General features: G+C 41.5%; 2 protein-coding genes across 8 annotated transcripts in view; both read left to right on the top strand.

Moving 5' to 3' along the window:
- Positions 1 to 27,634, top strand: part of LOC118123902 (RNA binding protein fox-1 homolog 3) — a 255,107-nt gene extending 227,473 nt beyond the window's left edge. For 5 of the 7 annotated variants that reach the window (XM_047344004.1, XM_047344007.1, XM_047344010.1 and 2 more), the window contains 8 exons: positions 959 to 1,051; positions 1,825 to 1,885; positions 1,982 to 2,035; positions 7,164 to 7,296; positions 8,350 to 8,389; positions 10,718 to 10,776; positions 13,253 to 13,331; positions 15,636 to 20,059. In XM_047344004.1, coding sequence (XP_047199960.1) covers positions 959 to 1,051; positions 1,825 to 1,885; positions 1,982 to 2,035; positions 7,164 to 7,296; positions 8,350 to 8,389; positions 10,718 to 10,776; positions 13,253 to 13,331; positions 15,636 to 15,680 — 564 coding nt within the window. In that variant the 3' untranslated portion in view covers positions 15,681 to 20,059. Of the gene's footprint in view, positions 1 to 958; positions 1,052 to 1,824; positions 1,886 to 1,981; positions 2,036 to 7,163; positions 7,297 to 8,349; positions 8,390 to 10,717; positions 10,777 to 13,252; positions 13,332 to 15,635; positions 20,060 to 22,911 lie in introns of those variants that run through there. The other 2 variants (XM_047344006.1, XM_047344009.1) reach the window with 2 other exon arrangements.
- An 18,106-nt stretch (positions 27,635 to 45,740) lies between these two features.
- Positions 45,741 to 119,572, top strand: grin2ca (glutamate receptor, ionotropic, N-methyl D-aspartate 2Ca). Its single transcript, XM_035179660.2, has 13 exons — positions 45,741 to 46,991; positions 67,428 to 67,872; positions 78,934 to 79,535; positions 84,561 to 84,675; positions 92,300 to 92,511; positions 106,312 to 106,480; positions 108,628 to 108,781; positions 109,077 to 109,202; positions 111,249 to 111,478; positions 114,089 to 114,249; positions 114,384 to 114,571; positions 115,895 to 116,127; positions 117,293 to 119,572. The coding sequence occupies exons 2-13, from the start codon at positions 67,444 to 67,446 to the stop codon at positions 118,913 to 118,915; spliced, it is 4,242 nt and encodes a 1,413-aa protein (XP_035035551.1). The 5' UTR covers positions 45,741 to 46,991; positions 67,428 to 67,443; the 3' UTR covers positions 118,916 to 119,572.
- The last annotated feature ends 2,324 nt before the right edge of the window (positions 119,573 to 121,896 follow it).

Raw genomic sequence — 121,896 nt, forward strand, 5'->3', positions numbered from 1 at the left:
TTATGAGGCAGCGCCGGCCATGCTCCCTCTTCCCCTGCCCATACCTCTATAAGTATATATAGAAAGCAAAGGAATGGGACTTGTTTGGCCAGCATATCTTAATGCTCCTGCTATAGAGCTCAGGTCCAGTATCCCCGTCCACATAACTCAAGGAAGTGACAAACCCCCCAGGGGAGCAAGGGAGACAGAGAACTGGGGGGGAGGGGGGATGGAAATGAGAGGTTGGGTATATTTTGGTCGGGGTTTTAAAGTCAACATCCTCGCTCTCCTCTATCACAGACGATGGTATTTGCAGTGACACCAATCACTTTTTTGCATCAGTGAGCCAGTGTGATTTTGCCTCTGTAAAAAATGTCCCACTTATTAGTGCACTGAATTAGAAACAGTCAGAGATCAAGTTAACATCTCTCTTTGGAGAATTCATCCTCACTCCTTCCCCCGTTGCCCACGCCTTCAAAGAAAGACGAGGGCTGTGCTGCTGGAGTTGTGTAGATAATTATACGACTATTATGGCAGCTAACACAGTGTTTTGCATCCGCTACTTCCTGACATTCACCCATGGCACCAGTGCTGTGCTGTTTAATTGGGTAAAGCGGGCAGGTTTGTTGGTGTTGTTGTGTGAGGTCACGTCACCGCCATCCTCTCCTCCTCGGATCTCTCTCTTTGCTGTTTCCTGACGCCTCACTAACTGCCTCTAATTAATCTGGCTGCTTACAACTCGACTCTGCTGCTCACCTACTCCTGTCTTCTCACCTCTTTCCCTTTTCTCCTCCCTGCCCCTTTCTTTTTCCTCTTTGTGTGTATGTGAATCTGTGTGTGTGTGTGTGTGTGTGTGTGTGTGTGTGTGTGTGTGTGTGTGTGTGTGTCTGTGTGTGTGTGTGTGTGTGTGTGTGTGTGTGTGTGTCTCCAATCTTTCCCTCTCCTTTCTCTCTACCGGTTGCTAACGTGGCGATCTCAGGGCTTTGGGTTTGTAACTTTCGAAACAAGCACAGATGCTGATCGTGCACGGGAGAAACTAAACGGTACAATCGTAGAGGGACGCAAAATTGAGGTGCTTTCATTTTCCCTTTTTCCTCATCTTTTTCTACTTCCTGCCTGCTGCCTCCTAAACTTACCCACGAACCCATGCATTTGCATGTGGCTGAGATGTGTGTGAGTGGATATCTGCATTCCAGAATGTACATGTGCCTGGATGCATGCATGCATAATGGTGCATATAACTTGTTCTCACTAGAATGCACGTTTCATATATGTCAACCTGGACACGCTGGTTGTCCATCATTACCTGACAATGAAGAATGAATGCATGCTATCATCCTCTGGGTTCCTGACAAACCTGAGAAGACCTGCATTCCCCCGTCACCATCGTTTAGCGGCGCCTGCTCTGATTCTGCTCTTGTTTACGATGAGCCGAGCCCCCGCTCAGTCATTCTCATCAGGTCAATAGAAGAAAATCAAAGCAATGCCTGTGTTTTTCTTTTGGAATCCATTTGTTTATTCAACCAATTACTGATTTTGAAGGATGTTGTTTTTTGTATTCATACCTGTGGGTAATTGGTGCATGCTTCCCCCTCTCTTTCCAGTAATTTATTAATGTGTAAGAAAATTGAAATGATGAATAAATTCATGAAAGGGTGAACCAAACACAATCACACCAAAGTGCTACAAACATATTTACATAATCATTTATTTATTTATTTATTAACATATTACTTTAGGACTTTGTTACATCTTCGGTTGCTTCTTGCTTTTGGCCCACCCTTGTGTGTCTGGATAGTAAATGTGAGGGTCTGTAATCACCTTTTGTTTTATTGATTTTAACAGGTGAACAATGCAACAGCACGAGTGATGACAAACAAAAAAGTGGCCAACCCTTACACGAACGGTAAGTGCTAAACCTTATAACAATACCTAAAAACAAAAGTCACAAGAGTATTCCCATTTAGTTCTGGTCGTGAGTTGAGTTTATTTTGTTCATCAGGCTGGAAGCTGAATCCAGTGGTCGGAGCTGTCTATGGTCCTGAACTGTATGCTGGTAAGAGACCTGCAGCTCCTGCTGTTTGAATTTTGAATGCTTTCCTCTCAACCTTCCACCCCATGCACTGCAAGTGTACTTGAGGCCACTATCAGCCACAGCCAATCCCAATCTGACCCCTGAATTTTCACAATCGGGTTCATGCTGAACCTACTGAACATGAAATTCCCCTCAAATCAAAGTGAATCTGCCAGCGGCTTAGATAAGCAGTGGATGATCCAAGCTTCTCTGAGTGGCTGAAGGAGCCTGAGCCATTGTTTGCACGGTGTGCAACTGTAAAGCTGAAAAAAATGATTTCAAGAGCAAGCGCCCCTGCAACTGTTATCAGATTGTGGAGGCTGCTGCTGTGGATGGATTTGCCAAGTGCGCCAGATTGACTTTTACAGAGCTAACTGAATAAGGGAGATTGAGTGAGCGATATTGTTGGCACCTACCCTGTCGAAGGCCGCTATTCCTTCTGGTCTCAGTAATGGAGGAATGAGATGAGCTCAGTGGGGTTTTCCCTATCTCTCTGTGCCTCGACATGCCAGCTTTATTGCTGTATGTTATATGAACCCTTTGCATTTTAATGAGGGGGAAATGGTACTATTTCATTTGGAAGAAGTGCTGAGCACATCGCGCCACTTTAACGGCTTTCCTTTCTGCTCATTAGACTAAAATCTGTTCATTCCCCGGACAGCTTTACGGCGAACCTCTAAATAACTGTCCATGACAGAAAGCAGCCATCTATCATTTTTATTTCATCCCCAACCCCTCACCCCCTCCATGCCTCCTCCCCTGCCTCCCACCTACCCTCCTACTCCTCCCCCCAGCATTCCCTTGGTTTTGACATCTTCCCCTGATAATTACTCACACAAACAAACATACTCTCTCTCTGTCTCTCTCCCTCTCTCTCTCTTTCTCTCTTATGTTGCATGCATACACTCAAACATATAAATTATGGGTCAGGTAGAATTTCCCTTGAATAAAAAATCTACACATTAAGTAAGTCTAACTTATATTAACAATCATTTCACTGACCTATATACACACATAACACTGTCCCATGCCCTGCTTTTACACTCGGACCAAGTGCATTCCAGCATACAGAAATAGATAACCTATGTAGAACACAGACACTAATGCATGTCGCCTCTTTCGTGCACACTTTCTCCATAATACACTCTCTCAAAAACAGACACACACACACACACACACACACACACAGACTCACACACACTCACACACTTCCCAAATCATCTCATAAATCAGAGGGAGTGTGGTCCACCACTCCAGGCAGAGGAAGCAGGAGGGGCTGGGTGATTTATTGGCTGCTAATTTTTCAAGTCGTCTTGACATGGCGCTGGAGTTTGCCAAGCCTAAACGACAACATATGCTTGCCAGCTGGGAAGATGGGAAACATAAATAAGAGATACATTTTTGAAACAAAACCACACTAATGAGCAGAAAAAGGCGGCTTTAGCTGTAAAAAAGATAGAAAAAAACAACAACACTGATCATGCCTTTGACTATGATGTTCCCCCATCTCCAAGAAAAACAACGAAAAAAAAAAAGTAAAATCAGGTTCCAGGAAAATCATCATAGCTACAGTTAATATACTTTTGGTGGGAGTAAAATGGGATATAAAGGCGATTAATCACTGTTTATCAGTCCTCATTTCTGTGCGGGAGATCAGTAAAATTGGGAGCCATAAATCCTGACTCGGTGACAGCGCACTTCGTCTCCATTCGTCCTGGCGCTACAGGTTTATTGTCCTCAAAACCCATTCAGGAGAATGACGGATGAGAGCCTCACGCCAGCTCCCCGCTCTTAACCTCTTCCAGGGTAGATTGGCCCCTCCTACTGATAGAGGGGAGAGGGGGGGGGGGGTGTAGTTGGTCGGGTACAGGCAGGCAGCACCGATCCCAGGTCCATGTCCTCTGTTTCTACCCTAACACCCAAAGCTCCCCCAGGGGCCTGCTGTAGGGGGGAAGGGGGTTGTCTTGTACCAAGTAAGAGAAGCAAGGTGATTGGGTTCGCAGTCAAATAAAGGGATTGCCAATAAAACTTGGCAGTGGCACAAATCATGGTGTGTGGTAGCTGGTAGATATTCAGTTTTTGTGCTCAGATTTCTGCTGTTTTCTGCCACATACATGTAGATTTGTCCATACAGTATAATATAATGACCATCTAGCTGTCTTTGCTTTGGTCCAATTCATCGACTTAAATGTACATTTGGTTTTAATTTATGTATCATAATTTCGTTTGACATACTTGTATATGAAATTAAAGCATTCATATTTATATACAGATATATGGATTCAAGTAATCCTATACACAGATTTTAACATTTGCATTCACTTTCTTATGTATAAAAAACATTGCAAACATTGACCATTGCATCAAAGCACAAAGAAATAGTTTAGATATCTAGATGCCTCTGATCTTTATGCAATACATATGATTCTGTTTACCTCACCTTAAAATAATTGGCAAAGATTTCTAAATTACTCCTTGTGTTGGGTATTTTCAGCACCATGGACAGCTGCCACTGAGAAATCCCTTCATATGGCCAGTTGCCCCGAGGCAAACAGAGAGAGCCTCTCCTCTGCAGCCTAATTCCTGCAGAGACAGGAGATGAGTAGTTTTTCATTCACCACTTCATGTTTTCTGCGACTAAGGTGGACTTTTCTTGAGGACTCATGGAAAGCTTACCAGCTGTGTAAATGACAGAAAAGAAAGGCTAATTGCCATCTTAATATATGTAGACAGATCCTCTCATTGTTGGAGTGTACGTTAGGGGGATAATTAAGCTCCAGACTCTTGATTAGATTAAGCTGTTTTTGGTCCCCAGTGCGTGGATTAAGTGCTCATTGCCCGATGTATTTGAGCAGGAAGTATTAGAGAGATCAACCTTGTGGAAAATCAGATCTTTCTTTATGGGAGCCGGTTATGACCCCATCATTGGCACAGAGCTGGATTACCTCAGGTCCAACTGGCTCTGCAGGTATTGAGCTTCTCTCAGGTTGACACATATGACATATGAGGTGCAGCGTGACCCTGCCGCCCTCCAGCACATAACTCATATTTTCTCCAGCCCCCCTCCCGGAAAAGGTGTTTGACTTTGGTGGCTAGACCAGGTTTGTGCTCTCATACACCGTGGCTGTTGTTGCTTTTCACAGGCTTACTAAGGTGTGACAGTGCCTTTGATTTATGGGTTATTATTGAAGCAGTGTAGCCTATCGCCAACTCATTACGAGTTTACATTCACATACATCAGTGCATGCATATTGCATACAAATTTCCAAAAAAGAAAGAAAATGGCAATTGGACTTTGTGGTGGCCAATAAATAGCAGCGAGTTTTTTTATGTAGAGGGTAAAAAACACACACACACACACACACACCTCAGAAACTATCAAAGAGGATAGTTTTTGCCCTTTAGCGACTACGCTCAGATGTCCAGTGCTCCAAAAAAAAGAGACTAATTTAAATGTCAAGGTCAGCATTATAAATCACTTGGGGGAAAGGGGGCACCCTGCGAGTCCAGGCAGTCTATTGGTGCGTTGGCAGCAAACAAAGTGCCCTGTACCTTGGTGGGTGTGTGGAAGGGAGGAGGGGAGAATGTGGGTGTTACCTGGCCAAATGAGACGCAGAGTTTGAATATGTGTGCGGACCCACTAATGGAGCGTGATGTTAATGGCAGAAGACATTAAACCTGGCTCTCTGTGTTTTTAAAAGCACTACTAATCTGTCTCCCTGTCAGCTTTATTGAAGCAGCGGGGCCGGTGTGTGCATCGTTCATTAGGATGCTCACTGGTTTCGTCCACCTGCGGGGTTAACGCCGCACACGGCCCAGTGACGCCAGACCGTCACTCCCCAGGCAGAAACCCATACACCGCCAAATATATACGAGCCACCATGGATCTTCATTGCAGCCTCGTTTATCTGCGATCGCGAGGGGCTGCCTGCTGTCTCCTCTGTGGCGGCGGGTTGATCTGAAACACGGTGGATACATGTTATTAACCTGCGTTATTCACCCCAACCGAGCCAACCCCCACTCCAACAGGGCCAGACAGGAGCTTTGCAGCTCCAAGCGATCTCTGATTGGAGAAACTGAAGTGGTCTGTGATGAATTCACCCAAAACATCTCATGGAAATGAATAAAGAGGAATAAGGTGAGGGGAGGGTGATGAGGAGGCGTTGCAGGGGATGAAGAATAATGGAGATGACTGTAACGTGATTGACTAGGCGTTGGGGGAGGGAGAGAGGGTGAAGAAAAGAGGGTGTGAGGGAATTTCGATTGCAGGCAAAGCGGTGGCCAACTTAATCATGTCTCGAGATCGGTGTGTTTGTATGCACCTTCACTGCTTGTAATCAGACAGTCAGTGGACTGATTGAAGGTTAAGTAGAGAGCTGAGGATCACATCGCCTGTCCTCTAATCGGTGGCCATGAACATTTTGCCGCACCATCGCACCAACCCTTACCAGTCCCCCTGAAGCCTTTCACCCCAACCTCCCCTTTGTGATTCCCTGGTAGCCGTCAGCAGAGGACATATGGAGCTGTGTGATTGGCTAAAGATGTTCCCAGATGGGTTTGGAGACGGGGGTCATACTGAGGTTTGGGCCTTGGCTGTCCAGCCCATCTGCTCCATTTCCCCTTGGGGAAGTTCTGAACATCTAGTCAGGTTGTTCAACAACCTTCACCTTTCATTCGTCTCTACCCAACACCTAGAAATGCCCTCTGCTTCTCCCCCCGTCCACCCTCCCACTGTTCTCCTTGCTGCTAGCCCATTGTGTCTAAACTGTGCAAAAGCCGTGGTGCGAAACTAGTGGTATTGCATCTATTACCTGCCTATGCTTCAAGGCTGCCCCTCGCCAGGCTTCGGGAAAGGATGCGTACAGCAAATGTGGATCCTTGCTGAGTATGGCACAAAGCAGCGAGCTGAGAAAGGCGAGAGTGCTCGATGAGGCGCACCTAGAAAAGATTAAATCTATTGTTTCCTTGTCTTCCCCATAATGCATTCTGTCATAGGGAAAGCAGTGCCACACGTCTCTCTCTAATGTATTCTGTCATAAGGTAAGCAATGCCAAGTCGAGGATGTTCTCTGAAAGTCATTTTCTCTTCTCTTGTGTGTTTGCTTCCACAGTAACAGGGTTTCCCTACCCTGCCACAGGCGCTACGGTGGCCTATAGGGGTGCCCACTTGCGAGGTCGGGGGCGGGCTGTGTACAACACATTCCGCACAGCTCCGCCGCCACCACCCATCCCAGCTTACGGAGCGTGAGTATCTGATCTCTAACCTGTATGTAGTAGTGTGTGTAGTATGAGTGACTGTACACAAGACCTTCCTGCCACACTCATGTGTTTTTATGTCCATGTTTGGGTTGTACTATATTTACATGTATGGTTGTAGCCATCATATGAACATTTCAATGGAGATATATTTCTGTTATTTCTCAACACCAAGCAGTTTTTATTCACGAGGGACCTGGTGTGATTCAGTGTTTTGTCCTAGTTTTGCTGAAAACAATTAAAGTGTCAATTGTCAAAAACAGTTAAGTAATATTTCTGGTCATCTACTTTTTATTCGTCCTAAAGGGCTCTTTAGGACGAATAAAATCATTGTTGGTATCTAGGTATGTATAGACCATCCTCACATTTGTGCGCTGTGTATTGACAAAGGAGGAACTAACAAAGCCACAGGGAGAGCCGCAGTGAGCTGAGATAGCGTATTACTGGGCAGATCTCACTGGACTCTTACCAGGGCCTATGCTGATCTCCTGGCTTTGCGCAGCCCGGCCTCACACTCGTCTCTTATCAGCAGTGGTCTGTGTGGCCATGGGAGAGGTCTGACGGAGGCCGGCCGAGGGCCCAGTATAGCTGTCTATCTGTGATTAGATCAGGATCCATCTTGCTGCAGAGAGACTCACCGTCGAAGCCGGGACTTGAAATCCCACGTCCCCCTTTCCCCTCCCTCCCACTCCGGGGCCCTCCGCTACTGATGGCAGCTGGTTGATTTATATGGCGGAGTCATGTGACGGAGCTCCTTCGCTGCCTTCTTTTGTCCTCACCTCCTCTCCCCGCCACCCGCCTGACAACACTGCAGCAACTGGAAAGACAAACAATTTTACCGGAGCAGAAAATTGGACGGGGATGTGAAACGGTTGCACTTTTCGCTTTAATGTGTCATTCATTATTTGTGGCAGACTACACTAAAGCCGCTAAGAGCTGACCCCACAGGCACACAAATGGTTGAAATAGGAAGAGTGTCAGGGGCTGAGATTCAGGAGGGCAGCATAACTAACACTCCTTTCCTGTTCTTTCATTTCACAGGGTGGTGTACCAAGATGGCTTCTACGGTGCAGAGATCTATGTAAGTACAGTTGGCTCTTTTCTTCTTGCCTGCTTAGATGAAACAGAAGTAAAGCAGACAAAAAGCCCAGCCCCGGAGACAAAAACGTGATCTCCTCAGCCCTCAGCATTCTCCCAGCCTCGCTGCCAAGCCAGTGTCGATTAGGTCTCTGTCTGCTTTGCCAAGAAACCCGACAACAAAATTTAAAACCCCCTGTGCTCCTCCCTCGTCTCCCTCTCCTCTCTTCCTATGATCTCAGACTTTGGCAAAGAGGCAGACCCGCGCTCAGTGTCCCGTGTCAAGTTAGGTCATTTCTTGCTTTAGATTCGTCTGGGTTTTTGAGGTGGCCCATCTTCTGCAGCCCTCCCCAATTCTCGCTACTTCTTTCCCTCCTCGCTCCCGCTTGTGTACACTCAGAGGGGTTGGCTGGGATATCCCTGCCCCAGGGGTTCTGCACAGGCCTGAGTGGAGCCGATTCCTCCCAGCCATCACCATGTGGGAGATAAGGGGAGCGGCGGAAGATAAAGGGATTAGCCGTCCCTCTGGAGCTGTCCGTGCAGGCAGGGTCACATCAGGGGCTGGCCTTGCTCCACGTCGCCCTTGACAGAGAAAAGCATGGATGCTTGGGAGATAATGCTGAAATTACCACGCTGCCCCACTTTGACATCAGTCCAAACGTTTGCGGGGGGGGATGTAATTTGTCCCTTTGATTCGACTGCAAGCGAAATGACAGTGGGGGCACAGCAGCAATGACAGTTGCCTCTCACTCTCACCGACAACCAGCGTCTGGGAACAAAATGCTGAAACCCAGTGATATATGACTTACACACCAGCACACATGATAGCGCCGTATTTCACCAGCTTTTATTGTAGGGACAACCACCACCATGGACGAGACCCCGGCCGAGCCTTGAGTGATCTCTCACACTAGCTCTGCCACCTCTAGCTAAGTCCTGCACCCCTGTGTCCCTTGACCATTGCCTAGCCAGGTTGGTCCATCACTCAACCCGTCAGGCCAGCCCCTGGTGTTTTACTGCCATTAGTTTTGGCACTGGCCGCTGCACTGCTTCAGACTGACTGAGTGTGCGTGAAGGTCTCCGGTGACCAAAAGGAAGCTGTCCCTTAGCCCTCAGTGTCCTTCACCATCATTCACTGGACACTGGCTTTTTTTTTTATCAGCCAGCTGATGTGTCAAAGTTTCCCTTTGGAAATAAATGACCTGCTAATACATTAGCAGAGAGGGAATTTAAATGCCTACGTATATAAATATACACTACATACATTGCATGTGCTCATACATATGCATGAAACACACATAGATGAATGCACAAACACACACATTCGGCACGACAAAATAACAAATGTGCTGCACTGTTGTGTGCAGGATTTGACAAAGAGGGAGAGTGATTTATTGGGCGTGTTTGTTCAGGCTGTTGCTGTAATCAGCGCAGTCCCAAGGCATGGCCGTCCCACAGAAAGTCATCTGCCTCAACTACTGTGACTTCCTGTCCCAGCGGAGAATCTTTGGGGGGGGTTGGGGGATCGGGGTAGCGGGGTAGCGGGATTCAATCGCTGCCCCTGACCTGATTTCATGCGCCAGCCGTGGCTGCGATCATCACACCGGTGCCTCGCTGCGCCGCTCTCCATCGGACGTCTTCCCCCGTGAGTTTAAAAATGAATGAAAACATGCATTATTAAAAGCCACCTATCCAGCGTATGGACGCAGATGGGCACACACTCTACTGGCACTAATAGAAAAACAGTGGGAGAACAGCTTCATTTTTCAAAGAGAGTAATAGCAGCACTCCACAATGAGGTCTTTAATTCCTTCCCCACTCTGGCAAATGAATACAGCGGTCCTGACTCCCCAATGGTCCGGTCATCTTCTGCCTTCCTACTTCATTTGTGAGCTAGGGGGGTCGTGTAAAGGAAAAAGGGGCTCTTCAATAATGCAAGAGCAGAGTCTCGTCAATCTAAAAATGGGCTGAATTTGGGGAGCTGGCTCACGTGGCCTCTGTTACGCTGTTTCTGCTCCTGGGATGAGCCCCCAGTGTGACAATGACTCGCTTCCCCCAGATACGCTGCTTCTCCAGAGCATCATTCATTCCCCTGTTGCCACCACCTGCCCAACACAGCATATATCAAACAGCGCCCTCTGGTGTTTGATAGGGAATTTGCAGCTGGGGGAATGTGAACTGATGACCAAAACACTGCGCGGTGACATTTGACTATGAAGGCAAACCCGAGCCTCTGTGTCTGTATTGTGTTTTTTTATGTGTCTATGAGCGCTAACCTTTCAATGTGCAGGTTCTGTTTAATCATTTATTAACACTGGGGTTTTTTTTACAGGGTGGCTATGCAGCATACAGATTTGCCCAGCCCGCCACCACCGCTGCTTACAGTGACAGGTGAGAATCCCTCTGATCCCCCCTTCATTCCTTTTAATGTATCAATTTATTACCATGTTGTACAAAGATGACTGAATGTGTTAATGTATAATGAATTTCCGTGCGTCCCTTTTTTTGGCCCGTCGTCGACAATGTGATGTCATGTCGTCACTGCTCAAATTCAACCGAAACATTTGAAATCATCACAAGCAAGAAATCCGTTATTACAGATTATAATTTTTTTGAAAACAGACATACGAAACATAATGTAATGCTGATAAAACACATGTTGAGTTTAGAGTGAAATGGTTCGACATTACTGTCTCTGTTCTGTGTTGAACCTGGAGGGAATTACAGTGGAAAGTAGAAATAGATGAAAATGTGTTTGTCACAAAATACATCACAGATTAATGACTAAAATCTTAAGAAGCAAAGGTGGAGTTTTTTATTGATTACTGTTTTCCTAACAAGAAATAAGACGTGTACAGGCCAAACGCAGAGGGGGAATGTATGTGATGAATGAGGGCGCTCCCTCATACCAGTTTTTTATAATATTCAATATTGGTTATTTTTGGTTTCCTGGGGTTTTTCTTATCTATTAGGGAAACTGCCGCATTCTTTTTAGCTCGGAGCTAAAGAAGACCAAAAAAAAAAAAGACTAACCTTGTTGGACTCGATGAGAAAAGCAGTGATATACGTCGTGACTCTCCACTTGTGATGGGAGAGCGGGTATATCACTGCAGTATTTATGAATGGCCTCAGGTCTGTGGAAGGGAGGTAGGCAGACAGAGAGAAGGAGAGATGGACCGGCAGGAACTCTATCACTTCTGAGTGATGTCACTCTGGTTCAGGTGTGCTCCGTTTGAGGAGGCGTCGCTGATTCATTTCGGCCCCCGAAAGCCGTTGTCAGCCCGGGATGTGGGCTGGTTTGGGAATCTAATCTGGGAAGGATTGAGCATGTCACTTGTGATAACGTACACCCTGCCTGAGAGCCTGAAGATCATATCGATAATGTAAGATTTATCAGGCCTCGCCGCAGCTCGAATTATGAGCAGCCGTGCTCAGCAAGAGCAGAAATTGGACAGCAGCTTTTTTTTTTTCTTTTCTTTTTTTTTCCCCAGAGTGATTTAATTCGTGCTTCTCTTGCCTATACTTTTCCCTGAGATTTAATGTAATTCGCCGCCAAGTTGTTTGTTTTGCTTTGTCTGTTTGTTTCCTTTTGAATAAGCGGTCATGCCCATTGGATCAATAGAGGTTTGTCTGTATTGTCTCGGCAATACCTTATCAGATTTAACCGAGGAGCCGTCAGCCAATCATAAAAAGAGGTCACCGGGATTGTAGAAGGCGTGTGAAACCTCTGTAAAATATGAAACATTTATTATCTGAAAAGCCCACAGTGCTCACAGGCTGCATTACCAAAGCCCTTTAAGTAACTAAACTGAGTTCATACCATTGAGTGTGTTGTATCAAAGAGACCTTGTGAGGAGCCAGTCACATTGTGGGGACCCTGCCGGCTTCCAATCAGCTCTGTTGAGGCTGTGTGACATTGCACAGGGTGGTTTGACCTGCTGCTCGTCAGCAGTGCCACTCTGGTGAGAGTCATTTTGTAGATACATTAGCCTTACAGGGCCTGTGGGGTTCGGTGCTCACTGAAGATAAGAGGACCACGGAGACTTCCCCTGACCATCTCATGGCACCGGCCTCCTCCCCAAGGAGCCGAGGCAGCCTTTTCTGATTTCACGTCCTGCTCGCTGACCTTGGGTGCTGCCGGACTTAAATGTGCAGAGCCATATTTAGATCTTATATAACTCAATGTAGCTCATGCGAAAGGCATGAACGCTGTATGTCTTGTTGTCTCCTTTAGGAGAATTCCTTCCTCTCTCCACTTCTTTATTCCTGGTTGATTTGGTGCCCTCAGTCCTTGGCTGGGTGTGCCTTATCTGCTCCGTGCAGACCCTCATTTGCAAGCGAGCATTGAGGGGAGAGGGGGAAAAAAAGGGAAGTAAATAGAGGAATATGTGAAGTCGAATAAATAAATAAATAAGGCAGACACATCTTGTCCTGTCTCAGAAGGAAATTGGAAGGATTAGTTCCAAACCAGTAACAATGAAAAGACAGGGGTGTGAGCCCAGTGTGCAGCCTGGGTAAACAAGAACAGGGTGAGAGACCAAGCCCTCCAGCACCAACTCTTTCCCTCCGCTGCCTTCCTCTCTCTTTCCGTCTCCCCCTCTCTCTGTGCTCATTACCTATTCCATCCACCTAATCAAGATGACAATGAAAAGACAAGTCGAATTCACCAACCTTTGAACTCCCCTTTTTGAACCACCTTGTATAATGTAGGAAGCCCAGGAGGCTGAGGAGGGAAATAACTGATTGTGTTAGAGACTTGAAAGAGTTGACTTGAGGGGTTGAGCATTAAACAAGCATGCATAAATGTTCTGCTCTCCTCGTCAATGATAGATCAATGACCGCATTCTCTCTGCCTCCCGTTGTGCAGCTATGGCAGAGTCTATGCAACAGCAGACCCCTACCACCACACGATTGGCCCTGCTGCCACGTACAGTGTGGGGACTATGGTAAGTCTACGAGACCGCCGCCTCTTCCTGTCTGCACCCTGTCTCAAACATCACGACACGAGCTAGCACACACTGAACTCACACTCCAAAATAAAGAGCAGGGACCGCAGCGGTCGCTGGTCTTTATTTGTGTATTTACTCATTAATTGATTTTATTCTGTCATGCTCTCTGGCACACCCTGGTGGAGCTGAGCAATACTATAAAACCCCGGCATGTGGAAATTTCTCAGACATTTAGTGCAACAAACGAATGTTATGCCACAAAAGCTCACCTCTTGCAATATTGATTTGACACCAGTTTCTCCTGAAATGAGAATGAATGATCACTGCAGTGTTTTTCTTTGTGTTCCTTTTCAACACAAACTTTGCATCTTACATAACAACCACATTTCCAAGCTTTCTGTTCCTTCATCCATCACTCGACTCACCGCAGAGTGAGTTGGATCATCTTTATTCTTTTTTTTTTTCCTCGTTCATCCATGCCAAACCAGAAGGGGTGACGTTGAATTCTTAATGTCTGTTTTTAGCTAGCTTTTGCAGCTACTGTAACATCAAAGATGAAAAAGTGACGATAAATAAAAGAACGTCTTTCTTTGAAACAGAGAGAGTTTCTCTTTGGTTTTGCTTTATGATGAGGAGGGGATGGGATCGAGCTCGCGGACCAAACCTAGATATTAAGGGCCATCAAACGCATGCAGCAGTGTGCCGTGGGACATGAAAGAGAGAGCAAGACGGAGGGAGGGAGTTGTCTCGCCCCCCCCTCCTGCCCACAAGCTGGATCGGAGGCGTGCTCTCTTCTTGAGAAATGACTGAAATTTACCATTCCGGCATGCATGCGATTTTTTAACCATATTAAAAAAACAGCGTACAGTTCCCCGGTGCAGCTGCTAGCTAAAAGCTTTCATTAATTAAGACATTTCTTTTTCCTCTTCATTTACTTAATTAAAAAATGTGCTTGAATGTTTTTTTTTATTCTTTCTTCTTTTTCCTCCGAATTTCCTTCCATTTCTCTGACACTTAAATCGTCCTCTTGATGAAAGTAGAAGACCGGGCTTGGCCCCCCCTAAAAAAAATTTGCGCTAATGTTGTGTGTGTTGGGAGCTGAGGGAGCTAACGCAGACTCGAGAGGGTGTGTGCGTGTGTGTGTGTGTGTGTGTGTGTGTGTGTGTGTGTGTGTGTGTGTGAGAGAGAGAGAGAGTGTAAGAGTGAGTGTGTTGACCAAATGGCGAGGCTACTGGGAGCTGAGCTGTGCTGAGGCCAACATCAAATATACTTATGTGCTAAAGAGATACGACCAGTTTGGTTCCTTATTCTTTAATCATATTTGATTAATGGTTCTCCAGCAGAGAGGATTCATTTTTGCATTTAAAAGCTATACAATAATTAGTTCCTCTGAGGTTGAGGTTGGACATTTTCTTTACTCACTTCCAGTGTACAGAAGCATCTCATATGGATGAAAGTTTTGTTCAAGCAAGAGGGCTCCCCAAAATTAGGCAAAATTAGCCTTTGAAGACATTCAGTAGCCTTTGGAGTTTATCTGATTTCCTAATTGCAGCGGAGCCACCGAAAGATAAGAGGAGGGCCCATGTGGTGTGTGTGTGTGTGTGTGTATCTGTGTCTGTGTGTGTGCGTGCGTGTGCATGTGTAGGTGTGCATGCAGAGGGCCACGTGCATGCTTTATGTGTGTGTCTGCCCTAGATATCTTGAGCATGGTGCTAAATCTAAGGGCTAATATCCTGTGGTGGTTTGCCCCTGCAGAAAGGTGCAGGCACCTCTGCCAGACTTGAAAAGGAGCTGTGATTAAACCTCTCTGAACTTATTCTGCTTTGGTCCAAACTCTGATATTGTTACAGCCTGAAAACAAATGGATTTCCTCAAGTGAAAAAGCCCAAAGCGCAGTATTTTCCAATTTATTGCTTAATGTATTAAAATTGAAAAAGAAAAAGAAAAAACTAAGCTCCGACCTCAGATTTAAATTTTCAAGAAAGTGCTCTTTTTTGGTGCCATATTTAAAATATTTTACAAACAACAATTAATTGAACTGCACCAGTTAAACTCCGAATCCACCTTACCTCCTGATGACCCTGTTCCTAACACACACCCGCAGTCGATCCAATTAATTCAACAAAAACCATTTGGCTTAAACGTGTCAAACTATCAATCATAAATGAAAACCATTATTCCACTTTATTAAAATTAATAGTAACGTGCATGGAAAAAGGAAGGAAATTTGTGGAGAAAGAGAAACCGACTACAGCTGTCACTTGAATACTGATTGGTACTTTTTCATCTTTGATGTTGCAGGCTAGCCTATACAGAGGAGGGTACAGTCGCTTCACTCCCTACTAAAAGAAAGAAAAAAAGCGAGAAAAGACAGAGACATTACCCCAACAAACTAACAAAAAAAAGATCTATAAGAACAAAAAAAGACAAACACAAAACAAGCGGCCCTTGGTGGGGAGCTAAATCAAACTAAAAGCTTCCAGGTCCCCATCCCGAGCCCCCTCCCCTGACACCGATATTTCTACAACAACTTTTTTGATGTCATCATTGGTCTGCTCTTGTTTTGTATTCATTTTGTGCTTTTGGTTTTCTTTTGGAAAGTTTTATGCACATGTGCATTATCTCGATTGCTGTATATGGGTGCTGTGTCACCATAACCAATGTGAGCCTACTGTAGCACGCATGATGCATGCTCAGAGGTGTGTGTATGCAGCCGCTGTCATCTGACTAAGAATATACTGGGGCATTTTTATAATATATATGTAAAGACAACAAACAGGAAACACAGCAGGTCTTATCAGGTCAGGACACCCATCCCGTCCCCGTTAATTACCTTTCTAGCCTCTATTCTCCATTTGACATGCAGAAATAAAGAGCTCAAAAACGCTGACTAACATGCCTTGGTAATTCTTAGTTCAAAGACAGCACTGCTCTGATTGCGTTTGTTTTTTCTTTCAACGTTCGAGTGTCCCTACTGTTGTGCACTTGCAGTTGAGTCTAACAGGCTCAAGTATGACAGCATGCAAAGAGTAAAGGGTCACAAAGGTCAGATTTCTGTCACTGCTCATACTCCAGCCCAGTCTCTTGCAAATAATTGCACATGTGTGTATGCAACTGTTCTGCATCTGCGTCCAAATTCAGTCCTGTTATGTCACTTTTTAGAAATATTGTGGAAATCTGATTTTTAAGAAAAGTGGCACTGAACTGTCAGATTGTAGTTCTGTTGCATGTTCTAGAATCAGTGGTCAACTCGGTTCTATGGAACATTGTGCAGCCTTAGATTGTGAGGTCATATTGAAACACAATTTATTGGAAAGTGTTTTAAATATCGAGAAAATGTATTTTGTATAACTAAATACAGTTTAGTGTGATTTCAATTGTACTGGATCAGTGCAAATAGTTTTAATGATAAATGAATTACTAAAGACAATTATTAAAGGTTAATCCAGCTAGTCACTGAATATTTGTTTTGCTCTGGACAAAACATAGACCTATTCTTGTAAATTGCGATTCACACTTTTATGGATCATTTTATAGATTATATATTTAATAAAAATGAAAATTATAGTTGGAATAGAAATCATTCTATCATGTATTTATAATTTCTGCTCAGTCATCATATGTTTCTAAAAATGTAACAGGCAAATGCAGAATAGTTGCATATGAACTTCATTTGCAGAAGATACAGTTGCATATCCTCACTAATACACCACAGCAGATAAACTGTCCACGACATTTTACACACACACACACACACACACACACACACACACACACACACACACACACACACACACACACACACACACACACACACACACACACACACACACACACAGCACTGAGGAGGGTGAACCTGACAGAGGGCTGTTCTGCTACAAGTCACTGGTCTCTTTATTCAAAAGCATTGCACAAAGTGTTTTACCTCAGGATAAGCTAACTGAAACTCACAAACGACAACACAGTGCTGTTCACTTCTCAGCAGGCAGGATAGTTTCATCTCCAACACAACCAGCAGGTTTGTCCTCTTAGCAACGCAGCTTTTTAGATGAGCTGATTTCAGAGTTTTCATTTAAGCAGAGACCCCAAGAGAGAGCGATGAAATAAAGACTGTTGTTCTTTATTAAAGCTACTGTATTATATATATACATATATATATGTGTGTGTGTAGACATATACTGTATAACACATTTTACACTGTACACACACAGAAAGAGAGTCCGATGTTCTATAAAAGCACCCAGGAGTTTTAGGGGACACAGTGTAAGTGTGTAGAGTGCAGTGGCGCTCGCCTCTTAGTCGACGTACAGTCGTTGCTTCTGTTACAGCTTTGTGCTACGTGAGGTAGATTGAGAAGAATCTCTGTGTAGCTACAGTCAGCTGTCAAGATGTCAGCACAGCGAAGGCAACGCGACTCAAAGCTTTTCTTTTTAGCGTTAATTTAATTTATATGTGCTCACAAAAAGTGTTTGTGGTCTCAAAAGAAAAAATCTGTTTGTTGCACTTTTTTGTTATTGTTGTTTTTCAATCCTTTCTGAGATGTAACATATTTATAAAAAATATCATACACAGCTAGTTATGTTTAGTCAAAATGTTAAAATGCTATAAAGTAATGTTGTATATCAAAAAAAAAAAAAGAAGAGAATTAACCCATTATCTTACGAAGAAAAGAAAACTTTATGTGGGTAAAGAAACATTGTTCTTCCTTTTCTATGCTAGTACGTATGCACCATTTGGGGTTTTTATATGAGTCGAAAAACAAACTTTGAATATTATTTTTACCATTTTCAAATGGGAGAACTGGTTTGTGCATTTGTAGGAGTTTCTCATATAAACTCTGCAGCAGAGTACGTGTGTGGGCGTTCAGTTAGTGATCACCATTAGTCAGCTAGACTGGAATGAAATAGATTATTTTTGAATGTGTGTGCCTATGTGCTATATATATACAAATATATACATATATGCATTTAGAATGTATGTGGCTGGGTGTGGAAGGGAGGAGAGAAAGAAGAAGCAAATGCAGTTAACTAACACGCTGTCGTTTGCAGTGAGCAAGTTTAACGTGATGTCACTCTTCACTCACCCTGTAATAATGTCACAACAACCGCTGAACTCAGATCCATCGGTGGCAGGAAAATCTAAAGTTATTGTTCAGGGGCTTTTTGGGAGTTTGACCCGTCTGGTCTACTTAAATATGATCAGAGACGGGGTTGCTTTCGCAGGCAATATGTGACGTAAACATAGAGATAAGATTGATTAAGATTAAGTCTTTATGGTCTTAGATTGAAATAATTACTACAAAGACCAAAAGACACAGATAAAAAACACCTAATAAACCTTGTTTTTTGAACACTCATACTGTACACATGCACAGTATGTGCTGGAGCAGCAATGTTAAAATAACCTTAGAACATAATGAAGTCCATGATGATGGAACTCATTGCACGAATGATGAAAGTTATACTAAATAGAAAATTTGTCTTTCAAGCATTAATCATCTAAATCATTAAGTTTAAAACTAATGTTAATTATAACTAAATTATCACTTCATGTATAATTTCTGCCTGTAGATTAACAGCACATTATTTTTGGGAATAAATCTATTTTTAGGCGATGTGAAAGATCGCACTGAAAACTTAATTGGTCAAATTTGACGTATATCCACAAGATTCCGACCCTCATTTAAATCAGTCAGAAATAATCCAAAGCATAAAATACTAATGTGCAAAAACAGCAATAGAATAATTGTATCATCTTACAGGGATTTTTATTTCGTTTTTAGCAGGTGAGTGCACCCACCTGTGTGTTGTAAAACGACACTAAGTTAAAAAGAAATAGTCTTCTGCATGAGAAACTAAATTTGCTGAACTTATTAAACAATTAAGTGACTAATATCTCAACTGAAATTAATACAAACATTTATCCCAGTGATCGTCACTGTTCTACTTAACTTGAATGTATTTGTCCTCAGAATTGAGGTCATGTCAATTTGCTTTGAGTAAAATGAAAATGAAAGTATTGTCGTCCCGGGAAATATCTCCTAGTCTCACTCAGCATCCCCCTTTCGACCGTCATGTTATTACAGGGACGAGTTGGAGTGTTGTCATCAGTCTGCACGGGTTTGTCTACAGTTTACAGAAAAAGTTAAAATTAGCATTGAGCTGTTTCAGTGTCAGCTTATCAAGGCTTAAATGTCAAGGACATAACATGTAAATAACTGGCAGTATTGTGGAGGTCTTTTATTACGCTTACAGTCAACAGTCATTTAAAGGTGAATTTATAAAACAAAAACTTTGATATTTTTGGGTTCGTTTGCTTTCGTTGTATTCCATAACCAGCTTAATATGCAACCAGACCTCTATTTGATCCAAACATTTGTTCGTACTTATTAAAAGCAGTATTGAGATATGTTTACATATGAGCAGAAAATAATATTTATCCATCATTTATATTTACTACAAGTATTCACTAAGCCCTGATAAGCTGGCAGGTGCATTTATTAATCCACCTAAAAAGATTTGTACGAAAAAGAACCAAGCAAAAAAATTACAGTACTTGTAAATACATTTAAATGTACTGTATATACACACACACTATATCGCAATTCTCTGAGTAACTGTTTTATATGTATTCCTATATGAAGTGGGGTCATCTGTGTATTTCCAATTCAGCTGAACTTGTTCTTGAATTGTATGTTATTTCTATAATGAGAATATATTGTCTGAAAGGTGTAAAGTAATTTTCTTTTTGGATTAATTTCATAGGTAAAAGTATACTATGATGACTTTTTTTCTTTATTCATTAATTATTTCTGTTGTCAATATGTGACATAAGTAATCTCTGATTGTTTTGAGTGTCAGAATAAAGCAGTTATAAGAAGATTATGTCTGCCTGCACACATGGATGTTGTTGTCAACTTAAGGGTTTTCAGTCAAACTCTGCGTTTTATTGGATTTTCTTTTTCTTGGATTTTTTTTTGGTTTATTTAAAAACACATTCTCACCTCTGGCGCTGTGCGGGGATGCAGGTAGTTGTAAAAAGGGGAAGTTTCTGTGGTGGATGAGAGCTCAATGCAATGCTGTTTAATTAATGACGTTCAAATACAAACAAAGCACCCTAGTACAAAGAGAGAAAATACACACAATTACACAGAAGTCATGCAGACAAACAAGTTAACACTCCCACTATCCAGAAATGAATGCAAAGTATCCTGGAAACAAACGCCGCCAACGTATCCTTGAGATGTCATTCGGAGTCTGTGCAGTGGGCGATCCGGGGATGGAGGTCCTACTGAATCATTCACACAACCAAACACGAGTCAGTCTCAGCTGTCAAACATGACGTTTCGTTTATTTTTCATCAAATAACTAATTAAAACCATACTTACCTGAACAAATAACACATGAAGATACATCAGTGTTATAAGAACTACCTAAAATGACAGAAATCATCTTTTGTTCAACATTACTTTGTTGAACAAAACCGACAAGTTCGGTCCATGTCCCATCTGCTAACGTGGAGGAGGTGGAGTTTATGACATATACTGCAGCTAGCCACCAGGGTGCAACTGAGACTCTTTGGCTCCACTTATGGGAGCTGTCATGTATCTTTAATATAGAGTCTATGATTTATATATACATAAATGTTTCACTCAGACTCGGAATCATACCATGTTTGGATGTTCCAAGTTTAGCATTTACCAATTAAGTATGTGGGATAAAGTGATATATTTCAGGTTTTAGGAGAATTCTCTCAACATGTTTACAGCACATTTAGAATAAGCGTCTCAGTTGTGTGAGACTTTGGCTCTATAGCCTTATTTAGAAATGACCTGCGGATAAAGTCTGGAGAATAGGGTCCGTTTCTCTGTTTACAACAACACAAAATCCTGGTGGTGCAGCCGGGTGCAGCAGGCAGGAAGAAACGTATTAATTCCACTGCGGAGATCACGTGATCATGTTTACAGCATCCCGCCGTGATCTGACAGCGGATTCTCTCGTCTTTCTGTGGACTTTAGATTAGGGGCCCAGGCGAAGAAAGTCTGCGGATAAACTGGAGGCTCTCACTCGGACATTTGCGTTCACTCATGCACCTCTTCCGAAGAAAGTGCAGGGCATCTCAGGCGTTCGGTGTAGTTGAAAGCATTCAGTTGTCATCCATCACAGATTTCGGACATTATGTCAGTCCCATTCACCTCCACTGCACCAGGGTGGCAGCAGAGATCCCGAAACGTGGCTACAAATAAACCCCAAAACTCCGCGCATGGCTCGATGCATCTAGGTCTAAGGAGACAAGTTGTTACTTTGTTCTTTGAGTGAACTGACCCTTTTAATAGGCTCAAGTTTTAATTTCTAAATTCAGACTCGTTTTAACAAACTAAGACTGGAAGAGGGACAGCCTCTAATACCTGAACTCACCCCCTCCGGAATCCTTCATATGGGTGATTAATATATTTGTGTCGGCAGCTCTTCCAGTTCTAGGCTGCCTGTCAGTGAGGACTATATGTAGCTCCGGCGCTATTGTGCTCCCTCCCTGCTGAGCTATAAGCCTGCATGTGGATATTTTTGTATGGCGGGTCCCTGGCGAGTGCTCGGTAAATCTGAGCTATAGGGTAGATAGGGGGAGGTGGAGAAGCTCAGGCCACTTCCTCCATGAGAAGAAACAGATACGAGGAGACACTGATTGAGCATGCCACTTGGTTGACTGTTTGTCTCTCTGGATTGGAAGTTTGGGGGGGGGGGGGTTGGGTAATGCACTACAAAGCCATTTCAAAATTAAAGCCTCGTCTTCTTTCATTTATTTATTTATTTATTTGCGAGAGACTCCACGGAGCTGCTGGGGATCACTCCGAATTAGCGAGCATCTGTCGTGACGGGGGTCCTGGGACATCTGCCTTGCCTTGCCTTGCCTGCCCCCCGACCTGCACACAGCCCGCCCCACCTCTTCCCCTGCTTCCATCCAGTCCCATTACACTGAGACTTTTCACTTTGCACTGCCAAACTGCCGATCTCCACTTGTATGATGACGGCGCACTCTGATCTTTATTCTGGGGAGAGCGGCAGCACTCGTTTTGGCAGGCGGGAAGCCTCTGCTCCTGCTTCTTTTATGCCACATTACAAGAGGCGGATGAAAAGTGAATGAAGCTGTTGTCTCTCGGCTCCCAAACTTTTTCTTTTTTTTTTTTTGCAGTTTAGTTTCAAACGTTGTTTCCATTTGGCTGTTTTGACTCAGTTGATGTGTGTTAACCTGATATTGTGAACTCGCTCAGTGTACTATTGTATTTTGCATAAATTTATAAAACTTGGGAGGGTAGGAATTTATAGAAGGTGTGTGTTATTTATTCTAGACATTATTTCATATGTTTACTGGAAATCAATTTTTTCAAAGAACTACTCCCGGCCCTTTATTTTCTGTGGCAAGATCGTCACTTCTAAAAATTTGTCTAGAAAGAAATAAAGTTTCCCTGAAGCTGCTCCACACTGACTCTTCATAGCACCTCTCATAATGTATGCCTAACGTAAGAAACATAACATGCTGCATATTTACCAGTCTCCCTACTTTTCTCCCCTGTTTCCAGTAAATACAAAAGGAAGAGCTGTACTCAGTATTGATGGACATCACAGATGAAAACAACGAAGAGAGGAGATCTAGCTTTAAGAAAATAACACAAGAAGAAGAAGAATACAAGAAGGAGTCCCTCTACTGAGGCTGGCGAGGGAAGACGGGAGGCGTACAAAGTGACGCCGCGGCAGCGGTGTCAAACCAGCCACAAACTTGACAGACGGAGTGAGCCAGTTTCCACCAGGGACCACCTTTTTGCCGGGTAGAAAAAGACAGAGAGAGAAAGAAAAGTGTCCCGTTATTATAAAACATTTTATTTTTCTATACTTTTGTGATTTACAATGGTAAAAAGTGTGTATAAAGCAGTATATATGTACAAATCTGTTTTTATGTTTTTTGGTAAGGGAGATGAACAGTTGGCCCTTGATGCTGATTCTGTGGTATGCAGGAAGAAGGAGGGAGGAGCGCCCCCCTCCTCTCTCTATGGCACACTGCTCTGTCGCCGAGGTTGTGTAAACAAAAACATAAACATAAAGGTGGCAGGGAGCGCTCGGCATCCAGGCAGAAGCACTTTCTACGCTCTACTTCCTGTGGGTGGAGTCAGAGGTCAGCCTCCTGGTCTCACTGCTCCGCCTTCTTCCTTCCAACCTCCCCGACCACTTGCTTACTTCCTTCCTTCCTTCCTTCCCTTCTTCCTTTTCGGGCCGGTGATGTCGCTCCTTCCTCCTTGTTGCGGTGTCACTGGCCAGCAGCGCCTACTGTTAGCAGCGTCCCCTGTGGATACTGTCGTGATGTCACTTCCTCCTGGCAGCACCATTGGGCATCCCCGCCCTCCCCAATGGGCAGCGTCACTGGTTTACAGCGTTGGGGAGTGGGGGGTTGAGCCACGGCGGGACGGTGAGACGGTATAAAGCCGAGCCTCCCCGGTCTGCCCCTCTCCACGCCCCAGCAGAGGTCAATGACTATGGACTAGTTAGAGAAGATGGCGCAGAAGTCGCCGACTTTACTCACCTGCCAGACTCCGAGCCCAAGCCTTTGTGTCACTCTGCACCGACTGACTAACTATCAGACCCACGTGATAAAAAGGTGCGTACAACTACCAAGGATGCACGTTTCCACCTGCCGAGAATAACTCATCAACGTTCATGTAACAAATTGAATTATAATCGAATAATCCCATTGTACTACATCAGCAGGTGCATAACCAAAACACAAGCCTGAGGCATATAGACTATGTCGCTAGATAAAACATTATAGAAATATAGTAGTGCCCATCCAACGGTAACAAGGAACGAGGGCTGAAATATGTCAATTTCTTTTTGTCAATGTATTCTGAAAATATTTATTTGTGTGGATTCTTTTGTTTGTTTGTTTGTTTGTTTTTTTGCAGCACTGAAAACTTTTAAAGAGGAAAAAAAAGTTTTAATTTGGTGGAAGCGAAACCTTAATTCTTTATATCAGGAGAGTCACTGTAAACGTGTTTAAACAAGAATGTTGGTTCAGTTCTTTGAATGTACTTTAATGTCTAGGGTGTCCAATAAGTATGTATTCTTTTTCTGTATATAAATATATATACATATCTATTATATGGGCTGTGGTGATGTCAGGGAGTAGAGGGGGTGGGCAGGAAAGCCTCTGGCCCCCGAACATAGATATCAGACCCCCCCCCTCCCCCTCCAACTACATATGTCCCTGATATTTACTGTAACATGTGATCATGTGTTATATGATTGAAAGTGTGATGGTGATAGTGTGAATTGATCTCCCCGATACCCCTCCCCCTTTACTACGCAAAACAACACACACACATCCAAAGCAGCGAAGCATCAATTTACAACATATCTAGAATGAAACACACACACACACACACACACACACACACACACACACACACACACACACAAACTAGATATTTTACTATTCAGAGCAAAAACATAAAATATCTCATCCTAGGTTTACCCACCGGCCGCTTCAGGAAAACAATCACATCTGCAGTATTCTGTAATTCCGGCCCCTGTGTTGGAGCCGCGACCTGCTAATTAGTTCAAGGTGTCAGATAAAAAGCGGATGAATATTGATTTTTCCTTTTCTTACTTGAACCAAAGTATGATTTGAACACACAGTCTCAGTGCTCTTTGATCAGGAGACAGCGGGACTCTGTGATGGCGGCGGAAGCCCGGATGTGTATTGACGTGACCCAGATTTCGAACACTCATTACTGCTGAGGAGGAGCTCGCTCTTCTAGCTAATGTAACGAGCCCCACCGACGAAGCCCCGGGGCCGCTTCCTGCAGGAGCCTTGGTTTTGTGAACCGCTGTTCTCCTTGCTGACCCTGGTGGGCGGGCGGCTTTATTGCATATTGGAAATGACCTGCTGGCCCTGAGCAGAAACTTTATCATCAGAGGCCAGCAGGTTCGGGTGAAGCACAACTTTGTTTGAGAGTTCAGGGTACACTACTCGTGTAGTGGTTTTGTGTGAATGGTTCCAAGAAGGTAATACTAGGTTGAGCTCCTGACTTCCTGTACAAAACTACAGTGTGTACTGTTATTATCCTGTACAGTAAATCTCACCTCACACTTCTTGATTAACTTCATCTTATTTCAGGTTTAAAAAAAAGAAAAAACTTGTTCTGAATCAGGGCTCCTACCCACGCGACCTCTCTTCATCTGTAGACAGCTTCTCATATATTACAAAGAGTATCTATATCATGGCAACTAACTGTTGTAAAGTCTAAATGGGGTAAAGTCGATCATTCGTTCTCTCCCATGCAGCGATCATATGCAGACTTAGCATTTTCATACCTGTAGGTTTGTTTCTGAGAGTCAACTGATTCATCTGGCCTACTTACAGCGCTACAGACTTGTGGTGGGTCAGAGAAGACTCGGGAGCGGGTCGGAGATTTTGTTTAATGGGAACTTCCTGGAAGCCAGAGCCGCTCTGGAGGCAGAATCAGCCTAATCCTCCAATTCAATTGGCAGAGATGACGAACCAACCACAGTTTTTGTTTGGTCACATGATGTCCACTATTTTATCTATGCACTTTGCCAAAAAATACAAAAAAGATGTGATGTCACATGTGACAAAGGGGAAACCACTTATTTACTCATTCTACTTCGCTACTAGTTCAAAAATGTAAAAGACTGCGTTAATGCAGGTGTTATTATATATCGCACTATCGTCAACAAATCCCGTGAAAGGAGACCCACACAGCTCTCATGGGTCTTTTCACAGGATTCTTCCTCGGTCAAAGGAGAGTTTTTCTAAATTCAATGACAGGAAGCTGTTAAGTTTCAAGGTTTAATTTGAGTTTATATTAGAGACAAACCACCGTTTTAGTTTGAGCAAATTTAAATGGAAGATTAATATTATACAGTACTGAGTAACACACATCAGGACAAAGCTTCCTCTTTCAATTCTTTTTTTTAAATTTTTTTTACATATTTTATTTATTTGAAAAAAATATCACATTACCTGTAGCATGTGTCAGGAGGGAAACATTCGCTAGCTTCACAGAATCCAGAAGTCTTGGTGCAAAAAGAAGAGGAAAAGTTCTGAAACGAACGTGGTGCGATGATGGACAGTCATAGAAACGTGATTTATTTTTTTGTTCACATTTAACTACAGCTCCCATGAGACTTTGCTTCTGAAATGAAAAAAAAAAAAAACAGTTTTAAGCTTGAGATGTTTTATATTATGAGTATTAAACTCATTAATTGGTGGAACTTTTACGTTTTCCAATCTAACTTGTTAGCCCGGCTGGTCTTCCATGTCAGTAGCTGCACTAGCATCAGTGGTCAGGTATGAAATTGAAGAGAATATTTCATGTTTTTATTTTTAGGTGCTAATTTACCAGGTAGCTTTAACGCACACTCTCACAAAACTGTGGCTGTTTGTCGTTTCTCCTCGCTGATCCAGTTTTGACCTGAAGCAGCGAGTGTGTTTCTGCGTCCAGAGAAGTTCTGTCCTTCACAAAAAAAAAAATGAAATGTCTATGAAACTCCGGCTCGACAGTGGGATGGAGGGGGGAGGGGGGAGGCGAGGGGACAGGGTTGAGGCGGCCCTCCCTCCCTCAGTTCCCTCAGATGCCTCGAGTACAGAGAACAGGTCCTGATCTTCCTGAGCACAACTGCTTGAGCTGTGACACTAGCAGGATGTCCCCTCTGAGAGACCCCCGCCTCCCCCCTGACCCCTGACACGCCCACCCCGCCCCACCATTCCCTCCCCCCCAGCCTTCTAGTATGTGAGTCGACTGGCCCCTTTTGTATTCCTGGTGTTCTGTACATAATAACCCCTCACCCGTCCTCCCCCCGCGCCCCCCCTCCCCCAGCTGTCCTTTCAGGGGGAAAAAGAAAAAGAAAAAAAAAACATCCTATGACTCCCCGAAATCTTGTATTTTGTTCTAATAATGACAAAATTTATTTATAAGGATTTTTTAAAATCTATCTCTTTCTCCTTTTTGTAAATGTTCCAGTTAAATAAAGTTTAAAAATGTTAAAAAATTAAATGAATATATTGAAAGGTTAAAAAAATGTCTCTAGAAGTCCCTGCCCCCTCCTCTGGCTCTGTACTCTGAACTTTGTGTTTTTGTTTTTTCTCTTTCTGTATGCTTCTCTTTACGTGCTTCAGATAAAGAGTTCTATTTATTATGACATTAACGTTATTATAATTATGACTAATTATTAATATTATCATCATCCTCATCATCCTCATTATTATCATTAATAAACTTGTCTACTTCAGCCTCCGTGTCTCAGCGCTGTTTTGTGGTGAGTTTCTGTGAGCTCAGGGGCAGACAGGCGCTCATGGTGAGACTACAAATCCCATGACACAACATCGCCACCACCATGCGAGATGAGCCAGGTGGAAAAGGGCGGGGCCATGCCCCCAGACCCATTTATCTTATACCAAACCCCCTCAGGGTTTACAAGATGGAGAGCACCTGTCTGTCGCCGAGGCCGACATTTACCCAACCGGAGCAAAGACAAACTCTGAGCCTGAATTTGCGAGAGGAAAAATAGAGACGCACGCCTTCAGGGGGAAGGAGGAGAAGCAAAAAACACAAATGTAAATACTTCAAAAGATCACTGCCTCTCCATCACTGTTGACTTTGTTTAATCCTTTGAGCCTCGACAAACAATGGGAGATGGATTTTTTTTTTTGTCACAGCCAAAAAAGAAAAAATGAAAATCCAGAAAACACTGTTGTTATTTTCTGTCACTCCGGTGCTCGAAACGGCCTCTGCTCACTCTCTCTCAGTAGGTGAGCATGCTCTGCATTGCTCTTTGAATTTCTGAGGCTTTTTTAGCCCGAGGCCTCGACTAAAACCCAATTAAATCAGACTTTCATTGCTTCTTGTCATCATTTAGGTTGAACGATCAGAAGCAGGGCTGAAACAGGAAGGTGCGAATGTTCAGACCGAGTATCGAACATGGAAAGTGTGCGGACCAACACACTCGTCAGTAAATACTTAGTTTGGTCAAATTTCTGCCAACTATAACATCGAGTTTTAAAAGGATTCATGATGAATGTGCTTCTCCCATTTTCCTTAAAGTTCTGATGACAGTCCAGACTCTAACTCCAACATGTGATAATATAATCTTTATTTCCTTCTTCATCCTTTCACATATACAGTACCTAAAACCAGCACTTTAAGACCTGCCACATGTGTCCTACGCTACACTATCAGTTTTTAAAACTAAATAATCATCAATGATCAATACTTCAGTCATTACTCTTCAGCTGAAGTTAATGACATTACTTGTATCATTGATTTTCTTACTGAGCACAGCGCTTGTCTGTTCCAGAGAAAACAAGATGATTTGACAGTTTTAAAGAACTTGTTTTTGCAGCAACTGTGAAGCAACAATCCTGAACAGAACCAGATGAGCCCCGATGTCAGTGAGTCAGAAACCATTTTGAAGCCGCTCTTGCGCAAAGTAAAGATCAAGAAGTCGTGTCCCAGAAAAACAGCTCATGTATGTTCCCGTGACTCAAACAAGCAAACAAGCCAACGTGTCCAAGTAACTGAAATTAAACAAAAAACAATCACACACATTTATTGGGTCTATTGTGCATTGTAAGTGCGATTTGTGTTGAGGCTTTGCAGCGTTTCCTCTCGCCTGCTGCAATGTGACACAGTGAAATTAAGATTTTGTGTTGTGTGTATACTGACTGTTTTGAGTACGCTACTTGTTCCGAGTACTCTCTACACTCCATCTGTTTGGAATGTATCTATTGCATGCAAGTAGGACACAGCTGCTGTGAACTGTTGGTGGTCGCTGGTTATCAGTTAGCATCCCTCCAGAAGGTAGTTCTGTCTGAGCCTTTACTCTATAAGAAGACGAGACCTCAAATAACCTGGAACTAAAAAGAAAAACAACGTAGACAAATAGTATTTAACAAAACAAAAAAGTTGTATTATATTATAGTCAAATGTTTATATAGAATGACATGACAGGGAAACTTAAGTCTTCTGTGAAAAAAGCAAAGTATTAAGCAATGTTTCATGTTTTCAGTGTCAAAAAGAAAGAATGTTTACTTTTTTATACTATATGTATATCACTAGACCCCCACATTGTAATTGTAATGTCATCTAATTCCCACATGGTGGCACCATCTATCTGTGTAATTCCTTTCTGCAGTGGGCCTGAGAAAGTATTTCACTGTCGCCACTTTTCAGCTTCACCCCGACTTCTCTTTGTTCAGTGAAATGTTTGGCTTCGCTCGCTCCTCGGCCGCACCCGCACCTGTCGGACACCTGATCCACCTCAGGAGAGAAATATCACCTCCCTGTTTTATTCATACGTGTAACGGTTGATTACGGTCAAATGGGGAACTAAAATATGATAAAAGCATCTGTTGGGCTCGAATAGAATCTGTCACCCCAACCACAGCAATTGACCATAATCACGTAATTATGAAGCGATGAGACACTTGGCTTTATGGGGAGGGTGCTTTGCTAAAATGGCCAACGTAAAACCCATCTGTAAAAATGGGCCTTGGATTGGAGCCAAAGCAGGGGCGACAGGACCCGATATATCAAGTCACGGCACATCTAGCAGAGGGGAGCGGAAGAAACGGCGAGTCTGTAGGTGTCGAAGAAAAACACTGCTCAAATATTGTGCAGGCGCTTTCAATTTTGTAGGAACAGGACTCCCCTGTGAGACTCCGGCAGCAAATGATATTAACAAAGACGCTTCATGAGCCGAATTACAGCTGAATCTAAACCAGCTGATGACACGTTTCAGTCTAATCAAGTATTTATATCACACTCATTTCTCTCAGCGTTGGGCAGCAGAGTTTGACCTGCACTGTTTGTATATGCAAGACGTTCTCCTCTAATGAAAGTGAACATGCTTTTGTTGAAACTGTTGCCGATTGAACTGATACAGAATATAATGCATTCAAACTGTAATGTGTTATTTGTGAAATTTTTCTAATATTTTGTTCACACATTGCAACTCAACATCAGCTCAACACCTCCGTGAAGTATTTACCAAACATTATGAACTCTGACAGGTCCTTTATCATATTTATCATATTTAATGAAGTACATCATGTTGCATGTCCTTATATAGATTTTACTACAGAAAAAAGTGTACTTTCAAAAGTTTTATTAATAAGGATTTATTACAGAAGATGCTTTAGTTTTAGCTAAGTTTCCAAAAATGTCGTAGATGTTTATGTCCCTCGCGTGAAACATAAGCAGGTGCTGAAGTAGAGGAACTATTCTATTTTAATTATTCTAATTTAGTCATATTGAACTAATGTATATGTTATATAAATGTATAGTTTTCTTTGTATCTACACATGTGATTTGGTGTTGGTCTCTCTATGTGTATTTATTGTCCCATCATTGTAAGTCATGAACATGTATCATGTGAGTATTATGACCAGAGCCTAAGATGATGTCTGTGTTTGTTCTGGCTGAAGAACAAACACAGTCGTGTGTGTCGTGTGTGTCGTTTAAACACACAACTGGTGGATCATGTCTTATTAAAACTGCACTGATGAGAACCACAGTGTGCAGAACTGTATTATTGTATTATTGTGGTAATATAATGCATAATGTATATTATGCTGAGCAAAGTGCAAATAAGTGTAATATAAAAACATGTATGCATATGCGAAACAAAAACTTATTAAACTATGCAAAGACCTTTCAACATTCATGTGTCTGCAAATAACCGATGGTCATGTTGAGCATGTCTGCATCCAGTGCATGACGTTTCTTTTCTTTTGTTGTATTTTGCAGGTTGTTGTACGCAAGTGTGTATGCATGTATGCACATTATGTACATTGTGTATGAGAATGCACCAATATGTTTTTTCTCCCTGAATATTTCCCCCTAAGCCATCCAGGCTCTACACATTGTTCTATAGTCATAAATAATATTTATATTATTGATTGTTCTGTCAACTAAAATATGTCTACTGCAAGTTCCTCTAACCCACAATGGTGTCTTCATATAGATTTTTTTTACTGTGGCCGTGAGTCAAAAATCCAAACTTTATTTATTTACCATTCTATGAAACAGAAGACAGAACAGCAGCTGCTGACTGACTGACCAATTGTCACTTATCAACAGTTGTTGGAAAAAACTGCAAGTTTGCAACTATCAAATCAAATATCTTTTCTTCTTTATATATTTTCACACAAGGTATTTTGATGATTGTGTGTGTGTGTGTGTGTGTGTGGTCCGGGTGTTTTTAAGGGCTGCAGGTCCTCCTCAGCCTCCCCCTCCGTTTTCTGAGACAGAGGGGCACCAGCAGGTTTCTTGTCTGGAGTTTTAGACAGCACATCCATCAGCACGACACTCCACCATCTGCACTGCTCGGCCCAACTAAGTGCCATCTGCGGCCAACTTCGCTCGGAGAAGTTTTACGCTGGATTCACAACTTGTGCTGAGTGGCTTTTAAAGAGGAGAACAGAAGCTGTGTTGTGAAGCAGCGGTTTAAAACAGTGTGTTTCATGCTCCCCCTGTAACACCAGTCATCCAACATACTCAGAGAGAAAAGTTTAAATATTTTCTTCACATAAAATTATGTTAAACACCTATAAATAACTCTGGCAGCATTTAAATTGGATAAAGAGAGTGATGTAATCCAACGTGCAGTAATTACACTGCCTGTCCAGAAGAGGGACCTACATGTCCAACCTCAGAGATGGAGACATCCAGGGAGAACACAATACACATCATTCACAAGTAATGTTTTGTGTTTTGCTGCAGTTACAGGACGTGTTACGTAAACACTGAGGATTAACTCCAACAGTAATTCATTTTGCAAACCAGGAAAAGACCCTTGGAACTCTCCTGCAGTAGAACTGTGCAATGGATGAAGCTCAGGAGGTGTAACAAGAGTAATGACATTTACGAATGCACTTCAAATGTTGTACTTTATGTTGTACTTAATGACTCTATGGCTGAAACCAGGATCAACTGAAGACGACACGAAAACCTACTGAATGTAAAACGTGCTGCAGCTTCCGACCCGGCACAAAGTGTCTCAGCACCTCAGACACAGGAGAAAACCACAACATCATATATAATGACTTATAATGACTTATAGTGACTACAGACCAGCAGAGGTTAAATACCTGAAACCTCCCAATAGTCAGTTGAAGCTGAAGAAGCCTCTTGGACGACAAAAACTAAAAAGTCTGAAAGTACACTGGTACAACTCCTGAAGATTCCATGACCTGGATGAGAATCTGCTACATCACATTCTGACTTACTTACTATAGTATGACTTCTCTATGATATTTTTGATACCTTACATACAATGACATTTTTGAGCCTCATATACTTTTACATTTGCATGACATTTTGAATGCCTCACTATAATATGACTTAAATACAACATTATTTGATGCCTTTCTATAATGGGAATTTTTCGTTTTGATACCTTGTTGCCGTACTTACTTTGAGACATTTCACGACATTTTAATGTCTTACTACACTTTATCTATTTCATTACATTGCTGATGCCTGACTATGCTATGTCATTTTTCATGCTCTAGTTTACTAAAACTTAGTCCTACAAATGGCATGATATAATAGGTTATAAATTTCTGGTAGTATAGTTATTATAGTCGTAAAAATGTCGTGAAAATTCGTGAAAATTGACATGATATCTTAAATCATAGAAATGTAATAAGTCATGATGGCATAGTATGTTTTCTTCTAACTTCTTCTCTGTCTGAATCTGTGCCCATATTATAAGACAGTTTCCATGATGCTTAGATAGTTTCACACATTGTTGCTTGGTAACACTCACACGAAGGTGTTTCTCTCTCTCATCTATCCAAGAAGAATTTACTGCCCATAACAAACACTGACCGTGGGGGTGAACCATTCTTTTTAAAGCTTGGAAATCTGATACTGTTTTTTTTACGAGAAATAATGTAGTTTTGTCGTGGTCTCACTTAAATTAACGGCAGTTTTGATCATCACTGACTCATTTCAGTCATTTCTTGTGCCAAAATACCAAACAATTGTTGTGCCTTGTTGAGGAATTGCTGGATTTTTATCTTGAATTTGGAATAATTCATGAATCTGGGCTGATGGTCGGACAAAAACACCACGTGGATGTGTGTCCTAGGAAATGTAATGTGAAAATTCCCCATTTATTTTACTAGATAGGTTAATCAATACTAAAAACAACCATTAGTCTAAAGCATGATGACCAACTCATTATTGTATCTTCTCACTCCTCCCTTTCCTTTTTGCATTTCTTCCTTCTCAGCCTCATTCACTCATTTCTCCGTCCGTCTCATTCGCCATTTATATGCCACCTCTTGCCTTGTGCAATGGGGGGGTTTCTATTGGCCAGCTCTAAGATCGCCCAGTTCCCACCTGACCTTGCATTACCCAGAAGGCTGCGGGTCATCAGCAGCATGCGCACCTAATCCCACAAATTATAGCTAGAGCTCCTTTTCTGTCAAGCCCAGCACTTTTGTTTCCATTAATAGCCCAGCTCTTTCCAGGATTCTTATCATTATTTTCCCTAATAGGTTGAAAAAGGGAAGGTGAGTTTGGGCCCGGCTGAATTCCTAATGACAGCCCCTCCATACTCTTGTAATGGGTATTAAACCACAATCATATTAAGCCGTCCAGAGTGGAGTGAGTGTCACCCAGGCCAGTTTTTCTTCCTGCCTCGGTGCTTCATGTTTAACAGCGGGAGCGGCCTGCTGACGAGGCTGAAAGCTGTTTACTTAAAGGTAGTCTGATGCATGATGCAGCCGGCTGAGAAACATTCACAGGCTGCAGGACACGTTGTCACGTCATGTGCGTGCATTGTCACACTTTAACCAGAGTGTCATAAACAAGGATGTTTTCACACAATAGAGTGATTCTTTTCATTGCTCCACTCCATTAGGAGGCTAAAAATGAGAAGTGAGAGATCTTATATTTAAATCCTGCAGTCGTTACCCATTCCCAAAATTAACTCAACCTGTTACAGCCAGAAGAATTGAAAGCAAGTAGAGTGCTGATGCTGCTCAAGTGCACTTCTAGCAGAAGTGAGATTGAATTGATGCCGGTGTGAGAACAAAGTGTAAATATAGACTGAGGTGAGAAGAGGAACGATTTAAAACCAACATGAACAACAATCAGGCGTGAAAACCACAGGAGTCTCTTGAGAAGGCTTAGAGGTATTAACAAATGTGAAGAATTATGTAATTTCCAAAGCAGAATCTCAGAGAGCAAACACGTGTATTTCAAACAGAGGCATTCTCTTCGCTCAGATATCAGAGGCAAAGTAAACAGATCAAAGTGTCCGACGTGTGATTCACAGGAGAGCAGGAATATCGACCTGACGGCGTATCGGGCCAAACCTGCTCTCTGCACTCGCCTGGTGCCAAGGCGCTCAGGATTTACAACCACTACTGGTGTCCATCTGCACACCGGATTTAAAATGTGGCTTCGCTGTGACCCGTCTGTTGTCCGAGGCCTCTGGAGACAAGGAGAGGAGCGAGCGTCGTGCCAGAGAGCGAACACTTGCTCACTCTGACAGCCTCCGTCCTCCACTAACACCTGCAGTTCTGCTGCTTCACTCCCCTGTAAAATCATTATGGAGTGGTTAGTGCGCTCGTGAAGAGGCATTGATCACCTCACTCTCTCTGAGCTGGAGGACGCAGTTTAACTACATTATGATGAAGGTCTTTTTTTCTACTTGATAATGTTTCGGTTGGATTTAATAGTCCGGCTGTAAACATGTTCAGAGCACTTGCAGGTGTGACCACGTATGACCTATGAAAAAGGAGGATGTACATGAGAGACAGGGCTGTGGACGATCCTGCCTGTTGGTTTAAGGCAGCTTACTGGGCGTCTGTTCCAGCCAAATCCATTTTTATTCACCCTGTGGATTATGGGACTGGTTGGCAAGGCTGCCCTCGTGGAGCCAGAGCCAAGAAAAGGTCCATGCAGGTGGATGCCCCGCAGCCAGAGCCTGGAAAACAGTGCAGCGCGTTTGGTGCTGTGGGATTGAATATGGGATTTAAATTCTTTGATGTCTTTACTTTTTGTGGCTAAAAGGGTGAAGCTCTCGGATGAGACGTGGAGCAGGCAGTGTTGGAATGGTGTCAGGTTGGCACCCTGAGCGTCCTATAGAGGGCGCTGACTGACTGGTGGTGAGAGCAGCTGTCCAGTGGACCGGGTGCTGAGGACACGCTTCTCAGCCGCCGCATGTGTGTGATGTCTCAGGGCTGGTGCTAAGTGACGCTCACCTGCTGAGAGCATCCTCAAGCTCTGTCATAGCACAGTTCCAAAAAAAAAAAGACTTCAGCCATATTCATTTTGTAGTTTTTATCAACAGTCTGGAATTTGAAGAAAATTATCTGTTTTACTTGGTGTGTGAGGAATTTCTATACTTTTTTGTTTTGATTGTATTATTAAAACCACAGTATTTGCACCATAAAGCTATCTTACATTTTTAATACTGAGTCAGACAGGGCATGGAATATGATCTTGTCTGGATGGTGTGTCCCGTATATAAATAAAGATCAATCTAGGCTTTTTATTCGGAATTAGATAAGATAATCCTTTATTGGCAAAAGTAGACACACCAGTAAAAGTAAATAAGTGAACATCTATAGCTATATACACAAATAAATATAAAAACAAAAAAATGTTGTATACAATGTGAACAGAATATATAGGAAACTGTGGAAGTTTGGTTGCTATCTTCAGTGGTTTGGTTGGGCGCCAGCGATTCACAAATTTAGTATATATCTAAAAATTTGTTTTTATATGAAAAATAACAGTAGTTAATACACAGAAACTACTTATGTTTAGTTTTGGTGTGCAAATATTTGAAAATGTGCACTAATACATGTTACTAAGTCAGACATGAAATGTATTGTTGCTTCAGATTTCACCCATTTTAAATCTGAGAATGACCTAAAACTGACCTGACAATCACAACTGAAATTTCCTCACCTTTCGTAGATGTTGTCAAGACACCTATCTCCTGTCTGTTTGACCAGAAGGAAGCATCATCACCCTGTTGCTCCTTCTCACATTCTTTGCCTCTTGAATTCCTTATGCTGAGTTTTTCCCCCCCTCTCCAAATCGAGGGCTCTAAGAACCGATGGCGTTTTGATATTTCAGATTCCTGGCTACATCCGTTAACTTGGCTTGAAACTTGCAACACGTCTGTGACAGCTCGTCTAATGGGTTTGGATTGCAAACGTCTCTGCCGTCATGTTTGTAAATCTGAGTTACAGGATAACAGCGGCATGTGCCTGCCATCGGGGCATGTTTGACAACGATGGAGATTTGAAGACACTGATACATCAGCTGTGGGTACAGAGCCAAGCTAAGCTCAGCTGCAGGTGGTAGATACGAGATAAGTGAGCATGTAAACTTGACTGCATGACAAGCTGAATAAAAACACAGCTGAGCCTCATTTTCTGTTTATTTACATCACTTTTGTTTTCTTGTTTGTTTTGTCTACACGAGACAGCGAAATGGAGAAAGATCACCAGCCTGAGAAGCAACGTTGAGTTGTTTGCAGTGACTGCATCATCCATCAGGCAACAGGTCTCAGCTTGGCATGAGGTCCCAGAGAGACCCACCGATTCTTAATGGCATGACAGGTTGTGTCCGGGTTCAACCCGAAACGCCGCTGGCTGCTAGGAGGAGAGAAAAAAAACCCAGACAGCTTTATGACATTCAGCAGCTTCAGACACGGCAGGCAAGAAGAAAAAGGAAGTTTGGGGAGGTGAGTGACACACACAGCCTCAAGATGACTACGAGCTAGAGAAATTACCTGGAGATTACAACCCTGTCTCTCATGTATGCTGAAATACTGATAGTGTATTTGTGTCTTTTCTCTGTAGCCATCTAGTTTAGGCACTGTTTATTTTTGCTCAATCTTTAATGTTTATCCGACAACTTAGCAAATTCAGATTCAGACATTTAATCAACGCGAATATGGATAAAATCTCACACATGTAAAACAGATGGAGGATGAAAGTTTTTTTGATTTGAATTCAAAATATAAAGAGCATGTGATTTCTTCACTTTTGGAACTTTGCTTTCAATAACAGACCATAGGCCTGTAAATAAAGATGGTTGACAGGTCTCAATTACATCCCATTATCCAGCGATAAAGCCAGAATATACTAGAGAGGAACACTGCCATTTTGCATTTTGATGTTATTTGTATGTATGTATTGGATGTGTATTTTAATTTTTTTGTTGGTTATGACCTATACCACGACCAGCCACTAGGTGGCGATCAAGACTATTTGGCTATTACCCTTGGGGTCAATTTGACCCCATTCAATGTTTAACGTCGAAAGTAAATAAATCGTTGATATCATTTTCCTAATTAAATGGGGAAACTGGGTCAACATAAAATACACAGTGTACACATCACTGTTCTTTGGGGTCAATTTAACCCAAGGCAATTTTAGCCGTAAAAAGAATGAAGTATCAATATTTTACACACGTTTGTTTTGGTCGTTTAGGAAGATATTGAGATCATTATAAAATATCATTCTATATAATCTTTAAAGAATTTCCCTCTGCGTTAGGCCCCTAATCTGCTCGACCATTCCCGTTGTAGTGTAAGAACCACTGACACGGGGAGGCATGCACAGCAGCTTTCTAAACCATTTCTCCTGGTGCTCGTGTGCTTTCTCTTCATGCTCACTCTCAATTGAAAATAACATCTAAAAATGGTTTTCTGCCAGTGAGGCTTTGTCGCAGCTCTCTGACAGTGAAAGTGACATTATGAGGCATCCTCCTCTGATGAGAATAAGAGCTTTAGTCCTGATCCTTCTGCTGTCTCTCAACCACCAGCTGACACGTATACCTGCCGAAAATGGAAAGTTATCATGGTCCCCGTTCTTCACTTGAATGACAGGGTAGATTTATGTCTGCTAATGTCATTGAAACAGTTCCCACCAGATATGCTGTCAGCCATGTCCACGACATAATATCCGCATTTGAGCTTTTTGTAACCGTCAATTGAGAAGGATATACATGAGATGACAGAATTAGAGGAGAGGTGCGTGTATGGGGACAGTTGAAAAAACCTGGCTGCTCATTTTGGCTGGAGCAACAACAACCTATTGGAATATTGACCTGGAAGGACAATATTTCCAGCCCCTAAGCCATTCCATGTTTTGTCTCCATGTCATAGGCTTTGATGACAGAGAAACAATTCAGGGCGGACGAGAGCGTGACAAACTATTTTATTTATTTATCAATTTGCATATTATGGGATGGTTGGGTGGATTGTGTGGGCTATTTAAATAGTCAACACAGAAACATAAAGTACCTGAAACATAAACGTGGGTTAAAATTTTGATTCTAATCATTTTGTGTAGGTCAAAAAATGTCCCCAAGGATAAACGATGTTAGTAAAGTTGAGGAAATCAGGAGGGTTAAAACCAGTTTTTATTAATAGTCTGCATTTTTTTCAGCAAAGGTCACTCAGCATATTTAAATTCAGCTACTGGCCCTCTATACATCAGGTTATCAATACTTCCTACTGTTTTATTGTGAAGCCACAGAAATCATACAGTATTTATCACCAAGGTGAGCGCTGACTGCAACTGAAAACAAACAATACCTCTACAAAACAATAGTAAAACCCCTTTTCACTGAGATATTGCAATGTATTCGCTCTTGAAACAATGGTTGCATGGAACTCAGACATCTGAAACAAAACGTGAAATTGAACCTGGTTTCCGTCTCGAGCTCGTTGGATCTTAAAATATTTAAATCAATGAAAGTGATGAGCTGAAGTCCATGCACATGATGCTCATGTTTGGAAAGAGGGGAAACAAACGTATGAAATCCAATTGCAATTCTTCAACAACCGACATGTTTGAGAAGTGGATTTATACCCTGTTTTCAGAAGCTGCAGTGTTGGATTCAGGGAGACAGGAAGCACTAAAAGCCTCTCTGTGCAACACAGAAACCCTGGTTTTAGGGTGTAAGCTGAGATGGCACTGGTCAATACTTGGAGACGGAGGGGGATAAATCCAGCCTCCCTCTTGGGATCTACGAGGGCCAAGTTTGGCCTTTTACCACGCTGTTTTTTCCCCCTCGCCTCAGTCGCAGGGACACGTCTGAAAATAGCTCCAAGCAAACCCAGATAGAAAATGGGGAGAGCATGTTTGCAAATGCCAGGAGCTTGAGCCACGGCGACGGTTGACATGACAGATATTATTTTGGGTCAGATGTGCCTCTCTGCCATATTGTCCAGTCAAGCAGGAAGGCCAGGCCACAGAGAGAGAGCATATGCCCCTGACATGTGTTACTTCCTCCTCACTCTGCCCACCTGCTTTAGCCCGAGCCTCAGAGTTTACCATGAACGCCAGTTTACACCAACAGTTTGCAGGATGTGTCCGATTTGTCTCATCAACGCTAGTTAGAGGAGGTTTTGTCAGAGAAGAGTTTGACCCAGGTTCAAATAAAGGAACATTACGGCTGTAAAATAATGTCCAGTTACCAACAATTCTTCTGTCAGTAAATCCATTAGATTGTTTTTTTAAATATATACCACAGGGAACGCAAGCATTTAATGTATTCACTGGAATACCCTCAAACCAAGTATTTATATGCCATCATGTTTCACCAAAGACTTACAGCGTTCCCACTTGTCTGCATACCAAATGTGTTCCTGAGGCATTTCCTCTAGGGGGCAGACAGAGTAGCTTCAGATTTAGCGTAATACAATGTAAACATGATCAAACATGGCATCGTTCAAAGAGGCTACTGTTCTGCAGCAGAGGCGGCAGCAGTGACACCGCTGGAGATGACATGTTTACACCTTCGTGGACTTCTCTACCTCCTCTCTAACACTCTGCCTTTGTTGTTGTGGTTTGGTCAGAGTCTGATGCTGAGCCTCGAATGAACAAATACATCCCACCCTTCCCTGCTTCACCGGTGAAACGGCTCAACGTTGTTCATGCGGGTCTTCTCCCTTTTATTATTTCATTATATTCTTTGGGTTAGCTGTCGTCTGTGGAGCTTCAGCACTTTGCATTTTGAGCACTACTGTGATATGGATATAACGTCTTGTAATAGGCTATGGCAGAGTTTGCATTTCCAGTGGTTAACAATACGTTCTGAAACAGAAGTGGCGGTGTACGTTATCTGAGGCCACTTTTTCAGCTTGTCCTCGTAGAAGGTAGATCAATGATCATATTATCTCATTTGAGGGGTAACAGGTAATATTTCCACATGTTCTACTAAAATCACAAATCAAGTGGATTATTGTTAACACATACTTTTTTTTCATTTCAGAGAGGTCCGTGTTGCGCACACTGACCCACATAAAGTGTAATAAATTAATATTGCTTGCCAATCCCAGATGTTGTCGCATCCAAGCATAACTCTGATGTAGGAGGTTACATCCATTGTACACCATGCAAATGTAGAGATAAAAGCAACTATATAAATACAATTAAAGTCAATGTTTATTGGAATAAGTCAGTTTGAGGGTTAAAATATAAAAATTTGATTCCTGAAGGGTGTCCATGTAACTTCAGCTGAGAAGCCCTCGTAGCCTTAACAGAGCAGAGTAAAGATTAATAGCGCCTATGCACCTTTTTCTGCTCTTAGATTAATAATCAAGGCTTTTAGAATAACTTTGATATACCTGTTTAAAAGCCACTTTACAGAAGTCATCAACAGAAGAACCTGTTTGTGAAGCAACAAAAGACAAGACACTGTGTTTAACTCAAAGCAGCGAGTAGCACCTCCCAGTGGCAGCGCCATGAAAATGGTGGAGAAGCAAATACACAAACGTTCTCACTGATTCTTCATTTTCCACCAACAACAAACTCTCAAACATCTTACTGTAATCAAAAGGACTCAACATAGATTTCCAATGTGAAGGTTACACATTTTTTCGTTGTCCCCCCCCCCCCCCACCTACCCTGCTTTCCAGCCACCTCACACCCATTTTTCTCCGCTCACGTGACCAGTCAAGACCTCCGACACCGAGTCTGTGCTCTTAAATATTTGAAGGTCTCTGCAACACTAAGTGCCTTGGATTAATGTCTGTCGTGATCTTGCGCCATGCTAATAAAATGTCATTGAAATAATTATTAATGAATAATAATTACGGCACGATTGGCCTTATTTGATTTAAATATGAAACATTGGTCTACAAAAAATATTTATCTTTTTATGTTGCAGTCACAATATTTATTTTCAAAATTTCAGAAAGATACATTTAAGAGTTAATAAATAGATTTGAGAGCCTTGAGTAAGTAAAAAGCCTGAATCTAGTCCTCATATTTCTTCTGAATGAGTTATTTAGACACACTGTGGACCATGTGCTCGATGGACACTGGACGGTAGAAGCCGTTATCTCCTACAACCAGCACAAACCTCAGTAAAGAAACCTCCCAGCACCAGCTGACACATAATTATCTCTTGCTTTACAGTCCCATCTGTTTGCCTTATCGATCACCAATCGATCGAGTAAAGCCAACTCTATAAGCTGTTGATCACAAGCAGGGGATTCATGGACATTTATCAAGGTCCGGGGATCGATCCGGGTCGCGCTGCCCAGCCTCCAACATCGGCCTCAGAGAAACAAATATGGTGTAGCTGACACATCTCGGCCCTGACAGGCCTGTAAAAACCCACAGAAGTTGTCCTGCCAAAGAGAAAGGATTCATTTTATTTTTCCACAGATTCTTTCACGAGGGGAAAAAACATTATGATTAATGGCCTTTTTTGCTCGGGAGGAGTTTGCAATTGTCCTTGTGAGGGACATGGTTTTCAGCTTGGCAATGAAATATTGCAAATGTTACCTGGAAGTGGGGTAAATGGGCGCTGCAACACAGGTACAGGAATTCTGGAACCATCGTTTGGGGGGGGAGTAAGTTGGAGACTTGAGGAAACAAGACAGTCACCAGCAGAAATCCTGCACTGGTCTCTCCGGCTCTGTAATGTGCTGGATTCTAGCTTGACCTTTCAGCATTTTTTTTAACCCTACACATTCTGGAGACGACAGCATTGAGGCTCTGAGCTGAGAGGATAGACGTTAAAATGAGTAGTAGGGCGATGTGTTGGATGGCGTCCAGCAAATATCAGCCAAGGTCAAAGCAGTTGTCTTTTAGCTCCAGTGTAATGGATAATAATAATTCTCAATGTAATAATTTTCAATGAGAAGGCCGTGTGATAATTGTAAACAGCAATTATCATTTTCAGCACGAAGGAGCTTTCTTCAATATCTCTCCTTCACTAAGGCCATTTTCAGACATAGAAAATTGGGTCCAAACATTTTACCAAATTTATTTTTCACATTTGAAGAACACAGCGGGAGATTGTCTGGGTCAGATGCATTCACAGCAATGTCTGACTCTTCCAAGTCCCGAATATTACCGACTTTCTAAGTTGATATCTTATGTAGGCGCAATATCTTACATATATGGCTCCTCTTGGAGACATTCATATTCTATATTTAGATTTTTTTCATTTTTTTCGTATCTGTTGCATGTTAGAAACGTCATCGACCCATCGACTTGCTCACTCAACCTTTTCCTGCTGTTTGCTCACATGGACTCACTCACACATTTTCCAGACATTTCACTTGCAGCCCCTCCAGACAATTCCAGGAAAATGTCCAGACGTCTGAAAAGAGTTTTAGTTACACTGATGCTTAAAGTCTAGGTCATAAATATGAATATAATAAAACAAATTTAATTAAACTATGTCTCCATTGCACATTAAACCTCAACTATTCCACTCCGTTCTCCCTGACTGACAAAGACAAGAACAACTGCCCAGTTTACTGATACAGCAACAGGCCATAAAGTGGGCGAATCATGAACTCAGGTTATTCAAATGAATCTTTAACCTTTTCAGATATTATAATAATAGTTGGATATGTAATTAATTAATTAAATTTCTTTCAATCTTGTACGAGAGGCTGGAGGATAATGTTTATATTCTGAATTTCCTGAACCAACAGGGGGAAAAAAATGTTCAGTTTTCTTAAATTAAACAATGTCCTCGCTAACAACAAACTACAGCTGGAAGTCCGGCAGTTTCAGGTTTTTGGCTCTGCTCCTGCAGTTATTAAGCCAAGCAGCTTATTGACGGAACCAATTGAATAATTATTCACCAGAAATGAGATGAGACGAGGAGAATCGGTCGATTTTAAAGAGCAGGCTCGAGAGGAAACAAAGAGAAAGGACTCATTGCGAGGAATCCACTCTGCTTCCTGATGTGAATTGATAAATCAAAGTTGGTTTCTTGTTTCCTCTAAATACAAACAAATGTGTGAAATTATACAGGTATGGTTCATTTAAGCCTAAAAGGTACTAGATTTGCGAGGCCAGTATAGATAAATTAAGGTTACAATTTTTGTACCAATATTTGTTTTCCAAATGATTACTGCTCTATAGAAACTGTACATTATTGTGGGATGTATCATTTTCACTGTTTCATGAATTCTCCATCTTGTGCCCATGACGTGGAGCCATGGCATCGAGCTCCCGTTGATACATGCACTCAACCCACCGTGAATCAGTCTCAGCTGTCAATCATGATTTTGATGATTTTGATTTGACCATTATGATCATTATGATCATCAAATAACTAATTAAAACCAAAACTTAGAAACATGAACACTTCAACAAACATCAGTGTGACAAGAACTACATAAAATGACAGAAACCATCTTTGAGAATACATTTATTTGACGTGTAGCATGCTTAGATCTTTACTTTGGTCCAGGTTCCATCTGCTAACATGGAGGAGGCTGGGTTTATGACCTATACTGCAGCCAGCCACTAGGGGGGGGGAATCAAGACACTTGGGCTTCACTTTCATCTTGACACGCTCTCTGGTCTCTACTGAACTGCTCTCTGGTGGACAAACTGTTTAATATCAACATGCTTTTTTGTTACTTCCTTTACTGAGCAAGACGTGTTAACGCTACACCTGTCGATATTTCTTTTTTTAAATGGTTAGTGGAAAACTCTTTCCTGTTTCCAACTAACAATAAATCTGTTAACAATGCCAGGTCCATAAAGACATTTTTTTGATCTGGCCTGTTGGTCTGGACAGAGCCCTGACCAAAGCCTCATCCAGCAGCCCTGGGGTGAACTGAAAATGCAGGGCCAGACTGCATCACTCAAGATTACTTACTGCAACTCTCACAAATACCGGAGGCAGATTGAAGCATGTCGGTTTGGAATGACACATTCGACATACTTTTGGTCTGCACTGAGCGGGACAAACTTTCCATCACCCTCTGGTGGACTAACTATGGCACGACTATGCTGGAATTTCATGTTAAAGCAACATTATGCAACTTTTTGATCATGAAACAGCAGCTTGATTAAAACGATATTGATGCTTCACTGACTTGGAATACGGAGAAGTTTCCTCTTTCATGCCCACTTCTCACCCCGAACGTTTGTTGTTGCTCGATGTAACTTTGGTGAATGGCTACGATCTCCTTTGAGAAGTGTGGACCTGACTGATAGTCGCAGCTTCAATCATTAGAATCAGGTCCAGCAAGTTCAAGAGTAATGCTGAACTGTGGATCAGTCAAAAAGACTTAGAGGTCAGTAAATACCAGTGTTCATCTGGAAACTTAAAATACGAGGAATTCTAAACAGATTTTGGTGTCGATTTTTGGTTTAGATTGGCAGCTCCACTGGTTCAGGAAGCCGGGGATTATGGGTAATATCCACTGTTCAGTTGTGCTTCAGAGGGACTATGCAGTCAGAGCTACAGTCAACACAGTTATACACCTTTCTTTTTTTTCCTCTACATGAAAACTACTTCACCACCTGTGGCTGCAGAGGGTGCTGTTGCTCAGTACAAGTTACATAGTGTTGCTTTAATTATGGGACAACATGAGCGGTGATACTGAAATATCTCATACAAGATCTGTCAAGTTCCGAGTAAACAAACACACATATAGTGCATTGACACTGAACCTGCATACACGTAGACCCTCATGGACAAACTTAATATACACAGATGCGTTACAGAAGAGACGGAGATAAAATGGTGAGCACTGACCCTGTTTGTCCCAGAGAACATTTCAAGGGCAAACCTGTTGATGCGAGCTGCAGCAGGACAGACAAGAGACGGAGCGTAACAGGAGAAACAAGGATGAGCTGACAAACAAATGGGTCTCAGGGAGGCGTGAGGAGCAGTGATGTGTTACACGGTGATGGCTACAAAAGAGGCTGTATACGTTGAGAGTTGTAGGGCGGCCGGCGCTCCAACGGCGGAGGGAGGGGAAATAAACGGGGAGGGGCGGAGGGAGGACGGCGGAGAGGAGGGGAGGGAGAATGAGAGGATAAATCCTTACTACATAATGATTAGAGCTCACAAGCCCTTCCTGTGACACAGAGTGTAGGAGTCAGGATTACAGCCGGCCAGCGCAGACAGAGTGAAAGCTCTGCTGATGAGGGATGGAGGGGCACAGGTAGGAGAAGACAGAGAAGAGACAAGTGGGACTAGAGCAGTTCACTAAAGACTGAAAGACGCAAACAAGGTGTGTTTCCAGGGAGGGGGGAGGGGGCGGATCCCCTTTTTTTTTTTGGAAGGTATTTTCAAACTCCAGCGGCCGACTCACATCTGTCCCCTTGCTCTGACCATCTGTCGCAGGCCCCTGAAAGCCTCGTCCCGGGCAGCTGGATCAGTTCTTCCGAGTCTTAGTTTGATGGAGCAGCCGCGAGAGTGCTGCTCATACCAGAGGAGGAGGAGGAAGAATGGAGGCTGGGAAATGAAGACTTAAGGGTCACCCTGCAGGATCTGTGATAGATGGGGAGTCACAGTGTGGACAGGTGTCTCGGGGAAAAGATGGAGGACGTCTGCGTCTTCATGAACTGGGCAGTGAGAGGGGACAAGACTGAGGAGTTGGACGTTGAGGATTTGTTTTGTGCTGATATTTAGAGCGTGGTGTAAGTTTCTGGCGGCTTTTGGAGCTTTCCCGAAATCTCATTCTCCGGCCAAGACAGGAATTATCATCTTCCCCAGAGGTGGGCAGCTTCTGAACATCCTTAAAAAGGCACTTGCTTGACAGACAAATATGCACGCTCACAGATTTCCACTCAAAGCATTCTGGGACATCTTACCTGAAAAGCCTCTACTCAGGTAGATGTCTAAACTTTTAACTCTAACCTGGAACATTCAGCCAAGAGAACAAGAGCAACTGCGGACGATTTGTTATTTTGTTTCCTTGCTCCTTTACCTAATTCTTCTCCTCCGGCACCTGCTCGATTCGATCCCCCTCCATCACTCCGTCAATTCTCCTCCTCCTCCTCTTCCTGCTCCTCTTCTCCACCTCCCCCTCCTCAGCCTTTTTACCAGCGAGTGATAATGTGACCTTCTGCCAAAGTGCTGGAAAGCATGCCACCGTCGCAGCGGGCTCCTCTGTTGCTGCTACTGAAATAGACTCAAACAAGTGCGGGGAGAGGAAGAGGAAAGGAGGAGGGAGAACACGAAGAAGGGAGAGGGAAGAGAAGAAGAGGGCCAAGGGGGAGAGAAAGGAGAGAAGGGGGGGAGAAAAAAGAAAAAGAGGAACAGGACAGCTGAAGCTGTAGACACGGGATGAGTGGTGCTGAGCCCGGGCTGGATGTGGATTGCCATCACAGGTAACGAATCCCCCTCGTCTACCACTTAGTGCTGCACTTCCATGTGTCATCATCTCATTCATCACATCATTCACCTGTCTGCTCACAGCTCTGAAATGTTCTTTTTCACTTTGAGGGATGAGTGGGATCGAGGGTGAAATGTTTCTGCTTCTTTGGAGACTACTTGGTTTGGAGGTGTTGTTGTATTTTTGAGTAGCTTCCCCCCTTCGCTGTCCTCCTCCTCCTCCTCCACCCCTGTCAGCAGAGGAATTATCAGAGCGCAGAGGATCGGATCAGAAGCAGGACTCGACAGGATGCTCGAGCAGCGGCATCAGGCAGCACGCGGTGTTTGGCTTTTGTGGCTGTCGTAGGTGAGCGCGGTGTCTGTAACTGTTGCTTTAACTCGCCGAGCTAACTCGAGGGTGGGGGGGGTGTTAAGCTGAGCAGATCGATGCGACATTGTAAACAGTTAGAGAGGGGCTTTGATACCTGCTGCCCATCAGACCTGGGATGCTGTTGCTGCTGCTGCTGCTGCTGCTGCTGCTGCTGCTGCTGCTGCTGCTGCTGCTGCTGCTGTTGTGGCTGCAGGGGGAAATTGAACTGCCATTGAAGAGTGACTTTTGAGGATGTGAGAGAATGAGAGGCTGCTGTAATTACTGAAGGATCCGTTCTGGCACTTTAGCTCCATGAATAGAGAACAGGTTGTTTCTTCCTTTCTGTTTCCTTTTTTGAGGCATGAGAATGAGACCTGAATTGGTAAATTGGAAGCACGATTCAGTGTGAGATAAAAAAGATGTTCTAAGTGAAAGAAAGTGCCCACGTCATAAATTGCTCATATCGATGGCTTCCCAAAAGATGAAGGACCTTTGGAATTAACCCTGAAAATACAATCACACATGAGGCACACAGGAAACAAGGGCAACGGTGCCACACGATTTCTTAATGAAAATCAGAAGCTACAAAATGTAATATTGTGTATGGGCAGTTGCTTATCGCTTGTTCATTTACAGTTTGTGTTTGAGTGTGGAAACTGCTTTAATGACAGAGAGGTCACACACCAGAGGAAGGTCTGTACGTTTGATTGGCTCGAAAGAGAAGCGACAGTGATGCAGTGAGACGAGGAATCCACCGGGACGTCCCAACATCACTTTCCTACCCCTGTGGTCATCGTCCAATATTTGATTAACTCAAAGTGCCCTTGGGTCCCTTTGAAAGGTGCTATAAAAATTGTAATAATTATTATTATTATAACTCTAATTATAGAAAACATTTATTGCGCATAAATATACAGAATGATCTATGGGTACATTTCAAGACCCAGATCAATGATGTCTGATTTGTTTTACAACCAAAACTCTTTATAAAGTCTGTAATCATTGCTGGATTTATTTAAATCCCCCTGATCATATTAAAGAGTCAGTTCACCCAAATAAAAAGCAAAACAAAAATAAACATTCTCAGTTGTCTATAGACCTAAAAAATGCTCCTAAAAAATATTCAAATAAAACCAATCTACTTACTGCCCCTTGTCAATTCACAATTGTTATTCAAAAGTTGAATACATATAGTTAATCATATTTTAGAGGCTTCAGGCAAATCACAAGAAAAATCGGGGCCAAAATCTGGAAAACAAAAACATCAGTTTGTGTTTGTTGTCTTTTCCACTTTCTTCCCCCATCAATCATCTCAGGACCCTGGAACAATTTATTTAGGTACCCTCCCTCATCCCTTTTTTTGGTTGTAATCTTCCTCCACCACAGGTAGAGGTTTAACCATGTGCAGGTTAAACATGCCTTTCCTCCAGTGGCTTCACTCCAGAGTGAATAGGAGTGCAGGATGAGACAGTGTGGTCCCAGTTAGGCAGGTGAAAAATGGCTCTTCATTATGTTATGTCAACCATATCCTAGTTTCAGTAATTGGATGTAGCAGCGTGGATGTGAGTGCAATGTGAACGCCCATAAGTGTGTGCACGTGCATGCGTGTGACAAGGCAGCATGTGACGGGGAGAACCGATGCAATCTCTCTCTCTCTCACACACGCACACAAACACACACACACACACAAACCGATTGTCACACCAACATGATGAAGGAATCTGTTACTCGGGGGGAGGGAGGAGCTTGATCAATAACACAGCTGATACGTTCAGTGATTAAGCAGATTTGTTTTGTTTTAACCAGATGTTCAACTAATCCCATCCCCTCCCCACTGCCATCACACACACACACACACACACACACACACACACACACACACACACACAATCTTGTCTTTCTGTAGTTCTGAGGTCCCTCATTGATATAATGCATTCCCTAGCCCCTTACCTTTACCCTAACCATCACAAATAAATGTTTTACCCTAATCCTAATCCTTATTCTAACCTAGAACTATTTCTAACAATTTCTTCCAACAGCCCTTTGAAGTTCTAATGACTGACCAAAGTGTCCTAACAACTTCAGAACATCCTCACATTGCCAAAGTATGCTCCTCACATCAAAATGTCCCCACAATGTCAAACTTTCTCCACGAAGTCGAAATATCTTCTTAATGTACACACAACTTTAAAATGTCCTCACAATATCAAAATGTCTTTACAATGTTAAAATGGCCTCATAACAGCAAAATGTCCTCACAATGTCAGAATGTCCTCATGACATCAAAAAATATCTTCACAACATACAATGTTCTACACAATGTCAAAATATTTTAACAATGTCAAATCATCCTCAAAGCTTCAAAATGTCCTCACAACCTCAAAATGTAAAATATATGTAAAAATGTCCTCAAAATGGCAAAGTCTCTTCTCAGCATAAACATTTCTTCACATCTTCACAATTTACTTAAAGCATCACAATTTTTTCACAACATCAAAGCGTTCTAACAATGTCAAAATGTCTTTACAATGTTAAAATGTCCTGACATCATCAAAATGTTCTAACAATTTCCAAATGTCCTCACAATGTAAAAATGGCCTTGTCTAAATGTCCTCGCAACATCAAAGAGTCCTAACAACATTAAAATGTATTAGCACCTTCAAAACCTTAAGACATCACAATGTTTTCACAACATCAAAACATTCTAACAATGTCAAAATGTCTTTTCAATGTTAAAATGTCAAAATGTCCAAAGGTCAAAAGGTCAAAAGGTCCTCAAAAGGATGGTTTTGAACCAACTTCAGGAAGAAAAGTACATACAGCAGAGGTACTGCAGGGGGGTCGCAAAGTTTTTGGTTGATTAGACATTTTTTTATATTTTTTTAATTTTTAATTTTTTTCCCCACAAAATTAAATGTCTTTAAATACACATTAACATGAATCCAACATATTGTAGCGAACGGATAAATGGCAGAAGACGTTATCTTTCAGTCAGCAATGCACACATTCAGCGACACACAATAATAAAAACATGAATATATGAACCTGTGTATTACTTGAATAGCTTAGTATTGAATGCACAATAACAGGGTAGCTATGTTTATACATGGCACTAGGCCCAGTTTAATATAAAACACAATTTTATACAATATATATAGTAGGGGGTCCCTGCTCCATCTCTCCATCAGTTTGGGGGTCCTTTGCCTGAAAAACGTTGAAGACCCCTGACATACAGTATTGTAGGTTTATACATGTGAGGACCCTAACTGATCAAATACAAAGAAGAGGTGAGGATAGGACAAAATGTCCTCCCGTTCAAAAGTGTTGTTACACTGAAACACAAACTCTTAACTGCTCGTCTTTCTTATTTAATGTTTATTGAACTTTTACTCTGAGGTGGCTTCAAACTAATTTACACAGTTACAGAATAGTCTTCAGTGTGGCTGCAATTCATTTTAAAGTGACGACCAAGTAGTCAAGTGCAAACTTTGCAAACATATCATGACTCGACAACCAAAAACAGTGCATCATGGAAATACTAGCTTTTACTGTTTATTTAGGCTAATAATGCTACTTGCTAAAAAGAGGTGGCATGTCGTGTGATGATTTACTTTCCCATTTCATGTATTTTCCAGTCACAAGGTTTTCCAACGTTTAGTCCCCTCGTCACGACTAATCCATCGAAAGTGTTAAGCTGCGTTTCCATCTGACCTGTTTAATACGTGTATCAGTAACAGTTTGTCGTATAGGATTACTACTCTTCTTATTGGATACTTTCAAACCTTATAACAGACACTGGACTGCTCAGATCAGCTGTGACATCACATCCAGACAACAGGCTCATGCAGTGGGAGGCACCGCTCGTCTTCATCACTCCATCACTCCTGCCCTACTTACAACCACTTCTCTTCTTTTTGCTCACAAGTCAAACCAAACAGTGAATCTACAGAATATTCAGAACCCGCTGATCTGTTGATCTTTAATCATTCTGTGTCAGACATTTGTTCCATCGACAAAATATTTAAATTACTCCTTAACAAGAAGTGCTGAAAAATGCATCTCATCTAATTTCAGGACAGAATTCAGAGTGACAAGTATGTGCTGCCAACACTCATTAGGTTACTTCCTGTTGTTGTTTCACAATAAAATTGGAATAATTCAAGTAGAAACTAAATATATCCAAACATTTGACACATTAACAACTGTCAATCTGGTGAAGCTGAGGAAAATCTGATTATCAAGGACTAGTCAACAACCGCCCAGACACACACACACACACACACACACACACACACAAACACACAAACTCATAGGTATGATAACTAACTGATGCAGTGTTTGCACTCTCTTAGTCGTGGTTTTAGTTTAGTGACTTAGTCGACACGTAACACGAACACAGTGATCGCATCTTCAATTTCCTTTTTCTGTTAAAAAAACTGCATCAATCTGATGTATCATTGTTGAGGAGTAAGATGCACTTAGGGTCGGTTAATTGCATTTCATCTCCCTCCTTTCCCCTCCCACATCATACACTTAATGTTTCTCGATATTCCTCTATATTACTAGGCTTATGCTTGTATACGTATATGTTATACTTTTATACTTTTATAACTATATTTGAACAATAACATGATTGTTACTGTTTGTTATGCTTCTGTCTGTCACAGGAAGTGATGTATTTGACTTTTAATATTATATTTTTATGCTTAAAATAGTTAGACTGTCTAAGGAAACCTGCTCTGTAGTAGCATGTGAGTCTGCAGTGTCCTAGCGTGTGTGTGTGTGTGTGTGTGTGTGTGTGTGTGTGTGTGTGTGTGTGTGTGTGTGCATGTGCGTTTGCGTTTGCAGCCTGCAGGCAAACTGAAACGACCTCTGGGTTTGTATCCCAGGGTTAGCGGCTGCTTTGTCAGCTGTCCAGCTCTTCCGCGAACACTTAGCGCCGATCTGCTTAATCAAATGTTAAAGACGTCAGACCTCACGCCATCTTCACTGTCTCTAGGAGGATGAGAGATGACAGGACGCAGGAAACACAGATGGATGGAGATGGAGGGAAACTAGAGATAGGAGAACTGGCCAAAACGATTTTAAAAATACAGGGCAATGCATGTATTACAGACAACAATTTCAAATGTATTGTGTGTTGACTGACAGCCAGTCACAGGCATCCGAGGCAGTAAAACATTTACTGCAGAGGAGGGACGGAGGCTTCAGGATATCGGAGCAATCTATCCAAGGTCATGAGAGAGGAGGAGTAGTAAATTCCAATCTGAATCAGGCAATGCTGCATCACCACATGATCCCTTTCCCGCCAAATTTATAGAGACCTGACAGGCCACTTTTAAAGGGTCAAGCACGGATCCATGTTGGGATAGAGCAGGAGCAGAGGTCCCTGAGGGGTGCTCTCATACTACGCAGGCTAACTGATGAGATCCTAAAGTCGGGGCAGAGGGAGTGTGGCGGGCTGCGGTGCCTCTCTCTCCCGGAGTTTATGGCTGGGCTCACGGGCACAGCAGAGACTCCAGGGCCATTTATATTCATGGCGCAGCGCCGCTTGCGCCTCATCTAACGTCCTGTCCCTGTTGAGAGGGAAAACAGACACACCGTAGGCTGGGGGGGGGGGAGGCATCTTCTCTCATTCCTTGTCATTCTTCTGCCTCTTGTGGATGCAGATACCAACCCGAGTGCTTTTGTGCATGTGCGGCGCCGGTGGGTTGCATATGCAATTCGTAATACAGGAAATTGATTAGCCTAATTGGGTTCTATTCACAGCCACATGTGTGACGCTTAATTTTTCACAATTAGCCCTGAGCGGTGACACAGCGGGGAGCGTCTCCATGAAGGATGATGACAATGATAACCTTAGAGCCGAAGCCTGCAAAGTGGAGGGGGCGCCGAGACTCCTGTCAGGGTCCAAACAGAAGGAGCAGTTCGACTTTGCGAGATGAATTTTAAGGAATCAGGCCGGATACTGTGCACTACAGTGTAACAGAAAGTGACACACGGCGTCATGGTGGCTCAGGTGGCAGTGAGCCTGTGATCGTGACGTGGTTTTATTCTGGTTCCGTCTCCTTGCTCCCTTTTCCGTTGCTCTTGTTGCTCTGCTGTCACCAAACAAACACAACCAAACTGCTCAACAGATCTAGGGAAGCACTCAAACTTTCAGCATCAGGTTCTTACAAGTGGCATAAACATGCATCTCAGAGGATGAAGAATCGTTTTCCCTTTCCTGGAGACAATTATTTATTACAGAGAAAAAATCAATCTTTCATCTGCAGAGAAAACTATAAAAGCCAGTTGTTTATGCCATGCTCTGATTGCTTTCTATTGAGCAGTTTTACATGTTGTAGCTGCCCTTAGAAGAACTGGGCTGGCAAACCATGAGCCTGGTCAGTCAACCAGCCAATCAAATCGGTTTTGTGTTTTACAAAACAAACCTCCATGAACTTAATACTTTCTCCTTCTCTTTTTTTGTGTGTCTTCTTTATATAAATGACCCTCATCAAGATATGTGTTCCTGCTCCAAGCTGAATTAATAAATACTCCTCAAGTAAACATCAAATTAAATGACCCTGGGATGTGAAATGGGTCACTCACACAGAATTATTACCATAGCTGCTCCACAGAGTGTTTTGGCTGCAGCTCCCTCTCTGTAGCAGCGAGCAGCCGACAGTTAGACACTGGCTGGTGAACGTAGCAGAGCATTTAGCAGCTAAAGAGCCTGATATTTCTCTCATGAGCTCTCAGCTGGTGGACACGAATGCAACTCGAATTGGGTGATAAGGTTGCTGAATGGGAAGGTCGGCAGCTGCCATAATAACCTTACCCATTTGTGAGAAGTCAAAGTCATTTTATGTTTTTTTCTGCCCCCTTGTGGTCAGAAAATACTGGATATAGCTTATGGTGCGGAGACTACTGAAAAGTTGTTGCCTTCATAAACATAACAGCACACAATGGTAGGATAGTACCTCTTTTTTTTCTGCGTTTGTTTATTTGTTTGTTTGTTTGTTTGTTAGCAGGATTACACTAAAACTACTGGATCGATTACCACGAAATTTTGTTTTTTGGGGCGGATCCAGGATTCTTTTACTTTATTTGAAATTGAAAGACAGGGCGTGTTACACATTTTTTGTGGATTCCTCAAATTCATTTAGGGGGCCGATATCATGAGTAAGTACAATTTGGTGCAGATCTAAATACAAACAGACACATACAGTGAATGTAAATGTGGTTTCATAATGGGAGTGTTGGGCCTTGGCAGAGTTATGTGTTAGCAGGATTTTGCAAAAACTAAATTTCCACCAAAGATGGAGGAGGGACGGGACCTGGAAAGAAACCAGTTTTAGTGTGAATGCATATTAAAGGAACGAGCCAGGAATAATTTTTTCAGATTTCAACATTTTCATTAATTTTTCAGGGAATAAAGCATTGAGCTTGATTTTTTTATTTTTTCAATCAGGCATTTAGCAGGCGTATCCAAATAAAAAATCAGAATCTCACAGATTTTTTTCAGCCAGTCTACAGTAAAAATAGATCTAGAAACCTACTAATGTGATGAATGTGTAGCTGAGATAATGTGGATTCAGGATGGTAAAAACAGCTTTGACGTATTTTAAAAGTGCAAACAAACAAATATGACATATTTGTGGGCAGCAACACAAACTGTTGACGGGTTCTCTGGATTATCTTGATTCACAAGACACTGTTCCTGCGCCATTATGTTTTTCAAACCGCAATTTTCTAATGGAATCTGTTTCAAATGTTTAATGGTATTTGAAAACGTCAGCACATATCTGCATCATGCAGACGCCACTGAGAACAGGAGAGAAAATGAGCTTTTTAATTGTGTATATGACTTGGGAGAACTGGTCCTTTAAACTTATTGTAGTTTTGTTTATTTTACACATCCCTGAGCAGAAATATCCTCAGTGCAGTTAAGAATCACAAGACAGCACACATACGCACATAGATTAAAACCAAAGTGGTATACTCATATGTGGATTAGAGCATGTGTACATGTGTGTGTGTATGTCAGAGGTCAGCAGTATGTGTAGGCAGCCACCGAGTCAACTGTGAGAGCAGGCTGGTGACAGCTGGACCGGCGGCAGGGGTGGAGAGAGGGTGGGTGGGGGTCTGGTTCTGCACGGGAAGCCACGGTTTCAGCTTAACCACGGTCTTACACTGATCCCTGCTCCAAATACAGACACACATGAGGCTGAACGCAGGGGCCGCCAAAGGCTGACGAAGGGCGATTCCACCGCCCTCCGTGTAACCTGCCACACCCAATTTTACAGGTCAGGCGTCAGGGTCGAAGTAGGAATATAAATATCAATGAACCGTGTCAACGGCCCTGAGCCCCAGGTAAACATCCATCCATGTGTTATTGCAAAATGGATTACATTCACAGCAGCATTGTAATCTGCAGCCTCCAAAAGATTATTACCCTCCAAACACTTGCACATACAATCTGTTCAATCTCGCTGCATGGTGCGCTGACAAAGCAAACGCCGTCTGATTGAGTGTCACACTCGGAATTAATGTGATAAAGCAAAGAGGAGAGATGTATATCAAACATCTGTGCAATGGCCAGCCAGCACATGGCTCTGTGTCCTTGGAGAGAGAAGAAAATCAAATGTTTTGGTATTTTGGAGTAAAGGATGATCTTGTTTGAACTGAATTGATCCATTCACTGCCGTTATCAAACTACCCACGCTTCATCTCATGTTCCCATGTGAAGACTCAAGCTGTGAGACGTGAGCAAGGTTAGACCATATATGCTGGGGAGGGAGCTTCAGCAATCTGTGAGGCTTCAAAGCCAGAACTGTAATAAAACACAACTACACAGCTTTCCATCTGCTGTGGCATTTAAAACTTGCTGATCGCGGCCCATCTGATACTATAGAGTCAGAAAATCCAACTGCTCTGTTCAGCTCCACTTCCCTCCTGAATATTTAAATCCTTTAATGCACGGAGACACGAGCCAGAGCCACAACACTCCTCGATTGATTCCTGCTTCATCTGAACATTTACAAGACATTTCAGGAGCCTCCGCTCGTATTCACACACAACAGTAAAGATCCTGTCAGATTTATAGGGATTTCGCGCAGACATTTTTTTATCCCGTGGCATATCGATCACTGGTCATGTCTAGTTAATATAGAAGCATACATGTCTTTAATATGTCTTGAGTGCCATTGGTAAGTGAATGCAAGGAGGCGTGTGACAGAAACTAATATCACTGAGTGAATATGTTTGACGTGCCTCTGTCTCCAGGGGTCAGCGGCGGCAGATAAATCACAGGTGTTTGAACCATGACGCCTCCGATATGGTTTCCCTTTGGGTGCACCGGAGAGGGGAACAGCTGCAGGACACTGACTTGGTTTTATACTTTTTCATATGACAGCGTGAGGGTGCCATTTATCACAAGGCCATGATGCAGAAAAGTACATCATAAAGAATGGAGCAGTAAATCAACAGACATGTTTAGAGGTGGGGAAACAGGGCGCACTCACAAGTCAGTCACAGCAGGGGTTACAAGTCCTGAGATGTGACCTTCAGAGAAAACAGCAATGGAAGGAAAATGACACGGATGTCTGACACACGCTTTGTTTCCACCTGAAAAAATACAAACATCATTATATTCTGCAGTGAGATTTAGCAATAGAATTCAGCGTAAATGCGTTACTGTATTATAAATTACAGCACAATGGATTTATCAGTTGCATATTGGTATTAGCCTTTATGTTTACCAAATATGAATACTTTTGTTTTAAAGAACAACCCATAGAGAAAATGTGTGCATTTATGTTTATATTACTTTAAATTGTTTATTTTTCAATCAAATTGTTTCAGTGAAATAATTTGTTATTGTTGTACCACCAATCACTGTTTATAAATATAGACGTCACATCTTCAAACCACAGGATGAAAACTAGAGTTATTTCTAGATCGTGACTGGAATTAACACAAATTGTGAGGTTGTGGGATTGTGAGCAAACACAGAGAGCATTAATGTTTGATTGGATATTTGCAAACTTAATGGCGTGACTGCGAGAGTTGTTTGTGCACTCTGTAGCGGTCCCTGCAGGGAGATTTGCTAAATTCAGCTTTGGATTCAGTGTTTAAATGTCTCAGTGGTTTTAAACAAGATGCCAACATGCAGCTGAATGTGACTGCTATTTACAGATAAATGGTTTAAGACACGTTTTACTGACGGTCACTTGTAGAGGTACTTAAAATCATAAAGCATGTAGCTGTTTAATGGACTGAGGAGCCCTATTGTGATCATACATTAAATACAGTGATGTCCCCCTGTCTGATTTTTATCCAGTATTTCCTAAATCACAGGGTTTTGTCCTGTTGCCATTTCAGATCATCTCAGACTCAGACATTGACAGGTGGTAACTAACAGGACACTTCAGTTCCGATACATATACAATCGTCACAGAAATGGAAACACTTTAAATTAAACTCCAAATTATCCATTCTATGATATAGTTGAAAGACATTTGTTAGGGTTAGGGTTAAGCCTATTATTCGAATAAATAATACAAATATTTATTCGATTCTGATCCTTTTTTCCGAAGCCGCATCAAATTTCCCCTGTTCATAGAAGGCAGCGCACAAAACATGCCAGACTTTTTTCATCTCTGCCTTAAATTTTGAGAACTTCACAATGGGGAAGAGAACGAAATCCGGCCCCCGTGATCTGGATCTGCACAAAAAATTAATACCATTCCTCATCCTTCATGGTAAGTTTCATGTTAATCCATCCAGTAGTTTTTGTGTAATCCTGCTAAAGGTCAAACAAACAAATAACTAGAATGTCACTCGGCAGAGCATATAACTCTGCCAAAGCTCAGCAGTCCCCAGATTTTTATTTGGATCTGCACCAAATTGCGCACACTCATAAATATTAGTCCCATAAAGATGTCTGAATTTTTTATTTTTTTTTTATCAAGTCTCTGAAATTTCAAGGAAATTGTTGAAACACGGCCTATTTACCAATGTTAAAGAAAATGTAAAAAATACTAGATCTGCCCCCTGATCTGGATCCGCTCCAAGATTTAATGAGTTCTTCCTTGACTCATGCCCCGCTGTAATGACATGTAATGAGAATCTGTTTTGTGTAATCCTGTTCACTAACAAACACACATGAAAACATAACCTCCTTGGCAGCGGTAGCCCAGTTGTACCTTGAGGTGAATGTTAATAAGGCTCACTTAGTATTAGCATTTCAAATGGCTCCTTCAATGGGCCCCACAACACTCACTTTGACTTCTACCAAAGCCAAGGAGGTTATGTTTTTACCCCTGTCAATTTGTTTGTTTGTTATATTTTTTTTAATCTTTTTTGGAAATAAGATTGCACAAAAACCACTGAACGGATTTCCACAAAACTTGATAGAAGGATTAGACATGGGCCAAGAGAGAACTCATAAAATTTTGAAATTGGATCCTCACAAAGGGTCGGATCCAGGAATATTTTAATCACTTTTTTTAACAATGTAAAAATTTTTTTTTCTTTTTTTTACAATTCCACTGATTTCACAGAGGATAATTCATGAATCTTGATGAAACTTGGTATTGGTACTTAAGACCAAGGCTGTTTTGGCCATTTTTTCCCTCTGGGCCTCGTCGAATGATACAGTCTAATGTTCGTTGAACTATCGTGATTAAGAAGTCGTCTAGCCCTGTTTATTAACTCCATTTCCATCACTCAGTGCCAGTCCATATGGAGCAGTGCCAGACGCAGCGTCATGAATATAAAGCTTTTGTCTTGATGTGTTTGTCACAGAGCTAACAGGATGTCTGTTGCTTTATTCAGGCTCTGTAGTGGCCTATAAGAAATGTTATAAACGTTTTACAGAGGTCTAGATTTGGCATAGTACATACTTTTTCTATGCGTTGTATTATTATCTAGAGGGAAAAGAGGGTGAGCAAAGTGAAACTCCAAAGTGAGTTCATACGCTTTGACTTCGTAAAACAGTAACAGAAGATGGAGGCGTGATTTCTGTATCGCAAGCAAGAGGCTGAAGAAACAGAGTTCATCTGCAAAACATGCAGCAAAACCTTTTGAGAAAAGAGAAGGGCCACAAATGAATGAGACTTTTCCCGAGGCAGAGACACTGGTGATGATGATGACCAATGGAGGACCAATTGGGACATCTCATGAAGGCTTCAGATTGGACAGTTGAAGGGAGATGGCCCTGTCTCCAGGGTGGAGGTCACTCGGTTTTCTGATACTAAACTGAAATTGAAAACTTTGAAAGCTTACAGGGGATTGGCTAAGATAAGTGTGATTGGATGAAAAGAAAGAATGGGTGGAGCCTAGAGATAGACGGGAACTTTGCATGTGACTTAGAAGGCAAATGGGCTGACCGAACTTTTCATTGGCTTCATTTCACCATTGCAAATACAGCCCAATACTGAGCGAAGCCTGAAACTGCATGTCCACATCTCCGCTTGATAAATTAACGTTTCAACGCTGTGATCCAACATACCAGTGCTGCCAGATGTACGATCTCTATTGTATTTGTATGATAATCATGCTCGTGATGATGAATGTGACCGCACTAGTGAACTTAACACAAGTCTGTCCTGTCTCATGTTTCAAAATAAGAGCCTTGTGCCTTGCCCCTAAATCGCTTTGGAATCTCGACACAGCTTCTTGGTCTTGGTCTGCTTTTATATCGAGTTTTTCTAGTCTTGATGACCACTCACAGCATTTTACAGTACAGGTTATTGCCATTCACCCCGTTCACACATTCATAGAGTGCATCTATGTGCAGTATTTTTTCTATGAGGGGCAATTCAGGGTTCAATTCTTGCCCACGGGCACTAAGGCATGCAAATGGGGGAAGATTTTTTATGTTTGGACAAACGTTTGACACAGTGTACTTTTTATTTTATCCCTTTTTAGAAATGAGCTGTTGTGCAAAACATCATACACAAAAGTGCACTTGAATTTATGTTGTTTGCAAATGTTTTTTTCTATTTTTTGTTTAAAGGACTTTTTGGTATTTTAAGCGCCATTTTTGTTGATTATTGAGCTTGAGCTCTACACAGCAGTAGGTCGACATCACGCAGCTGCTAAAAGTTTATGTGCGATTGTTTGATTTGAATAAATACTGTTGAGTTGAATGTAACTCAACATTTAAATGCTCCCATTTCAAACCTTTAATAAATATAAACAAGAATGGTTTGAGTGCAGGCATGCATTATGTTGCTGAATCATCATATATTTAATATTAAGATACTTATATTTTGTCTCTATAAATATTGCCCAGCTCTATGTGAACTAAAGCTCGCAGGGAAACCACAAAATACTTTGAATACGACACTGAACCTATAACCACACATGCCAACTATGTCAAGCTGTGGCTATTTTTGGACACACATTTGTTTTTTTTTTTGCTCGTCACCTCTTTTTGCTCTCACCGTACTCATGACTCTGATTAATCTACAGATTAGTTTAATGGCTGTGGATTTAAAGAGATCAGCCTGTGTTTTTTTAATCAGAGCTTAGTTAATCATATTCATACAGGTGGAAGCACCACTGGACATGACGGTTGTGTTTATGTGGTGGTAAAAGAATCCTGACTCTTGTAAAGAGGTCAATGTGCCGGTTGTGCTTCCAAGGTCTAGTTATTCAATAGATATTTCAGGATGTTGTTTGTGTTGTGTTGTGTTTATGCTGCTTCTTTGTACAAAGCCCATTTATGTTTTTAGTACCGTTTAGCACGATTATCAGAAAAGGAAAAAAAAACTGATACCGAACGATATCCTCACTGGAGTTTTCTGTTAATTAGCTGCTTCACTCATTTATATAGTTGAATATGATCTCACTTTATTGTCTTGTAATTACAGAGCATTGTGGGTGGGGAGCAGCGCATCGGGATCAGAGGAAGTCATATCAGTAAATTCCTGCACTGTAGAGGTCAATAAAGGTCATAGATCCATAAACGGCTGATTGGGTGTTCTGAGGCTGTGACATCCGAAACTGAGATGCCGTGGAGCGTTTGATTGGTCAGAAGGTTTACTGATAATGACACAGAGGAGGATGAGTTTATCAGCATGTGAGCCACAGATGCAGCTGGCTGCAGCTCCGTGGCTGTGCGTATTGATCATGGAGCAGAGGACGGGACAGGTGCACGTTGTTAAACAGCTGCAGCAGAGGCGTCGTGTCCGGAATATAAAGGCCGTCATTAAACACTGCGCCGATGAGACCTCACTTCTCAGCCAGATGTATTTATCGCTGCGGCCTCACATTAATCAGCCAGATCAGAAATCAGTTAGAGAAGCCGACACCTCGGCTGCAACTCATCCATAGATGGCTTTTTTTATTTTTATGTGGCTTCATAACTCATACAGTCACTATCAGAAAAAGAAGAGGTGGAGACCTTGAGTTTACAGGAGGCATGTATGAGATGAGACTTGAATATACATTGTGTGGAAAATTGGACTGGTTGTAGAAGCAATTGTTATCAGGACACCGCAGGAGAATGGGATTGAATTAGAAATATGGGAAAAGGTAATATAAATACAAAGAATGTGACAGGTTAGAATGTGTTTGGAAAGCTGCAAACATGCAGAATGAAACAAATATGAATTGAAATAAAAAACAATGCATGAGATTACAGTGTGTATATGATCTGTACCGAGTGTGTATTAAAATGTGTTCATATTCTCATCACTGATTCTGCAAAGGCCATACATACTGAGCAGGAAGGGAAATTCTATTCACCTTATCGACAGTATTCAATTTGGAGCAGGAACCATATGTACAGGCTGAACATGCAGATGTGGATATTTGCATTATTACCCGTTCAGTTTACCAAACTGTCCAGGTGTCAGTGTCAGGGAGCTTCCACAGAATGAACCACCAGAAAAATAAATAACGTGACACTGTGATAACAAAAAATTAAAAAAATAAAACCAACCACAGCAGTGATTTTGAATGCTGCACACTGCTTATTCTGTAAAGAAGCTGCTTCCACCGTGTGTCACCCACTAGAGGGGGATAAGCACATCTTAAATGTTAGTCAAACAGTGGTGAAGATAAAGGAATATAAACACTGTCAGTGCTGCTGCTCTGGTAATGGAAGTCTTAGAAACTCTAATCTCTCATTGGATTCATTTCACTACAACAGAACAGTTAATAGGAAAGTGTTTGGTCTGAGGTATTTTGAAGCAATTTCTCAAAACACATCACTTTCCTGTGTTCTCTTTTAATAACACAAATAAATAGACATATGGAGATAGGACTGTTCAGTGTCTGTGTACTTATTATTATTACAATTATTGAATAATCTTCTTATTATTTTCATCATTAACTGTTTAGCCCATAAAATGTCAAAAGGTAGCATTAAAAATATACATCACAGTCCATAGTGTTTTCCTAAAAAATCGTAGATTATAAGATTTAATGCATCATGACAGAAAACAAGTTTCTGTCCCAGTTTGTTTGAAAAATGACTGAAACTGTTAATCGACAATTAAAGTAGATGTGCAATTCTTTTTTTGTCCATCAACTAATCAAATAATGAACTGCTTCTGCTCTACTTCAAACAGTCACAAAACAAAGACTGATGTCCCACACGGTGTAGACTTCCTGTCATCTCCACACAATCTTTTAGTTTAACTTTATTCCAAATATAGAGCCAGACAAAATGTTGTTTCTCAGGGACAAAGGTGCAATATAAGTGCAAATAACTTACAACACTCAATACTTGTGATTTGCATTAGGGAAACAAAAAGCTGGTTCCCACAAAAGTATAATATGTTTAAAAGTTCTGCAAAGTTAAAAGGCCCAAAGTCAGTAGGTGCGTTTGTTTTGGACTTGGTCTGACTGCATGTAACTGACTTGATCCGCCGACGTGATGTGCTGGCAGCTGCAGGGGGGGGGGTGTGAAAAAGACACAGACGTCAAGTCGGACACTTTTTACTTCTCGTAGTGTCAGTGAGACGAGAACAACGACCGGTCGAGCTGCGTTTGATTTTTTCATTGCAGATGAAACAATTGTTAAAATTCCCTGTGTTTTTGAACAAAAGAATACAATGAACAACTAAAATTGTATTTGTATTTAAAATTATACATAAAGTGACCAAGTCATAAGGAGATGAAAATTCATCATATTGTATTGGGAGATAAATAGTGATGACTTTTTTCTTTTTTATAATTACCACATTAGCAACACAAAGGCACACATGAAATACCATAACAGAGACAAAGACAAACCAACACATCTGCAAAGCTAGTAGTTATATATGAAGTGATTATTATATCTACACACAATCATATATGTATATATAACAACCTATAGGCTAATATATATAGTTTTAATTCCGAGGTAAGAGGTGGATATTGTTTTCTGTTTTTGAAATTTTTCAGGTACAAAAAGGGGATTTGGCTTTTAACACCTTACATTTATGGATTCACTGAGCAGAAAACACATCTGAATTCTTAGAATAAAACATAAGACAGGTCATGTGTGTCATTGAAGCCTTCAGCCAATCAGAGCAGAGAAATGATATCCCAGAGGCGACCCCAAGGAGATGCAGCTGGAGGAGAACAACTGCTCGGTCTGACTGCAGCTCACTCCTGCAATGTTATAAGGTCAATTGACCTGGTGCCGTTTTGCAGCGTTGGATGAAGTCGGACAAAAATTCTAACCAGCATGCATTGTGTTAAGACCAGCATGCGTCACGTTAAATCAGCGCTACACAGCGCCGCATCAAGTTAAACATACCTGTGGGTAAAGGGAGCACTTAATCAGGACGTGCTGCAGATTTTCTTTAGTTTTATGTTAAGATACGTCATTAAATACAATGAGGGCATCCAAAGAGATAACCAACAAATAAAACTGAAAGGTCATTTTAGTTGTATTAATGAACATGTCTATTGATTACGTTTTCTAAACAGGAATATGTGATGTGACCAAAATCTCACATCCCGACACAGGTCACTTCAGACCCGTATAGTAATAAATCTTCACTCCTGACTCATACCCTTTCTCCAGTAGCAATGATGTTTTGATGTTCTCGTTGGTCAACTCTCTCCTCGCTGTTTGACAAGATTCTTGGGTAGTTGGTGAAAGAGATCAATCTTGTTCTGTGCCTGTTGTAGGGACCAGTGTGACATAACTACAAAGGGGGCGACAGAAAAGCGAACTCCTCTACTTGCAATAGGAAAAGAGTCAGCTTTTTTTTTACAAATGTTTACAAATCCTGCATATACGCGTTTTTGGTGTAAAAGAGGTATTTTAGACACAAGCTCCCGATTGGTAAGAGTTCTTCTCCAGTTGAGAATTACCAGTTCTGTGTCAAATTCACTCTACTCCAGGTTTGTTTGTGTTTCCTTCATGCACAGTCCCTGCAGCCACGTGGAAGAAATCCAACTCGTGAAAAAATACTGCTGTCAAGTGTGATTGTATGTCCATTCAATGTCCATGACATGTTCATGTCATTCACACAAACATGTATACAGTGCATCTTTGTGCAGCACTTTCTCTATTATACATAACTCAAACACAGCAAACACAGCCACAAGGGGCAAATTGAGGTTCAGTATTTTCAGCACAAGGAATATGTGGGATCAAAGCTCCAACCTTCTGGTTGGTGGAGAACTCAAACTACCTCCTATTTAGTAACACAACAAAATAAACAACACAATAATGTAAAGCGATAGAACTATATATATTATCATACCGCACTGTCCCACTTACGTACAAAATGACACAAAAAGGCAGAAGACAAAGTTCAGATTGACTTTTTGTTTGTTGCAGATAACCAAATTATTTACAGTATATTTCTAAAAATCTCTAATCTGTAATGAACAAAGAACTGAATCAATACTATGTATATGCAGATTAAAACCTTCTGATAAATTGACGACATGTTAGTTGAGCCACTGGATGTTTAGGAAGTGTTTTGATATTCAATTAAATGTTAAGACATAAAAATGGAGATTTGTAAGGAGTTCATGGTAAATGTGTTGTACCAGCAGGTATACATATAATGAGTATTGATTCCATTCACTGGGCCTCAAGGTTTGATATGATATATGCTGAAGCATCATGACACAAACAGCAACCTGTCTCTCGATCACGGCTCAGCATGTAGCACATACCTGCTACAACCAGGTTTCAGAGTCAAATAGACTGTGTGTTATGATCATTCATTTACCTAATAATAGGTTCCCCTTTTCTGAAATCTAAAAATGATCCCCAAAATCAAACTGACTCCACTAGCTCTTGTAGACACAGGAATGTTTTTGGAGGATGAAAAGCTTCTGTCTTTTATGAACCAGTGTAGTTTACAGACACAGGCGTTTTTCTTTTTCCAGAATCTAAACATTATATCAAGGTACAAACTAAAAGCTACTTTTAGCACAAGTAGGTCTCTGTTGTCTTCCTGCCTTTATTTATTAGGCGGCATGCTGACGATCCAAAGCCTTGTCACAAAGTTATTGATGACTCATTCCCTGTTTGGTTTAATTCAATATCCACCACCCTCTGATTCGTCCTCCATGTATCTTCCTCAGTGGATTCCCCGCCTTTATTTAACACATAACACAAGGTCAGAGCTTTTAAGCATTTTGACCACGTACGCTACTCCCCGTCAAAGATATTAACCCTAAACCATTCCACTGCTGTCGCAGCTGAAACATGGCTGATGTCATTGAAAAGAACGTAGCACATGCCCTCTCACGGTGGTGAGCAATCAATTTATAAAATGATTTATGAGGCAGCACCTACCTGGAGAATCACATGTAGGACATAGCGTGTACAGCTTTCCATGCATCTGTGATGTCTTTTATTTGTATTTCAGCGTGTGACATGGAAAACAATTAAATTATAAATATTCTAGGGATGTATTCTAAGTGTTTCTGCTCCTCTACAGCCTGTTGTCTTTCTGCCGGCCTGTTCTGCTTATGATTTCTAAGAGAAGCTCGCGCTCAGTCCCACACAGGAAGTAAAATACAGAGAGTCCTGCGCCGTCACACAGTTACGACGAACCTTGTACAACAGGCAAATCTCTTGATAAGTTTATACACTACAATAAAGCCGTAGGCCATGACGCCATGCAGGGATTACTAAGGGATTACAATATATTCACCCCACTGGGATTCCATCACATGGTGGATCAGATCTCTGTGACAGGGGACCAGTGTGCAGCACTCCCTAAGGGGCGCAAACACGACTGTGACAGATTTGACAAAGAGCCTAAGTCTGTCTGACAGCACAACATAAACCACTGTCTGGCTACCATGTGAATATTAAATGCTACAGGGTTTGACATCGCAGAGCTCTGCCATGGTATTTCTCCTCCGTTACCTTCAGGAATAAAGCAAAGCAATCAGCTTCTTTGGAGAAATTAAAATAGTTTGAGAGTTAGCGGTTGCAACCCGGTGAAAGACTGACGCAATGTTGCACAAAAAGCTTGGATTCGTTCAAAGGCCAACATGGAGATTTCAATTCCTGTGTAAATATAGACATTTTCTGTCAGAATAATTAAACTGTCAGTTTCAAAACGAGAATAGATACAAACCAAAATAATGAGACAATGGATGTGAATTAATCAGCGCAGACAAAACCATGCATGCAGATTAAGTTTGAATGCTTTGCACTGCTGAAAAATTAAGCAACAGCTTCAAAAGTAATGTCACGAGAGAATAATTATAAATCCTCTTCTTCTCCATTTGTTGCATTAAACACTGGACACCATCTGTTGGATTGGACCACAGAATACCACAGCAGCAGGGTGGCAGCTGCCTTCCTAAGACGCAACAGCCTGGCCATAGCCTCACGTTGCACGCGGACACACTCTAAAAATACTTCTCTGGGCTCCGTTAATGGGCTCTTACACTGTCTTAGTTATGGCAGGCATACCAGCACACTGAGATGAAGCTAAAAGGTCATTAATCAAAATAAGCCAGCTCTAAACAAAAGGCACTTGGTTGGCTGGCCAGCTGGGATTACTGAGTATTATCACAACATTTCTGAAAAAGACAATGATTTGTCCTGTGTATGTAACATGTCAATCCCTTCTCCCGACCCCTCCCTCCACTCTGACCCCTCTTCCAGGCAGTAGGTGACTGAGATGGGCTTTCGTCTAGGCTGCTTGAGCGACTCCCCGTGGTGGCCACCACCGCTGCTGCTGCTGCTGTTCTGCACTATCCCCTGCTGTTCAGGCCGGCCGTTTGGGATTCCAACGCCCTCCGTGAACGTGGCGGTGGTGTTCAGCGGCTCGGCCTACCAGACGGAGATTAAGGGGCGGCTAAGCCGGGAAAATTTCTTGGACCTGCCTCTGGAGGTGAACCCCATCACTGTGCTGGTCAATAACACCAACCCTCGGGCGCTGCTCACCCGCATCTGTGACACCCTCTCCACCAACCGTGTGCATGGCGTGGTGTTTGAGGACAATGTTGGCTCTGAGGCTGTGGCACAGATCTTGGACTTCATCTCCACTCAGACAGCTGTGCCCATTGTGGGCATTAGCGGAGGCTCTGCTGTCGTCCTGCCATACAAGGTCAGTGTCGGCGCGGGGTCAGTGATGGGGAGTGGGCATTAAACAGGTTAAGGCTTTAGCCCCACCCATAAATTGTGGGAGCCTCACTGTACATAGTAATTGAAAACTCACCAACCCAAGCATATGGTTTCACAGTTTAACTCCTTGCATGAAATATTCCAAGAAAGTAGATCAAACATTCAAACATCACAGAACAATTGAAAACTTTGTGTTTCCGAGAAATGCACTCTGGGAAGCCAGTTGAGCCGTTTTAACTCTCTTATTCACGATCAACAACTTCTACTGCAGCAAAACCGAAAGCCGTATAAAGTCATGAATATAAGAAATCACAGGATGAGTTCAGATTATCAGCTACTGAGATCCAACCAACAGGCCATGGTTAGGTCAATTTATACATTAACAGGTGCAAGCCAATGGCTGTTCATCATTTCTCACCATCATTCTGGTTTGTAACTGCTTTAAGTTTTCAGCTTTAGGAGACATGTGCATACATGGAGCTACAGAGGCAGGTTGTAATATCTCCAGAATTAGTGGAAACCTGCGGAATACTTTCAAATATAAATATATATAAACACTAATAAACATAAAGATTTGGATGAAGCATGCCCCTCAATTTATCTGAAGGGTCATGTGTACAATATCCATTGCTACTAACTGTCAAACTAGTGTAAAGCAGTATAAAGCCCAGTGAACATGGCACCAAACAACAGAAGCACAACTGACTAAAATTACGGTGAACTTATTTCTTTCACCAAGTTATGATTGGCTCATTTTAAATTTGTATCTTCTTTTCTGTATTGCGTCATTGTGTAAAAACAAGGTGGCTTCTTGTGCGAACATACAGCTAACTGCTAATGCTAACATAATGTACTCTGTTTACAGGAAATCCAACAAAAACAACACAATCCAGCTAGCTGTTGTGCTGACTAATCTGTAGGATTTTAGCCATGGTTTGTTGTTCCTCTTAGTTACTAAGCCTCTGTGTGAGATGCTTCTGTTGGTAAATGTGTCTTTTTAAATGAACAGTACCAATGGTGGCTAGCAGCATTGCTAGTATAGTCATTCTGTGCTGCGTAAAATATGGTTTAAACCATTGTTAAATGTATTCCACCCTGAAAGTTTATCTAATTCAGACTGTATTTAATAACCATGTGCAAAAAAATAATGGTCCACCAACAGACCCCTGATGAACACCGCAAGTAACCCTAACCCTAACCCTTATCTTTTAGAGGATACTATTTAATTCCCATTTTGACTTTTGATGCATTATATATTTTTGGAGGAAATAGTGACGACGAGTAAGACTCTTTTTTCCTAAATCCGTTTGGGTTTGTAGTCCCCTGTCAGCAGTGTCCATTTCAGAAAACATGTTGGATAATCTTGCAATCAGCCTTCTTAAGGTAAATAAAAGAAATGTCAACCAACACCTCCTGCTGCTCATTTACACTCCAACTATATAACTTGATGACAATAACAGCAACTCAATCATAATAAATCAAAGAATAAACACATATGATTGGAAATAAGTGCAATGACAAAGGCTGACAGCTGGTGATTTGAATGACTTTCAGCAGCAATTAGCCAAGGAAAGAAGTTGAGAGCAGTAATGTATACCATTTAGTGAATACATTAAAAGTGACTTACAGAACACTGAGTTCATGAATTATTCATGTGGATGGTCGCAGAGTCCAACTGTAATTATTTGTTACCCACTAGAGAGATACAACGCTATAAAGATTTCATATCACGATTGTACTGAAAAAATGTAAAAACATTTTTGAGATTGAAGACTTTACTGGACCTAGAATGCAGACATTAGACACAGCAGGTACTGCAGAGAAGAATATTTGATCCAATAGCTATACTTACAGTCAATGTTTCAAAGCAGCATGAAGAGACACCCGCCCACCCTCTACAACCACTATAACTCCTCAGCCACAACTGCCCCAACATTAATATTCATATATAACAATCAGTGCATTCAAGTTATGTACCACAGGCACAGAGATGATTTTAGTCCAAGCCGCTTTGAGTCTTCTTCCTCTTCTCCTCAATAATCAACTCCGTCAATTGATTTATGGGACGCTGTCAAAGGTAGTCAACAAGGCGCCGGTGCGCATTCATTTTTCATAGGTATCTCTGAAAGCCGAGAGTTTGATCTTTCTGAAAGTGACAGGACAAAATTTGGTGATAAACTGATTCTTTTCCTCAGGACATTTCTGCTTGTTGATTGACAAGATCAGCACACACGTACCATCATTCTTTCATTCAATAAGGAAACAAGACATTCAGAAAAAGAAGGAAATAACGTTAAAACAAAGACTGGACATTTTAAGCAAAGTTCATCCCACTAAAATTGCTGCTTATTTATGCAGCCATGTCATCTTCAGATCGACACTAATGCCAGCGCAGATCAATCACTTCCTGCTGGCCTGCTTAGTGTGCAGCCAGGGAATAGCTCAATAGCAGTGATCATGGCTGTCACAAACTGGTAAAAAAAAGGCTTAAACTGCACATTAAAAGTTTAAATATGGCTGCATTTAGTTTCATGTTTTTCTGATCTGTCACCTCTATCATCTAGGTGTAGAAATCCAATATGCCTGTTTGGAATAGGTCCATTTTTTGGGCTTGTGGTATTGCTACCTGCAGCTTCTTAAAGAAGAATTCGGCAAGTCACTGTTGGCCTGTTTATTCAAAGTTTATTCATATAGAACGTATTCTGTCACGAACCTCAATACTGCACTTCCTTGGGCTCTTAACAATACACATGCCGAGTGTGAAGCTGATAAGATATGCAAGCCACACACAATCAGACAGACAGACAGACTGGAATTATTAGATACCCTTCATGTTGCAGCTTTTGACAGTGATCGTACAGTTGGAAAAAGCTGAGATGAATCTCTGAATAAACAACACCCAGTGATGTCCTTCGGAAGTAATTACATACTCAAGGGGGTGTGTTAGTAAAATAATTCCTGGAAGATGTAGAATGAATTCTAATTTTGCTCTTGTGCATTTAGTTCAATATCCCGACCTAACATTCCCAGCATCCTTTGAAGCCAGTGTCGCCTGACAGATCACGTCCTCCACGCCACCGTGCTGCAGGTGAACAAAATGCAAGTCAGATCCAAGCAAAACCTGATTGTCTTTGCAGGAACATGGGCTCGAGGGTTTTCTCAAAAGTAGAGCAGTTCCTTTTTTTTCCCTCTGCCTGTCTCCGCCTGTCTTCGCGATGTCCTGAACTCACTTGTCTCTGCCTCCACCGCCGGCTGCTTCTTAAAACCGCTGGCACAGGTACAGTGTGACCTGTCTAGACCGAGGCAGCGAGGTCCCATGTGTGGTTTGGTTTGCGCAAAAATATTACTTTAGGTGAAATTAGGAAAATATAAGTTTGATCCGATGTCAACACAGAGAACACAACAACTGACTGCAGTCGTTTTTCTAAATTATATCAAGAACCTGATCTCTTTCTTTATATCTAAACATAACTTTAAAAACTGTTTATGCTTTAGTATGAGCATGAAATGAAAATATCTCATGTTATTTGCCTGATATGTGTCAAAATATAATATCATAGAATTTTTACATCTAAAGCGCTGTCGTTTCTCTTCCTGTAATGATAATGCTTAATGCTGATAATGCAGAAAGAATATAGATATTGCATATTGGTTGAATCGTGTTCCTCACCGTTCACACAGGGTCGTAGCCTGGGTTTTCTCCAGCTCAGAGAGAAATGGCAGATGACCAGGGAGTTGTGTGTGTCTGTTCCTGGTCACCGTGCAGGATCTACGTGACGTCAGCAGGACAGGCAGGCAGCGCCGGGGCACTTCCTGCTGTGTGGCGGAGGAAGACATATGTCGCAGCAAAGAGCAGGGGCCAGGAGTCACTCTTCATGAAGGGACAGTAATAAGGGAAGGGTGGTGAATGTAGTTCAGTCATGTGAGCAAAGGAAACATAGACCTCTTTCTGTTCCTTCAATGCATTGTTTCATTGTGGCCTCAGTTCTTTCGGGCCAGCTGACTTTAATCCCTTGTTTCCGTTACATTTTCGGACACAGTGCATGTCTATCAACGGACATCACCAACCCAAGTCATTTAAATAACCTTCAGCCATCAAATGAGTGTTTTACAGCAAGTTAAAGGAGACATATTCTGTTCATACTCAGGTTCATAATTATCTCATCCAAGGACATGTTTTCAGCCCTGTCCGTTTGTTGGTGTTTTAAGCAAGATTACATTAAAACAACAGAATCAATTTCCACTAAATTTGTATAACGTTGGTGCTCATCTGGATCAGGGGGCGGTTTCTGGAATTTAGTTTTGAGATGAGAGGTGTTTTTCAACATTTTAACCATTTTCCAACAAAATAATGAATTGACCTGGAGGAAAAAGATTAGGCACATTTGACGGAATCTAAGGGGATTGTTGGGCATTGGTATGTGCTCTACTGGGTGCCATTCTAGTTTTAATTTTGGTTATGAATTGAAAAGGTTTACATGCTCTAATGTTCAGAACACATATACTTTCCTCATAGTGTCCATTGTTGCAGCGCCTCTTTTCAGCCCCTGTCTGAAACACTTGGCTTCAGATCCTGTTTTTTTAATTCCCCCCTCCTGATAAAGCCGAGTCTGCGCTGGTTGGCCAGCTGGCCTGATCTGTTGTGATTGGTCAACAGCTTTCAGAGTGTGTAGGAAATGTCGGCCTCCGCTCTCGCTTTACCTGGCTTTGTTTGGGGGGCGTGCCAGACTAGCTGCTAGGTGTGCATTATAGAAATTGTGGGTTATTGTGATTTTACTTGACATTACAATGAATGCGGCAGTACAGACTGTCTAGTATCAAGGCGTTTCAGGAACTTCGGTGTCCACAGACTTTGGACTTTCTCACTTTGCAGGAGTTTTACATTCCCATAAAGCCTATGAAACGCACTAGACGAAAGAAACACTGACAAAACTCTCCTTAAAGTCTCTTGTTTTTGTATCAGTCCTTTAATTCTAAACAAAAAAAAAAACAGTTGGTTTTCACTGACAACCACAGCTCTCATAGAAACAGCTGTGGTTTAGAGATCACCGCTTTATAGGCTCATCTAACTCAAACTGAGACCAGTTTCACTGCATCTCACAGCTAATCTCAAGGCATTCACACAACCGAACCATTACAGATTTGAAAGCCACACATTTGCCGAGATGTTAAAGGGTTAAAAAGTGAAAGTTGAATGGGAAGACCAATGGAGCACTGCTGCATCTGTATTTGTAAACAGATATGAGTTCTTCTGCATATTTTACCCTTGTGAATCTAATCTCAGCCTTGAGAAGCTAAGCTTTCTGCTCAATGGCTCTAATCTGCTTTGCTACTGTGGACTATTACTGTGAGCCTCTGTGAACAACACTGTGGAAATGCAGCTTATTGACAGCAAGTTGTGGTTGACACCCATACACAAACACAATGTTTATAATCTAAGACATTATCCATAGCATTGAGCAGTATGATCGTATGTACTGTGAGATTACAGAAAATTCAATCTATTCTGTCTTTAATATCTGTGGTTCTACTATGTGAATCGTGAGATTTTGGATTTTAGGTATTTCTGCATTTTTATTTTGGAATACAATCAATTTTCGAAGTGAAAAAACAATTTGGTTAATTTATTCATGAATGTTTTCCCAACTGAATTTTTAGTTTAGTTTTTCTGTCAAGTTAAAGATTTAATATATAACAAGTCTTCATTAAAATGTCTAAAACGACTAGACCTATGTTATATATTTTTGTTGACTTATGTACTTAAATTATCCAAATGTTTCCAACAATGATTAAACCCAAAGAAATCCCAAATGTGATTCAATGGAACATTTCGTTTTAGTCACCTTCTATTGCATCGTATCTTCTTCACCCGTAGCTATGCTAAGTCTCTGCTAAAACATCCGGCGCAAACAACGTATGACAAAGGAAAAACACTCAGCCAGTCGGCTGTTTTGATTGGTTACTCGTAGTGGCTCACAAATATTCACTGCTCTTTGCTGCGTAATGTGTATAAAGCTTATTCGTGTCAGGCAGACATAAAGCTTTTTTGGAATGTTTTTGACTTTTGACTGTAAATTGTGCCAGTTAGCCTGGTGCACAGGGACATGCAGTGTCACATTCAGTGGTTAAAACCACATGCGAAGGTGGTGGTGAGAAGTCCTTAATGACAAAGAGCAGGCTGACCTCCGCTTAACAGTCGGTGGTGTTACATCACACCACACATATTTAATCGTTAAAACCAAGGAGGTGTCTTTCGGATTAAAGCAAGATGATGAAACTACAACGTCACTCGGTAGAGCTCATACATACGCCAAGGCCCAACAGTCCCCTTGAATTCAATTGAGCTGCATCAAATTACACACACTCATTGATATCCGTCCTCTAATAGTCCACAAATCATTCTTTGGGAAATCAGTAAATAAATTAGATTCTATGATCCAACCCCATATTTAATGATTTATCTCTTGTTTCATGTCCCATCCTTCTACAAGTTTAATTGAAAATGCATTTAGAAAATTTTGCGTAACCCTAATGACAAACAGACAAACGTACGGTGGTGAAAACATAGAACTTCATAGTCGAGGTGACTACAGCAAATGTAGTTACCTCAGACTTAGAAATTCTCTAAATAATGTCTGTCATGGTTTCTATAGGCCAACTTTGCACCTGAACAGAAACAACACCCTCAACCAACAACTTATCATGTGAAGAAGACAATAGACAATATTTTTGGATAAATCAGGGAAGAAGTGGGATGCCGGCAAGATGAGACCACAACATTTTGTGGAGGTGTAAACACTTCTATCTGCATCTGCCAAATGAAAATGTGATCACTTCAGGGGGAGAATACATGTTTCCTTCTGCATAAACTGACCACAATGATTTTATTCTTTTCCCCACACCCCTTGCTCACTTCTGTGCACACGGTCAGGGCAGTCGTGACTTTGGGCTTTGAGCTGCTGCTGAGCCTGTGGTAATGCCCCAGGATCATTTGGACTTCGCTATCAGTCTGCTCTCTGCTAATTGAGCTTTTGAGATGGTAGTTAGCAGAAGGCTTTTTCTGATAGAGCCTTGGGCTTGTAAGCATGGCGTACAGAAACACACAGACTTGCACTGGTGGTAATTCTGGATGCTGACCTGTGTCAAATGTCCTCTAGTTTTTATCATATACAGGCAATATTATCCTGTTTTTTATGGTGCTTCCACACTGACTTTAGGTTAGGGTTAATCCTAACCCTGACTCCAACCCTAACCCTAAAAGCGATCACTTTGGATCACAGACTTTCCAAACAATTGCTGGAAGTTGATACAGCATTAAACAATATAAAAAATAAAAATAAGTGGAAGTGGGTTACAGGAGTGCTTTACCTCTGATAATATACTGTTCGAACAGTGGGACGCTCATTTTGCTGGTACTTATACCATCATTGTATTGCAGTAGCAACACTATGCACTTAGTGAAAAAAAAAACTATCAATGTCAAGTATAAGTAGACGCAGTCCATGTGGGTGATGATGACAGGACGTACGTATGTCATACAAAATTCTTTAGTTCAATCCCTAAATTACAATTTGAATCCAAAATTAACTTGATCAAATGTGGACAATGTAACACAGAGCATTGGCTCACACCATGGTCCACACTTTCAGGTGTGAAAACATCCTTATTGACTAAAGGTTTGGGCATTTTAGTCTCATTTTAGAAAGATCTTTGGTCATCATCATCGTCATCATTTTAATCAAACTTATTCACATATTTATCAGTTATTTGATAAACACCACAGGTTGAATCAAGTCAGTTTTCTCACTGTGCTGCACGCTGGCAGGTCTAGTCATGATATGGCGCGAGCAGCAAAGGAAACAGAACAGCTGCATTGAAAGAAAAATAGTCAATAATCCTAACAATGTTATTGGCAAAGTTTTCTTTTTTTTATTTAAACCTAATTTTAACCTTGTCCTTAGCCGTCAGCGAAACTGAATGTTGACATAGTCACAGTGTCTAATGACATTGGCTCCGTCTTAGTCACAGGGGAAAAAGGTCACTGACACACATTATTCATCATAGTTTTCTTAAATGAAACTAACGCTGACTTGCACATAAACATTCTGACACCTTAGCAAATGTCAGGGAACAAACTGCAGATGCCGGAACAGGCAGCAGCAGATTGTACAGGAATAAGGCAATAACACTGACAGATTTGCTGTGGGACCGTGAGGGGGAAAGGAGAAAATGAGCAGATTTATACGATCTTCTCAAACTCCACCGTGACTAACCTGCATAAGATCCCTGCAGCCAGTATGGATGTATGCAGCAAGCCGGCCTCCAGTGCAGTCTAATCCATCTTAGTCCACTGCAGCTCCCTTACAACGAGCAGGAACCAATTCTAAGTAAAGATGTTGACGTCATTTCTATGAATATTGATGAGTAACATATGAAACCAGCCATTTCAAACCTAAATATGTGAGTTTGAGGCTTTTAATGTATGTCAAAAGTAAGTAATGTAAGAGCCACTTCGCTGTTTGGGGACATAAGAAGTCTTACAAAATACAAAAGAAGGAAATATCTTCAAGCACAGACAGTCAGAGGCACAAAGTCAGTGGATTTAACTGTGACGTCAGATATCGTAAGATGCTCATACATCACAAGATGACTTAACTCAAGGACAATGAGGAGAAAGCAAGGCTGAATAGAAATTGTGCCTGTTTCTAGTCTCAGGATGTTTTCTGAGCTCTGAGAGCGCAGTCCTCTCCCTAGAGTGGGTTAGGGTCAGAAGGTTGGGGGGGGGCATAAGCGGTTCAAAACATGATCACCCCCATATTCATAAATATAACTGTATATGTCCACTTCTGAGGCAGAAGTTTTCTTTATTTTTCAGGTGAATGTCATTTATACAAACATGTCACATGATAATCCTCTAAATAAATAATCAACCCAGTTTACACGGCAAAGAATTTGAACTACTTCATACCCTCACTTATGCTAATGAGTGGCCTCAGTTAATTCTCCACCCTGCTGTGTATTTCTATCCTGTTTTGTATTATTTATTTTCTCTTCTATTTTGTCCTCACAGACATATGTGAAGCTTCCTTGGGTCCCGTGAAAGGCGCTATATAAATGCAAGCCATTATTATTATTATTACAAAAGATTCTCAGTTTAATGATGATGTTCAAATATGTGAGTCTGCTAAGGAATCAATAATCCTTGCAGAGTAGCATCAATACATGGCTGTTACATTAATCACGATACTGTACCTTGAAATAATTAAAGTGACGAGACAACAACATGGTTGAGATCATAGACTGTAAATCAAAATGCACGACACATCTCGTGATTGTGATGTGGTGCTGCGGTATCGAGGTCCTGCCGATATATGCCCTCGATCGATCACAAGTCAGTAACAATAACTAATTAAAACCATACTTATCAGAAACATGAACACACATCAGTGTGATAAGACCAATTTAAAAAGACAGAGACCATCATTGAAAAAAATCTATTCAAAATGCACTTTGACGTTTCAGTTTGGTCTATGTCCAATCTGCTAACATGACCTTTACTGCAGCCAGCCACCAGGGGGCGATCGAGATGCTTTGGCGTCACTTTTCTGGAACAATCAAGTCGACTATCTTTATATACAGTGTGTGGTTAAGATTACTGCTGTCCCATGTATAATGTTAGCAGGATTGTTAATATTTGCTTGTATTTCAGTACCTACGTCAAATAAGGTATTGTGTATTGGTGTTGTTTATTGGTGATTTATGTGAGTCACAGGTTTTTTACTTTTTTTCATTTAATCATAATTTTAAATCTCAAATATGATTTAATGTTTGTACAAAATATGGTCCTTTCTGTTCCTAAATTGTCGAATTATGTCCAGAACTATGTTTTTTGAAGAACAGCAGTCAGTTGCTAGGATTCGGATAGAAATCATGGTACTCTTTATGAACTGCAAGTTCAAGCCCATTAATGATTTGTTTTAAGCCAATACTAAGCATTTAGAATGCCAGGTTGTAAATGCTTATTAACATTTACAAAAGTAGATTTAATTTGACCTTTAAAAAAAATCATTTATGACCTATAACAAATATGTCTACAGATGACCTGCAGACATTTGATAATAGCCTATTAAAAAGTAAAAAATAAGAGGCCATTTATCAATATGAAGGGATAATGAAGTTGTTAGTGAGTTGATGTAACATTTTCCATAAGCACCTTTATGATTAGCTAACTTGACCTGAGAGAGACAGGGACTTTGGCTAAATTAACGTACTCAATGTTGAAGAAGGAACCGTTGATTAATGTCACTCTCTCCACCAGAAACTCTCAAAGCATCACCTGTAATTTAGCTGAAATAACAATTGTTTTGTTTTGTGCTTTAAAGCAACACTATGTAACTTTTACTGAGCAATAGCGCCCTCTATAGCCACAGGTCATGGTTAATTTTGTTGGGCTCTGTGCCTGAACGATGAACTGGTTTTCACGTAGAGAACAACAGTCTATCAATGTGTTGTGCGGAGCTCTGACTGTGTAGTCCCACTTGTTGGGTTCTGAAGGTGTCATGTTGCACTAGAACCATTAAACTATTTCATGTAAACAGAGGAGTCACATTCATTCCTGTCTCAAGGTCAATGCATCTGTGGCAGGGACAGATGAAATCCAGAGCAGGCACTGGCCCCAGTGGTTGTGCCATCCCTCTGAATTTGCACGTGTGGATGACACCATGTTTGCGCGGCAAAAGTAAGACACGTGTGTTTAAGTGATGAATGTGTCTGCGGTACCCTGAACGAGCAAAATAAAGCACAACCACACACAGCTCCTGTAAAAGCTGCACTACGGTCCCTAGTGGCTGGGAATCTCACTATTTTGTGTGTGATTTGTGGGTGTGTAAATCATACAGAGGGTCCTCCAGGGAACTCATTGCACATTATACAAATTGGATAAAGACAAGCAAATTTTCCCTATATATCAGGAGCAAATTTCATGCAGTAGGTTAACTGAGGGTAAAGGTCTTCATACTGATGCCATGATTTCCTATCCCTCCAGGGCGAAGGCTCTAACTTCCTGCAGCTGGGCTCCTCCATCGAGCAGCAGGTCAACGGTATGTTCAAGGTGATGGAGGAATACAACTGGGACAGCTTTGTGGTCATAACCAGCCTCTACCCAGGCTACGAAGCCTACGTGGATTACGTCAAGACCTTCAGGGACACCAGCTACTTCATATGGGAACTGCAGGACGTGCTGACCTTCGACATGTCCGCCGACGGCATGAATGACATCCGAGCACTCAGGCTGCTGCAGCAGATCGATGCCCAGGTGTTGTTGGTCTACTGCTCACACGAAGAGGCCCAGTACCTGTTTTCCATGGCAGCCGGGGCTGGACTGGACGGGCCAGGCTACATCTGGATTATCCCCAGCCTGGCCGTGGGAAACCCAGACATCGCCCCACCGGAGAGCTTCCCCGTGGGGCTTATCAGCATCATCACAGACCGCTGGAGAATGAGCCTTAGGAAGAGGGTACGAGACGGGGTGGCCATCGTGGTGAAAGGCGTGCAGAGCTTTCGGAAGCAGAGGGGCTTCATTCCCGAGGGCCACAGTGACTGCCACAACCCTGTCAAGCCATTGCCTGCTAACGACACGCTGTTCAGGTACGCTAACATGTGGGGAACCAGAGGGGGGCTTCATTTCTGACTGTAAAATACAACATCTCTGCTCTCTTACATTATATGAGTAGTCTTTACTTATTTCTCAATATTAAGGTGATTCAAGGGTGGCACAGTGGTGCAGTGGTTAGCACTGTTGCCTCACAGCAAAAGGGTCCTAAAGTTTGAATCCTTGTTTGGCTGGGGTGTGTCTGTGTGGGGGTGCATGTTATCCCTGTGCCTGTGTGGGGTTTCTCCCACAGTCCAAAGACATGCAGTTAGGTTGATTAGAGACTGTTGGTGTGACTTTCAGTGTAATTGGTTGTTCGTATGTTTTATGTTGCCCATACGCTGGCGACCTGTCCAGGGTATAACCTGCCTCACGCCCAATGTCATCAGCTGGTACTGGCTCCAGCTCCCCGCGCAACCCCTCAAACAATAAGCGGCACAGATAATGGAGGGATGGATGGAAGTTGATTCAACTCATGTAATATGAGTGAACTAGTTGCTTTGCCTAAAAGAGGTTTAAACAATGTTCACATGAATAAACTGGACTTGTGTTCCTGTGGTGAATTAGAGCTCAGCTGTGCACATGTGCAGCAGAGCAGTAACCGATCCATGTAGCACTGGTATTGTAGCGTGTTGGGTTTGATGGATGGCACATCCCAGCATTCTCTGAGACAGTGGTACAGATAAGTTGGAAGGATGCATTTTGGCTTCCAGCTATGTGCACAGTTACTAAATACCCAAAACAGATCTTTAGATTAGCTTGTTGCTTCCATTAGAGTTAAACAACATCAATCTCTTAACTAAAGAGCTTTCCTTTAAAAACCTCTTGGGTAACATTGAAAGCAATGGTTACGATGCTATTCTGGACATTTCTAGATTATCAAGGTTTGCAACTTTTATCGTTCAATAATCTCATAAATCAGTTTCCTAATTTCAATTAAAAAACTAAACACAATTATTCACTTAAGTAAGATTAACTTGTTTTGGTTAAACTGTTGAACTTGGAAAGAGAAGAAATAGCCAAATCCACTTCGACCACTTCTTCAAACGTAAAAAAAACAACAGAAAAAAAACAGAAAATGCCTCCATACTGCTCCTGTGGTGTCATCCAAATGTGTTCGTAAATCCTGACATTCAAATTCAATTAAAAACGGCAACATTTACACCATGTTTTGTTCGTTGTTGTCGCCCTACTAGTTACTGCTGCAGTAACTGCAGCTATCACAAGTATCGAGAACTAACGATAGCTGAAATTAGTGCAACAGTAACTTGCTGATCTCGTCTCGTGAATATACAATCTGCTGAATTTATATCGTCAACAATCAAACCAGAAGTAATTGTGTTTCCTCCCTTGCCTATTTTGAGACTGAGCCTTTATTTATTTGTTCCTCTGCCACACTCCATTATTTAAGAATATACTGTGAAGAACATAGTTTCTGTGGGAATCTTTTAAGTATTCACATTTTGTAAATCTCCGTCTTTAAAAGTAATTTCCCACGGTTGATGGCAGATTCATACATTTATAAGCAGAAGGAACAGCACAATGCATCCAAGCATGTTAAAGGAATAAATTGTTCTCTTGGCAAAACACTGCAGTCACATTTAGTAAAATGGCCACCAGGGCCGCTTGAAGACAGTGCTCATAAATGAGAGTGAGTTACGGATATAGGGATATAACTTTTCAGTGGCTGGCTGTTAATGATACTAATGGTAGACATGAGAGATGAACCCTTGTGACTTGATACTGTCTCGTTTGTACTTTACAGTGACTTGTTAGTTGTGTATGATCATAAATAAGACATAATACTTAACATTTAAAATGATCTCCCGAGGATAATAAAAAAAAAACTCAATGCGATCAACTGTTCCTGCAACACTGCAAAAAGAACAACCTTCAAGACTTTATTCTCTCATGTGTAACCATGTCCAAATGAGAAAATAAGCTTTTAAGTCACTGCCCTCTAGCAAAAATATCCACGCAATAGTTTTCTGAAGCGTCATTTCTGGTGAGGTTTAGATGATTAAAACCACTTGGTTATGGGTCAGAAGAAATTAATGATGACTGTAGATCTGTTTTTAGACATGAGCTCAGGGAAATGTCTGGAAATAGGGCCCTGACAGTTTGTCTTTCACAGAGGAAGAATGCAGCAGAGGATTGTGCAGATGAGACAACAACAGGAAAATGTCCGGAGCCAGGGTAAAGCATCCAGGAGGCAGGGCATGTTGTGTGAAATCTACTGCGGTTTTGTCCACAGGACATTGACACTGTGGCCTTTATCACCAAAATCTTTCCAAGTTAATATTGCATATGGCTCCTCTTTTTCATCCTGAAATATTTGAAAGCAACTTGGGTGAACTCCAGTTTCCTCAGTCAAACCCTGACACGTTTTACACCTTAACATGCTCTCAAACCTCCTCACCTCGACTTCTGCCTTTGCGAGGACAGTCACTATTTGTCAATTGTCTGGAAACACCTAGGGTTTGGACAGAGGACCAATTCGGTTGCTTCTGCAGAGGAGTCTCTTTCTCTGTCCTTAGAATTTCAGTTTATGACTGAAGAACAATTGTGTTTTATTGTCAGGGGTCACATTGAGAGATAATCTCTCCCTTCATTCTCTGATATGTCATGATATCATATCATCTCTGACAAAAAGAGGTCAACAGTTGTTTATTTATTCATGACTTCCCATCTGTTTGGTTGTTGTAGAGCACATTTAATGGCGGCTGTCACTCTCCTCTGCCAGGCTGCCATCTCTATCTCTCACCTAGCATCCCCCTGTATCTCTTGGATACTGGGGGCAGAGCTTCTTTTCATTTAAACCGTGTTTTGAGGAGCAACCTGACGCCATCTGCACCACAGGACATGCAGCAAATCTTGTTTTTTATAATTAGAAAAAAAATTTAATCAGCAAAGGGAGGAGTCAGAAAAAAAACTACTCCAGCCAGCGTCAGTTTTTGGCTCATATACTGTAAGCCAAGGTCATTCAGGGAGAGAGAGAGAGAAAGTGTGTTTCGTAATAGATGGTCACCAAGGGGCTGCGAACGGGACACAAGCATCATCCGACACTCCTCCTGCATTATGAAACATCACCCTCTCGCTCTGATGTCAGAAGTAATTTTTCTTTCAGAGTCCGCAGTGCCGTAGGGGACACAACTTTTCCTTTTGTAAACCCAAACTGCTCATGAAAAGGTAGAAGTGGTGAACATTATCTCACGCTTTGATACTGTACACAGCTCCTCTAAGACTCTCTAAACCCAGCAGGCATGATTTGAGCAGCAGCGGCTCTCGTCACGTTAACGTGAAGGTCGGCACCACGGAACAAAGCACTTTCTATTTGCTTTATATTCAGTCGTCAGCCAGATCAAACATTTACACCCCCCTGTCGGTTCTCAGGTTTGTCCTCACTTGATTGGAGGACCCCCCCCCCCCATGCTTTTGATCATGAGTCAGCTCACCTGTTAATGGGATTATCACAGATTACCAGATTAAATAGGTTTTTCACACAGATCAGGCTGAGGGCTATTCTTCTCCCAGCAGGTTTTCCACACCTCTGCTGGAGTGGTGGCTGAGGTGAGAGAGCAGACCTGTGGGTCTAAGATGGAATCAGAGGAGGCAGATGACACTTTCCTACATGGAACAGCAGCTACTGTGCCATGACAAGCGGTGCAGGGTTGAAATGACTAGTTGATTATTCACTTAGTTGGATGACGGAAATAACCTGCAGCTGTTTGGATAATTGATAAATTGTCTCTTTGTGCTTTGATTGGAAAGAAAGAAACACTCCACAATGTCAAGAATTTGCATTTCTTTAACATTTATTAGACCAATGATCTATTAATTGAAATCAATTTAAATGAATTGTTGCAATCCAAACAAAGATAGAGATACTCTATCTTTATATAATAAAGTACATTTATAGTAAGACAACAAATGATAGAAACAGTAAATCAAATCTATGGTTTTCTATCTTTTCATGTGTCTTTACTAAATTATAACTTCTAAAGAAAGAATTATTATTTTTAGCAATTAATCAATAGCGCTAATTATGAATGCAAATTGAATAACAAAAACTTTATAATGATTAATGAAAGATGTTTAACTCAGTAAATTGGTTTCCTATATTTGTGATCCGATTCGAAAAAAAATAATATTTCATATTTCATATCTCATACAATTGAAAAGTATTGGAACATTTTGTTCTTCAAGCAACTTTTCAAGAAGTCTGAATGACACTTTACTGTCCGCTCTGATTTGAAAAGTTCCAGCTGTCAGGATTTGCTGCTTTTCTTTGTCTTTTGTGACACTTTTCTTAATGAATAGCAGTAACATATTTGGGAAATTGTAATGAAATGACAGTGTAAAAAATTTAAATGAATTGAAAGGGTGTAACGATTTTAAAGTAGAGTCTGAAAACCATGAAACAATCGTCCACAATTCGTATCTCGCTGCAGTACGATGCTCTCATTGTTAATGCACACACTCTTCACTTCACAATTAAAGGAGACATTCTTCTCATTTTCAGGTTCATAATTTGAATTTGTGTATTGAAAAGGTTTTCATGCTCTAATGTTCAGAAAACACATCACTTTCCTCATAGTGTCCATTGCTGCAGCTCCTCTTTTCAGCCTCTAACTGAAACACTTGGCTTTGGCTCCTCTCTCTTTAAGCCCCCCCTCCCGATAAAGCCTAGTCTGCTCTGATTGGCCAGCTGGCTCACTGTGTTGTGATTGGTCAGCAGCTTCCAGCGCATGAAGGAAATGTCGGCCTCCACTCTCGCTCGATTTAAATGTAGGGCACGCTATTACACCTTAAATTAGTCTTCAAATGATTTGTGAAACATGACTATTTTGGACAAATCACGACCTGCTATGAAAGTCGCTTTAATTAGATCAGGATGAATATTGGGCTGTGGATTTGGAAAATTGCTAAAACTTTAATGAATACATTATATCCAGCTTAAAGTATTGAGAGCGTATTGAAAGAGAAAGATGATGTTTGTCTTTCTCTTTGTTTCCCTGCAGGCACATGTTGAATGTAACCTGGGAGCACAATGACTTCTCCTTCAACAATAACGGTTACCTGGTGAATCCAGCCATGATCATCATCACTCTGGACAGAGAGCGACAGTGGGATAAGGTAAGTGTCACCCTGTGTCTCACCGCCGTCTTTCTCTAAGTGATCTCATACATCACTTGTCCTCTTTGTAAAGACTAGTCAGTATAGGGCTGCACCGACTAAGAATAAATCATTTTCTGCATTTTCCTTTTATATTTCAGTATTTTGTGAGCATTTAAACATTATCTAGGTAGAGGTCTCATCGGCTTTCCTGCACTGTTCAGTGTTGATCCTGATTGTGCAAATTAATATGTAGAAAATAAAAGTATAATAGTCAAATCAGATTTGGCTTTTCAATAAGAATATTTGACCAACTGCCTGATTTTTGAACGAGGTTTGGTTGGAGAGGGTTCAAGAAGACAGTGGCGTTCATGTGATATGGTTACCAAGCCGAGTTAGCCCTCAGAGCTAATGCATACTAACTAGGACGTATAATAATGCTGCACGCCGTAAATTCATGACTTCTAAGCAGCAGGCAGAAGATGATTTTTTCTCAGACCCTGACGAAGCAGCTGCCTCTGTCTCACACAAGCTGTTTTCAAACGTGCAACCCAGAAAATGTTGGATCTGGATATTCTCTGGACATTGTCTTTCACATATGATGAACACAGCGGGAGATAGTCCAGGTAATTGTCTTTGCAAGTTGACATCTTTCTTGGCGTCTTCTACATGTTTGACTCAGCTTTATCATCCAGAGATATTTGTATTATTAATTGTTTTTTAAGTTTAGCCTCCATTGTGGCTGTCTCACATGGGCTCACATGGACATTTCCCCTACATTTTCACAGGTGGCTGGCAAGTAAAGTTCTGTAAAATGTGCGGAGCAACTGACTCAAATACAATCCCTCCAGATAATTCTAGGAGAACGCCCGGAGTTCAGTGTGTCTCCGACCGCAGCTTCAGTCTCATGGGTCCAGGTCAGTAGCTGCCTGTACCTGTCACTGACGTTAACAACGAGCCAACTGCTGACAAGTGGGATGTTTTGAGAGCAGCATTAAAGCGAGAAGTGACACGCCCGGGGACCAAATGTCCCGAACACTGGCAAGCGGAAAAAAAATCCCTGACCGATGATTTGAATCGTTGTCTTTCAGGGGGCAGTCCTACGAGTAAGAACACCACTGCTACAATGAACCGCTTAATGAAGCGTCGTCTCTTAATCACAGACACACCTCTCTCACGTACTCCTGCCCTCTGTCTCCTTAAAAGAGGTTAAGAGAAAACCCACACTCACTTTAGTCAGGGTACTTTGCTGCAGCGTGCCGCCTCATTGACTTGTTTGGAGATTGAAACATTAATGTTACCACAGGGGGCGGATGTGATGTGGACACCAGACTGGAGGGAGTTCGCTTCCTTTACTGGCTGAGAGGAAGGTGTTTAGTTAAACATCACGCTCAAAGTAAACAGCCGGCCGCCATTTCCAAGCTAATTATGTTATGCTGATGTTTTGGGTGCTTCCTATTAATTTCCAATTTGTTATCAGGGCTATGAGTTAATGGGGAGCTGTGATGGTAAAAGAGGCAAACAAACAATTTAAACGTGAAAGCAGGCAGCAGCCATTTTGTTTGTGAATCTATAACAGAGCCTGGTCCAATTAAACACTTATTCATTTAAACAGAAATGACTTTGCTGTATTTATATCCAGTCAATGTTATGTAACTGTAATTAGTAATATAGGCTGGCCAGTGAAATATTAATTTATTTTGAATCAGACATTAGCATTTGATTACAGCTGTGCAGAAAAGAAATACAACGGGACATTAAATTGTAATGTGATTGATATAAATAGTTTAGATTGAATAAAGAATGAAATTCTGAGAATTTAGAATGACAGCTGTTAAGCATATTGAACATAGTGTCCCCACAGTTGTGATTGATATTAAAATCTAGTTTTGGGAATGAAGTTAAATTGTGTTTAATGAGTCCGTTTCTTGTTTACACCAGACAGTCGGAGCATGCTCATGCCACTCACTCAGCTGTCTCAACAGCTGTTACCGTTTTAGCTTCACTTTGCAGAGAGCTGTGATCATTCAGAATTTCCTTTTAGCACACACACCAAGACAAAGGTTTTAAATATCATAGACTGTAAATAAAGATGCGATCATCTTGCACTTTTGACATCATTTGGAGCCAGAGTGTGTGTAGCAGTGATCTGAGGATGGAGCTGTGTTATCAAATCCCGCCAATACACCCACTCAACCATTCATGAGGTCAGTCTTAGCTGTCAATCATGACGTTTCAATACATTCTTATACCAAATGACTAATTCAAATCAAACTGATCAGAAACTCTAAAACTTGTACATACATCAGTGTGATAAGAACTGCCCTGAACTGCAGCGACGTTGAATTAACCTAACATGACAGACACAGATATTCAATGTGTACTCTGATATATTTTTGAGCTTTAAAAATACTATAACTATAACTTTTGGAACTGTCTTGTTGTCCAACTTAAAAAAACAGACATATTCAGAGGGTTCTAAAAATATCCTCTTCACTGTGCTATAAAAGAGAATTTGGCCTGACTCCTCCGATTTAATGAAGTGACTCTAAAAAGACTTAAATCGCATTAACATGCATTGGATGTGTCACTGTCCTCTGTGTCCATCAGATTTACTTATTTAGACTAATCAGTTTGGCTTCCTTTATGTTCGAAAAGAGATCCTTCCGTTGTAAATTATGTAACTGGCGCTGCCCACATACTTCCATGCGTCCTTTATGTTAGCATGGTTGTTGAGCAACACATCCACTAGAGGGCAGAGTTGAGAGTTCCTGACAGCATCAAGCATGATGGTACGTAGGTTCTTAACGCAAAGTCTCTCCTCAAAACATTTTGCCATTGTTAAAATGTCTTCCTCGTGTCCTTTGATCGTCTTGCTTGGACTATTGGCTTCACTGCCCCCTTACGATTTTTGGTGGTACTGCTCCGTTTCATCTGTTTCATCCATATCTGTTAGCCTTCAGAAGTTGTTCTAAAATATGGCTGAAATTAACGCAGAGCACGGACAGAAGGCTCCGTCTGTTTCCGTGTGTCTTACGTTAGGTATAAATTTGCCTTTTATGTGTTATGCTTATATTCAAACACTCAAATAAACAGAGAAAACTTAATTTACGTTTAAAGTTGAATGTAATTATTTTCCTCCAATTCCCCCCTTATATCATTTTCCACCATATTGACCTTTATATAAACCTATTGTGAGAGGAAATAATGTTTTTTTCACTTCCTCAGAGCACAATAACGAGCTCACTCCACAAAAAAATTCAGCTATGAAGTGTGAAGTGTGTTTGAGTTTCTGTCGCCTCTGGCTTCTCTTTGAGAGCTGGAAATCAATTCCACTTTTTGAATGCCTCTTCTTATTGTACACATCACAGGGCAGCTAGTCCGTCACGTTCATACATCACCAATGTATTACCAGCCTGTATATACTGATACCTCACATTACACTCTGTATTTATTCACCTTAAATTACATTCCTCATATCACACAAAGCTGCTGTACTGTAATTTGCTCCTTCCCAAAAGTCAATGTTCTGCCGCTTGTCCGACTTCCTCCCGGTTCTAAAAGTCAAGGTAGCTTGGGACAATGGAGGGAGACCATGACAGAAGAGAGTGGCAACAGAGACGAGCAGCCCCGGAGGAGGAAAGGAAATGTTCCTGTCATGGCTGTTATCAGGCAGGGTGATATACGACAATGAAAAGCCACTGCATATCTGCAACGAGCACGAACCCTGAAATTAAAGTCACCTCGGCTGAAAAAATACTTTTTAACCTGGAAAAAAAAATCACCTAAATAAGGTATTCTCTCAGTAGCATTTCTTTTACCTTAAAATAGTGCTGATTAAAATAAGGACTAACTAACATCCGAGAGCAATGTTTGAATTAGCTCTACAATAAGGCTTTCCTCCTCCTGTCAATCAGAAATCAATATTACCACGTTCTAAAAATGCTCAATAAAACTATAGGTTTTATATGAATATGAATGACATGACCGCTTCCCTAAAACTCTTGTCGCCCCCTGGTGACTGGCTGCAGTATAGGTCATAAATCCTGCCTCCTCCATGTTGGCAGGTGGGACATGGACGAAACAAAAAAAACCTAGCACAGAATATTTCTCAAATGTGCTTTCGACATTTTTGTTAGTTCTTATGATATTGATGTTTGTTCAAGAGTGTGTTACAGACCAGATTGGTTTTAATTAGTTATTTGAGGATATAAAAAAGGATGAGATGTCATGATTGACAGCATAGACATGAGCAGTAACTTCTTATTCATAATTAGAATATTCATTTGAACTGTTACATCCCGTTCAGAAAGCACATCTGACCATCTTCAGTAGTGAACTTGTGATCCAACAGAGGGTTCTTACTATCAGCGTGACCTATTACGTTTCCTTTTTTGATCTTTCAGTAAGTCTGTTATGTTGTTTTGCTACGAAAATTGAGGAAGCTAGTAAGCAAAGTCATCCTGAGAGGATAATCATGACACTAAAGCATCTGAGAAGCAGCCTGTTGAAGTGCTTTGTGTTCTTTTGACAACAAAACTGCGAGTTTACCGGTTTACTTTCCACCGAGGTGTGGCAGGGGGAATTTGGATACATTCGACTGAATTGTGTTCATGTCAGACTAGTTCGAACTTTATTTTTTGAAAAGAGTTAAAGCCCTAGCTACTGATTGGTCAAGTCTGAGTATCTGCTAGACTTGGCTACCGCAGCTCCATCCCCTGAACTTTGCTGCACAGATTGGCTCCAAATTACATCATTGTCACAAGATGGCAGCGTTCGTAAGCACTCAGCATTTTGGCTTCATTTCTGGATAATGGAAGAAAGTGGAGATGTGTCTTCCATCTTTATTTCAGTCTATGTACACAGAAAAACTAAAAGGGGTTTGTTGTGTTTTTTCAAAGACGAATGAATGATGATGATCTTCACTGTCTGAGCAGCCACAGGGATATGATGTATTTTTTAATCTTAGTTTATTTTCCCGAAATTTGAGATTGTGATTGACTTGGCAAAATGCCCACAGGGTAAACAGCAGAACGGATCAATATGACTGACAGGAGAGAGGAATAACTGACAGGAACAGTGAGAATCAGGATATTTGCTCCCCCACACACACACACACACACACACACACACACACACACACACACACACACACACCTGCACTTTCAGTTACTTCATTGCATGGTGACAAGCTGTACTGACGGATGTGATCAGACAGGATTGTCCCTCTTCTTGCATGAACGGCAGAGATTATGTGGAAAATGAAACATTTTGTCCACACTGTGTTTTTTTAAGCTCTCCAGAATGTTAATAAAATTTGGAGCATCACAGGCGAGCGTCAAATAAACAGACTTTGAAATTCAATTGCATTCAAATGTTGCTCCACTGTCAAGAGTAAATTATAAGTGGAATTGATCCATCTAAAGAAAATATGATCAAGATGTAAAAACTTCCCTTCTCATCTCTTTCTCTCGCCCTGTTACCATGACACATCCATCCCCATGTGGCTAAGAAAACCACTTCCTGTTGAGCCTATAGATCATTTTATATCTTAACTGATACAAGGTTATTGATTTTGGGAAAAAGCTATACTTCTACGGATGATATTTACACCGATTTATTGTATCACAGGTTACATGGAATAACTTACAGCAGGACTGAATTTATAGTTTATTGATTCACAAATCATTTTGGCATTCAAATACAAAAAAATCCTATTTGCTACAGGTTTTATTATTATGCCTCCACGCCTGTGACAGCCAGTGGCTGGAGGCATTATTGTTTTCTGGTTGGCCGACTAACCCATTCTTGTGAACACTATGTCTAAAGAATGCCTTAAGGGAATTTCTTCATATTTGGTGCAAACGTTCACTTTGACTCACGGATGAACTGATTTTATTTAGGTGGTTGAAGGTCAAAGGTCAAGGTCACTAATCTCCTGATATTAGAATGCAAGGCTGCATATAAGAACGTGAATGTCCAAGTCAGTTACTATCAACATGTTCTGGAACTTTTCCTGGCCAGGCAAATGTCACTGCGAGAGAGTGGGCACACTGATGATGATTCAGATTTTCCTGCTGTTGTGAATGTGTCAGACTAGAGAATTTCCTCCTGCACTCCTCAAATGTGACTAATTTTGAAAAATGTCTGGTTACAACTGTGTTTTCAAGTCTGAAAATGGCTTTAGACTTGCAGATTAACTAATTAGATTTGGGTGGTCAAAGGTCAAAGTCACTTTGGCAACATGTTTTTGCCTGACATGTCAAGTCTGCCTTTCGACTTTTATCTTAAGTTGTCACATGGATTCAAAGATGAACTCATTAGATTTCAGTGGTCAGAGGTCAAAGGTCACATTGCCCTAATGATTCTGGAAAAGAAAATATGTGTGTAGACTGAAACAGTACTGGTTGGAGGAGGCCCACAGCCACAGGACAGTAATAAGTGGAAATCCCTGTCCCCATTCAATGTACTTCAAGAGGCTATTTTCATGGTTTTGCCTCTTTAAGGCAAATTTTATTATTATATTATACACAATTATATTTTTTCCATCCACGTGGCAACGGTTTGGAAGTTACTCTTTCCTTCCCAAGTTAATAATGAAACAGCTTTTCCCACTTTGTTGTGACCTTCAGAGGCCCCAACCTCAACCCCTGTCCAACACCTTTGGGCTGAACGTCAGGTGTGAACTAGACAGAACATCAGTTGCCTCACTAATGTTTTTTGTGGCTAGATGGGAGCAAATCCCTACAGCCAGGTTTCAAAACCTTGTGAAAACGCTGAAACCAAAAGAATGGAGATTTGAATGCTCATGGTTTTGAATTAACATGTTCCACAATGTATTGTTATTAGCATCAGCCCCCAAAATCCATACCGATGAGGCTCTCGTGAAACTGAATTATAGAAGCCAAAGCAGCATTTAATAGCCCCATTTGATTCAGCATTAAGTAAATAATCAGTGGAATGTGTCATTGTTTTGTTTTAAATGGGATCCGATTGGTCCTCTGTGACCTTCATTCCTTCATTTCACAGCCTGATTTACACAGTTTAGAGTTAGACGGGCAAATTTGCTGAACGTGGCACTAAACAGGTCATGGCTCCTTCAAATCAGTCAGCTTGAAATGTTAAATCCAGATCTTGATTATGTATTCAGCTTGCTTGAACGCTCATTTCCCCACAACATCCAATTAAAATTAGTCGACTGGCAATATAGCAGAGGGTGGAATTGCATTAGATGTATAATTGCACTCTCTACCTCCCCGGTGAACCAAAAATCTATTTCCTATAACTGTCTATGAACTAAAACTCGCTGCTCCACGTCCAGACAGACAAATCTAAGATGTGCGATATCAGTGTGAGGGTTGATGATAAGACTGGAGGCGGCAATAGATATGGTTATGTTCAGTGGTTTCATAAGATATATGAGAAGAGAAGGTTTATTTTTCCATGGTTTCTCACCTTTATTCATTTATATCTGTGGCAGGTTTTAAGTTTCTTCTGTTGTATATTTATGTAGCCCTGTCAGAAGAATCTGTGTTTTCCTGCGTTCTATTTATGTACCTCGTCAGCACAACCATCTGGAGTTTGGCTAAGATTTTTCAACTGGCTCACGTCGATCCCCCCACCCCCTCTATTTTGACTCCTTCAGGTGGGGGCCTACGAGATGGGCATCCTGCAGATGCGATACCCCGTGTGGCCGCGGTTTGGCTCCTACCTGGAGCCAGTGTCGGATTACAGGCACCTGACGGTGGCCACGCTGGAGGAACGGCCCTTCGTCATTGTGGAGGCAGTGGACCCTTCGACTGGTACATGTGTGAGCAACACTGTGCCCTGCCGACGGCAGTCCAACAAAACGGAGACGTAAGTGATGCTGCCCCTCAACAACACTGACGCCAACATAACAACAAAGATATACACACACACTTAAAGGATCAGTTCACCTAAATTTAGTATTGGTCGACGGCATGACATCTGAACTGAATACTTTTCTTTCCTTTATCAAATCGGATTTCAACATTTGGGAGACAAAAATAAACTAAAAGGTTTAAACTAGTGGGCGACCAACTAGTTGAATGGTTACAGCTTGCTCACATGGTCATACATGCCCTAAGCAGCAGGTCCTCTGTTGTGGATCATTTCCTGTCTCTCTACACTGTTCATTCAAAAGGCCAATAATATGATATAATATGATGATATTAATTGGTCAGGCACTCATGGTTTCTTGGTGGACACCTTCTACTTTCTTATATTTTTTATTATCTTTACTTTCATGAACTACTTTTCTATAAACACACATCAGGTAAAAAAAAAAATCTGTAATGCAGCGGTTGTTTCTTACCATTGTGGAGAAGAGGGAGCAGAGCCGGAAGGAAAATCTCTCCATTTACCATCGAGCTGCATTTCCAACCCTCACAGCACAGCAGTGGCCCCAGGCCATGCTCTTTTAATGGCTCATGTTTTACCTAAAACCTCATGTTTGAACGTCTGGGATTTGAAAACATCGGACTGCTGCACAGTTAGAGAAAGCAAAGTTGGCATCTTGGTTACAGAACCATAAAAGTGTCTCTCCTGACAGGCTGCTGAAAGCAATGTCAGCTGGCACTGAGCTAAATGGTAAATGGTCGGTATTTTACAGCGCTTTACAGTACACATTCACCCACTCACATTCATACAGTGAATGGCTCTGATGAAGCATGACAAATTTGGGGCCGATTGGACAATGCACAGTGGAGTTACAACAACTTAATTTTCACGCTGAAAAGTAGGTGGCACTAAGTTAATATTGAAATGTGGAGCTGTTTAGGCTGGGACTCTGATCATAGGTGACAATTTAGGTGCTGATAGGACAATGCACAGTGGAATTATGATAATATTGTCTCCTTGAAAGATCAACCTTTGCCGCACATCAATGTTTACACGGTTTGAGGAAATGTCACAGTTCTGACCATGGTCGTATGACTTGTCTAAGCTCATTTGAGCTGTATATTGCAAACCAGCCAGGAGCAGAGCATCAAAGTATAAAACATGTCACTTCCTGTCGCCAGCAGGTGGCTCTGTGATGATGATTCCTTATTGACATATGGATCTGATCAAGCCGGGACTGCGATCGTGTGAAAGAGGTTTGAGGCTGATTGGATAATGCACAGAGGAGTTATAACATATCCCTCTGTTTTGGCGAATCATCAAACTTTGACACTTTGTAAGTCGCTTTGGATAAAAGCATCTGCCGAATGACATGTAATGATGAAAGCTTTAGTAGGAGTTCGTTCAAATATAACATGTGTAATTGGTCAAAATTGGCCTCTTAATTCAAAATGGCCGACTTCTTGTTTGGTCTAGCACAGTGGTCGCCAACCCGTCGATAGCGATTTACCAGTCGATCTCGCAGTCTTCACTGTCGATCCCCGAACTCTCTGGACTCACTGGCTGCGGTTTTGCTGCAGATCAGCTGTGTGTCGGTTGTTTACACGGCAGCGTGTCCGCTGCTGGCGGCGGAGCTGCTGGTTTATCTACTGCATTGCCTTCAAGACAAGTCGGTTTATGTACTAAAGTAAATACTAGTATACTAAGGAAAGAAGACGCACATCTTTCGGTCTGTCGATAATAATCAAAGCCCCGTTAGAACCTTAGAACAGATGAATGGATTCAGAAAGTGAAACGCTGGAGTGCTTTTACTTTGAAACGGGTTCGGGAAGTGTTGTAAATACGTTTGTTTCATAGACAGATAAACATTGTGTTTTACAGAAGAATAAACAGAAGAAAAGATCTTTTAATGTTTATCTGTTGAAATTATGTTACAAACATAAGTGGTTGCGAATTTTCTGTAGGCGTTTCAAAATAAAAGCACCCCAGCGTTTCTGTTGATGGAATCCATTCTTTTGTTTAACTAGGAGATTTTATTGTGAAATATTTGCAGGAGCAGAATATGCACGGCTTCAAACTGTATAGTATTTGTATTTATTTTCACACAAGGAAATAGTCACATTTATGGCCATATTCAAGTCAAAGACCATGTAAAAAAACATTGTGCTGCAGTGTTGAACTGAAGCTAAATATTGTGCACTGAACAGATGCTGTAAATATGAATGGATATTAATGTGAATATTGTTCATTGAATAGATAAAGTTGCATAACTGCCTTCCTCTGTGTATATTTATGCTCGTACATTCAGCATTTAACAGAAAATGCAAAAAAAAAAATATATGACCCTCCTAAATGGGTTCCTTGGAAGATAACAGGGGGGTAGATCTCAGTTTGTGTTTGGATTTAAAAAGTGATCTTGGGCTCGAAAAGGTTGGAGACCACTGCTTTAAATGGTAATTAACCCTTCAGTAGAAGGAAGACATTGGGCTTCATTCACTAAAATGTGCGCAGAAATGTTCTTCCTCTCCGTGGAAAATAAGTGCCTGGGCAATACCACCTTCCTTACTCGTGCGCAGCATTAATGTTGTTAACGTGCATCACCACATCTGTGGCAACCAAGCATGACGTCACCCATTGGTTTGTGAATTGCTGTTTTGAAGGTTTTAAAAGGGAGGAGCTGGGTCTGACCTCTCAACTCGAGTGTAAACACGCCCACCTACACCAGCTACTGACCACAGCTCCCGACTGTGCTGAGAACTAGCTGCTAACACAGTTAGGCCTAATCCCATTTCACCCCTTGGCCCTACCCCTACCCCTACCCCTTGTTTTCGAGGGTTATCTTGCCCCTTGAAACAGAGTCACAAGGGGGTAGTGGTTTAAATCTTCCCCTATGAATTGGGACAGCCCTTCAAGAAGCCGGGGGACATGAAATAATGTGAAAATACGGGACTATTATGCAAAAAAAAAGAAAATGCCAACACTAGTATGCTAACGCTAGCATGGTCACGATCTTTTGTTTCAAGGTTGTTGTGAAACAAGTGACCATAATACATTGAAATGATATTAAACTAAGATATTACAATCATTATCGTAAGTTTTAAATCCTTATTAATGGAGAAAATACTACATTTGTGGGTCTCTCTCTCAACTTGACTGTGATTCGCAAGGCATTCTGGGTACCCCTCCATTTGAAGTGAGGTCTGAAAAACCTCTGTTTGGAGGGGTATAAAGCCCTAGCCCTCGGTCCTACCCCTCCATCCCAACAGGTATTGGGACAGCCTGTTGGCTGGAGAAGGGCTAAGGGGTAGGGCCAAGGGGTGAAATGGGATTGGGCCTTAGCTTCCATAGTCTGAGGTAAAGTCCATGTTTGATAATGTGAAAAGGCAGTGGTGCACATGTCCACATATTTCAGAGTTGTAGCTGAAGTTAATGTGTGAGCTAATGTTAAATAGTGTTGTGTAAAATATTTTTAACACATACCACTGTGGCGGGAAGCTGAAGAGACGTCAGAACAGATGTGAGCTGCTACATGAGCTGTGATGACTAATGGCTCCTGGACTGTTTGCATATTTTTCTCCATCACCATCATTACAGTCTAACTACACACTGTTAAACATTTTAAATGTATGAGCAGCTTGTGTTCCTCCAGGCTTTGGACTTTACTCTCACAGTAAACAGGTGACTGCATCATAAGATTTATATGAAATACTACTTTACTATTGTGCTATCTCAATTCTAACATTTCTACTGTAAATAATACTCACTAAACATTAAGCAGTAGAGATTAATCTTCCTACAGTGAAGATCATGTTTACCTTGATCCACAACTGTATTTCATTTGTTGTTGGATTATGAATTAAAGAAGTTTAATGTACAATAAAATGATCTATCAAACTCTATTTGACTACTCATGATTCTAAGGAGCACATCTGATAAAAAGTTACAGAAGCAACATGCACAGTATTGTAATTATACAATAACACGTTGATGAATGATGATCTATGATTAATCACAGACTTTTTACATTTTATTTTGGTTTTAATCAAATCAATCATTGATATTTAGGGTATGAGTTAATACTTTCCCTATGTGTCTTATGACAACATTTTATGACTGAAAACATTAATTCACCGAAGTGTTCTGTTTGATTTATAATCACGAAAGGGGTAAATGTGCAAAAACGTTTCTACACACATGTAGTTTGAGGGGGATTGAACAATGTACACTGAAGTTACAGCAATTTTGTGTGTCATGGAGACTCGTTGAAACTTAACTCCACGCCACTAACATGGTGTTTGAAGAAAACTCCCAGATTCCATGAAACTTCATTATCAATGTCTTGAGGCCCTTCTGACAAAGTTTGACATGGTTGTGGTCAATGGACGAGGAGGAGTACATCAAAGTGTAAGATGTGCAAAACATCTCCTGTTGCCACCAGGGGGTGCTGTGTGTGATTTCTGTGTATATGTCATCAGGCATGTCCAGTTTGGAGTCAATTGGACCATGTATGTCCGAGATACAACAACCTCATGTTTTGATGGCAAATCATCCAAATTTGACACCATGCCACGGTCACACTGTGTGACGAAAAATCACAATTTGAGTTAGTTTTATCTAACAAGGAGTCAAGATGACACTCACTGAATTTGAAGTTGATCTGATGAAAGCTCTAGGAGGAGTTCTTTAAAATACACAACGTGTAAAATGGCCAAAATGGCTGACTTCCTGATGCTTTAATGAAATTGGTGGCGGGACTTTTTTTTCTGTCCGGGCATGCTACACGTGTGTGCCGGATTTCGTGAAGATCGGTTAAACCAGACGGAATTGCTGCATGTTAGGGGCGCTGTTGAGCCATTTTGCCAAAAGCATTTCCAATTACTCCAGAATACGTACATTTTCACCAGGCCTGATGCGCCAACGAAGTTTGGCGAGTTTTTCGAGTATCTTCAAGTTGTCAAAAATGTGATTCATTTGCCTGAATAATCAAACGAAAAGCAATGTCTGTGCTCGGGCCCTAACTAAATTTATCAGAAAGTTGTAGACTTTAAAATAATTCAGTGTAATTCCATGATTACATGTCCCATCGAGGAGTTTTGGTTCATGACCTATACTGCAGCCAGCCACAAGAGGGGGTGATCAAGACACTGTGGCTTCACTTTTGGGAGTAGTCTTGTCAATCCATCTTTATTTATAGTCTGGTATCAAGCAGTGAGTCAAATCTGCGTCTTTCTGACTGATGAATCGACATCTTTACTTCCAGAATAAAAACTATGTAGAGCCAATAATTATGATCATATTTAAATGATAAAACTGTTACACAGCAGACTATAGTATCTCACTCATAGGTGCGATATTGTCATAAATAATTTAAGTGGTTGATGAATAGTCTGTCTGTGATTACACATCAGTGATTATCTGCCATTGCCAAACTGTGCATGGATCATCTGAACTCAAAGAAACCCTCTTCATGTCACTGTACAGTCCCACATGCACTCTCACATGTTAACATGCTCAGCCTAATTGATTTTCTATCCAACTTGAGAGTGCCATTAGGTAGGAGATTAAGAGGCTCTTCCCGTGCCATTAGCCCAGGCATGGCTTCTTATCACTCAATGAGGTGAGCTACTCATTAGGCTGCTTGGCCAGGGTGCAATATCCCAGGAATCAACCTGTGACCCAATCAGGAAAATATATGTGCTGCTTGGTAGGGTATCAATTAGATGGGGCGATTAGGCCATGTCATCAATCCCGAGCACCTGCATACTGATACGGGTGTTCATTAGTGGGGGGGAGAGACACCGGCCATTATCCATTACTGACAATGGTGTTAACGAGATTGAAGGGAGCGGAAGATGAAGATGGCGTTGCTTCAGTGTTATGGAGCGCTGCAGTGCTTTATCGCTCATGCTGACCAAATCATCCTGCCAGTGTATGAAGAGCATAATTCCCCTTGTCGAACAATGGAACATTTTCACAGAGCTGCAAAAAAAACTTTCAAGGCAAGAGCAGAATAAGTCGATGGAAGGTTCAATGAAGCAGTTGACACTTTGGTCAGCTGAAGGAGAATCTGACCAGTGAAGGTTACAATAAACGACGACGTAATTCCAACAGTCAAATTAAGATAAGTCTTCGTGTATAGTGAGATTAAGGACATTTCCACAGTTGAAAGTCTAAACCAAGATTCATGTCTTTGTTCAATTGATTACATTCGGTCTGGTTAGTTTTGGTTTCACATTGTAATTTAGGAAGATCAATAAAGAATTATGTATGACATACGTACGTCCTGGCGTGTTGTCAGTTTGGCAGGTCTAGTCTTTCTGATTGAATGGAAAAAATGAAGGAACTGATTCATTTGGTTGTTTTGGTTGTCACTGTAAAATCATTATGGTTTTACTACCTGCATTATGAACTTCAGGCACAGTACTCAAGTTCCATTGCCCAGGATGAACGTCCCTGTCTTTTAAACATATTGTCTGGGTGAATACTGCAAGCAGTCCTGCGAGATGCTTCCACTTGTTTTTTTCTTCTATTATTTAATGATGTCTCAACTTCTTGCAATTGGTCAGAAAGTCTGTTCTATCCAAAAAAGTGTTTTCACAAACAAACTGAACCTTGGTTCAATTTGATCTGGACTAAGATCACCTCTTTTTGTCAGACAAAATTTTGGTCTGTTGATCTGGACCATGATCCGAGGCACCTTTTTAAACCTGTTATTTTAGTTCAGACTTACCTGAAAAGTCTGAAGGTCCAGACCAAACAAGGTGGGTGTGAAAGCTCCCTCGGGCTGAATCGATTGATTCTTTTTTATTAATTCCTATTCTGTGGGTTCTATTTATGAGCAACTGGATATTTACATAGCCTGTAAAATGTCAGAAAACCAAGAAAATACCTATTAAAAGCCAGCAGATCCAAACCTGATGTCTTTAAATGCAGTACAACATTTGCTATGAAATAAACAAAGCAAAGCAGAAAACCCTCACATTTGAGAAATTTGAACTAATGAATGATGTTAATTTATACTGGATTAGTAAAAATTACAATTAATAGCCTTATTGAAATTCCTGTTGATTAATATCAACCTAATATTTGAAATTAAATATTTTAGGTACTGGAGGAGGATACTGATATCTTGATGTATACTGGCTAAATATGTGTATATTTTTAGAACAAATTTGTCATTTTTTTGTGTTGCCCGACAAATTCACCCCTAGGCAGTATAGTTACAGTCAAGCTAAGAATGGTGCTCCCAAATGCTCCATGCAGAGTCACCTTTCCTCTTCTGAATCTCCTCCAGCCTCTGGCTTTCCCTCAACATGCCCACACCTCAGTTCCTCATCACTGCTTCCTCGATGGAGTCAGCGTTCATGCAGGTTTTTCCATTTCAATCCTTCAACGCCTTGGCCATACGTCCAGCTTGCCTGGCACGCCATCTGTGCTCTTCCCTCATTTGTCCTCAGAGAGAGCTGACAAACAGGCTCCAGTGTCTGCCTCACATTTGACGAAAGTGGCCTGAAGCAGTTAACACAAGCTCTTCCCTTTGAGTCAAACATGTTCTCCAGTGGGATCAGAAAAATCTCAAGCTCGGCTCCTCACAGTCTTTGAGCTGCAGGCAGCCGGTCGTCTCTCAGAGGTATTGACCTGGGAAGATGATGTCATATTTGTGTTCAATGAGAGTTCCCTGGAGCCTCGGGTAAGCTGCAATTTTACTCATTGAAGGATTCGTAAGCAAACATATCTGAACTTTAATAAGAAAAAACTGTGGCACCAGACTGTACTTTTCAAACTTATTCAGGTCAATGAGGTTGAATTATTTAATTAAAATTTAGTCTGAAGATAGAGTAAACAAACTCCGGGGTAATTGTGAGCAGCACAAATGTATTTTCTGCTCTTCTTTAATTATCCTGCAAGCCCTCAAATTTATTTTGCGACCCCCTTGTGGAGTATGAAGTTGAGAACTTCCAGTTTAGTAAACAGTTTGCATATCAGATCTCTGTTCAAATTCAGATCTGCAGCATTTGGTAAATGGAGCGAGACGTCTACTTCTCAGGCTGTATATTGATTCAAGCCGATGATGCAGATAGATTTTTTCAAGGAAAATCACTTTGTGAAGCTTTACAACTTGTTTAAGAGGCAAATATTTCGAGGGAGTTTTCTTAAGATGAGATACAGATATCTACATATACACAGATGGCCTCTGATAGCGGAGCAAAAATAACACTCACTGAAATAACTGTCCGGTACATTCTGGTGCCTGCCACCATTCATAAAATAGCTCGAAAAACATAATTTGAACAATGTCCACATTTTGAATATATTACCCAACACACAAATTTCCAAAGACCCGTTTTAATGCAGTTGGCAGCCCACTGAGGGCTTAGCCTTTAACAGTGGCAGATGGTGTGACCGGGGATGTTGGGACCACTGTGTTTACTCGTCGTCTGCTGTGGCAGCCTCGTTCTCATTTGTTTCTGTTCGACGTAGCTCAGGTCTGCCCGCTTGCCGCCCTGCCTGCTTGACTCATTGCCTCCTGGTCCTGATGTTTGGGAGCAGAATCCATTAGACTGAAGGTCCGGGGGAGGGTTATGGGTGACATGTCATTAGTGCTCCCTGCATCACTTCCATGGCTCAACAGTTCCCTACCACATCACCTTGCACTGCCCACGTCATGCGCTATGGAGGTGTGACCATTTTGGTTTCCGCAACAGAGAATAAAGGTTTAATGGTGCACCACAACCTCTGTTTGAAAACAGGCGGAGGATATCATCATATTTCACAAAAATGTTCCCTTCAAGTTGACATCAGGGAGCCACTCTGACATATTTTAGAAAGAGATCCTCCCCACACAATAGTCACTTAATATATTAAGTGTTAATTTATGTATCATCTACTCAGTCCCCTAAACATGCCTGTTTTTTTCATCAAGATCCATGAGTTATTCTCTGAGAAATGGTAAAGTAAGAAAAATATGTATCCCAGATCCGGCCCCTGATCTTCACCAAAATTGTATGGGTTCTTTGCTGACAGATACCACACCCTTCCACCAAGTTCCAGGGTAACCTGTCCTGTAGTTTTTGCATAATCCTGCTCACTAAAAGACAAATAAAGGCAGATTACCTCCTTGGCGGATATGATATCAACAGTATTGCAGCAGCCACATAGTATTAATCACAAATATGATGTTGTGGGTAGATAAACAATGCAATTAAATGCTACACTGTTTTTAATTAAAATAGAAAAAGAAAAATAGAGACTAGGGACAGACCTACAGCTATAATGTGTGATCAATATACAATGTTGGTGATACAATACACTGCAACAAACTGTTAAGTTAATGTGGGGTTAATGTGTCCAAAGCCACACAAACCTTTTTTATTTCTTTACAGAGGTACCCACTCATCTGACACACAGGAGCATAATTGTGATGGCGGTTGACACAGCAACACATATATTTTCCTGATTGGGTCACAGGTTGATCCCTGGGATATTGCACCCTGGCCAAGCAGCCTCATGAGTAGCTCCCCTCATTGAGTGATAAGAAGCCATGTCTCCTACTGAAAGGGCTCCGTTGTTTGACCAGCAGATAGTGGAGGGATGGTTTTGTTAAAGGCACTAAAGAAAGTCAAAGAATGGGATCCTCAGAGCGGTTTGCTTTGTACAGGTGAGAAAGGGTTCGGTGAAACTGGTAAATGATGGTGTTGTCTCTAACCCATAGATTATATATAACAATGGAAGTTGACTCCAAATACAAAAGTGAAGCCCTCAGTCCCAATTAAAATAAAAGAAAGTCAGTTTCTATAGAAGTCTATTAAAAAAATGCTTCTACTTCTCACTTGATTTATAACGTCAGTCATCAGTTTATGGTTTCAACCTCTAGTTTCAGGTCTTCTTCAATACAGCATGAGGTTCACTTGGTAAATTGGGGTATTTAAGGTGATCTGCAGGTTGCAGGTGTGGGTGGGATGCAGTGTCCTTGAGCTCTAAACCAGGCTCCACCCCCTGGCCCCACCCCCTGGCTCCACCCCCTGCTCCTCCAAATATGGTTACCTCTGGTTTGAAAAAAAAAAACAAGATGGCACTGGACAAAATGCCAAACACAAGGCTGCAGAATAGAGGCTCACAAACCAATGGGTGACATCACTGTGGTTTGACACTTGCTCCATCCTGAGGGCGATAAGTAAACTGCAGCAGCTAAAGAGAGCTGCTCACCAGACGTCTGAGAGGGGCTAACATCAGGTTATTCAGGATTTGGGACTGAGGCCATCTGGTCTGAGGCTGTTGAGGGCAGATGGAAATGACTTCTTTGACACAAGACCTGCTGCAATGTTCTGGTCCAGTCTCACCAGCTAACTCTTCACCTCACTGCTGGAAACAGACAGCCAGATGAGTGAGGGGGGGGGTTACATGTTGCTTGACTTGATGGATGAAAGCAAAGAAGGTGATTGGTTAGGCCTTAGCTACAGTCAATGATGAAGGTTGGTAAGCTGCTGAAATGAATCACTGGCCAGGTGTGAGAGGGAAGCAGCTTTGGGGACAGGGAGGATGTCTGTGTGGCTGGAGACTCATTGGCTCTGTTCTTGTTTCCTTGGAGCTGTGATTTTTTTCATCTGGGGAATGGGGGGGACAGTAGACGTGTATGCATCTTCCACATGGTAAGGTATTTGATGGATTGATAGAAAGCTCTGGCAGAAAGTAAGGTTAAGGTCTGCTGACATGACCATGAAATAGAGGTGGGCAATAGGACCTAAAATTAATATGACAGTATTTTTCACTTTTTGGATGATGATGGTATTATATCACAGTATTACATTATTTTTAAGTTTTGGAAGGATAAGCCTGTCCTGTCTCATGATATCTTTCCATCTCTTGTCGTACATGACGTGGCAGCAGTAAACAATGCCTTTGTGTTTTGCGACGTGCTCAACTCCCCGAGTTGTCCCCACGCTGGTTTTTGCCCGGGTGCGGGTTGCCTCCTCATATTTAAGGATTCTGAGGCGTTGGCTGGGATATCTACCTGATTTTTTACACTGCACATGTCTGCAATGAGTTTAAACACGTAATAGCCATGCATGTCAGGGACAGAGGAACACAAACTCAGTTGGGTTTGGAAAGAGAACTGAATAGTCTACCACTCAGGTTGGGATTGGTTAGTTTTCTCTCAGACTTGGACATGCTCAAACAAAAAAAAAATTTGGTGCATGACTCTGTAGTGTGCTCCATGGTATAATAAAACTGAGTGAACTGGGTTTCCTCTCCCGTGTGTCCAACTCTGTGTCCCCTGGTTCCTACATTCCACTCGTCTCTTTAAGTCTAGACGCTTACTTTTGACGCTTTAATTGATCAGTTGTGCTGCGCCCTTTTTACCACGAATCTTGCATGAAGGCTGCGGTTGATATAGCAATTATGTTTTACTTAATATAATTATGCTGATGATTTATCACAGTATTGCACAGTCCATGTCGTGATGTACTAGTTGATGAGGTCATGTTACGTCCGCAGCATCTGATGACGGAATGTAAACAGCACGTGTGAACCTCCTTGGGTACGATTATAGAGAGGCAGACACTGTTTCACAGTAACATGTCCAGGATTACACCATCTGCTGTTCACAAGCATCAAAACCCCCCGCCCGTTTCTTCTCATCACTCTGTGTGCCGCGCATATGCAGCCATGTCTCAGTAAAGAACCCATACTGCTCTCCTGATATACAGACTGTGACATAGTCAACACACCAAGCTCGTCCATGCTATTCGGCAGTGACATAACATTTCACACAATGAAAGGAGGAGGAAGAGGGTTTATTCTTTCTCCCGCTTGCTCTCCGTTTGGCTCCATGCATCCCCGGCATCTCCTCCCTGAGCTCGTGAATTTGGGGGCTCAGTCGGACACAGGACATGTGAAGATGTCTTCCTGCATTAAATTAACAGAATCAAACGAGCTTCACAGATTCAGAATGGAAAATGCTATTTAATCATTGGGTTTAACTTGCGTGTGTCATGTTGATGTTTTTAAACTGCTCAATTACAGGTAATGTTTGAAAATCAGGCATTATCCTGTCCAAATAAAAATCCAGCACGAGATCCACTCCTGTGACACTGTTTATTTGTGATTAATTTATGTTAGATTTGCTTTGTGCCACCCAGCTGTCCGTCCATCTGTCGGGGCCGTGACATAGTGCACAAGCCTGTGGAGTAGCTCTTACTCTCCCAACTGCAACAACCACCCCCCCAAAAAAAGAAAACACGCACACACACACACACTCACACAGTCCCAGCCTCGATATGGTGGAGATGACTGGTCCTCTCCTCTACATATTTTAGGATTTAGGTACCATTCTTTCATTAACTCTCAGCCAAACATTCTTATAAAAATAAGTTGCAACCAGAATGTCACCTTGTAGAGCATATACCTCCACAAAGGCCTAACAGTCCCCTTATGAAACCACTTTTGAATCTGCCAGATCCAGATTTAAGTTCCCTTAATATGTCAGATTTTCTCATCAGGATCCACGAATTACTCTGTAGGAAATGGGGTGAAACTGTCAAAGAAAATGTATCGCAATGTTAAAGAAGGTGTCAAACCCAACCCAAGATGTAATGACTTCTTTCTTGACTAATTCCCCATCCTTCCACCAAGTTTGTGACCAATGACTCCAGGAGCAGCACAAACACTTTTGTGACAGGAATGTCATGTGAAGTTGAGGCTTCTCGTCTCTATAGTTTCCTGATGGTTACGGTACAGGCGGCCGGCGCTGACACAGCCAGGGCTGAAGCACCAGTGTCTAAGGAGTGCTCTGGTCCCGTGCCAATTCGAAAATACTGGCACAGCCAACTGTCTAAGCCAGCGGTATAAACAATGTGTGCGTGAGACAGCCAGGGCTGAAGCAGCCGTGTCAGAGGACATGGAGGGGAAGGAGAGGATGGGGGACATCTCCGAATGGTAGACGATGTGATAGTTTAGGGGTTCGGCTTCAACAGAGATTAATAAAAGCAGCTTGCAAAATTCCCACTCATGAGCAGTCGCTGGTGGTCGCTGATCAGAGAGTGTTAACTTTTTCTAATATATATAGATGTCATGACATAGAGACGTCCCAAACAGCTGTCTCTACATAAGCATTGGTCTTGCAAGGTCTAAGACGGTTTGAAACACTATGAGCCATGTTCAAACCACCCTAGATTTTGTTTTTAAGAATTTGGTAACACATTATATATGTAATACAAAACTCTGCACTAATGTTTTTCCTCAAAGAACAGTCAAATAATTTAATTTACAACTCAAAACACATTTTAGTTAGCAGTATCTCTTAATGAGTCTATTGTTATAATAGATTGATTATGTATAAAAATAGAATCATGTACAAGGCTGAGAAAATAAGACACAATGAAGCGGAATTATAGCTCATCTAAGCCAGTGCTTACTGCTGTGCTGCTGTATTGGATTAGATAATATCATGTGTTTTCGATTATTACAGTTCTGCTATGAACTTGTGGCGCCTGTTTAAGGTTACTCTTCCTCCTTTCTGCAGATATCAGCCCTAAACATCTAAATACGCGCCACATAGAGCTGTTTTCTTATTTCAAGCATAAACCTTTCTGTATAATCCAAATCATTTATTGGATATAATAGATTTTACCTCAAATTGATAACATATAATGAGGGTTTAATAGCATCATTTATAACAATGACAACTGAGCAGCCTAGAGCAACAGAAACCTGGTGTTAAGAAAGGCCAGTTCTTAAAGAGACAAAGCAGAAATGGCATCACATCACATCCTCAGTTTTATTCTCTCTCTCTTTCAGTATTGTGGGTCACACCGAGCCGTACAAAAAACTGTGCTGTAAGGGCTTCTGCATAGACATCCTGAAGAAGCTGTCCCGCACCATAAAGTTCTCCTATGACCTCTACCTGGTCACCAACGGCAAGCACGGCAAACTGGTCCGAGGCATTTGGAACGGGATGATCGGAGAGGTAAGGCTGGGGGTTACATGGCAGCAGTCCCACTTCATTCAGGAGGAACACAGCGGTGTCAAGAGCATGAATTAGGTCAAGTGTCCGTCTGCTGGTTCTCATCAGCCCAAAGTGAAAATACTCACTCTCAAGACAAACACACATCTGCTATATCAGGGAAGGAAAATGAGGAGAGTTGTAGTTGTAGTGATGTAACAAGTGATAAAGTCTGAAGGTTATTTGAAAGTTTAAAATTAGCTCTATTACAGCTATTTCAGTGGCCTTGCATGTGAAAACCTGAATCTGCTGAACTGAATTTGCACAGAAACTTTCCTTATTAGCAAACCAAGGGAAATATTCCATAAAGTGCATTAGAGTAGAAAACTATTTTTTAAATAATTTCTGAAATCTGGGTTTTTGAAGGGTGTTTAATATTGCATTGCTCCTGTTAAAAATAGGTTAGAAATACAGTGTTGCACTTTCATTACGATGTCTGATGCAGGAGATGATTTTTTATGAAGAATGGTCACAATTTGGATGAGACTCATGAAACCAAAAATGCTGGATCAGATGTTTCTGATCATACAGAATCACAGACCCCACAGACCCTCCCTGCCTGATAAACATCCACAGCTTTCAACCTATACCCTTAGCCAGTGTATTGAGAAGATCACTGATGAAAGATTTACACCAAAAACATATTTTTTTAGCATGCAGGTTTTTCTTGGCTGTTGACATTGTAACTTTAATCCCTCTTTAATTCCCTTGAGGGAAAAAGGACAAATCGTCAAATTATGACGACATTTTCATTGAGCTGAACAAGCCAGTTTAAGGGAGACATACAATGTTTTTCTTTGTTTTTTTTCCACCTAGTGCAGATGTAGGTTGTTTTGTGAAATATAAAAGTTAGTTCCTCTTCCTGACAGAAAGCACTAATGCCCCTAACCCTACAAATGCATGAAATGTATACATGAAAATCTTTTTATCTTTTGATATATATTTTTTAATATGTTTATGTGATTAGAATACAACCGATTGTTTGACCAACTGTAGTGTTCAATTTAAGAAACATTAATTAAAATTAAAGTTGGAACCTTTACTTTGATAATAAATAAAAGAAAAACCTCAAACACTAGTCTTATCTTGCAAGGCCCAACAGTCCCCTTAAATTCAAGCTGCATCAAATCACACATACTCAAATATCAGTCCCTAAATATCCCTGATTATTTTCATAAAAATCCATGAATTAATCCCTTGGAAATTAATGACAACGCCAAAAAAATGCTTTACCACACAATGTTTGAAATAGTGTCATGGATATCTGATCAGCAGTTTTTGCGTAATCCTGCTAACAAACAAACAAATGGACAGGGGTGAAAACATAACCTCCCTGGTCGAGGTAAAAGAGAAAAGCAATGTAGAGTCAAGATTAACGAGTTCATGAAGGTAAGGTCACTGTGGTGGGTGCAGGACGAACAGTACAAAAAGGAGGAGTAGGCATCCCAGTGAATAATCTCCACTGTCAAATTGCTCCTCTTCAGGAGTTGGAGAATACAACATTATCTCCTTTTTCTCTGACTTTCTTTCAAAAACAGCAGAAGGCTATCGGGCTCAATGAGGCATCAGCCTCTATAGGGGAGTTTATAGCTTGTGAGTGTCTGGACTGTAAATCTACCAGCTCCTCCATCAGCATGTTAAACAATGATGTGGTGGGACTGAAAATTCAAGGAAAGGGAGTCAGAGAGCGGTTGGATCTGTGCTGGTGGATCACTGCTCAAACAGCAGCGAAAAATAGCATCACCTCCTGTTCAGTCCAACCACCGGTGACCTTTAGCCTGCAGTGGTCAGTTCCACTTCCTGCCTTATGCAACAGCCATTATGCTGCAGTATATTAGTATATTATGGTATAGACTACAATGCTGTGTAATGGATTAAAGATGGATTAGATGGCGGATAATGCTTTACAAGCAATCGTCTGTCTGGCGGTTTTTGTGAGTCTGTCCTGACGGTAAATCGCCCTCAGGGACAGAGGCCGAGTGTGTTGACTTAACTGATGGATGAGATTTATCTCACAGGTCCGCAGCAGATGTCCAGTATAATGTCCTACAGACAGTCACACGTTCCACTCAACCCCAAAACTATCTCTACTGGCTCTTCTCCCCCCACAGGTGTTCTACAAGCGGGCGGACATGGCCATCGGCTCGCTGACCATTAACGAGGAGCGCTCTGAGATCATCGACTTCTCAGTGCCGTTTGTGGAGACAGGAATCAGCGTGATGGTTGCCAGAAGTAATGGGACGGTCTCACCATCTGCCTTTTTAGGTGAGCAACTCTTGTGCACTTGACATGAATGAAAAATGTTTTTGCAATAATTTATTTTGTTATTGTCTTTTTGTACCATTTGCTTTTTTTAATCAACATAATTCTATATTTTTCATTTGTCGGATGGAATTAGGCTCCTGTTAAAGCTGATGCAGTGACACAAGTTCATGATATTTGTCGTAAAACTTGTCTTTGTTCTAGTTTGCACGTTTTTTCTTGAAGTTGAGTTGACGTTTGAATCTTGAGCGTCTTGATCTTCTCACCCAACTTTCCCCTGTCTCCTCCGTCCCTGCAGAACCATACAGTCCGGCGGTTTGGGTGATGATGTTCGTCATGTGTCTCACCGTTGTGGCCATCACAGTGTTTGTGTTTGAATACTGCAGTCCAGTTGGGTACAACCGCAGCCTGGTCAGTGCCAAAGGTGAGTCTCGCCTCGCTCCTCCGTCCATCCGCGTATCCTCCCTTTACAAGCACAACACCACAGAAGAAGAAGAGGCTGTACAGAAATCCTTTTATGTGATAAGAAGGGATTGGTTAATCATATTTTGATTAATTAGAAGGCAAAAAATTACTCAAACAAAAATCAGAACGACAACTGTCTTTGCAAAGCAAACAGAAGCTTTGCATGGGAAGTTAAGGAATACCAATAACTATAAATATTATATATATAAATATAAAACAGAAGATGAAATGGAAGGTGAAGTGGACTCCCAAGTATCACAGCTTGGGTTTTCATTTTAGTCCTTCACCTTTCCCATGTTTGGCATTCATTTTTTTTAAAGAATTATTTTTTCATATCAACTTATTGGACCCGAACACACAAGACACAACATGTGATTTGATCCCACTGGCATGATAGTGAATGAATAGTGCAGTGAATATGCATCACAATTCGTCCCTTCAATTTTGCAATAATGCTGACACAAGTATGGTGGATTTGTTTACAGGACACGCTTGCCGTTGCCATGGTTTGTGACTCGTAAAGTTATAAGTTGAATTTGGTTGTCCCTCAGTGTTGGTGGAAAATGAGATGAAGTGTTTTTGCTTACTTTTACATTGTGATAGTATGATTCAGATATTTTTGCAGATACATGTGCCATTAACCTAGCGCTAGCCTCTTTCTTATTATGAGCCTGCAAATAGTGATGCGAGTATTCTCAATGTGTTTTCTTAAGTTGCAGTGCATTGAGCTCTCAGGGCCACCGTACAAGAGTAGCAAATCAAAGTTTTACTTAGACGGAATTTATTCATTTTAAGATTGGCATCCCCGACTTCACACAAAGAGGTGCAATAAACACTTGACTGGAGGGGCTTTACAGAACATGGGAAAATCTAAACCTATTTACAGTAGCCACATATCAGATCAATGCCTGGAAAATTGAGATACTGCGGGTTTATCTTGGAGCAGTGTGGTCTATAAAATATATTTTAATGGGTGAGATGAAGCCAGAGGGGCGCTACACTCATGGCTCCGATCTTTGAACTCATTGTTCTCATTGCATTACAAGGACATTAAATCAACTGATTTGGTTTAGACTTATCACTGAGATTTCGTTCAGCAGCTGCTTCACTGTAATTATGTGTTATTCGTTATTTCATAAGACAATCTGCTGACATTTGATTTCAAGCTGAGGACGCAAGAGCTGTTTACTGTGTTGGCAAAGCTGACATTTTCTGATTTGCACTGAAAATCTACCCCAGGTCACCTGCATCTGGATCTAATTTTGTACCACATATCGACTTGTGCCGACTGGCCCTGGCACACATTGATCGTTTGTCAAAATTACAGCAGCTCGACTCACGGACACAGCAGTGACAGAGACGCCTGAGCTCAGTCAAACCTTCGTCATATATCTAAACTAAAACATGTACAGAATACAAACAAAAGGCAAGACAGGGTGACAAGAATAGTATGTTTTATGTCTTATACATAAATTTAAATATATCAGGTTTAAAGGAAAATCGACAAGAAAAGATGAGTTAACCATATGTGATGTACTTGTTATGCCAATCACATGTTTTCCTTTTGCGTGTCTTTGTCCAGCTGTATTCTCACATCGGCTAACTTGGACAATCGCTAGATATTTTACTCGGGGGCTGGCAGGAAAACTTATGGCAAATGTCCGAAGCAACTCATTCAGACATTAGGGTTGTCACATACATCCCTCTGGAAAATTTCAGGAAAATGTTCAGACTTAAGTGCATGTCTGAAAGCAGTTAGACAAATAATGGTACCACAAAAACCTGGATGGTTAATCAAGGCACGTTTTTCCCCATGTGAGAGTAAGCATCCCAAAACACATTCAAAGAGTTTTACTTGACTAAATTAATTGAGGGGCAGTTGAAAAAACTACTTTGGAAAAGTCCACCGGTCATGGAAGACAATAAAAAACTGGACAATGGGGAATTTTCCTCTATTATTGTCTACCATACACTAACTGTCAAATTTTTACTTCATGCTCCTCAGAACCCGGAGGTCCCACCTTCACGATTGGGAAGTCAGTGTGGCTGCTGTGGGGAATCGTCTTCAACAACTCGGTGCCAATTGAGAATCCAAAGGGCACCACCAGTAAGATCATGGTCCTGGTCTGGGCTTTCTTTGCCGTAATCTTCCTGGCTTCCTACACAGCCAACCTGGCAGCCTTCATGATCCAAGAGCAATACATCGACACTGTCTCTGGACTGAGTGACAAAAAGGTACCGAGTTTTGTCACGGCCGTCAACATTCTGTTGCGTGTGTGTGTGCGTAGCTTGTGATGTACAGTTCAGGAAAAACATGGAGGTGTCTTTTCTAGATGGGCTATGGATGGCAAAGATCCAGAAATGGTAATGTGTCAGCGATGACTTTTCTCTTTCTCCAATTAGATCATAATTGTCCGGCCCCGGCAGCCCCCCAAAAAATTGAATAATTATAGCAGCATTATACTGCAACACTTAAGGCTATTTTGCTTATTCCCTTACACTAGCTAAATTAGCTAAATATGTACATAATCAAAGATTACATATAAAATACATGGTAGGAATGTCATTATTAGTTTAGTAAATTAGTATTAATAGTGCTGCTATATGAGATGAACACTCCATTAAAGTCATGTTTTGGGTCTCAACACTATAAAAAGCAGATTATCAGTAAATCTGACCATTAATTGACCTTCAACATAACACATTAGTTATGAATTTGGATACCTAGTCCACAACTGGTCAGTTAACATTTGTAGACTTTTACTGGACCAAGCCATCTGTTCCATCAAACGATTGGGCCGTGGAGCTATCGGTTCTGTTGGACCCTGCTTTTAGGAACAAATACAAAAGAGTTCAGTGTTGAAATTAAATTACATCCCCAGACTCTTAAGATAGGGATGTCTGTGAAAAGACTATGAATGTAACACACAAGAGGATTTTCTGGGGCAGACAGTGATTATAATTTCTGGTATCTTTTGCATATTTTTCTGGCCTGAGGACATGTTTTATACGAATATTGACAAGTAAATCCAAGTTAAACCGTCAGCACAAGAAATGATTTGTAGACTCATTGCTCTGCAGGCGACTGAAAGGATTAGGGAGGCATTTGAGGAAAAGACCAAGCTCATTTTGATTCTGGCAGCCATTTACACTTCTCGTCTCATTGTACATTAACACGGTATGAGGAAAAAGAAACAGAGCTGTTTCAACAGTAAGTCCATAGATTATTGAGGAGAATCCTGCGTGGCAGCCTGCTGGGAATGGAGGGTTGGATTGCAGTTTGTCCAACTGTGCTGAACCCCTCAGGTTAAGCAAATGTAAATGAGGAACAAGATGAAGCCATAGAAAGTGACCTTGTATCAGAGGAGAGAGTGATGGAAACGACTCTTAGGACGCTGCGCTGTGTTAAGGCAGATGATTGCCTCATCCCCACAGAACAGACACTTATCAAGAAAGTCCTTGTGACGGGGTAACACATCATTTGGACCCTGACATCGCCCAACATTTGTCAGCAGCACACTCCATCTCTGTCTATCAGTAAGCTGTGTGGAGGAAATGTTTTAGTGACACGCTGTCAAAATTAAACCAGGTAGCTCAATCTACCTCACTGTCCTCACCAGGAAAACAACAGCATAGGCCATTCGCTCAAACAACCGATGTTGACATCTTCCTTGCGAGGGACCTCTTGTTGTCTTGCAAATAGTCGCCGTTCCTTGTAAGACACCAAGGTTAAAATTGCAGGATGTCTTTAGCACTGCACAATCTTTCAGATGTGAGGTGGTAGCACACACTCAAAGTGTCTTGACACCACAGATATGCATCCAATAATAAGCATTTCTTTCAACCATGACCCCACTCTATTCTTTCACGAAACACAAATCATGTTAATTGTCTAAATCTAGTCATTAGTCATAATTTCAGAGTACGGTATCCTCTCTCTGCAGAGCAGTGGAGAATTCTCAGCATTGATTTTTCCTTTCGTTCGGTCTAGGCACTGTGCCATAGTCTTATAATGACTATAATGACTATGAGGACAACCCTGATTGTATTCTGTATTTTTGTCATTCTGTTCCCCATTTCTTTGTAGTGTTTTTTCCTTTGTAGTCCTTGGCTGCTACTTCTGTCTGTTCTTTAGAAGAACCCACGATTTTACGTCATGGAGGAGGAAGTCGCCTGTTTCCTCAGATTGTGAAAGGACAAACTTGTGATTTTAGGTCTATACATATACACTTGACCTTGATAGATTGCTCACAGTTTGATAACAAAGTGCCTGCCTAAGGTTAATGAAAAAGTGCAATTGTGGCGGTACTTCCTCCCTTTCCCATTTCCTGTCCCCACAGCTAATTAAATTCATATAGTGCTGCCAAAAGCACAATTATAAAATGAGGAGTTCATTTAGTATTGCAGACAAGAACAAGGATGAAGGGAACTCGGATCCCTTTGGACACAGAGTTCATTACTGATTGTCAGGTCTTTGAATCGTCTTATTAGATGTGTAAATTAACAGAGCAAGAGGGCGGCACGATAACTAGCATGAAAGCACTTGAGAGCTGAGGCAGAAATCACAAAACACACCAATGAGGTGAATGTCATTGTATTAGAAGCTCAGCGCTTTTCTACTGGGCCAAGAGGATGACACATCTAAATGACAGAACAAACAATCAGGGTAATAGGAGAAACTGAATTTGATCATATGCTCATGCCAAGGTCTCTAAAAGGATAAAAACTATATCGTTCATTCATTTTAGAAGGAAATAAAATACAATTTCTATTCTCCAGTGTGCAAAGAATCAATATCACAGATCATTTTGTCTTCATCAATCCTTACTCTTCCTCTCTTGACAGTTTCAAAAGCCACAGGAGCAGTACCCTCCATTCCGCTTTGGTACGGTCCCAAATGGCAGCACAGAGCGTAACATAAGGAGTAACTACCCCGAGATGCACTCCCACATGGTCAAATACAACCAGAAGGGAGTAGAGGATGCCCTTAACAGTCTCAAAACAGGGTAGGTGTCTGCCAAGCGATGTAATATATATTATATACTGTACATACAGCAGAACTGAAAAAGCGAAGCAGAGCCAAATGGTTAAATCAAGGCCAGTGAAGGTTGAGTGAAGGTTTGTTTCTTGACTGTTCTAGGAAACTGGATGCCTTTATCTATGACGCTGCGGTGCTGAATTACATGGCTGGCAAAGATGAGGGCTGCAAGCTGGTGACCATTGGCAGTGGCAAAGTGTTTGCTACTACTGGTTACGGCATCGCCCTGCAGAAGGATTCCCGCTGGAAACGACCCATCGACCTGGCTCTGCTCCAGTTCTTGGCTGATGGTAATTTCTTATATGTGTCTACACAAAGTGCGCATGTTGAATTTCAAAGATTATTACCAATAACTCGAGAATAATAGCTTTAGCTCCTTCTACATAAACCTTAATAGCATAAACGAATATGAGGAGACATTTTACTGCCATTAGGAAAGAGAACATAAGGTGGAAATGGATGTGAATACAAGGTACAAAATGTTATTATAGTCAAATTTATATAAATGACAAACGTATCATAAATGTGTGTCCATAAAACTTATAGTTTCCAGAGGTGGTTTAAGATGTGGCCATTATTCTGTTAACCTGAGCTCCTCCAGGCAGGTTGTTTTGAAGCCTCTAGCAGAAGCCTGATCATCTGCTGCAGCAATATGCAATAAATTGGAAGAGGGATTATACAGATATGTCAGACTCAAGCGCGAACACTAAGTGCTGTGAAATCGAATCTTTTATCTTAATTATGGCGCCTATAGTGTTACCTGAGATGTGAAGTAATTGGATAAATTAGCAGATTATAAATTCTATCCTGTGCCCAACTGCCATGTTTGTTATTGGCAAAGTAAAAATGATCTCTTGGGTTCTGGTGGCATTAGGGCCCTGATAACCTGAGGTGGGAGCCTTAAAAGGGAATATGGCAAATATTTGAAGATTTACAACATAATTGAAAACAGCAATAACAATTTTTTTTCCCAAATTTCTGGTTACCTTTACTTTTTTAGCTTGTGAGGTATTTAATTTATAATAATCTTAAACTATCTTAAAAAGCGTTTTACTGGTAAGAAACTGCTGTTGACTTAGAATAAGATAAAAAGGTTGTCAGGGTCTGTGTAATGCTAATCAGTTCAACACTGAATTCGATTTTCAAATGTTCTATTTTTCGTTTGTTTGAACAATGTAAAATTAGGGTTGTGGAACAGTTTTTTTCCAATTTTCCATTTTTTTAATGTTGGATAGAAATGAGAAATATAAAATCAGAAATTTTTAATTTCTATTTGTGTAATGGGCTGCCTGAAAGGGCGGGATCTATGCATCCAACTCACATTACATCTCACTGGTTGGTGGGGGTCTGCCCATCAAACATTTTCAGACGTTTAAAAAAAATTGAAAATTTAATTTATATTTATTTTTAGCATCACACAGATCTGTCAGGATCCATTTGGCTAAATCACAAACAGACTAAACTTTTGCATAGTTGTTTTATGGGTGCTGAATATTTGAGAAAATTCCATTATCTCGGGTTGGAAAGTGTTTCATTATTCACTTAAAAGTCCAAGAATTAAACTGTTATGCAAATAAGACTTAAGCCTATATTTCTGTGCTCCTCGCTCTCAGGTGACACACAGAAGCTCCAGACCGTCTGGCTCACAGGCATCTGCCGCAATGAGAAGAAAGAGGTGATGAGCAGTAAGCTGGACATTGACAACATGGCGGGGGTCTTCTACATGCTCCTGGTGGCCATGGGCCTGAGTCTGCTGGTTTTTGCGTGGGAACACCTGCTGTACTGGAAACTACGTCATTCAGTCCGCCAATCCGAACGGCTCGACTTCCTCCTGGCTATCAGCAGAGTAAGTAACATTCACATGAGAAAAACTGCAGACTGCAAAGATTAGTATTGGTTTTGGGGAGTCGGTACTTATTTCAGGAAGGAAAGAATTCCTATACCGATATATTGGCCAATATGCATATAAAGAAAATTTGGCAATGATTCTTAAGATGTCGTATCAAACTCTTCTGACAATAATTTAATTGAGACTAGGTATTTTACATTTTAACCATGAACATAACATACAAACTGTATACATACAAACTGTATACATAACAACATTTTAATAACTGAGAAAATAACCAAAAACGTTTTTTTCTAAAATATAAACATAGATGCACATCTTTTCTGCAATATTTATTCTGTTAATTGAATGCTTTCATATTAGCAAATATTATGCAAAATCTAAATGATTCCTGCATGATAACTAAATGGTAACTGCAGAAACATGGACAATACAACATGTGTGGATTAGAGCTCCATTTATAGCACCAACTCAATCCTGCATGCTCTATAGATATTTTCAAATTAAAGTAATCTAAATGCCATGTAAAAGTAACATAGGTGACGGCCTTGCTGCATGAGCAAATGCAGGTATAAAGCTCACTGTCTCTTTCAGGTATCCTTCAAAACGCAGCTTCAGAAATATCAGTATATAACTGTTACCACTGAGGGACAGCGGTATAAAAGAATATAATAAAATAAAAGGAGTTGAAAGCAATAAAAGGAATTCATGGATAGTTGCTGAAATATTGTGATGGTCGTGATGCCTTAGAAATTTAATTTAAATTGCCCCATTAAAACACCTTCATCTGTATGTCAACAGTAGTCAGAAGTCAGATTAAGTATTCCGAACCAATACAGTATTTGAAAGTAAAATAAAGGCGGTGGGATAAAAAAGGAGAAACTTACATGGTAAGTGCATGATCATTTTTCTAAGATCAAGATGTGTGCAAACAACCTTTTCCAAATCAAACATACAATTACCACAAACAACAATAAATCTATATCTGCAATAACGGTTTTCTGTTCTGCTGTTTCAATAGACATTTCAAAGAAACAGACCAAGATAAATCAAAACAAGCAAAACAAGACTGAAAGCATTTGGGAGTTTCGTAGATTGTTTGGGTTGACTCTGGTATCATTCACTCCAAGGTTTTAAAAGTCACTGTTCCGTCTGTCTGCAGGGCATCTACAGCTGCTTCAGTGGAGTAGAGCACACTGACCACAATGGAAGCATGCAGAGTCCCGACATCACCACCAACTATTCACAAGCCAATATGCTAAAGATGCTACAGACAGCGAAGGACATGGTGTCCTCTGCCAGAGTGGAGAACTCTCTAGACAACGCTACCAAAACAATAGAGAACTGGAGCAGGCGGGGGGCCGACAATGTGCGGGCTGGCCTTCCACCCAGAGTGACAGCCACCGACATGACCTGCAGCCGTCTACCCTACATCTCCAGCATCACTGACAACCACTCACCATACCCCCAGAGGGCCCTCACACCCACGTTCCCAATTCATTATGGGGACAGCTCCACCCAGCCCCTCCTCGAAAAGCCCCGCGTGGTGACTCGGCCCACCCCACTCCGCTACACACTACCTGCGCGCAGCAGTCAGCACGTCTTAGAGAGGACTCTGCCCATCTCCAGCCTCAGCAGTCCTCACATCGCAATGAGGGACCCTGCTCCCTCCGGTACAGCTAACCCCTACCACAGCAGCAGGCTGTATGTGGAGAACCAGCCCCGCTACCCAACGTCCCCTTTTGTTCCTTACAGGGAGTTTCAGGTCCCCGATATCTACGTGGAGCACAAAGGGCCACTGAGGAGGAAGTTTAGCTACCCTCCTGACTGTGTGAGCCGCAGGAGGAGGTCCCATAGCTACGTGTTTGATGCTGCAGACCCCAGAGTGAGAGGTGACTATGATGAACCTCGTCCCTGCCTTGCTGAATTAAGGGCCAATCACCTCCTGAACAACCATGCCCCTGATGCTGCTGCCATTTCCTGCACTGCAAGACACTATCCTGGCAGCAGCACCAGCTGCAACTCCTGTATGAAGTCTTATCTGGAGCCCGAAATGGATGATGTCCCACTCCTGGGGAAGGACAAACTCAACCGCCGCGCCTCATTTCTCAGAGCCACATGGGGCAACGACAGGATCCATCAGGTGGATGAAACAAAGCCCTCAACATCCACATCTCCCTCCACCCGCGTAGACATGCCTGACCTGTTTCCACGGGTGGTTGTGGCCAACCCAAAACCCCACAAGCTATACAGCAGTCTCGGGCACAACCTGTCCTGCTACCCCTTGGCTGCTGAGCCTGCGTACTTGGACCCTGCCCACATGGGGTCCTATCCCTACAAGCAAAAGCTCAAGTACGCTGACTCCACTCGGCTGCCCTCATACAGGGAAGCCATCTTGCAGAATGCCGCTGCCCTGCGCCGCTCCTCCTCCACAGTGGTGCACAGACACTACTCAACCTACCTGAACTCATACACAGACTTACCAGTGTATGTGGGGCCACTGGCCCAGGGACCATCCCAGTTGTATGATGGTTCCAAGGACATGTGCCACATGTTTCCTTGTACAAGCCACTGCCCTGAAAATGCAGCAATGCTGCCTCGTATGAGTGACAGACAGGTGGTTTACCACAACAATATGTTTGGGGCCTATGATGGCACAGGAAAGAGAGAGGACCCAGGTATTGGGAGCAGAGAGCGGAGGCAGGTGCTGGTGGCGCGGAGAGTTAACAGTCCCTATGTGCCAAAGCCCTGGGGCAGGGTATCCAGCCTGGAGTCGGAGGTCTGAGCCACCATCCCCACTGGACTTCCACTCAGCTCTCATACTGAGCCCCTGTGAGGAGGGGTATGCCTGGGGCTTCTCCCCTCAGCCTCTGGTTAAAGCAAAAATCTAACTCTACACCAACAGTGTATTTGAGAGTGATGACTCCCAATTATGAGTGCAATAATATCCTAGGCAGCGAAATGTAAAGGAGAAGACACTGACAAGCAAATTAATCCTGGGACTTTGTTAGCCAAACTTATAATAGTTAAAAAAGAAAAGGCAATGTTGGAAAGTATTTAATAAATAAGAATTTAATCTATTGATTGTTATTTAAAGGATTTTTAAACTGTGTTGCTGTGTGAAGAATTCTGGGAGACATTATACTGTAGCCTCTCAGTCTGAGTACAACTTGAGACTTTTTCTTTTTTCAGTACCCACCATTTCAACAGAGATAAATTATTCAGATAATTTAGTCATCAAACTACTCACTTATTTTCTGTGAATTTTCTAGCTCCTTGACCTTAGGTGCAAAGTTGCTTCTGGGGCTTCATTGGTCATTAATGTAATTTGAGTGGGATTTTAAAAAAGGGAAAACCATTGTAAAAGAGTATCACGTGTATTTCCATTGTTACGCTACCCTTTAATAATAAAGAACAAGGTCATCACAAGGACCTTTTGGAATCATCAGTCCTCTCAATCTGTACGTAAAACATGCTCTCACTTTGTGCAGTGATAAATGAATCTGACTCTGCTTTTCTCATGCTCTGTTGTACACACAATTTATTGCCAAACATAGACTATATAAATATGGACGACACATCTCCACTTCCTCCCGCTATTCAGAAATGAAGCCAAAATATCTCAGATACAAGCGCATCTTACGTTGATTACGTCATTTGCACAGTATTGATCAGGGGATGGAGCTGCAGTTTTGAGGTACCGCCGATACACATCAAATTAATGTGATAAGAACAACCCAAAATGCCAGACACCATCTTTGAGAAACTTTTATTGAACTGTTATTTTACTTTTTAGTTTGGTCCGTCACCTATCTGCTAACATGGAGGAGGCAGGGTTTATGATCAGTCACCAGGGGGACGATCAAGGTGCTTACTTTTTTCAGGAGCCTTCACGTCGTCCATCTTTACAGTCCAGTTCTGTGAAGGGTGAAGAGTGAAGACACCATTGGTGCAAGATGGCAGTGTTCGTATGCGGGTCATTCTGGCTTCATTTCTGAACAATCTATCTTTATTTACAGTCTTTGGTCAGGACTATGCCGGACCACCACTGTCTAGGTAATCAAGGGGAAGCAGTGCACACAACCACAAGATTAAGTCTGCCCTCAGCTAAATCTAAAGTTAAGAGCTGTACAGATACTGAGCCGACACACGCCTGTTCTTGTAAAATACCTTGTGTAATCAGGAACACTGGTGTTGTCACATTTATTATCCAAAGGGACAATTACCACACTGTAGCGTCTCTAACAGGTTCTGCAAAAACAAGCAGCAGTGTCAGCAGCCAAGTTTACAAGCACATAAACACTGCATGAACAGAGCCAAGATTGTGTCCCAGTTCCACATTAAACAATGACTGTATACAGTATAGACTATATACTGATAATTATATCTAACTTTACTGTTTTACACTGACAGAAAATCAACTGAAATTCGGACATTTCTCATTTAAGTCGACTGCAGCCGACACTTACCCCTGCTGAAGTAAGGTGAAGTCTTCAGGAAGAGAGCTGACACTGTTGTTTTTGTAAAGAACTATCACAGGTCCAGGCTGCAAGGACAGGAAGTGTATGGTGGTTATGAGTGATGTAATATTGTAGAAAACAATTATGTCCACAGGCTGCATGCAAGAAAAGTAATATTAAAGCCATCTTACAATATTACCTTGAGTTTCTAACTCATGTTAACAGATGGGACATGGACCAAACCATGAAAAATCAGTACGTGTTAAATAAATTGTTCTCAAAGATGGATTCAGTTCCACTGGTGTATGTTCAAGTGTTCATTTTTCTGAAAAGCTTGGTTATTTAATTATTTTAAAATGGGCTAAGATGTCACGATTGACAGCTGAGAATGACTCGTGATTGGTCGAGCAAATTTATCGGCAGGACATTGATACCCCGGCTCCATATCTTGATGCTGCGAATGCGGAAAAAGCCAGCGTTTGATGTGAGCTTTTTTGTACAATGGGAGGAAGCGGAGATGCGTGGAGACGTGAAATCACAAATAAAATTAGAGCAAATACCGCACCAATATCTAAAACAGCAGCATGAGAGATATTGTCGTTGCCAACGCACATTTGCTTCTCTACAGGACCTTCAGTAACTTTAACAACATGGACACTGTCATGGCTAATTGGATGCTCAATTAGACAATACAGTTAATGTATATATCTGTGTAATATACATTCTGTGTTCGCCTCTATCAATTCTTTTGTGAGGACAAGCTGACTTTTGATGTCATTTGAAGGTGTTTCTGGGTTAAAAGCTTTGCGTAGCTCCATCACAGCAGGGTGCACTCGCCAGCTGGAGCCTCTAACTGATACTGATCTTCACTGGAGCTCAGTACCGTATAGAAACGTGACTCCTAATTGGACAAAGAGAGATTAATGCCACAAGCACTTAATAAGTGTGAGAACTTACTCTCGGCTGAATAAACCAATTTGTGGAGCCCTAAAGTAAATGTCTGCAGATGAATATATGAAGTCTTTCACTGCACTCGCCGGCCGCAGCGATACTCAATAATTTCACACAGTAATTAATGAGTAATTCTGCGATCTGTGTGCTTTGTAACGTGACAAATTCATTCTCTCACACTCCTCTATGCATTCATAGAGGGTGAGCACACAGAGATGAGCCATGCAAGACATTTCATTTTCCCAGTTGTACCACATAAATACTAGGCAGGATTTTCCAGATAGACTCTGGGAATAATTTATGAATATGATTTGACCCTTGACTCCCTCAGCACACACAGACAAATATTAAAATT

Source organism: Hippoglossus stenolepis, chromosome 16 (genome assembly GCF_022539355.2).
Source record: "Hippoglossus stenolepis isolate QCI-W04-F060 chromosome 16, HSTE1.2, whole genome shotgun sequence".
NCBI lineage: Eukaryota > Metazoa > Chordata > Actinopteri > Pleuronectiformes > Pleuronectidae > Hippoglossus > Hippoglossus stenolepis.

Coding starts and splice junctions, on each gene's coding strand:
- grin2ca (XM_035179660.2), top strand. CDS start 67,444: ATGGGCTTTCGTCTAGGCTGCTTGAGCGACTCCCCGTGGTGGCCACCA. Junction 79,536..84,560: donor GCTAACGACACGCTGTTCAG/GTACGCTAACAT, acceptor GTTTCCCTGCAG/GCACATGTTGAATGTAACCT. Junction 111,479..114,088: donor CTGGACTGAGTGACAAAAAG/GTACCGAGTTTT, acceptor CTCTCTTGACAG/TTTCAAAAGCCACAGGAGCA.